Here is a 144,179-nt window from a genome sequence, read left to right on the forward strand (position 1 = left end):
AGAAGAAAGAGAAGTGGAAGCCCATTGGCAGAAGTGACACAGAAGGAGCTGGGACGTGACTCAGAATTAAGGAGGGCAAATTTGGGGCGCACATTTGTGCATCACCAAAGTTGCTGGAGACCCTTCATTTCTATAGGGTATGCTGAAGAATGAGTGAAAACCCTGTTTTAATCAAGATTTATGTTTGGGTTGGATGCATATCACTGCCATTAGTGCTGTAAGTGGGAGATGCACCTTTGATGTCCTGGTCTCTCACTTCCCAAGCTGGGTGGGCTGTAGAGGCAAAGTTCTCATCCACTGGCAAGGGATGGAGCAGTGCCTCTTGTTAGTCAACATTCACCCACTTAAGGAGTACTATTAATGGTCTCTAAAGCATGCCCCATAAAGTCCTCCTCAGCCAGGATGATAGTGACAATGATCAGCAGAGAGAGTCAAAAGCCGTTACAGGGTTAAAGCTGGGAGAACTGGTGGCCATTTTTAGATCTCCAACAATGACTTGAAAATGACCCCAAGGAAATGGAGAATTATGTCTGGACATGGCTGTCTCTGAAAGTGATGATTCTCTGACTAGGGATGCTAGTCCTTTGAGAAAAAACCTCAGTTGAATGTTTTACTCAGAAGATAATCATTTTTGTAACTATTCAAATTCATGATATCACAGAATTGTCAGAAATCACATGACTTTTTTCGCCCAATCAGAATTATAATTTCTATGAAAAAATTGGAACTGTCCAGTGGAAATGTGGAATTCTTTAATGGGTCCGTCTCCCTCTCCCCCCGCCCCCCCAAAAAATCTATATTTTTAAATATTGAGTGGAAAGGCAAGTTTGCTTCAGAATATGGACATTTATTTTTGAGTGTTATTTATTTTTAACTTATAATAAAATGTTTAATATATTTTACTCTGTTTATAAGAGTTGGACAACATCCCTCACAGCTAGCAATGTGGCCTGTGATTGTTGCTTTTATTGTATAAAGTTAGAAAATACGGCACCACAAGGTTGTGTTTGAATAATTCTCCCTGCTGATATTTCTAAAGCAATTGGATGTTGGACCAAATTTTCATTACAGCAGTGCCGCGCCCATTGATATGTAGGGTTGCACCAGTTCAGCTGAGATGAGCATTTGATCTGTTGTCAATAGTAGAGGTAGCTGAGAAGGTTGGATGGGGCAGTGTAGTGATATCCTGCCCTTTCACTCTGGACAGCAGCTCATCTCTCAAGTTTATTGTTTTCATCTTAGCCCCCATCATGAGACCATCATACAGTTTGATTGCCATGTCTTTGCTGAAGAGAAGCCCAGGTCATGGAATTAATAGCGGGTGGGTCAGGTTGGGACTGAAGTGCATTGATACAGCTCTGTCAGGGAAATCTTGCATGGCAATGGCCCATGGCTTTAACCAGTGTTAATAGGGTGTCACTATCGTGAACTCTAAATGCACACAGGAGTAAATTAAAGAAGTCTCCATAGTTAAGCATAATCATGTGATGATGTTGTGGGTCTGTCTGATTTATTTAAGGGGGTTGATTTCTAATTGCCACTTTTTGTAGGTAAAATCACAGACAAAAAATAAGAGTCTAGAAATCAACAGGGTACCACCCAAGCACGGTGGGTGGGTGGGTTCTATTCAGTACCCAGGTGATGCTGAAGAGTATTAATTTGGTTTCTGCACGTAGCCAGGTGATTCTTTTTTGAGTTCTTGCTCATGTACATTCCACGTTAGATTTTTCCCTCAGTGGTATCTGTCGGGCCAGCTCTAGTCCCCTCTAGTGTCACACCCTCTCAGTTCCTTCTTACCACCCATGATGGTTGCTGGAACAACTCCTCTTGTTCGGCAAGGCATTTTTCAATGGTTTCTTCTCTGTATCCTTGTTTATTAGTCTTAGTATAGTTGTAGTATAAATAATACTAATGTAGATAGTTAGAACCGCTCCTTTATCGTTGAGGGGCTCCCTTCGCCCCGAGCATGCTCCTGTCCTTGGGCTTCAAACCTTGTGCATCCTGTGACAAGCCTATGCCTGTGAGAAACCCACACTTCAGTTGTCTGAAGTGTCTGGGAGAGGCTCAAATAAGAGATTTGTCAGAACTTTAAGCCTTGTATGAAGAAAGGCTAGACTGAGGACTATCTTAATGGAAGCCACTCTAAGACCGGCTTCGGAGCCAAGCTGCTCAGATTTGGCACTAACCACTTTGGCCTTGGTGCTGCGTGTATCCCGGCAACATTCTCCATCTCCAGTGCCAAGAAAGAAACATAAAAAGCAGTGCTCCAAGAGAGGGTGTTTGCCAGTGCCAAAGAAAGGCAAGCAAGGGAAAGGCAGTGGAGTGCTACCCAGGTCGGGCCACTCCTCCACTCCTGGTTCCATGGCAGAACCATCAACTCCATGCAGAAGGTTGAGTCTAGTACGGGACTCCCCACCAACACCAAGAAGTCATTGTGGCACCAGCAGAATCACAGTACCTTCAACCCAGGAGGCCTTTGCAGTGGCCAGGGACTTATCATTCCCAGTACCGCTGACTCTGATGGGACAACCACTGGAGGCTGGGACAATGGCCTCTGCAGTGGCCATGAGGCGACGCTCTTGGCTGCAGTCCTCGAGGCTACCTCAGGAGGTCCAGCAGTCGATTCAGGACCTCCCTTTCGAAGGCTCCTTGTTTTTTTCGGAGCAAATGGACAGAAAGCTCCATGGCCTGAACAACTCAAGGGCTACCCTCAGGTCCCAGGGCCTCTATGCTCCGTCTACTTCAAGGAAGCACTTCAGGCCTCAACAGCCAGCCCACTTTTTGGTTCCACCACCAAGACACAGGACTTGTTCAAATGAAGGAACAGAGGTTACAAATGCCATCAACTGCTTTCATCCACTCAATACCAAGGTTGCATACGTACTCCAGTGGATCCAAGCAGGCCTTTTGAAGGTGTGCCCGAGGGTGCTATACCAGTTCCCGCTTCGGATCCTTCCTACCCTTTGTTTTTGGACTGACTTTCCATCTTCAGCCCAGCGTGGTCCCGCATCACATCAGACCAGTGGGTGTTAAATACATTGGTGTATGGTTATATTCTTCAGTTTTCATTCACCGTTCCTTCCCGCCCCCTATCCTGTCCCTCTTCAGGGACCCTTCTCACGAGCAACTCCTAGCCCAGGAGGTGCAGACCCTCCTACTGGTGAGGGCTGTGGAAGAGGTACCTCAAAAATTGAAAGGGAAAGAGTTTTATTCTCAATATTTCTTAATCCCAAAGGCCAAAGGGGCCTTCGTCCCATCCTGGACCTGCGTCGCCTCAACAATTATCTCAAGAAACTGAGGTTCCACATGGTCTGTCTGCCTCCATCATCCCCTTCTTGGATTCAGGGGACTGGTATGCTCCCCTCGACTTAAAAGATGCTTACTTTCACATTTCCTTCTTCCATGTCTTCAGAAGATTCCTGAAGTTTATAGTAAACCAAACTCATTACCAATTCACCATTCTCCATTTTGGCCTGTCCACAGCCCCCTGGGTTTTTATGATAAGTATGTTGGTGGGAGCAGCCTTCCTCAGAAGGCGAGACATTCAAGTCAGTATCTCGGGACTGGCTGATCAAAGGTCGCTCAGAGGCCCAAATAAAGAACTGCTGGTTTGAGATGCATAGTCTGAGCACTTGGCCTGTTGATAAACAAACAAAAGCCGACTCTCATTCCAGTATAGAGAATACAGTTGATATGGGGCAGTGCTCAACTCAACCCAGACCAGAGCCTTCCTTCCAGAGGCTCAATTCCAGAGAGTGTTGGAATTGATATCCAAGGTCAGGGCCCACCCAATCACAACAAACTGGATTTGTCTCAAGCTCCTGGGACACATGGCCATGTTCACTTATGTGGTCTGGCAGGGGTGCCGACTCCATGGGTGCTCCAGGGGTGGAATACCCATGGGAAAAAAATTAGTGGGTGCTTAGCACCCACCAGCAATAGTGGTGCTGCAGCCCCCGCCATGGATCAGCAGTTCCTGAGCAGCCCGGTCTCCACCGATCAGCTGGTAGGCTGCTGCACTAATCAGCTCTTTGGCAGGCTCCCCTGCCTATCAGCTGTTCTGCGACTCCTGAGCTGGCTGCAGCAGAGGCTGACCCAGTCCTACTTCAGCCCTCAGTAGAGGGTGGGGCCCCTCCTCCAGCAGGCTCAGGGAGCTTCTCCAGCCAGGGTTAGGGGTGAATGAGGGTGGGGAGCGCAGGGCTCCCTCTGGTCTGCAGAAGCCCAGCCTGATCAGCAGCGGTGAGACCCTGCTCATCTGGGTTGCCCCGCCTCCTACGTAGATCTCCTGGGCAAATTCTAGCTCCCAACTGGCTCCACTAGATGAGTTCAGGCAAAGGGAGCCTGGCTGGGGGTGGGAGGGGCCCACTGCAGTGTCGGGGGAGGGGAGGGAAGTCCACCATGGGCACAGTTTGGGGGGTAGGCTGGCATGTGGCATCACTGCCACTGCCTTCCCCCATTTCTGCCAGTGCTGAGCTGCTCTGCTCTGCCTGGGTGGGGAATTGTCTGTCCCCAGGGGTGCCATTTGGGGGTGGGAGGGAAGGGAGGCTGCCCTGGCCCCCCAGGATAGTAAAAATCCGGGGGCAAATTTGTCTCTCTCATCCCTCCCTTGCACCCATGCATCTTTCAGTGCCAAATGAGTATTTTGGATAAAGTTAAATAGGCGTTGACAAAATCAGACAAAACAGAGTTTTTCGCTGTTTGATTTAAAATCCCTTCCCCTCTCCATTGCTCAGTTTTCTGTCGCTTGACCCTTGTTGATGTCATCATTTCACTAGTTCTCCTGTTATCGCAGGCTTTGTCTGGACTAGCATTTGTCCTCCTGTTTAACTGATTGCCAATTGCTCGTTATGTGACTGTAAATGCTAATCTAGACACAAACATTTGCAGAGTATCAGAACATGGGGGCTCAGCCTCAGGCAAACCACAGAACTGTGCGCTCCAGAACAAACATTTCTGAAGAGCCTCAGTTAACATAATTACCATTTATGATCAGTTAGCTCAAATTATAAGAGGACAACCAAGTCTAGTCTAGACAAAGCCAAAGCATGAGCCCCAGGCTAGACAGGACCTGGATTTTTAATATAAAAGGAGGCAACATAAATGTATCTTCCCTCCCCAAAACAAACAAACATATAAACAAACAAAAACACTGAGGCCCCCAAATCGTCATGCCTTCTTTACACATCAGAAGAAAATCAAACAAAGGCACAGTCTCAATTATTGCCCCTTTACAAATGACCCTTAAAAATGAAATGATCCTTTACATTCCTAATTCCTCCAAATCAGGGTAACTGCCAACTAGGTGGGGCTGAATGACTGGATCTGGGTGTGAAAATTTGTCCCTTTCCACTGTTCCATGTACATATAGAACAGAGAGCTGGGAGCACAAGAGAATAGGTTAGGGTAAGAGAAAGCTGATTAGGGGAAAGAGGCCCTCAAAAAAACCTTGTCTTGAAAATAGCCACAGGGTTGGTTTAGTAATCAAGATTTTTGTGGTTGTTTAAGTGAGATACAGTCTGACTGAAAAAAGAATGTAACATCCACATTTTTTTTTTTTTTTTGTACACATACGTGGGGTTCAAACTATGGCTCTGATGCTGATACTATTCTCTCCGGATCAATCGTGGATAATTTCCACCACCCATTTCCCTTTTGGGGAAGCAATAATTAAAAATCTATTCAAGGACTGGGGTGCAAGTTTAGGCCATTTGATCAAGAGGCTCCCAATATATGTCCCTCCCCTGCATTATGAGCTTCTTTTAATTTTCATAGTACTCTAAAATCCACATGCATAATGAGATTATCTAAGATATTGATACGCCACAACAGGGGCAATGGTGCAAGTTTGGAGTAATTTTGTTCAAGCATTATTCAGATACTGTCTCCCTTTCCCCCCAATAAGAAGAAGATTTTAATATTCCAGGTGCTCTGAAACTGACGTGCATAGTGAGATTACCTTGAACAATGGTATTCCACAACCAAAACTGAGGTAGAGGGGAACTCCCATTGAGAGGAATGGGTCATTTCACACACCCAGAGCTATTGTGTTAGACTATTCATCTCTTTGGAGAATCCTAATTCATCTGAGTATACCCCACTGAGGTGAATGGTCCATTCCACACATGAACAGTACTCCTGTACTGCAGAGGGGTGTGCAGAGCCCCTTCGTTTACACTAGCTCCCTGAAGTAGAGACAAAATCTGGGGCTCCCTGCTATTCTTCTTGCTGCCTCCAGCTGGTAGATGTGCTCCTCACAGCCCATCAGTTACCATCCTCCTTTCTTCCCATGTCCCTTCCAGCCCTACCAGGGACATGGTGGGGCCAGGAGAGCTGGTAGCTAAAGTGGCAGATCATTCCCCTCCCACAGGTGCCCTCCTATTATGCCCCCTCACTAAAACCTCTTCCTCAAGAAACAAGGGAAATAAACTGCCCAAAAACGTGGTTAATGCAGGCCTTGTTTACCCTACAGTGCCTTTGGCAGTATAGCTATGCCAGCTAGACTCACCCTTGCTTAGTACCCTTTCAATTCAAGAAGAGCGTTTCAGATTCTTACTGGCACTGCCAGTCTGACATGCATTCTCTGGCTTGTCAGATTGGGTTTACATCTGCTGGTGAACCACAGCGACACTCATTAGACTGCTTCCCAGGCTGGGGACCCACCTGTGGTTCATTAATTTTATACCAGTGTAACTCCACTGATTTCATTGGTGTCACTCCTGATTTACACTGCTACAAGTGAGAAGACAATCAAGCGAGGCACTGATTCCAAGCACCCATGGAAAAAAATAGTGGGGATGGTCAGCATCCACCAACCACATCCATTCAGCTGGGCTGCCATTCAGCTGTTAGGCAGCTGGCATGAGACCTTGAGGGAAGGGGCAGAGCAGGGACAGAAAGAGGTGGAGCGAGGGTGGGGCTTCGGGGGAGGAGGTGGAGTGGGGCGGGGCCTTGGGGCGGAGTGGGGGTGGAGCACCCACCAGGAAAAATGTCAGCACCTATGTGGTATGGCATGCAAGGCTGTGCCTCCGGCCCCCGCAAGGCGTGGTTAACTTCAGTGTACTCACTGAACAGATGCCACTTAGACTCCGTACTTACAGTTCCACCCTGGTCCTCGCCTCCCTTGACTAGTGGAAGGACCCCCGGTTGGCAATGGCAGGTGTTCCCTTTATCACCCCCCAGCATCAGTGTCCCTAGTGTTGGATGCTTCAGACCTAGGTTGGGGAGCCTACCTCAATCCCCTCAGGACACAGGGCCTGTGGTCACAAGAAGAACTCTCCCTGCATATGAATGTCAGGGAGCTCAGAGTGGTCCACTTAGCTTACCAAGTGTTTCTTCCCCAGATCATAGGCAAGGTAGTTCAAATACTGACAGACAACACCATGGCCATGTTCTACATCAACAAGCAGGGAGGAGCAGGCTCCTCCCCCCATGTCAGGCCATGTCTACACTACTGGATAAATCATCACTGCTGCAATCAATGCAGTGGTGTCAAATTTAGCAGGTCTGGTGAAGACTTACTAAGTCGATGGCAGAGCGTTCTCCTGTTGATATCTGTACTCCACCTCCCCAAGAGGTGGAAGCTGTGTCGATGGGAGAGCATCTCCTCTTGATATAGCGCAGTGTAGACACCACTGTAAGTCAACCTAAGTTATGTCAACTTCAGTTCTGGAACTTACGTAACTGAACTAGTGTAATTTAATTTGACTTACAATGTTAGTGTAGACCAGCCCTCAGAAAGCCATCCATCTATGGGACTTCTGCATGAAGCACTACATCCACCTCAAGGCTTCCCATCTTCCAGGAGCGTGGAACACCATGGCAGATCACCTCAGCAGAATGGTCCTTTCACCCAGAGGTCACCAGTTTCATCTTCCAAAGGTGGGAATCTCCCCAGGTGGACCTGTTCGTGACCAAGCAGAATAGGAAATGCCATCAATTTTGCTCACTATGCCGGCATAGCCCACACATCTTCCTGCTCCATGGACAGAGCTCCTATTCTATGCATTTCCTCCAGTTCCTCTGGTACACAAGGCCCTTCTAAAAATCAAGCGAGACAAGGCGAGAGTTATTATAGCCCTGGCATGGCCATGCCAACTCTTGTTTGGCACACTGCCAGACTTATCAGTAGCCCCCCCGCTATCGCTCCCACTCCGCCCAGGCCTGATCTCACAAGACCATGGCTGTTGATTCCTCCCAAACTTCGAGTCCCTTCATCGACTGCATACAAGCTCCATGGCTGAACCTGGAGGAGCAAGCCTCTTTGGAACAAGTTTGACAGGTCTTGCTGGGTAGTGGGAAGTCATCCACTAGGGCTACCTACCTCACCAAATGGAAGCATTTATCAATATGGTCGTCCTAACAAGGCCTTTCTCCAACTCAGTCTATTCTGGACTACTTGCTCCACCTAAAACAAGGTCTGGCCCTTGCATCTATCAAGGTGCACCTAACAGCAATTTCAGCCTACCACCCGCCAGTGGGCAGTAAGCCCGTTTTCTCTCACAAGATGACAATCCACTTTCTTAAGGTTTAGAGAGACTTTACCCTCAAGTTCGTGAACCAGTTTCCCCATGGGATTTGAACTTGGTCCTATCGAAACTCACGGGCCCTCCCTTTGAGCCACTAGCATCATGTCCTGTGCTGTTTCTCTCCTGGAAAGTCGCCTTCCTGATAGCGATTACCTCAGCCAGAAGGGTCTCTGAAATCCGGGCCCTTACGTCAGAACCACCGTACACGGTGTTCTTCAAGGACGTGGTTCAACTACGTCCCCAACCACCCTTCCTGCCAAAGGTGGTCTTGCAGTTCCCTACCAAACAAGCCATTTTCCTCGCAGTCTTCTTCCCAAAGCCACACAAGAATTCAGAAGCGTGGAGGCTTCACTCATTGGATGTTAGGCATGCCCTCACCTTCTACATCGAGAGGACTAAACCATTTCACAGCTCCACGCAACTCTGTGGTACTAGCAGAGAGGATGAAAGGCCTACTGATTTCAGCCCAAAGAATCTTATCCTGGATAACCTCCTGTGTTCAGGCATGCTACGAGCAGGCGAATGTTCCACCGCTTGCCATTTTGACAGCTTGTTCCATGAGAGGTCAGGCCCCGTTTCTGGCCCAGGTTCCGATCCAAGACATCTGCAGGGTCGCAACCTGGTCGTCAATGCATACTTTTTCATCCCACTATACCAACAACGAGGAGTCTGGTGCCACCTTAAAGACTAACAGATTTATTTGAGCATAAGCTTTCATGGGTAAAAAAACCCACTTCTTCAGATGCATGGAAGAAGTGGGATGCATCTGAAGAAGTGGGTTTTTTTACCCACGAAAGCTTATGCCCAAATAAATCTGTTTAGTCTTTAAGGTGCCACCAGACTCCTCATTGTTTTTGTGGATACAGATTAACACGGCTACCCCTCTGATACTTGATCCCACTATACCATCACCCAACAGGCTTGAGATGACATCAAGTTTGGGAGAGCAATGTTACAGAATGCATGTCCATGAACTCCGAGCCCACCTCCTTGGGTACTGCTTGTGAGTCATCTAACGTGGAATGGACATGAGCAAGCACTCAAAGAAGAAAAAACAGCTACTGATCTTCCATAACTGTTGTTCTTCGAGATGTGTTGCTCATGTCTGTTCCACAACCCACCCTGCTACCCCAGCACCAAATGGTGCTAGAGCCCACTGAGGGAAAAATCTCTGGCAACAGTACATGTGGTACATACACACAGCTAACATGGAATGGACATGAGTAACACATTTCGAAGAACAACAGTTATGGAAGATCAGTAAGCGTTTTTATTTTTTCCAGGAGCTCAGTCGGACTGTGGAGATGTCCAGGGACTTGCCTGTAACAGCTGAATGGGGACTGATAGAGACTTCACATTCCTGTGCTTCTACCTCCTGATAATGTTCACTTTATAAAGTGAACAGTTCAAACCAGGGCCAAGTAAACTGCATGTGTGTGTCTGGGTTCGCATTTGGGGACCCATTCACACCTGGTAATAATATAATTTTGCCATTCTATCTCCTCTACCTGCGTTCTTGCTCATACTTGTCTTTTAGGGACAGATCAGCAGCAGTTCTCTTGTCACTCATCCTTGGATGATTCTGCTCCCAGCCTGGTCCTGGCTGTAGACTCATTTAGCATGTGACTTCTGGGTTTCCTCCAAGACATCTTCCACTTGGCTCCCCAAGAATTCAGTCTGACTCCAGTCTTGTCACTCAGGTTTCTTTATTTGGCAGCAAAGCTATGCTGAGTTGACCAGACTCACGCGTATGGCATGGGTATAGGACATAGCACACATCCAATAAGTTACACAGCAAGCCTCTTCCTTTATACACATTTACTATACATTTTGGGATTGACTTGGTCACTTTGTAGGAACTAATACGTGTACAACCAAGCGCTGTCCACGCACTGTCCATGCACGACTGACTCTTTACCTAATCTTCCAGGCTTATCTTGCCCATTGTAGATGGTTCCCTAGGTGTTGCTCCCTATCTTAGCTTATTCTGCTTCCATCCTGCTGATCCATTTACCTCCCTAATCCTGTCTCCCAAGAAATGAGGCCTCACCCATATCCAGTTACTCATGTCAAGGCAGGCCTACATGGTGGATTCCTAGTGAAATTGTTATTCTGAGGCTATTTGCATGAAGTAGCTACAGCGTGTCAGGCTTTCCCTAACATAGTGAAGGAATTGCCAGGCTCTCCGACTTAGAGTTGCCATGGGACAGCCAAAATTTTTGGTACAAAGTCAGAATTGGCCTGCCTGGGAATCAGGCTGGCAAAGCCCCATGGAAGGCTATGCAGGCAAAATGAGTGCTAAAGTGGTCTTTGAGGCCTACCAGTTCTCCCACAGTAGAATTATAGTTAGTTCATAACAAAGTTTCAGAGCTCAGACAACGTGCATATACCCATAGAAGCCCATAGTACTTTAAACCATTGGAAGACTACCATTTAGTGAGAACCACTGGTTTTCCATCGATATGTACCATGGAGGGAGTGACTCCATTATAGTGGGGGTATGTGAAAGAGTTGAACAGGAGGCATAATATAGGTGAAGCTTTCTCCCCTTTGCCCTGCAGAACCTAATTTCTTGACACCAGCACCAAGGTTTCCCGTTAGAAGTGCAACTTTTCAAAGCAGAGCACGGAGATTAACCCACTCAACTCCTCTTCAAGCTCAATCACGCCCTGATCCTGCAAAGGGCAGATCCTTAAAAGAAACGACTAAGGGGGGAAATGATAAAGGTCTATAAAATCATGACTGATGTGGAAAGTAAATAAGGAAGTGTTATTTACTCCTTCTCATACACACAAACTAGGGGTCACCCAATGAAATTAATAGGCAGCAGGTTTAAAACAAAGGGAAGTATTTTGTCACACAACGCACAGTCAACCTGTGGAACTCCTTGCCAAAGGATGTTGTGAAGGCCAAGACTATAACAGGGTTGCAAAAAGAACTAGATAAGTTCATGGAGGATAAGTCCATCAATGGCTGTTAACCAGGATGGACAGGGATGGTGTTCCTAACCTCTGTTTGCCAGAAGCTGGGAATGGGGCGACAGGGAATGGATCACTTGATGATTACCTGTTCTTTTTATTCCCTCTGGGGCACCTGGCATTGGCCACTGTCAGAAGACAGTATACTGTGCTAGATGGACCTTTGGTCTGACCTAGTATTTCCATTCTTATGCCCACACAGAGACTCACTGAAGTCACTGGGGCTCAGGATGAGGGGCAATGGGCTGCTGTGTGGATAACTTTGTAGAACTGGGGCCTTAGCGCCCAATCCTGTGAGGTGTTTGGCACCCTCAATTAACTTCCACTGAAATTAAGGAGTGTACTCAGCATCTCACAGGAAGGGCCCTTTGCACGTGGCATGCTAGGGTCCTGAGTGAGAAAGATACTGTTGAACAGTATCACGTACTGCACATTGGCAGAGCTATTGTTTATAAAGATGCTTGTATCAATGCTGCAAGCTATCCCATGAGCCAAAGCTTTCCGAGATGAGTTTCCTGTAGCCCAACAGCACTTTGAGACCTAGCCGAAGACAGCTAAGAATGCAGGCAGGAAGGTGTTAGGGGGAGGGTGGATGGGAGAATCTTTTGTTTTTAAAAATAGTATAAAATAGACACTGAGCCTCAGAAAAGTAAGCCAAACAGAAATAAAGACGATATATTCTCCATGCCCCGCACATGTGTGGCTTTAAAATGTGACCAATTATATTATTTTTCAAATGAAAAAAAAAAGTTTATTTTTTTAAACAATACTTTGAGAGGGGAAGGGAGTTTGTTTAGCTGGAAATTTTGAGTGTCCTTTCTGATTGACCTAATAGGAGGGCTGTATCATTATCACAATAGCATTCAATCAAGGCCATCCCATCCTGCTAAAACTTGTACTTGTGTAAATGTAGAATAGATTTCTCATGTCCCTCCCTGATCCAGGAAAAGATATTGGCCCTGACCAATAGGAGACATGCAGTACTGTTACAATGCTAGCTTCTCAGATGGGCAGCCCAGGGAAACCAGCCCAGCATGAGATGGTTGGTTTGGCTAGAGGGCATGTTGGTGCTCATTGTATTGTCATCTCTGCCTGTCTTTGGTCTTGTAAATTTCAGTTGCCTGCCAACGCACAAGAATAATGCTCTTGTAACTTTGGCTGGCAACATGTTGATATGCAAAGTGGTTTAACCCCAGCCTATCACAGCTATGAAAGGTTGTGTCATAAAACAGGTTTAAGGCAACCTTTGGGAGAGGAGGAGCTCATTTAAATAATCCCTCTTTCCCTAACCAGCACTTTATGGTCCAAACCCATGCCAAATAATAGTGTAGAAACTGTGTATTCTGCATCCTGGCAGAGTTCTTGGGGAATTGACTAAAGCCCTGATGCTGCAAAGCAGTTAAGTATGTGCATAGCTCTAAGCCCACGAGTAATCCTATTGGCTTCAATGGGACTACTTCCGTAAAGTGCTTTGCTGGATCAAGGCATTTATCTTGTGAAAGGCTTACTGTAGGTAAGGAACAATAATGGCCCAATAATATGCAATAGGTTACCTCAGCCAAAAGGAAATTTTACTGTGAAGACAAATAGATCAAGTTAACCTGTGATGAAACAGATCTTATTCGAATTAATCGTAGAAAACATCCTCTCCCTTTGGTTTTATGTAGTTCATAAAATAAACTATGAATACTTTGGTTTCTGCCTACCGCTGTACTCAGCATGCTTACTACAAATTATGAATGCATATTTTGCTGAAAACCTTAACAGGTGGTGGCTAGCTCTCTCCCTTATGAAGTGGCATTATCTAAACACACCTCTAAAGATGCACATCAGCTTAATCCAAAGTGGAGAATTAACCCAGAGCTGGAAAGATAGGACTTTTGTGCTAACTACATTTCAATCTCAAATGGCAAACTAAAAAGCTGTCATTATGTTTTGTTGGGTGTATTTTCTCACCCAAAATAATGTTCTGAACTAATGGGTCTTGTGGAAGTTTGGAGTTTTTTTTATTACATCTTACTTATTTAAAATCCAGCACTCTTTGCTCCTCCCCGACTGCCGTCTCTCAAAAGAAAGGATTTAGGAAGGACACTTTTATATTTCACGTGGACATTTTGGGCTAGATTTTTATAAAAATGTGTAGGGAAGTCATTTTGGCCAAGCAACACGTATGTGCATCAGATAAAATGGCTTTCATTTCAGACTGAAATAGACCACAAATAAAAGATGAGAGAGCGAGGGACCACACAGACGCCCACGCGAAGTCATGCCCGCTCTCGTGCATATAAACTCTAACATTCAGAGATTCTGAGCACCTACAACTTTACCTAAAATGAACAGGAACTGTAGCTGCTCAGCACCTTTGAAAATCAGGCCAATATTGTGTAAACAATTTTTCTCGTGATTTAAGACACACAGGTTTTAATTACTAGCTCATACTTTGAGCTGTTTTATATATGTGCCATAAGCCCATGGTTCAGCACTTAGTGCATGCTGAAATTCTATTGAAGTCAATGTGTGTGTTTGCACCTGCTTGAAATTTCTGTGCGTTTTATTGCACACCCTATTCCTGCTTTTCGCGTGTGAAGATGACAACCTTTTGAAAATCTAGCCCTAAGGGATTTTTGCTTTATGGGGACTCATGCAATAGTTTTATAATGTAGGAGTTTTCTTTCATGTACACTTCAACGGAGCAGCAAAAAGAAAAATTGCTTGGTCTACAATAGTGTTTTAATGTGGCAAAGCTGCGTAAGGTGACCTTTATAACCGTGTGCAAAACTTCCTTGCCATGTTTGTACTGACTTGTTGAAAACTTTTCTTCTGGGAAATTTGCCCCAGCAGCATCCTCTGCGAAAGTTACAGCTTCTACAAATTTATTACTATAGAAATCTCTTTGCCTCAAGTGGCTGTCATGCTGCTTTCTCCTTCTGTCATGTGGGAGTTATATGCATTGACTGTTGTTCATATGGTTCTTATTTCTGTCCCTCTGTTTGTATCAATTATGCATATCTTATTTTTTAAAACCCCACCAATTAGAAATGTTTGAAAATTAAATTCACACTTTTAAGCAGCTGGAGGTATGTCAGTAGTACAGTATTTTGAAAAACCTTTGCTTTTTCACTGTGGGATACATTTTTGCCTACTGGAGTTATGATCAGAGAAGTCTTTCCAAAAGAAAATGTATGTAAATGTCTATTTTATATAAAAGTGAGAAAACAAACTACTGTGTCTGGTTTTGTTCTATGTCCTACGATAACCCACCAATGGATTCTTTTACTTAGGATCTTGTTCTACCCCCTTACTCTGCTGAGTAGCACCTTACTGCACAAATAGTACCATTAACTTCAATGGGACTGCTTATAGAGGAGCGTGCTCTTCAGTAGAGGTATCAGGATCTGGTCCATAATAAATAGCAAATGGGACAACAATCAAAGGCTGCATGTGGGAAAATGGCAACAGCTGGTATATACTTAAGCAACATCATCAACAATTAATCTGTTAATAAACACATTACTACGAGTGATAGGTTTATGTATTAGGCGATACCTGGAGGAAATGTATCCGATTGGCTTAGGGCTACAGAATAGAAAGAAAAAGAGATGGAGGAGGGAAAAACAGGAAATAGAATCTCATCTCATCTAAACTTCTTGCCTGAGGTTGTCCGCTTTTCAGGGCAATGGCCAGGCCATTGCATATGTTTGTAGAGCACCTAGCACTATGGGACCCCTTGCTAACGAGCGCCTCTGGGCACTATCACAATACAGATGATAATAGGCATCTTTGCTGAAAGCCTATTTCCAATCAGCCCAAAAAACTAAAGCCATGTGCACAAGCTATGCTGTGTTCTGCCCTCATTGTGTGTGTGAATCCCCTTTAGGGAACTTGCATGTGCATTGTGAAAGTCGGAATGTACCCCTTTACATTCTTCAGTCCTTAGGTGGCAAAATATTGATTAATGGAACTTGTTGGCTAAACCACTCAAGAAGTCAACATTGTGCCTATAGACCTTCCTGGCTCACTGCACAGCACTACACTTCAGAGAGAACATGATCCAGATCCTCCCAAGTGTATCTATGTGGGGCTTTCCCCCTTCAGCACAGGAATGTCTTCCCTCTGTTTTCTGACAGGGGATTGAGGCTCCATAGACGTCACGTGGCAAAACCAGAATGGGAGGACATTGAAAAGGGCAAAGAGCTGTTTCATCTCCCTTTGTATCCCCTTCATGGCCACTGCAGAGCTGCCACTGATGAACCCATCCAGTGGTATTGCTGCTTCTGCTGATGTCATACCACCATAGATGGAAGGGGTTGGGGGGAGCACTAATGCAACAGCCATCTTGTCAGGATTGCTCCTGTCCCTTCACACACAACTGCTGGGCTGAAGGACATAGCCTCCAAAATCCACAGCCCCCTTAACTCCTCCCATCAAAGGGGACACTTCCAGGTAAAACTCCACAAGAGTAACTTCTGAGACCTTTTTTCCACAGAATGTTCAAGCTCCATGTGCAAGTCTAAATATATAATTCCTACTCTGCTGCGTGGTAGCAGATATTGGGCCTTGCAGATTGACTTCCTGTTGCAGACATCAGTGATGTGAAGTATGGGTATTCTTTTTTTAATGCAGTTTATTTTATGCTAACTACATCAGTCCTGGAACAGAGGTGGTCACCGACAACATGCACACAAACTCTCCTTTCAAGACTCTCAGCCCAAACGGGAATGCCCAGTTCCCAGAGAATGACTCTCTCCCCAGAATTGGCTCCAGTTAGAGATTGAGGCAGAGAGCAAAACTCCCTTGCCATAGGCCACCTAAGAAGAAACTACATCACAAAACTAACAATTCACACATTTCCTCAACAATTGTATACTGCTCACATGCTAAGGCACACATGTATAACAGCATTCCCTAGTGACTGCTGCCATAACTAATAGGCCACTTCCTACCTCCCCCCCACCTTTACTAATGTTAAAGTAGTACCTTACTCTGCAAGTACCCCAGTGAAATCAAGGATACTATTTAGCAGGAGGAGTGAGAATGGTAGCAGAATCCAGCCCATTTAGAGCAGAATATATTTTCTTTGTCCTTTAAATGCTTATTGTAAAACAGATGGGTATTTCAAAGCCCCCTACTTTTGCAGCTCCTCTTTGTAAAGGTGCCTCAGCACGTAAACTAGGGGAGCCAAAGGCTTCCGGGATGGGTAACCCAATGCTGGGGAAGCACATGTTATTTCTGGATAATGAGCTGCAGGTGTGTCTGTATGCTGACTAACCTACACTAATTTCTAGATTTACTATGCACAACTGTGGACAGATAATATCTGAATCCCAGGGCACTGTGCAGTTAGGTCTGTTATTTGTTGCTATCCCAGAGCTATTATCCAAAACAGAGAATTGACTCGCCACACCTGCACAATATATTATTTTCTTTCTACATATACTGTTGATTAAGGCATGAGATTATTAGTCTCGCAACGATAGTTGTTCTGATGTGGGCAGATAAAATACAGCATGTATTTCCATAGTCTGGAAAGTTTACTCAGAGCCTGAGATAATAGGTCCTGAGTAGACCTGGTAGAACTAACTACCAGACTCTCCCAAGAGTTGGGTACGATGGGATCCAGATCCAACCCATGCCTGCTCTTGATTTATTTAGCACAAATCAAAGCCAGCTCCAGCATTCTCTCTGTGTCTGCTGAAGCAATGCATTTTTAATCTGCAGTTACACAAAGCGGTGACAAGATGGGATTTTCAAATAAGGAAACATGGAAGTGAAACAATATTGTAACCCTCACAGACTGAAATGAATTAGAGACTATAAGTCTGAAAATGGCCCAGGAAGGGAACTGAATCAACTTTCTGACTCCATCAAGTCTGGGTGGGGGGAGGTGTCAGGGCCGGCTCTAGGATTTTTGCCACCCCAAGCAAAAACAATTTTGGCCGCCCCCGTTTTTTTCTTACCCCACCCCTGGTGCCGCTTCAACTCCGCCCCTTCCCCAAATCCCCAGCCCTGCCTCCTCCCCCCAGGCTCTCAAGCCTAGGGAGGGAGGGAGGGAGAGGGAGAAGCAGAGCGTGCGCCGCGGCCACTTGGGGTCTCCCCCTCCCTCCCGGGTTTGAGAGCCTGGGAGGGAGGGGGAGCAGCAGCGCGCGAGCGGCAGCAGCGGAGGTGAGTTAGGGTGGCCGGAGCACAGTTTTAGGGGCGGCATGGCCCATGCCAGAATGCCACCCCTAAAAATGTGCCACCCCAAGCACCAGCTTGTTTTGTTGGTGCCTAGAGCCGGCCCTGGGAGATGTCAGTGTCACACTGTGGTGTAGACATGTGGGTTGTCTCTGGTACAACCGGGACAAGATGTTAATAAACCCTCTGTTCACTGTTACAACTGTTCAATAGTTTAGTGTGGTCTGGGCTTTATGTTATCACTGGCTTACTTCGATTGTAACAGCCACCATTCCAAATCTATTAACCTTTTTATTAAATACACAAAAATAGATTTGAAGCATTTGAAATGCATTAAGTAAGGCATTCATTTTAACACTATCCCCTATTCCCTTTGGTTATGTACTGTCTTTGCAGGGGAACAGCCCCCTGCCCCCGGTTTGACAGGTTTTTAGATGGTATTAAAGATGTCCTTTAATGTACTCTTCATGTATTACCTGGCCTTTTATGGGGAGGAAATAGAAAAAGTTAGTTGCGCTGGCCCAGAGCTGATGTGGTGGTTGTATTCTATTTTCTTTGTCCATTCTTCAAAATGAGGCAAACGCACACAAGGGGAGGGAAAAGAATAGCAAAATTAGAAAGTGCAGCATCTGTGTCTTGTGCTTTCACTTGCAGCATCACTGCTGGAGACACACAGGCCCAGCACACAATCTTATCAGCACAGCAGACCTGGCAGACTTTTATCAGTATTGGGCTGTTTAAGGTATTACACCTCTACCCCGATATAACGCTGTCCTCGGATGCCAAAATCTTACCGCGTTATAGGTGAAACCGTGTTATATCGAACTTGCTTTGATCCGCCAGAGTGCACAGCCCCCCCCCCCCTCCCTGGAGCGCTGCTTTACCGTGTTATATCAGAATTTGTGTTATATCGGGGTAGAGGTGTACCTTGAATGCCTTTCTGGTCACAGGCTTACAGCAGATCTTCAAAGATTGTCTTGGCCAGGTAAGCCAGCCTCTTCTTATAAGACAAAAGGCCCAAGCGAGGCAAGAGACGAAATAAGTTATCGAAGGAAAACAACATGAGGGAAGGCTTATGACCTATGACTCACACATCCTGGATGTTGTTCAGAATTTAGCTCCACCACCAGTGGAGGTGGTGATATTAGCTGATTCCCTCTTGCTGGCCTGGTCTGGTAAAGATGCCTTTCAGGATCAGAATAACAAAGGCCCAAGGGTATCATGGTGAATCCTGGTGTTCCAGGAGACCATGCACGTGCAGCCCTTATGGTAAAGTTTGCGTCTTCCAGCCCAAACATCCCATTTAGTGACACCTGGACAAACAGTATCCAAGAAGGGAGGGGACAATCTCAGCCCATTAAAAAGAATCAAGCAAACTACATTTTGCTGACTTTAACTCTACACATTTCTTCCCATTTCTAGAACTGTTCAGCTTATTTGTTATGCCAGCCAATGATTTTATCAGGGGCCTTGAATAGCCCTTATCACAGGTTCTTCTAACTTAAACAATCTAGCTGGCCCCAGTCTGATTGTTTCCAGCATTCACTGACTTTCATAAACAATGCTATGGAAGCCGAGTTCTCTTTTTGTTACCCTCTGGCCTCTGCACAATAACAACAGACAGACACCCACATAAAATTATAGGGCCAGATCTTTAGCAGGTGTAAACTGAGATAGCTCCATCAATTTATCAGAGTGGAGGGAGGTTACTAGTGGAGTCTCTTAGTGATCAGTTTTGGAACCAATCTCACTCCACATTTTGATTAATGACCTTGGCACAACAAGTAGGAGGGTGCTAATGAAATTTGCTATTGAGTCTATTGTCTATTGAGATCAATAATAAGAATTTCCAAGCTGAGGATTCACCAGTTGGCAGTAACAGGAGGAGGAGAGAGAACTAGGGGTGTGGGATGATCACAGGATGATTCTGAGCTACCTATGTGATGTGGCTGTGAAAAAGGCCAATACAATCCTAGGATGTATCAGGGCGAGGCATTTCCAGTAATGAAGCATTAATGCCATTGTGCAAGGTACTGGGAAGACCTCATCTGGCATCCTGTGTACAGTTCTGGTCACCCGTGTTCAATGATGAATTTAAACTGGAGCAGATGCAGAGAAGAGCTATTATAATGATCAGGGGAATGGAGGGCCTGTCTTCTGAGAGGAGACTGGAAGAGCTTGGCTTGTTTAGTCTCGCAAAAAGCAGGCTGAGAGTGGCTATCAATAAATTAGGGTGATAAATACCAGGGAAGGTGAAGAGCTTTTTAAGCTAAGGGCCAAATGAGAACTAAGCTGGCCATGAACAAATCCAGGATGGACATTAGACAAAGGTTTCTAAAGCTGAGGGTCTGGAACAGCCTCCCAATAGGTGTTCTGGGAGTAAACAACTCACTTTTAAGAGCAAGCTGAACAAATTTATGAGTGCAGTTGCTGATAGTGGTGTATCTGATGGTAGGGGGCAGGGCTCAATAGCCCTGTGGCTCACTATTATCTTATGTAACGCACACGTCAGGGTTTCAGCTAGCCACCATCCAGGGAAAGAAAGGGATTTTCCCCCTGGGTATTCTGGGAGGGTTTTTTAAAAATCCCCTTCCTCTGACACCATAGGGATGGCCATGGTTGGAGATGGGACAATGGGGGGAGGGCCAGGGATCCGAGATGGTACCGAGCAGGCTCTCTCTCTCAGGTGCTTGGCTGGTTGGTTCTTGCTCACACGCTCAGGGTCTAACTGAAAGTCATAGAGGGGGTTGGGAAGGAATTTTCCCCCAGGTCAGATTGGCAGGGACCTTGGGGTGTTTTCATCTCCCTCTGCAGCGTGTGGGTGCAAGTCACTTGCCAGGATTATCTGGGTATAGCTCACTTAATCATTTCCCTGCCATTGCACGGGCCTTGGGCACTGGTGCACCTTGGTCTCTGGCACTGGTGCATCTCTGCCTGTGGCACATCATAGTAGGGCTGCAATACTTTGGTCTCATTTCGTGTGCTGGGTTTAGTGCGTGGGTGCTGGATGGTATTGTTGGCCTGTGCTATATAGGAGGTCAGAGTAGATGAGCTAGTGGTCCCGTCTGGCTTTAAGCTTTTTGACTCTGTGATTTAAATGGAACTGTTTAGACTGACGCTTGATGCAGATTAGGCCCATAGTGTTAGTGTGCTTCATGAGGTGGAGAGGAGGTGAGGGGTTGAAAGAGTTTGCTTCTATTTTCTTTGCTGGCTGCTTCTCTAGGCATTCACCTCCTCCCAGACTCACATGGGAGGAGGTGAATGCCTAGAGACAGGCAGCCTTGCGAGGCTACCTGGCAATCCTGATTAACACAATGTTGGACACCATCCTCCACCTTCAGTCCAATTTAAATCAATGGAAGATGGGTACAGCGAAGGCCAGCTGAGGTGAAGATGAGACTGATGACAGCCTCCCAGACTCTGCAATCGGAGTTAGGAGCCTAAATACCTTTGAGGATCTGGGGATGATGGTGTTTCTACAGCAGTAGCACCCAGAGGACCAAGGTGTGTGTCAGGCTGGATGCTGTACAAACACATAACAAGAACAGTCTCATCGCTGCATGCCTCTGTTTCCCCTGTAAAAGGTGGATAGTTATGCCCACCTTTATACAACCCTTAATGATTCTCAGCTGAAACATTCTCAACACCATCCTCAGAGCTGGAATTCAAAAACTGCCCATGGAGCTCTTAATTTGTGGCATGAACAGGTAAGTTGTGTAAAAAGGTTAGTTTTCAAAAAGATCATTTCCTGTTCTTCCAGAAGGGTGGGCTAAAGCCACCCCGATGCCGTCAGACCTCCCAGGTAGCTGTGAGTAAAGGAGGCAACTTCGTTAGAAAGTGCCACATCCCCACTCTGCATCGCTGCCCCACACCCCTTCCCACCGAGCAAATGGTGACTAGCATCATAAGGGGATTAGGGCACAGGGTTATTGGAGTCCTGGGAGCTAAATTATTTCTCAGTCAGCTACTTAGCATGAAAAGGTAAAGAAGGGGCATATTTCAAAATAGGAGGGCTAGTGCCTGAGGGTGATAATGACAGGGAGAAAGAGGGGGACAGATGCAGAAAGCAGTCACTACTGCTTACAGTGCAATCTCTGTAGAGGGGCATAGATCCTGCGGGAGTATTCTGCTACTGCTAATGGGGTCACCTACTTAATAGGGCTTCCCATGAGGCCTAATGGAGAGGGAGAAATGGAGGGAAAGGGGACAGGCCTGAGAGAGGAGGGTGGAGTCTAGACAGAAATTGATTGGGACCCTCTCTGCAGGTGGCTGGGTTGCAGCCCTGTGACTCCACCTGCTGAGGCTGCTTCATCCCCTCATCTAGTAAGGAATCCTGGCATTGGAGCTGCAGCTGTGGGAAGGTATGGACTTCTTATAGGGGGGCAGTGAAAAGCAAAACAGTGTAGAGGGGAAAGACTAGTTGTGTTAGAGTCTCTTTTTTCTACACACACCCCTTTTTCTCCTTTGGTTTTTGCTGGATGAGGGTGGCAACTTGGCTTTAGTGTACTTTCATGTGGCCATGGGAGCAACTGTGCAATTCCTCCTGTTTGTTTTTCTCTTCGCTCAATGTGGTAAGTGAGTCCCTCCTTGTTCCAGCTCGGGGGCATGAAAGCAGAGACTGTAAGAAGCCGTGGTGCTGGGCTAGGCAGAGCTCTGCCCAGGAGGCTGTACTGGAATTCTCATTGAGCCCCTGCATAAAGCCAGAATGGCGTTGCAGGACTTTAGAGGGTTATTTTCTCAGTCTAGAGAAGAGGCAAGAACCCTGTGCCCCTCTGCATGGACCAATTTATGCCTCAAAACATAGGGTTGTGCCATGTGACTTTATAACTTGTGAGCCAAGTTCCAAATGAAGTGAGAAACTTGGTCAAAGCTTAAAGTTTGTGCTGCCAAATGTCAGACCATGAAGAAGACACCACTTAAAAATCCTCTCTGAGTGGTTTGCTTCACAATTGTTCCCCTTTCCCTGCCCCTTATAACTTTGTCTCTTGGTGGCTGATATCAGTGATGAAATGCACTCCAGTGTAATAGGAGTGGGTTGTATACTGTGTGTCTTCTTGGCATCTCAACCATGTCAGTCCCTGATCTCCATGTGCAATGGTTAACTAGAGCAGGGGTTCTCAAACTTCATTGCACTGTGACCCCCTTCTGGCAACAAAAATTACTACATGACCCCAGGAGGGGGACCAAGGCCTGAGCTTGCCCAAGCCCTGCTGTCCTGGGTGGTGGGGCCAAAGCCCCAAGGGCTTCAGCCCCAGGCAGGGGGCCTGTAACCTGAGGCCATCACCCGGGGCTGAAGCCCTCAGGCTTCCACCTGAGTGGTGGGGCTTAGGCTTCAGCCCTGGGTGGTGGGGCTTGGGTTTCAACTTTGGCCCTGGAGACTCCATTAAAATGGAGCTATGACCCACTTTGGGGTCCTGACCCACAGTTTGAGAACTGCTGAGCTAGAGAAATTCTGCATGATCAATTATATAAACTGCTGTAATTTGAGCAGGAGCAGCTGTTACCCCTTCCCTGTACTACTTATCTGCTACAACACCTGTTCTTTTTCTTCTTTCTTCAGGAGAGATCCCCAGTCAAGTTAAACTCTAATGTGTTACAAATGATGATAAATAGGCTGAATCCACTAAACTTAAACTGGTGACTTAAGAATGCTCTGAACGAGCTGGGGCTCAGAGCAATGTTCCCCAGCTGTTATTGTTTGTGTTCATAAAGCCTTCCTACCTGTTCTCCTTTATTAGTTTAAAATACTAATGAATCTATGCCTTGACCCCCAAGACCTTCACTAGATTATAAGGGACTCTTCTTCCCAGAAACACTTCTGGGGGAGAGGGGTAAAATGGTGCATGTTGGAAGCACAGTAAATTCTCCAGAGCAGAGGATGTCAGGAAGGTAACATTGTACAGGGGAACCTCGTGGCCCTCAGAGCAACTTACAAATCTTTTTCACATAAAGATCACAATAAATAAGCTTGGCAGGATTAGATATTGTGTACGCACACAAATGATGAGAAATATTTCCATCAATAACTTAAATTTACAGATAGGCAAAATAAGAAAAATGCTCTTTGAAAGCTGAGTTTGATTTGATATTTACTTTGTATATTTTGACATGGGACGATGCCAATTTGTGTTTTTAATGGTTATAAAGCTTTAGTTTTTGAATCTTGTCTACTGTCCTCCAAATAATTATCTGACTTCCCTGATAATTTTGGGAAACTGAAAAAATTTAAATGGATAAAAATTAAAAATAGATTTTCTGTTGAAATCATCAAAAAAAATTCTGCCAAACCTAACGCTAAAAAGCCTGGCTGGAAATGATGTAATTAGCTGTGAGACTGTCTAGTATAGCTAATTCTCTATGGTGCTTGCTATTCCTCCCTCCCTTGTTAGCATTGTCTCTCTTTCCCACCTAGCTCAATGGTCATCTCCCATGAAAGCCTGTTTATTTTCCACTGCTTGCAACATGTCAGGACTGTTGTTAAGACAACAGTGCCCTTAGGCATATGCATTCCGGAGTCCCTTCTCTATACAGCCGACCCACCAAGCATGGGCCTAGTTATAAATAAGAGGGATTTACCCCAATCAGAAGGCTTTGAATGCTGCTGCTGCTTTCTGAGCTTTCTGGGATCATTCAGGGCCTTTAGCCTAGTGGTGGCAGGGAGCGGAAAACACTTTTCTGGAGACTCAGTGGTAACAAAATTCAGTTTAAAAGCAAGAAGAAAATATTTTTATGCTCTGGGTATGGACTCCAGCTTGATTCTCTGTAGAAAACATTGTGGGAATGGAAGCTTCTTCTGGAGAGATGCTGATTCCCAACTATTTACCATCCTAGTCTCAATTCCACAGGACAAGTTCTCTATATGGCTCCCCACAAAAGTCATAGATGAGGAAATGTGGGGCTTTAATTTGGTTTGAACTCATACAAAGCTTTCTAAAACCTCCATGGCGTGATCCTTCATTTCTGATGTCAATGGTGATTAGCCAAATTAAAGAATGAGCAAACAAAACCCCTTCGGGTTTGTGTGGAACCAAGATAAAAATGGGGTCTCCAATGAGAGACATTTGTCAACAGGGCAGTGTTAGGGGTAAAGGAGTATAGAACCCTGTTCCATAGCATCTGCTTGTGAAAGAGCCAATGACATTTAGTAACTAGATTCTGGTCTCTGTTGGACCAGTATTGATTGGGAATGACTTCCAAGGAGTTACTTCAGGCTGATGCCAGTGAAAATGAGATCAGAATCCAGCCTTTAATGTGTGTGTATATAAGCACAAAGCTGTGGCAACTTGGCATTCTGTCTAGGCTAGAACTGAATTACTATCCGGCACTTTTAGGTTTCACTTTGCGTGTGTTTCATTTGTGATGGTGGGGGGGAAATTCCACCTGTCAAGTGTTCCTGTGGAAAGTGTTGGCCTTGAACTAATGATGTAGTGCTTACAGACCACTCAGGTGCAGGAACAGACCAGCTGAGTGGTGCAGAAGAATTGCTGTTGTCTCATCAGGGGAGGAGCCAGAATGCTGAAGATCTATCTGTCTCTGAACCGTCCAGCCTGGGTATACGGGACCCTGGTATGAGGAGTTACCATTCAGTAGCTCTTTTCTTTGTGTCTCAGATCTTTACAATCACTTGTGTATACTGTTAACTGTGATTAATAACTTTCTGCAGTGGATAAGATGAAGAGGGGTTTCTTCAGGCCCCAGCATGTCTTCTGCCAGGTCTGTGAAACAAGTACGTTATTTTCTGCTGGGTGTTTTCCCCTCTTTCTCCCCCCCCCCCCCCCCCCCCCCCAAAAAAAACCCCATAAATGAGATTGCAACAGATTTATTTTGAACTTCCTGGTTTATTACAGTACCTAAAAGCAAACCAGACACAACTGGCCACAATCCTATTTTCCCTCTGTTTGTCCCTCAAGTTTCAAAGGTACAATTGCTTCTCAAATGGATTCAGGGAATATATGTCTCTTTGAACTGCTTGTCAACTTGAAGCAAAAGATTGCAAGCTGAGCCTGTTCAATTCAGCCAGAGAGAGAGGCTCTCTTATAACTGACTCTAGCTGGCCCCTTTGTGTACTGCGCAAGGGGCTTTTAAACTTGAAAGTAGTAAATACTCAATTAAATATTTAATATTGCAGAGCTCTCTTGGGTACTGAAAAAATAGACTAAACAGGCCAGCACTATATCCTATAGCACTTGTTGGGTAAATTTACAAGTGCCAATAACATTTGATCAGTAATAGTTTTGTCATCTTTATTCTTTCTTCAACTGCTGAGTGAATGAATAGCTTTGATACATTTGATGGCAGCTGAATTAACTATTAAGCTCCATCACACTTAAGACAAATTGACTTCAGTCTCTCGCACGTTCTGATTTATTCTCTAGACACACCATTCCTGTGCACTCTATATATTCTACACCTGAGTTCGCTTCATTTTGGAAGTCAAACTTAGTACAGTGGAACCTCAGAGTTACGAACACCTCGGGAATGGAGGTTGTTCGCAACTCTGAAATGTCTGTAGCTCAGAACAAAACTTTATGGTTGTTCTTTCAAAAGTTTACAAGTGAACATTGACTTAATATAGCTTTGAAACTTTACTATGCAGAAGAAGAATGGTGCTTTCTTCTTTTTTTAAAAAAGTAGTTTACATTTAACACAGTACTCTACTCTATTTGCTTTTTTGGTCGCTGCTGCTGCTGCCTGATTGCATACTTCCAGTTCCAAATGAGGTGTGTGGTTGAGTGCTGAGTTCATAACTCTGGTGCTCATAACACTGAGGTTCTACTGTTGAAGGCAGTTGTTCTCAACCTTTCCAGGCTACTGTATGCCCCTGATTCATCTTGCATACCTCCAAGTTTCACCTCGGTTAAAAACTACTTGCTTACAAGATCAGACATAAAAATATAAAAGTGTCACAGCCACACTATTACTGAAAATTTTCTTACTTTCTCATTCTTACTGTATAATTATACAATAAATCAATTGGAATATAAATAGTGTACTTAGAGCAGTATACACAAGTCATTGTCTGTATGAAATTATAGTTTGTACTGACTTCACTAGTGCTTTTTATGTAGCCTGTTGTAAATCTAGGCAAATATCTAGATAGGTTGATGTATCCTGAGGGGGTGGGGGGGGATTGTACCCCTGATTGAGAACCACTGGTTTAAGGCTTTTTAATCCAATACTTAAACATGCAATACCCAGTATTGGCCACTAGGGGTTCTGTTAGAGGTTGATTACAGAATCAGCTTTATGTCCTACTGAGACTCCCGAGGCTGTACACTCGTATGTATCAATGTCATTTCAGTGCATAACCTTTTCCTTTCTGTCTGGTGTAGGATTGAAATGTGGAGTTCGTCCTGTTGACTTGGAGAACCAGAAAAGTTTCCTGCTGTCTGGATTCTTTTCTAGAATTGTTGGAGGCAGAAATTCAGTGGCTGGGGGGCAACCCTGGCAGGTCTGTGACACAAATACAGTAACTTCTTGAGGGAGAGGTGATTTTTTTTTTTTTTCCCCCCCAAGGCATAGACAATAACTGAGAGGATGCCTTCATTCAGTAAGGAGCCAAATACCCTTTCTCAACCTGTATCTTAATTTAAAATCCCTCTTCTCCCTTAATCCCTGAAGTTACTAAAGTACAAGTTGCTCACAATTTTGGGGACCAGAGTTTTAGGTGGAGTAAATTCATTGAATTCAGTGGTGCTATGCTGAGTTACAGCAGCTGAAGATCTAGTCCTGAATGTTTAATGTACATGGTATTTTTGTGTCTGAACTGGTCCCCAAAAGCACATCCCTGTCAAAGGATTTGGATGTAATCTGTGGGGTGGATTAGTTTGAGGGATTTTTCCCCTATAACTGATAACTCTGAAGTTACGTCTGACCTTCAGGGAATAAGTTCCAAATTGTTATGCCTCCAACATACAAAAATTGTCTCGTTCATATAAGGAAACAGCCCACATTTTAATAACAGTATTGCGTACTGGCCTTCTGTTGGCTGTAAGAGTCCTAACGTTCATCTGTCGCTTCTTCATAGTAGCTCAAAATGCTGGATTAGCTGTATTTGTGGTGGACGAATTCTTGCCTAATTGGTTCTTCTGTTGGCAAAGTCAGAGAAGTCTCACTTCACAGAAATGTTCTCTCTGCAAACTTAAATTCATGTAATAAAAGGATTGGGTCACCGCTTCCAGACTTTCATTTTGAAGCAAATTAGCAATTTTTGACACTGTAACATTACTACTTCCTATTATTATGGTCCTATCTTCACCCCATGAAACAATTTCTGGTGATACATAACAGTAAGAAGGAAGAACAAAATTCTCCCTCTAGGCACTTCTGCATTTCAGGGAATTCCAAGTTTCGATCCACACTCTGCTTCTTCAGCTCTTCCCAAATATCTGTGAAATGAGGGATAGCTATCAAGGGTGAGTCCACAATTTAGACAACATTTCTCTGGACACCAGTCAGCTGGGAATCCTTGTCTAGGAATGAGAGGGTTCAAAACCTCCTTCCTTTTTTGAGCACTGCCATCTGTCGTGATCTGGGGAAGGGTGGAGAACTTCCTCAGATCTTCGTGAGATTTCAGATGTTCTTTTGGAGGGCAGTATAACTAGCTCCACCTTAAATGTGTGTGACTTTCTTTTTGTAAAGGTATCTCTCAAGTTGGGTCGTTTCCACTTCTGTGGTGGCAGTTTAATACAAGAAGATGTGGTTGTAACTGCAGCTCACTGCGTATTCACCCTTGAGCAGTAAGTTAGAGAATGCTGTTTTTGTCTTTAGCCTTTAAGTTACTTCGTTAAAGCCCCTGTCTATTAGTAAGGAAAGCTCCATAATGTTAGTGTGTGCGGCTTCCCAGCTGGAGAAGAAAATGGCATTAGAATATCTGAAGTAGGGCCGTGCTATGCTGCTCTCATGTTCTTTGTGGAGCAATAGCATCTAATCCAGGGGTCCTCAAACTGGGGGTCAGGACCCCTCAGAGGGTCACGGGGTTATTACATGGGGAGGTCATGAGCTGTCAACCCCGCTTTGCCTCCAGCATTTACAATGGTGTTAAATACATTAAAAAATGTTTTTAATTTATGGGGGGGGGGGGTGCCTCACTCAGAGGCTTGCTATGAGAAAGGGATCACCCGTACAGAAGTTTGAGAACCACTGGTCTAATCCATTGGATTCTTCCAACTGTTTCATTCTGCAAGCTACTTCAGGAGCTATAGATCTTAATGGCTCTTCTCCATGGCTTAATTTGTGCTGGGGCTTGCAAGGGCAGTTCATAGTCCCAGCACCTCTGGGCTTGCTGAACCTTTTATGAAAGTTTAAAAAAAAAATTGCTTGAGCCCTGGCGCCTCTTTTATTACAAATTAAGCCCTGCTCTTCACCCCTCCCTAAACCCTAGCTGCCTGCTCCATGGTTCTCAGAATATTTCACCTGATTACTGGTGGTTTACAGATGGCAATTTAAAACCTTCACCATTCTCTACATGGATTAAATAGTAGTAGAGCTCATAATGGCTGGAACTCTGACTTTGCTAGCTGAGTATTGTACTTTGAGTGAACATACTCTGTCCAAAGAAGGAGCTTTTACTGAGGGCTTGTCTACACTCCCCACCGGATCAGCGGGCAGCAATCGATCCAGCAGCGGTCGATTTATTGCTGTGCCTGATCTGTGACTAAATGGGGAATTTCACTCTCCGGGATTGGAAACCGGTACCTTTCATAGTATACTGGCACTAGAAAAGGTTCAGAAAGGGGCAACTAAAATGATTAAGGGTTTGGAACAGATCCCATATGAGGAGAGATTAAAGAGGCTAGGACTCTTCAGCTTGGAAAAGAGGAGACTAAGGGGGGATATGATAGAGGTATATAAAATCATGAGTGATGTGGAGAAAGTGGATAAGGAAAAGTTATTTTACTTATTCCCATAATACAAGAACTAGGGGTCATCAAATGAAATTAATAGGCAGCAGGTTTAAAACAAATAAAAGGAAGGTCTTCTTCATGCAGTGCACAGTCAACTTGTGGAACTCCTTACCTGAGGAGGTTGTGAAGGCTAGAACTATAACAGAGTTTAAAAGAGAACTGGATAAATTCATGGTGGTTAAGTCCATTAATGGCTATTAGCCAGGACGGGTAAGGAATGGTGTCCCTAGCCTCTGTCTGTCAGAGGGTGGAGATGGATGGCAGGAGAGAGATCACTTGATCATTGCCTGTTAGGTTCACTCCCTCTGGGGCACCTGGCATTGGCCACTGTCGGTAGCCAGGATACTGGGCTAGATGGACCTTTGGTCTGACCTGGTACGGCCTTTCTTATGTTTTATGTTCAGCAGCACTAAATCCACGCAAAATAGGAGGGAGGTAAATGCTGCACTGCAAGGGAAAGCACCTATATAATTAACTGTTGTAGTCTGCTGTACCTCTCTGCTGCACTTTAAAACATTCTTCCATGCTGAAGGTAACTGTAAAAGGTCATTTGTTAAAACCCAGCAGAGGGAGAGGGGTTTGAACCCCTTAGTTAATGGTTCTGAAATCCTTCAGCACTGAGTCGGGGGTGGGGATGGGGAGTAGTTAGGAACGATGATAGCTGTAGATATGAGAACTGATGACCGTAGGAAACAAACAGTGGAACCTACTGTGGTTTCTCCTTTTTTTTCCCCTCACCTATTCAGTAGTTGAGCTAGAAAAATTTTTGGGAAGCTCAAAAAATTCTAACTTATTTCTGGAGATTGCCTAAAAGATTGGATGGGGGGAATTTGTGAAAACCTCCTTGACATTTTTTCTTTATTGAAATTGTGACAAATCTTTATCAAACTTGAAATTTAGAAAACTTTAGTCAGCTCTACTCATCTCCTAAGAGAGACGCACAGTCTCCGTAGTTCTGAATCATTTCTGTGTTATTGAGAGACAGTTAACATTAGGAAGAGGAAAGGACATTGTTTGCGCAACCTGTTTATGGGAGACCTGCTGGATACATCAAATCTTGTTCACTTGTGTAGATATAAAACAGACATACGTTGGAGTGGGAGAAAACCTATCCATAGGAACCCTAATACTGCCTAAGCAATTCCCTTGAAGTCATACAGGGGATGTCTACACAGCAAAGAAAACTCCACGGCTGGCCCGAGCCAGTCAACTCATGCTCGTGGGGTTTGGTCTGCAAGGCTATTTCATTGCTGTGTAGACTTCTGGCCTCAGGCTTGAGCCCAAGTTCTGGGACCCTCCCATCCCGTAGGGTCCTCCAGCCCGAGCCCAGATGTCTACTCAGCAATGGAATAGCCCCACAGCCAAGCCCAGTGAGTCTGAGTCAGCCGGCGCAAGCCATCTGCAGGTTTTTTTTTGCTGTGTAGAGATGGAGCTGGGGATGGAATCCAGACTTCCAGAGTCTTAGTCCAGTCTAAAACCATCCTACCCCTCTGTCATCCTCCTGTACAGACTAGATCATGTTTGTACACAACTTGGATACTACTTGTCCTTCTCAAGAGAATATAGTAAATACATTGCAAGTAAAAATAAGGGGATCACCTGTAAGTTTAGTGTACAATAAAGATTAAATGTAGCTTACTAATTAACATGGTAAATGCTAAAAGAAGTAACCCAGTGTGATTGATTGCCCCAGGCAGCCCCGAAATACCAGAGTTCATTAAGCACAATGCCACATTGCTGTGTTCATAAACCCCCAAGCGCTGTACCAGAGACATGACTGTTTCCAAATAAATATTAAACATTTGTCTCAAGTATATGTAACCTCCTAAAGCCCTCTCAAAGGTTTTATTCTCTTGGGCTCTCCTCCTCCTCCAAATCTTCTCCTCTCGGTGCCTCCTTCTCCCAAACATGATGAATTAAAAACAAGCAGGGGATTTTTTTAAAGGATCCTAAAGAACTTAAGCACTCATCTCCCACTGATTTAAGGTGCCTTGGAACTCTCTAAAGATCCTAGTCTAAAGGCTGCAGGTGATCCATTGTTGCAAGCAGAATCCAGGCCAAAGCTTATGAGTCCTTGTATTACTGAGTGGGCGGTAGAACAAAAAGCCAGTCAATTAAGAAATAAAATCTCACAACAGTATTCTAGCACTCTGACTCTGAGGCAATGTGGCCCCTTCAGGCATAAGGCCAAGTGAAAGTAGCATAGCTGGAAAAAGCCTGCTGTTGAAGGCTAGATTCAGGTCCTCAGCAGGGAAGGATGTGGTAAGGTCACATTTTCCATGTGTTGAGCTTCTCAGTAATGAGAGAATTGCTTGTACATAGCTGTTTCTTATAGGAAATTATCAGCCTTGGCTCCATGCGTAACAGGCTGAAGTGTGTTGGCAAACCTCTCCGTCATTAACCTTGCCCTTTGTTTGTCAGGAAACTAGTGAAGAATCTCATTGTGACTGTTGGAGAACATAACCTCAGAAAGGCAGACGAGCAAGAACAGAACATTCCTGTCTCACAAGTCATTGTTCACCCTGACTTCAACAGACTTGGCTACATGCATTCTGATATCGCTCTGCTATATCTGAAATACAGAGTAAAATACGGTAAGGGAGGAGACTGAGTGAAAGTGCTTCAGAGCGGATCCTTCACTATATATAACTTGCTAGTTTAGAGCAACCTTTTATTCTCCTATCTCTCTGTAATGCTCTTTCCAGCATATAAAACACCCTCCTGGTAGTGTCTTTACTCCTGCCCAAGTAGGTTACCCATGCTAAATCCAGTCTAGTCTTAGTGACCTTGTCCAAATAATTGTCCCTCAAGTCAAGTCTTTGTTCTGGAGCTTCTCATGTTTTGTTCATACTACTGATCTTTCCAACACTAGAGAGCACAAAAAGTCAAATTGTCTTCCGTTTGTAGTAATTCTATATTTTCTTTACCTCTCGGAAAGTTCTCTCCTCGCTAATTAGCTTGCTCCTCTTGTCCGCTTCATTCAGCACCACCAGTCTCCACTGTTTGTGATAGTGGAACTTTCCTCTGTAGGAAGAGATGTGATGCCACAAACAGCAGATTGTTCCGTCATTGAATGGATCTGGCAAAATGAGAAGATGGCTTAAGTTTAAATGCACATCACCCTGTTTTAAACACACATAATCCAGTATCTGTCATAGTGGCAAAGGTGAACACAAGGCTTTCTGGAAAGTGGCTTTTTGCATACAGATTCATAGAGGATCAGGAGACCACATGGGATACATAGATCCTTTCACTGCTTTATCAAATCCCACCCAAGTCAGCTGTGATTAGCTACCTGATGGTAACAATTCCAATCAGTGGCTCTTCTAAAATGACTTTGGCCTTAGTCTAGCTCCCAGTGGACAGGTGGCTGCATCACCAAAATCATTGTGATAAATGGCACTAAAGTTGTACCTGTTTGCTGCTCTGAGTGGAGAGGATTGAATGGGTATGGAAAACCAAACTATGCTTGTTAGCCAGGAAGTGACCGGTTAAGGGTTGAGGCCTGTTGACGGGGCAGTGAGAGGAAGCTTGCTTTACTACTACCTATGTACCTATTTTGTGGATAAAGAAACTTAAGTCTCCAGTCATAATGCTTGAAAACAGCTTTTGAGTCATCTGGATGATCCCTCCAGGGGAAGGTGGGCCTGTCTTCTACACTGGTAAGTGTTCTTTAAGGTTTGTCAATAAATTAATTAGGCCATGATAAGTCAAGTAGCTTTGATTCCTTTCTCCTCTGATCCCCAAAAAGAAACCTACAAAGGTATTTGCCTAGTTCGAGAACAGAGCTGAGCATTTGAGTTTTGAATGTCCTGTGTAAATCAGAACTCCACTTCTTTTGACACATGGTCAGCGTTCTTGTCTTCAGATAATAGAATGCTCAACAGGATCTACAACTGGACACGATTGCAGGCTGTATGAGAATTGTACATAGGACAGTTCTCTTTTCTGTCCTTCATGCTCTTGCTCCTTTTCCCTCCCTCCCCTGCCCCCCGGTCTCTTTCCTCTAGTCTTGTTCTTGCTGCTTACGTTTCACTTGAATATGGCCGGCCAAAACATTGTTCACATTTTTTTTCCTCTAAAACAATGTGATGTCTCAAGATTACCTCAATTTAAAAGTGATTGACTTGACTTATTTTTAGCTGTTTGATTGAATTGTTTTAGAAAAATGTATAGTTCAAAGGACCTTGATCCATTCTGTTCACACAAAGGACATTGTTGCTTTTATCTGGTTGGTGCAGAGAGAATCACTTCCGAACAGCCTGGAGTTGATGTACTCACATTTGTGTGCACTTTCCTTCTTAGGACCTAGGGTTCAGCCAATTTGCCTTCCCCACAAAGATGATAAATTTGAGGCCGGGACTCTTTGTGTTGCTAGTGGCTGGGGCAGAGTGTCTGAGGGTAAGTAAAATGTCAGGTTCTTACGATCACAACATTGATGTGGGGTAATGAGATAAAGAAAAGGGAGCCGCCTTGTTTCTGCAACAGAAATGCAACATCTGCCAAAGGGAAAAGCCAATCAGTGGTTCTCTCTTTTGCTGATACCATGACAAACCATCCTATGCTCTGGAGGTCTCTTCCAGACATGATGTGCAAAGGACCAGTGTGCCAGAAGCACTGTCCTAGGCAGAGCCTTGGAATCTCCATACCTGTTACTTTGCAGCGTCATAGCGCTATTCCGCCACCCATCTCGCCACTTTTTGTAAACAATTAATTAAGCTCCATAACACCCTTGTGAAGTAGAGAAGTATCCTCCTCTCCCCTCGCCCCATCCCAATCATGTGGATGGCGAAACTGAAGCACAAAGATGATTTGGTGAAGGGCTAGATATAAAACCCAACCTTCTGATGCCCAAGTTCCATGATCTAGTTGTAATCTTTGTGCGTTACATAACCTCTAGATGATGCATCTCTGCCTTCTTCCCATTATATATCTTAAAAAAAAAAAAAAAAAAAAAAACCTAGGATCACTTGGGCCTTAATGTTCTTTTAACAGTTTGTGTGTAAATTAAGGTTGCAAAGTCAAGCACTCAAAAATTAATCAATGCTAGAAGTAAGGTTGCTTGTGCATAGCATTATGTAGCCCTTTATATGTTCAAAGCAAAAATCCCATAGACTTTGCTGCAGCACAGAGAAACAGGCCTTCTGATCTCAATTCCAGTGCCCAGAATCAACTGTACTCAGGCCAGTTCTAATGGTGAGTGAGCAGGGCTGTCATCCTGGGGGCCAACTACCTGGGGGTTCTGTACCAGTGTGCTGCTTGGCTCTTTTTTGCTCCATTCTCCTTGGCTGGCCACTTTTGTTCTGCTGATTGCCTGGCCTTTTTTTTGACTCCGCTGCTTGGGAGCACCAGAAACATTTTCCATCCTGGACGGCAAAATGGGTAGGGCTGCTACTGCCCCTACCTGAATCAGCCATTACAGGAAATGTCCTTCTGAGCCCGCATAGCCCTGGGCTGGAGGGAACATGCTCAGTCACTGTGCATGCATAATCCAGTTGCATGGAGAAATTGTGAGGGGATGGAGGATGCAATCATCAGAAAGTTTATGTGGAGAAATTAAAAAAAAGTCTCTACTGAGCATTTGGAAGCTGCAGTTCTCCCCCCACCCCCTTCCCTCAAGACTGCCTAAATTTGTTATAAGACTTTCATGAGGACAGTAAAAGGCACATCCCTGACACCAATGCCACCCCCCTGCTAAATTCCTCCCTGCTCCAAAGCTGGGAGCACCAGAGCAGTTAAGAGAAAATGTTACTAGAATGATTTTTACCTAGGAAAATCAGTGTATTTTTCCCCCCCTAGCCTTGTTTGTGGATATGGTTGAACCATTTCGGCTGAAACTTTGCCTCAGGCTGAATTGTTTCCACCAACGTGGAAAATGTTAGCTCAAAGGGTTCTAGTTTGGCGAAATTATACAAACCTGAAAACAAGGCCTGTTAACGAGCGGTCTCAGCTAATCGAAATAAGGGGCGGCATTGCCAGCCCTGCCTGTGTAATACTGAATGAAATCATGGTAGCTAGGGTGTGGCCATAGATCTGCAGCGTAACTTCCTGCTCTGTGCAGCAAGGAGGGGGGTTCTAGAATGTCTGATGTTGCCGGTTTCCTTCCTTCTGCAGCTGGTGAACTATCTAATGTTCTACAGGAGGTGGAGCTCCCCATCATTGATAGGGGAACCTGCAGTGCCCTGTTAAAGCAAATGAATCTGCCTCCAGTAGCAAGCTCCATGCTGTGTGCTGGCTTTCCTGATGGTGGGAAGGATGCTTGCAAGGTAAAAGGTCATCATTCCGCAGGGTCTTCCTGTATAGTGAGTTCTGCAAATGGAGGCAGACTCCAATCCTTCCCACCAGCCACTCCTGTATTCTTGCTTACCAGAATGGCCACCTGCCCTAAAGAGGGAAGGGAGGAGGAGGAAGGAAAGGAAACTTGTCCATTACTACTAACACATTGCTACTGAACTGAGGCCTTAAAAGGAGCTTTAGGCTAATGAAGGCCTTGTCTATCCTAGCCTTTGGGGGGAATTTTCCCACTGGTAGGAGTGCTGCTATAGACAAGGAACTGGTGTGTTTAACCACCTTTTTGTCTAGACCTGGCCTGAATGGGATTAAATGACATGGTGAATGATATGCCTGATCCATGTCTAAGCTACTGTTGCTACCACTGGTGAAATTGCACAGATGGGAGCACAGTGGCGGCAGGCGGCCCAAGAGGCTACAGGAGACACAGCCTAAGGGGTACGTGATACCACTGTACTGGGAGAGAGGAGGCTGAAATGAGGGGTTTTTTTTTTTTTCCTTCTCTTTAGGCTTTAAAAAACATACCTTGACCATTTCTACTTGGTGTATTCGTTTCTCTTGTAGTCACCTCTCCTCCCCATATCTATCAAGCTGCTGGCAGCCTTTCCCATGCTTTCTCTGGTAGAAGGGTGCTTCTACTACCAGGAGACCAAGTCATTCCCCCCCCCCCCAACTGCAGTGCACACACAGTCCACTGTGCTACCGTTGCGGGAGGGCCAGGTGTAGTCCGCTGGTTGAGGTACTGCTGCAATGCGGACATTAACATCTTAGTGCGAAGGGGCCGGAAATGGTTAACAGATGTATAGTGACGCTGAACCTTTCTGTCAATCTTCCAAAGAGCAGCAGCTTCTTCTTTGAGAGGTGAAACCATGAGGTGATTCACTGAATCTGTATCGTTGCGTTTGAACAAATATCTGCTCTTTTTTTCCTGTCTCCTCCCCCAACCCGTGCTGGGCAAGGGCGATTCTGGAGGTCCTCTCGTGTGTAGAAGAGCCAGTGGCATCTGGACTCTGGCCGGTGTCACATCATGGGGAGTTGGCTGTGCAAGAGGCTGGGATGTCCTTGGGAAAAGCATCAGTGAAAGGGGTTCCCCGGGCATCTTTTCCAATGTAGCTGAACTGATGGACTTCATCACCCAGAACGTTATCCCTGGTGGGTACATTTACCAACAATTTTTCTCTTTTCCTGCTTGTTTATCATGAGGTTCTAGAAGATACCTGCCATGTGCCCCACGGTTAGGCTTTAGAGTGTTTCCATCAAGGTGCACACAGTGTGAAGCATTTCTCATTTTAGAGCAGGAAGTGGGGAAATGAAGGTTAAACCAGAACTACCACCTCTCTTGGAACAGCATCTGTATCTAGGTCCCTCTGCCATAATGTTTTGAGGGCAGCTTTGATCCACATGCCCCACTAAATGGAACGTTGATGGCCAATCCAGCTAGCATTTCTGGGTGCATGTGGTTTTGTTGATTTAGAGAAGCACTTCTCTGGCCTAGAAAACTTGTCCAGTTCCAATAAATTACATTTTCTAATCCTTGTCAACTGGGAATCTGTAAATTGCTATTGTAGAATCCCTGAAATGGTCCACACTATTGATTTGGAGCAAATATGACTTTAAACACACACATGGAGCAGATCTGTGGAATAAGCTTGCCCCCCCTTTTTTTTTCTTTTTTTTTGATTATCAGAACTACACTTTTAAAGCTATAAACAGATCTATGAATTCCCTATAGTCCAACCATACACTTAAAACTGCAGTTCAAATAGAACCTATGGAATAGAGGGCATTATTTATGACCTATGCTTCACCTGTGCTATTACTTATTTGCCACAATATCTTGTTGGGGCTGATCTCCTCATAAAGGGAAGAACTAATCTGCAACCATACAGTGCCTCTTACTCTGGAATAATATTAAGTGGAAGCAGAATAAAAAATGTTCACATGAACCCTGCAGAGCAGAACTTGGAAGATTCCTGCAACTCAAACTACGAGCACAGTTGGAGAATGAGCAGAATTAAACCGTAAACCATAGAAATAGCATTAATAAAATCGTGCATTTAGCGCCTCAACTGGAGTAAATCTGTGTAGCTCTATTGACTTTGATTCACACTTGCAAAGGATTTTGGCTCATTTAGAAGTAGGACTCTAAGGGCAGGCCTACACTTAAAAGGCTGCACTAATGCAGTTGCGCCGCTGTAGTACTTAAGATGCTCCTATGCGTCTCCCGTCAGTGTAATTAATCCACCTCCCCAAGAGGCAGTAGCTATGTTGATGAGAGAAGCTCTCTGCAAACATAGCATTGTGAACATCAAGGATTAGATCGGTATGATTACATCACTCGGGGTTGTGGATTTTTCCCACCCCTGAGCAACAGTTATACCGATATTAGTCTCTAGTGTTGACCTGGCCTCAGAAGAAGTGTGGTTACCACCTGAGACCCATCTCTAGGTCTTTCTCAAGCACTCAGGGTGTGAAGTGGCATTAATCGAATGGCTTCACGAACTGTAGACCTGCCTCTCCCAAACAATGCCCGTGTCAGAATTGTATTTTACCTATTGCTCTTCTCTTTCTAGCTGCAGAGCCAGATCACCTTCCCCCGCACTTTCCTGAAGGATGCAGCTCCCATGGAATGCTGGTCTTTGGAGAAAGTGGCCGTATTCAGTATCCCCAACCCAGTGAGAGTAACTACCTAGATAACAGGTATTCACTGTACATCATCAAAAACACCTGCCCTTTTGTGAAGGGCCACTTTTCAGAGGGCATTTTGTTTGTGTCTGTAAGGTCAGAAGGGGTGACTATCTCCTCTGACCACATGCATCGCTCTAGCCATAGGACTTCAGCCTGCAAATACATGAATTCTTGCTCCTGACTTAGTCAGTGAACACAATCAAGTCAATAGTTTGTGGCTGAACTTGCGGGTATGTATCAACCTTAAAAATTAGTATCTAGAGTTAAACATCTCTGTAGTGATGTTTGCTTGTGTGGGATTGGTACTGGGCAACAATAGTTACCCAGAAATAGCACGTTAGAATGAGAAACACAACTCTTGTTGGTCTAGTTCTTATATGATCTGTGCTCATAAAATTGATGCCCTTGGATTAAGCCTGTGAATTAGCTTAATATTAAAATTCTTAAACTGTTCTAATGTCAGGCTCTGCAACCAGTGAAGTCTTTAGGACTTTCAGTGGGAACAGAGCCATCCCTTAATGTCTTCTGAAGATGCTTGAGAGCTGGAGATGTGCCAAAAGAAACCTCCAGAGGAGATGTGCCTATTGCAGATCCTACTGGCCTGGCCTAACAAGGAGATGCCATTTTGTCTCTATTACTGGTGCCTATCCGCAGTAGGGTAAAAGGTGGTTTTGTTTTCAAAATGTGTGAACTCCAGTATATACCTGGCAAGTTGTTCTTTAACATGTTGATGGGTTGAATAACGAACTTGTTCTGTATACTCTAAAGCAGGGGTCGGCTACCTTTCAGAAGTAGTGTGCCGAGTCTTCATTTATTCACTCTAATGTAAGGTTTCATGTGCCAGTCATACATTTTAACATTTTTAGAAGATCTTTCTATAAGTCTATAATATATAACTAAACTATTGTTGCATGTAAAGTAAATAAAGTTTTTAAAATGTTTGAAACTTCATTTAAAATTAAATTAAAATGCAGAGCCCCATGGACTGGTGGCCAGGATCCGGGCACTGTGAGTGCCACTGAAAATCCGCTTGTGTGCTGCCTTTGGCATGTGTGCCATAGGTTGCCTACCACTGCTCTAAAGTTTTGAGTTGTTTGCTAACAGATATTAAAAGATCATGTTTTGTCCTAATGCGGATATGCCCTGTAGGTCCCTGTATAAGTTTTAGCTGTGCAATGTGGAGGTTGTGCATAGAATGGGCCAAATTCAGTGCCGGAATAACTATTGACTTGACTGGATTTATCCTGGGCATGAATTTAGCCCAGTGAGCCCAGTCACTGGTTGGGGAATGCTAATGGTTAAGGTCTCAGTAACGCTGGCCATAGGCGCCGACTTCCCTTCTTTCTAGTGGGTGCTCGGCCCCACCCCCACACCACCCCTTCCATGAGGCCCTGCCCCGATTCCGACTCCTTCCCCAAATCCCCACCCCGGTCCCATCTCCTCCCCTGAGTGTGCCACATTCCCACTCCTCCCCCTCCCTCCTGGAGCATGCTAATGCTGCCAAACAGCGGTTTGGCGGCGGCGGCCGAGCGGGAAGCGTTGGAAGGTAGGCAGAGGAGCAGGCACGCGGCGCACTTAGGGGAAGAGGAGAAGGTGGGGCGGGGGTGAGGGGAGCTTGGCTGCCAGTGGGTGCAGAGCACTCACTAATTTTTCCCTGTGGATGCTCCTGCCCCGGAGCACCCACAGTGTCAGCGCCTATGACACTGGCCATAAGCTGGTAGAGGCTTTTGCATGTGTGAGTATTTTCCTGGCTTCCTCTCTTGCCATGAATTGCCTGGGGACACAATCCATTTGGCAGCACATCACTGATCCAAAGTCTGAGCACAAAGGAGAGAACTGACGGTTATCTCTTGCAATAAAGCACTTTGTGTTGTGCTAACCACTATTAAAAACCCAGCATATGTTTCTTATTACTTCTTAGCTGGAGCTGGTGACATCCTAGCTTGAGCTGATCTGGCTATGACTGAGCTGATGGATATAGGGTTGTAAATGCGCACACACACCTGGTTTAATCCACGCATTCTACATTCTCCATCCGTAGATGGAGAAAGAGTATTGTCAACCATCTGAATTTCCCTACATTAGAGTTGTGGAAACACATCTGGAGTGAGCTGAGGGCTTTAAGAACACTTACTGCTGAGGCCAGACCAAGTTAAAGTGGGTGGCTAGGTGGTGGTGCAGGGCAGAGTGAAGGAGGAAGGTGATAGTTCTGGGAAGAAGCTAAGCCCCTCTCTGATGAAGCATAAACTACTTTGCTTTATGATAATGTGCTCTGTCCTTGGTGTCTTTTAAACTCCCTCTGGCACTCCAGCATGCACTCCCGCCCCTTGGAGCTGCTTGGGAGGGAAGGGTGCAGTCACACAAATTTCACTCTAGCCCTGATTCTGTTGTCTGACTTAATTGTTTCTTTGTTTTGAGCCTGTGCGTGTGGAATATAATTGTGCCAGAAGACAAGATTATATTGATACAATTCACCAGATTAGACCTAGAGAGCCAGATCACGTGTGACCATGACTACGTGTCCTTCTATTCGGACAAAAGAGAGCTAATTGGTACGTAGAATGCCTTAATCTCTTATATAAATACTTGGCATGGCAGGCAATTAGCAATCTGAAACGTGAACATTGATGACGTTCGAGCCCTTTCGTGTCCTATTACAAATCAAGGAACCTTTCACTGTCATCTGCCCTGCAGGGCCGGCTCCAGCTTGGCAAGCAGGTGCTTGGGGCGGGCACTCCGGAGAGGGGCGGCAGGTCCAGCTATTCGGCGGCAATTTGGTGGACGGTCTCTCACTCCCGCTTGGAGCGAAGGACCTTCCGCCGAATTGCCGCCGCAGATCGCGATTGCGGCTTTTTTTGCTGCTTGGGCCGGCCAAAACCCTGGAGCCGGCCTTGCTGCCCTGGCACTGAAGCTGTCAAAGCAAAGCTAAGTAAGGGAGGAGTGTGTGTGTGTGGGGGGGAGTAGATAGTCATGTCCATTCTGACTGCTAGTGCGCGACTATAGTCTGAAAACTGTGTGGTTTAAAAAAAAAAAAAAAAGTCTTTCTCCGCTGTGTTTTTCAAACTCCTATTTCTGCCTTGTATAAAAAACAAGTTTTCACTCCTACTAGCCCCATATAGCTGAACTGTCATCTAATTGTACATCAACAAAACTGCCAGCCAGTTTCTGATGCTGGAGTCCTTACTGAAGGATGGTCAATGACAATGGTACAACGCAGAACATGCAAGATAAAGCCATAATTCTGCCTATCTGAAAAATCTTGTTGACTCAGACTTTTTACTTATACAGCACAATAAATGTCTGTTTTATGAATAAATAATGACAGGGGACTTTTCCCTTGCAGTCTAAATTTATTATCCATCCTTGAGACTGAATTGCTAAAGAATAAATATTTCATGCAAATCTTTGCTCCTTCTATACTCTGAACAGTACTAGTGGCTATGTGCCAGTACTAGCCCACCATGAAACCTTGAGCTGAATCACCTCTGTGGCTGTTTTGGATGCAGTTCTGTCTCCAAACATTTTACCTTATAGGCAACTGAAACTGATGCTGGAGTAGTCTTCGCAGAATCTGCCCTGGAATACGTGACTTTCCAATATTGTATACAGTTTAGTGAATCTGGAAAAGTAAGCTGTCTGACAAAGTGTGTGTGTATGCTACCATCCTAAACAATAAGTCTAATCTTTTCCCTGTAGGTAAAATCTGTGGGGATGTGTTACCAATCCCCCTGCTGATAGACTCTAACCGAGCAATGGTTACTCTCGTTTCTGATGGAAGCAACACCGGCAGTGGCTTTGAATTCACCTTCACAGCTATACATAAGGAATCGGAAGCAGGTGACTTCAGACATACCATTTGTACATACTTCTCTGCCACCTGACCCCCTTTAAAACCAAAGAAACCATCCCTGGTGCACGTGGTGGTAGTAGTTTGTTTTTTTTATTTTAACTTAGCTATTAAATCTGACTGTTTCTTCTTAACCCAATATGATAGGTTCTGGTTGTGGAAGTGTTGCAGTGCTGGTGGAAGAGGGAAAGATTGATACTGCTAATTACCCTGGCTTGTATCCCAGTAACGTGAAGTGCCATTGGTTCATTGAAGCCCCAGTAGAGAATGTCATAAAGGTAATCATAGAAGATTAGGGTTGGAAGAGATCTCAGGAGGTCATCTAGTCCAACCCCCTGCTCAAAGCAGGGCAACCCCAACCATCTCCCCAGTGAAGGGAGATGCTGCTTTTTAAACCTCTGCCATTGACTGCTCAGGGAAGCAATTCAATAAAATCCTGCTGGAAACATCTACAATGCACAAGCCTGTAAGATGTAAGGTTTTTAGCTTAGGCTTCTCACAGGGTGTGTTTTAACCAGTTTAGATAGTGTGTATAGCCCTGTATGAACTGGCATACTGAACTGCTGCTGCTGTAGATGCTTGAAGCTGGTTGATATCAGCCCTTCCAATTAATGTAACTGCATCTTGGGCAGGGGTGGATCTAGCTTTTTTTGCCGCCCCAAGCACGGCAGGCAGGCTGCCTTCGGCGGCATGCCTGTGGGAGGTCTGCGGATTCGGCGTACCCTCCGCCGAATTACCGCCTAATCTGCGGGACCGGCGGACCTCCCACAGGCATGCTGCCAAAGGGTGCCTGATTGCCACCCTCGCAGGGACCAGCAGGCTGCCCCCTTTGGCTTGCTGCCCCAGGCATGCACTTGGAGCGCTGGTTCCTGGAGCTGCCACTGATCTTGGGAAAGATAGTGCAAGGTTTCAGTAGGGCAGGGTGGGGATGTGGAGGACAGAACCTGACCACCTACCCTCCTTGCTCTCTATCTAGTCCCCTTCTTCCACCAGAATGTTAAACATGCAGAAATGGTACTGAGCTAAGCAAGCAGTAGCTAGGACCAAAACATGTGATGACTGTTCGTACTGGGGGTGCTGGAAGTGACATTTTGCTGTTGCGGTTTGATGCCTGCCCTTCCTCCTGTTGTCATTGCAATTGTGCCAGCTAAAGTGAGGTTACCTGTTGGATTAACCTTACCCAAAGATAAAAATAAAGCTACTGTATTGTACCGTCCAAGGCAATGTCTGTCCACTGCTGCCTTTGTGTAAAAGCAAAGAATCATTAAACCCAAGGCTAAGTGCATGCAGGTTTGTTGCTCATGGGCTGGCCTCTCACTAATGCTCATACAGTTCTGTAATCCGCTGTCTGTATTAAGACACTGAACACACACGCTTGGGGTTTTTATACAGGCAACGCTATTGTTGCTGCTGAGCGTTTCAGAATCAAACGACAGCCAACCGTGGTTTGGATTTTTAAAGGGTCATTGTGATGATAATGTGATCGTTTTAAAGAGAAAATGTAGGCTTTGATTTAAAAACTTAAAAAAAAAAAATGACAATTTCTATTTAAACTCACCTCTGTGGTTCAGCCGCCGCAAACTCGTCAGCTTTTAGCTGATCACGGAAAGCAACACTGGCCAGAAAGGGACAAGCTTAGTTCCACTGCATGGTGGGTCAGCTCCACTACAAGAGGTGCTCAAAGTAAACTTTGATAGATTTAAAGAGCCCATACATCTTTTCACCTTCTTTTGAGGTGCACTAGGAACCGGCTCTGTAGCTGTTACTCAAATCTTGGCAATGACTAAGATCAGAGTTAAATTTAGAGTTCATGTTTTGCTTACAAAGGGGGTAAAAAGAGAGACCCCCGTTATTAATTTTGTCTCTCTTCTCTTTCCAGCTGGAATTTGAAGACTTTGCTGTTGAATTCAGCGAGGGCTGTATCTATGATGCAGTTGTCATTTACAGTGACACACAAGATGAGCACCAGCTGGGTATTCGTTCAATCTCACATGTAGAATCCATTACAGAAATGAAGACTTAAATAGCTTGCTGCTAAAAGAGTACAAGCTACATTAGTGACCCTTCGGTGGTAGAATTAAACCACTTTAGTCAGAAAATGCAAAATTAAGGTTCCTACAACCGCCTTAACTCTGCCTCCTTGCACATCTCAGTACAGCAGGGTGTTCCAGTGCCTTCGTGGTTCCCAAACCATTGGAGTTCTTGCTGGTGGACTGCAGAGATCTGACTGGTCATGCTGGGCTTAATCCTGCCAGGGGCTGAGCACTGTGTTGCTGATCCAACAAAGCACTGAAGTATGTGCTCCTGTGCTCTGTGGGATGGGGACAAAGTGCTTGGCATCTTGCAGTCATAGTGCTGGTTCTCCACCTTGTTTCTAGCTGCTTTTGTTGCATTCAAAGAAGGTAAAAATTAAAGCTGGTCAGGGAGACTTTGACAGGACCATAGTCTGCTGGATTATGCAGGTCTGTCAAAATTGAAACACTTCATGAAATCTAACCAATTTTGCTGGACTTTGTTTCATAACAAAATCGGGGGCATATGGGAGGGGGGCAAATCTACCAATGTTGAAATGAAACATTTTGTTTACAAACATCTTTTTGTTTAGAATCTTGATTTTATATGATATAGAATTCTAAAAGTCTCTAAATCAAAATAATACTTACCTTATCTTTCAGGGTGAAATGTGAGGGGATATAATTTATTGAACCATCTTCTGTTGGTGAAAGAGAGAAGCTTTCAAGTTACACAGAGCTCTTCAGTTGGAAAGCGTCTCTTTTTCTCCAATAAAAGATACTACCTCACCCATCTTGGTCCCAGGATAGCGGAGAGACAGCACAGCTGTAACAATACCGCGAACAACACTTCACTCTCAAATTTTCAGTTCAGAATATTCCCTTGAGAATTTTGAAATTTGGGGCTTTTGTTCCAAGTAGAAATGAAGCCAGACTTCAAAATTGCAATCCTTTGACATGGAACTTCTTTCCTCCACACAGTGTGAGTTAAAACACAATTCACTGAATCACATTTCCATTTTGAAGAAAAATAACTCTGTACTCAAAGTGGGAGACGCTTATTACAAAATTTCAGGACAACTGTTGGACAGCAGACTTGTACCTGTCTCAAGGGGGAGGAGGGGAAACCAGTACAATGCGGAGGAATGAGAGGCAAGAAATTCTGAATTCTGATCCTGGCTTTGACACTTGGCCTTGGCCAAGCCACTTCCCTTCTGTTTGTCCATCTGCAACCTGATGGTCATCATACTTCATGTCTTTAATGTGATGTATGAGGGTTTTTTAAAAATAAATATTAGCAGTAGAGTGGACCAGAAAACAGATGTTAGTTACCACAAAAAAACTGAACTCTTGAAAACATTTTAATTCTGAATCAGGACAAAGTCAGATTCAAATACATTTTTATGGGAGCTAAATTCTAAATATATATAACTTTTTTTTTTTTTTAAAAGTCCATTTGGGAAGAACCAAAACAGAACTTTTCAGCTTTTTCCCCAGACTGCCAGTCTCCTCCTACAGTGATCCTCGCAGCTCAAAGAGCTCTCATTTAGATTTTCCTGAAGAAAATCCAAATTTTCCAGCAACATTTTTTGGTTGTGTTTTTATTTATTTATTTATTTATTTTTCAGAATCCACATGTTCTGTTGGAATATCATTCTGGTGGAAAACTTTCTAGCAGCCGGGCAGTAGGGAGACTGAGTGCTTTATATAGGCAGAGAGAGCGAGAAGGGGAGCTGCCAGTTCTGCTCCAGATCCTCAAACCTGCACACACACGTCAGCCACCATTTTAAGAGGCATTGAATGCCCATCGTATATAGATGGCAAATGCAACTCTTCTAAGAGGCTCTCTTGGTGGGAGGCACTTATGCAGCTAACTTGTTTTTTGTTAATTTTTCCACTATAGGAACTAAACTAGAACGTTGTCTCATTCCTGAGAGTACATAGTAGCTTAATTTAGGCCACTACTTTCTTCTCCTTGGATACCCTTCAACTGGGCCTGGCCAAAGTGTTTGTTTCAAATTTAAAAAAAAAATGTCCCCCACAAAATGGCTTTTTGAGCCAAGTGAAAATGACAAGTCCCTGTTTGGTTTTTCCCTCCTGTGGACAAAGTTTAGCAAAGCTGGAGATGAGTTTAAAGTGATATTGTGAATTTTAAAAGCATGGGGGTTTCCTTGCTTTTTCTTACAGCCAATCTGTGTGGGTTCTCAACCCCCAGCCCAATTCTGAGCCCTGGCAATGAAATGTTGATACATTTTGAAAGCGATGGTGAGAACAACTTCAGAGGGTTTAAGGCCAGATTCACCTTTGTTTCTTCAGGTTGGTGGAAAGACCTTTGGTATGTGTTCTGAACTCTTGATCTTAGTTTTGAAATAATCCCCTATCACTATGCTGGGGCAGTTCAAGATGGAACGGTTTCTACTGGGAGAATTCAGTTCTTTCAACAATGGTAAGGAATCAGAATTCCCACACTGGGAACACCGATAGGACACTGACACTTTTTTGATACCTGAAACTTGCAGACTCTGTGGCATTCTGAACTACTTCTAGAAGTATCCCATCCAGGGACTGCTGCCCTATTACAGCAGTGGGCATGGGAAATTGAGGTAACAGTCCCCTGAATGACTGCTGTTGCTTCGCGCTCTTATATGCCAGCTGCTAACATTGAAGGGTCTGGACTTCACTTGTAGGAGGTCTTCCTACAGGATTGGGGCTTTGGAGGGAGGAGGAGGAAGTGGGGCCATGACTGATGCCTTGAGAGTAAAATAAGTTCCATTTATTCTGTCTTCAGCAGAAGAAGCTGAATCAGTAGTTGCAGAACCAATTGTTCTACAGACGACCACTCCAAAGAATATCCCCTTAGGTAAGTTGGTAACAAACTCATTGTAATGGGCTGTGTCAATAGTTTTTCCTGTCTTATAACCAGAGGATCCTTAGGAAATAGACTTCAGTGGTGCAGGTGCACATGGGCTGTAAGGTATACACAGTAAGGAGGTATAAAACATATTCAGAGTGAAGAAATGGGGAGAAATGCCCACTTATCTTTCAGGGGTTGTGCCCATCCAGTGCCACATTATCCATCTAGTTTAATCCTTTCCAACCTGGATTGGGGGAGGAAAACTTGAAGTTGATCCATGTATTTATAGGGTGGGAGAAAGATACAAGCATCTGTCTGGGCTTTATTTGTTCTTTGAGGTATAATATGGAACCTCTGTCCAGGATTCAAGTTCTCAGCCACCTACATCAAGCTTACATTTCTACTACTCAAAATAAATAACCACACCAGCTGCTACCCCTATGAAGGGAGCCTGCTGTACTGCATCTCTTTGGGGTGCATCTGCTTTATAGTCTTAATTGCAAACAAAACTAATGTGATGCAAAGGAAGAGAGTCTCGGAAGTCCGTGTGTCACTCACTAGCTTTCTGGCTGTTGTGTTGCAGATGTCTGTGGCTTTCCCCCATTTAGTCCACAGTGGCTGTCTGGACGTGTTGTCGGGGGAGAAGAAGCATGTCCCCATTGCTGGCCTTGGCAGGCAGGCTTGCAATTTTTAGGTGACCATCAGTGTGGCGGTGTCATCATCAGTCCAACATGGGTACTCACAGCAGCCCACTGTATACAGTCGTGAGTAAATCTCTCTGGCAAATGCTTCCCTGTGCTTCTATGTGCACAGATATTCCTTTTGGGACAGTGTATGTTCCCTCCTCTAGGATAGAGAAACAATGCTGAAAAGTACCCACACTCCCACTTATAAAACTCTCATTTGCTTGTTTCCAAGGCTGTATTTTAGCCTTTTCCAGTGGAAAACATTGGCTCAGTGGGGGAGAAGGGGTTCACATAAAATTAGATCTGGTGTATTTCAGCAACTTCCACTTGTAGAAGACTTTGTCATGGTGAAACTCTGACTCGTCAGTCTGGGGGATAGGTGACTAATTAAACTGGCATTGAAGACCAAGCAAAAGATGGTCAGTATGCTGAATAAGGAATACATAAGGCTGGTTATACACAGATCCAGTGCAGTTATTTCTATTTTACAGAACAAACAGACCACTGCATTGGACTGTCATCGTGGGAGACCATGATAGAATCCTGAAGGAGTCAACAGAACAGGTAGAGACTAAACAAAACAAGCTAAAATGTGGATTGTGTTGATTCCTCTTCCCTGCTTCTTTGTAATAGATCCATGTGCGCTAAATAAAACCCGGTGCTAACAAATAAGATGAAATAACCAAAGAAAGGTGGGTGTCTTGGGTGACCAAAGGGAAGAAGAGCATTTGAAACAATATAGTCTGTGGACTTGCATGGCAAACCTAATCCTTGATGATACCTTTTAAGGCTTTCTCTTGTTAGTATCTTTTTTTTTTTTTTTTTTTTAAGTTTAGTAGTTGTCAAAACACAAGCTGTAGCGCTTTCAGCATCTTGCTGTCTTAATGTTGGGCAATACATCTTCCTACAGAATCACTTGTTGACCAGTGCCTTTCTATGCATTAAGTTGAGTCAAGGGGGCAAAATCATAGGGGTAGTTTATGTTGGTTTTCTGCAAAAATGTATCCGCTTAGATTAGCAAAATGAAATAGAATCCTCGCTCCTAAATTCAGGGGATTTTAAGACAGTCTCTTCCATTTGTGGCCCATCTGTAACCAAGAGTTGGGGGCTATACTGAGGTGACCTCCAGAGTCCTGAATCTTCCCTCTTTTAATCTGTTTTGACTCTTCTCGAGCCTGACACCGATTTTGTCTCTTCCAAAATGTACTTTAAACCCATCTCCCTTTAATGTCCATTTTCAGTTGTATCTTCCCTGGGCCAGCCTCTTTGATTTCATCATTTTGCTTCATTAACGTTTGATCCTGTTTGGTACAGGTGAGAAGGGTGAAAACTATTGTGGTGCACCCTGACTTTGATACTGTGAGCTATGACTCTGATATTGCACTGATCCAACTGGATGTCCCTCTGGAGTATAACACTGTTGTGAGGCCAATATGTTTGCCCAACAGCACACAACTGTTACCTTCCTCTGTTCTGTGCACCACGACTGGCTGGGGGAGCACCCAAGAAGGTATGTAGTATGATGTTCTTCTCTAAATGGGCAAACAAGATAGAAATGTCTGTGAAGATTCTACCTCTGTCCTGCATCTCTTAGTATCCTTGTCAGGTGTGCTGTGCACTATGCTGGGTGAGGAGTGGATGGCAGGATCCACTGCTCTTCCTACGCACAGGTGATTTTTTTTTTTTTTTTAGCATTTAGGAGCTTTCTGCTATCACTGTACAAATAGATGTGTTGCTTATGGGCTGGCTGATTTGCAGCTGTCTAGCTATAATTAGAATCATGTCCAGGATTCCACGCCTAGCAGTTAAGTAAAGCTCCCGTGCTTTTGCTTTTATGTTCTGGATCTTACTTTCTAGTTTGTAGGGAGTAGGAAGCCTCACAAACCATCAAAGGGTTAAAATGATCAGGGCACTGAGAAGAGGCTCCTCAACAAGAGGTATGGTCATTCAGAGACAAACTTGGGGTAGGCTGGGGAGACACTAGCTAAAACCTTGGCTTTTTCCAGCAGGAGCTGTGTTTGAGTCCATTTGCTGAGCAAAGCCAAATTGAGCATCTACTTCTGCTCTGAAATAGCTATAATGTACTGTTGGCAAAGGGGATCCTTCAGCCTGACATAATGTGTACAGGCACCAGCCTGTATTACATAACCATAAGGTTCAGATAACCTGGAGGAAAATCCAGTTCCCGTACTCAGCTGCCTGGTTGGATTAGAATTGTGGCTGTTAGCAAGGGGACCTGAGGAAACGTGTGTTTTTAGCCAACGTCTCTTTCTGTTGGTTTCCGTCTCCAGTTTTGTATTCTCAGCAGGTTCTTTAACCCTGCAAATAGCTTGCAATGTGATAAATGTTCCTCTGCCAATTTCTCCCCCCAGCAGATGGGAGCCTTGCTAGTCGACTGCAGCAGACACAAGTACCCATACTTGAGAGTGAAGTCTGTGAGAAAAATTACTATTTTAATCACCCCGGAGGGATCACAGCTAGAATGCTTTGTGCTGGTTTTGCTTCCTCTGGAGGGCAGGATTCCTGCCAGGTGAGTTGCTACTATATGCAAGTACCATTGAAGATGAGTCTTGGTGATTGGTTTTTCTGCTGTATTTTAATGTGGTAGAAAGCATTGGGAAAACTCTGGTAGACCAAATCCTACCAACAAGGCATCCGCCCCCGATAACTGTCTACAGCAGGAATGGGCAATGCATAGAGCATCAAAAAACAATAAACACAATTAGCCCAAACTAGAACTGAATTCAAAACATGGAGCTGGAGAGGCTTAGTGGCAAAAACAATCAGTGGTGTATTTGGGCTTTCAGCTGTAACTGTGATCGGGCCTGAGTAACTCTGGGCGAGGGGAACGTTCTTCCTTTTATGTTTCTTGAATCCTACCCAGTGAATAGATGACAAAGCCAGGTTAGAATATTAATTATATGAGAGAGTAATTTTTAATAATTGCTCTAGAATCCAACTGGTCAATAGGTTGCTTATAACAGTCTGTAACACCTACTGGTGTGCTTATCTCTAGAATACAAAATATTCATGCCTGTAACACATTTCATTTCTATTTACCTTTATTAACCCTTGATAAACTAGGAGCTGAAGGCCTGTTCTGTTCCATGGTTATGGCAATTGAGCCAAGTAATATACTATCTGTGCAGTCTCACTCCACAGCTAATTTGCATGCATTGATTTCATTGGTTGTACGAGGAAGAGTGGTGGTTGGTTATCTATATCACAGTGGTCTAGGAGTCCTGGCAGGGCTTAAATACATGTCTTATGGTAGTTGACACTGCACAGGTGTCATTTGTAAAGTCAGAATGGCTGAGAACTTTAAAAAATGGACAATGACAGATTGCAAAACCCAGTGATGATTGAACCTGGTGGTACTTTAAACACAAAGAGCTACAACCATTGTTGTTGCTGTTTACATCACTTCACACTGATTCTACAGGTGTGCAACATTTCAGAGTGACAAGCTTGGAATCTAATACAGATTATAAATGGAATATTTATATAAAATGTGACTGAATTTAGTACCTCCTGATTCCCAACCCTGTGTTCAGTCTTCCAGACCACTTTGCCTTACTAACAATCTGATTTATTGAATTAGCCATCCCAGTCCATGACTAAGAAACCAGGAGCATGAGCTGGGCACACTCAGTTCTCCTATTCAAACTTTTCCCCTTATCTATGGTCTGTGACTGCTCTTCACTTCTGTGACTAAGATTGTAGAAGACGAATGAATGTAGGAAGTTTCTACTAATATTCTAAGAAGTCCCTCTGTTTGTGTGCTTTCAGGGTGATTCTGGTGGCCCATTGGTTTGCTATAATGAAAAAGAGCCATTTATTCTTTATGGCATCATCAGCTGGGGTGTTGGTTGTGCCAGGCCAAAGAAACCAGGAGTTTATACAAGGGTGAGGGTCTTCCTGGATTGGATCAAATCCACAATAAGAGGTAAATATCTTCTTTCTTCTAAGCAGTGTGTCCCCTAAAGGAAGAGCTTGCTGGAAGTATTCAAAGTATTTTGTGGACAGCAGATAGATTTTTTTTTTTTTTTTTTTTTTTTTTTTGTGTTTGGATGAAAACTTTTCTATCTTTTTTTTTTACAATCACTTTATTTGATTTTTGAACCAACAAAAAAAAATCAGAAAAAAAACAAACACCCCAAACTTTTTTAAACCAAAAATTTTCCAGTTTTCAGGGAGGAGTGTGTGTGAGACAGAAACCTTACAGGAAATTTCAGACAAAACACTTGTGCATTTTTTTCCCCACATTTTTTGTGGAAAAATAATGGTATTTTTCTATTAGCCCAATTTTTAGAAATGCAGAACTTCCAGGATAATCTGAAATGAAGTACAGTGCACCAGTACACACCAAACTCTAGACAAGTGCATTTTGAACACTTCTGAGTATGTGCTATCGAAAGAGTAATCAATAACACAGCTCACTAGAGAATGACTGACTAAAATACAGTATGTGCCTCTTAAAAGGAAGTGGACCGTGTTCTTTACAATGCAAGGAACACTTAGAGATGACAGGAAGAATGTTTTAAGGCAGTGTGTGTGGTCTCCGAGTCCTACTTAGTAGCCTCACAAACCGCCATGCCTGTGGAATTGGGATGTCTTCCTAACTGAAGTAGAGCAAACCACTTATTTCTTCCCCACAGCAATTTCACTGCTGATGTGGCTGCCATCCATCCCAAGGGATATTCCTAATTATCCATCCTGTATTTTGTCAAGCTAGTTCAGGAGGATGCAAAACTAAAACCTACTCTGGTTAGCAAAAAACCCCTTTTGATATTCTAGCTATGTGTGACTCAGCATAATGCTTTTATATATAGATATATTTTTTTAAAATTGTCTACCAGCAGAACTGCAGTGGTGGCAAATGCAGCTCTGTTCCCCATCCTGATTTCTGGCATAAGGGGTTAAAACTATTCACTTGTTGGCCTGCTTAGAGCAGTTGTCATCCAGTGCCTTTTCATAGATTAAACATGACTTTTAGACCTGCTCTTAACTCAAATGAGGAAGAAGAAATGAATTTCAACATAGTCAGGGACTCAGCGTGCTTTTTTAAAAAGCCTTTTTACAATGGTCACTACTAATTCAGGATTGCGAAGTGCAGTTCATGAGGGTAGCAGTCTCAGTCATCTCCCCCAGATGAATTAGAAGATGGCTATAGGTCTCTTCCATATTGGAAGATCTAGTATCGATGGTTGTTGGGCATTAGCTTTCTATAGTTCTGCTTTTTCATGAGTTTACCCAAGATAACCAGTCTCAGGAAGAGAAGTGCACAGATCTTTACCTGTAAATCAGTTTCTATGGTGGAGGTTTTACTATCGTTTGCTCGTGTTCACTTCTGCCTCTATATAGATGGCTTCATTTGAAAGGTTTAGCATTCCATTATCACTTCACGAGCAAGGCTATGGTCAATCTGACTCTTGGTGGGATGTCTTAATCCTGTGGATGGGTACTGTCTGGTTTCCCACAAAGCTGTGTCTCTACAGATTATACATAGCCCAGGACATCTTTATTAAACTGTCCTAGTAATAGACATGTATCTCTCTCTACAGAGATTGAACCAAATGCACTTCAGGTAAGTAATGATGGACATGAAACCTTAACACAGACACCAATGAAACGGCCTACAAAACTAACAGGAGCTGCATACAGACAAGGTAAAAACTCTTCTGTAGCTACATTCAGTTAATAGTGCTGCTGGTCTGTCTCTTGCAGACCCTTGTATCCTGTGGAAGGTAGTGGGCCAAGATTCAGCTTGGTAGTACTGTACAGGGTGCCAAGCTAGGCAACTGTTGCCAAAGTGTGTAAAGGCCAAAAACTTTGAAATTACAGTGGATTTCTTGGAATTGCCTATTGATAAGAGATCTTACGGTTAGATACAAATAGTTCTCTTTTAACCTCGAGACTAGTGCAGACAAGCTAAGAGAATCTATAGCTGTAGGAGTCTAAACTGGGGGGCAACAAACAATTACTTGTTTTCTTTTGAATTCCATCATCCATAAGCTATTTTCCTCCGTGACTGTTTTTTTGTTTCTTTTTTAAAACAAACCTTCTTGCTGTTAGTTTTTTCCTTACATTGCCCCACACTACAATCTTAAGCTATTTGATACCAGCCACCATATTCTCGTGCCCTTCCCAGCCCCATACAACTAGCATAACTGCCAATCAGAAAACAATTTCCATCCTCCTTTTAATATTGCTTGAACTGTTGGCCAAGGAATTCAATATATTGTGATTGTTGGCTAGAGAATAATTCTCCATTGTCTACTTTCATAAGAATTTGGCCCTTAACTAGCAGGTTTTCTCACAGGATTATGACTCGCTTGACTTAAAATATTTATTAACCCTCATCCTTGTAAGTTAGGTAAATGTCAGAATGCCCTTTTCACAAACTGGTAAACTAGGGAGTAACCAGCCCTGCTTGGGCCAAGAGCAGGGACTGAACCTGCTCCTCTTTGAGCTAAAGGCATGGAATGCAGCCACTTGAGTTGACGGACCAAGTCCCCTACCTGAAAGTGGTAGCAGACTTTCATAACTCTTATATGGACCAGCCTCTACTAGAATGATCAGTTTCTAATGTAGGTTACCTACTTTCCTTAATGGAACTTACTTTTTAGACCACCTATAGTACTGAGTAAGTGACAGCACTGGGACTAACACTTGGCACTCCTGAGTCAGCAAGGATTTCAGAAAGGCCCATCATAGTTAAGATTTTGGCTCCAAACATTTCCATTTATCCATGGTGCTAAGGGGTATTTTGCACCATCTGCTTTCAGAACATTCTATTGAATAAACCGTGGACAGCTTTCTTTGAGAGATAAAAAGGACACAATTGGAGTGCATGATTTTAAAGTGCCACCTCTCAGGGCTCTGTACTCCAGAGGAGGAGACCACAGGGAATGCTTGGCTCTGTTTTTTGTGTGTGGAGGGGATGGGGTGGATGAGAGCAGACCCAAGCACATCCATAAAAGAAGGATCCTTTTGTGGTTAAGGCACTGGGCTAAATCAGAAGAACTGGATTCGGTTCCAGCCTCTGCCCCAGACATCCTGTGTGATCTTAGGCAATTCACTTAATTCTTTCTACCTCAATTCACCATCTGTAAAAGGTGTAATATTTCCTGTCTGCCACCCTTTGTCAGTCTTGTCTATTTAGACTGCAAGCTGTGCAGGTTAGAAACAGTCTTTCTGTGCTTATGTACAGCACCTAACATAACTGGGTCCCAATTTTGGCTGGGGCTCAGAGGCTATTGTAATACAAAGATGATGATGATGATAAACAATTTTGGCTCTTGACTCAACCTCTACCACCTGCCACACACTTAACACACCCAAAAAGCTTTTCTACCACAGCTGAGCAGACAGCATTGAAGGAAAAGAATGGTGAAAACATTGAGAGAAAGCAAAAGAACCCTTAAACAAGACACTAGCTTTGGCAAGGTCTCAAGTGCTGTTGCTCACTGTTCTAAAAATCCAGTCTGTTCAGGAGTTAATACTACCAGCTCAGCTTGCTCGCACTGTTACCAGAGAAGACAGGCAAGCAATATGTGCTCTAAGCTGTGCTAACTGGCTAGCGTCGCCAGAAAGAAAGTGTGTGAAATCGGGACGGGGGCAGGTGGGTAATAGGTACCCATATACGAAAAAGCCCCAAATATAGGGACATCTGGTCACCCTATAACTAGCACCCATGCTGATAATTTCAGCAGAAGTCAGGGATTTGAATGGCCATAGAGACTTGAAATATCCCTACAGAATGGTGCCTCCAGGACAGTGTAGGGGACTAAGTGGGGATATGATCATGACTGGTGTGGAGAAAGTGAATAAGGAAGTGTTAGTTACTCCTTCACATAACACAAGAACTAGGGGGTCACCAAATGAAATTAATAGGCAGCAGGTTTAAAAACAAACAAAAGGAAGTATTTTTTTCACACAATGTACAGTCAATCTGTGGAACTCCTTGCCAGAGGATGTTGTGAAGGTGAAGACTACAACAGGGTTCCAAAAAGAACTCGATAAGTTCATGGAGGATAGGTCCATCAATGGCTATTAGCCAGGATGGGCAGGGATAATATCCCTAGCCTCTGTTTGCCAGAAGCTGTGAGTGGGCGACGGGTTGGATCACTTGATTACCTGTTCTGTTCATTCCCTCTGGGGCACCTGGCATTGGCCACCGTCAGAAGACAGGATACTGGGCTAGATGGACCTTTGGTCTGATCCATTTTGGTCGTTCTTATGTAGTGGGTGGGGATGCTCACACAGTTGCTAGCAATGCTGTACCTCTTCCATACAGAGAGCATCAGTTACCAGCATAGCAACCTCCGCATAGGATTCATTTAACTTGCTTACATATAGAATAGAGATGGGGTACACACTCCTTCCTTTGGGTTCCTAGCCTAACCACCCAGCCTACTAAACTGAACTGCAAGCTTTTTCCTGTTGTCAGCATCCCATGCTCATGCATAATGTCTGGGGCAAGAGGTGGTGAGGTCAATGCTAGCTTTAGCAGGGATTTCACAAATTTCAGTGGTGGAGGAAATGACTTACAAAGTACTAATGCTATTACGTAGAGATTATGGCTTATAAAAGATACTGCTGTGGGCTGCAAAAAGCCCTATTGTATACAGGATTAAAGGGGGACACCTCTCACTAGCAGTTTTGTTTTCTCTCCTCCTGCTTGCAACACTCACACAGATGCTTCAAAATATTTCCCTATTGATTGGGTCTCTTTCCACTTGGGAAATGCTGCATTTGATTCCCCTCTGTGTGCATGGAGCACAAGCCAACACAGCTCTGTTCTTCTTGTGCCCTTATCTGTGTGATTTCTAAGCAGGGAAAGCATTCTTTGCTTTCCCAGGAAACATCCACTAACTTGCTGAGCCTGTTGCCTAAGCCTGGCCAGGTTGGTCAGAGACCAGTGTCAGATAAAGAATAAATCATCCCACTGGAAAATTGTCCAGATCAATGAATATGTGAAAACTTGAGCTGGATAGCTTTGCTAGGTTTCTCCCCATTGAATACCCAGTTCACTCTGGAACTGTCCAGGGTCATTGGCTGTTTGGATGGGCTGTCAAGCCAGTTTTACTAACTCTTTTTTTTGGTCTCCCCTCTTAAAGGCCTGGCAGACTGGGCACTCGGTCACTTTGGGGATGTTGCCCATCTTGCTTCCAGTAGCTGGATTGCTGGGGCTTTCTCAAAGCACTGTGCTTGCCTTTTAGCACTGGAAACTCATCCTCTGTCTGTACTGGAGTATTTCACTTCTATCATTCCAGGCACTGGAGACCTGGGGATTGCTTAAATACTAAATTATGGGAACTATACCATATCTTTATTAGGGAGAAGCAAAAGTTTGCCCTCGGTTACACCTGTGCATTTCAACTGGCTTCAGAGGACTGCACGTTTGTAACTGAGGGCAAACTTTTGCTCTTTGTCTTACTAGAGAGACATTCAGTGCCCTGGGTCTCAGTGATGACTGAAGCAGTTACATGCAGTACTAAAAAGCTATTTCCCATTGGCCATATTGTCCTCTTAGGATTTCTGATCTAAGACGTAATTAATAGGCATTGTAGAGCAGTAAAAGCTCTTTCCCAATGCTTCTGTGACCAGCATGTGCTCTTCTGTGCAGAATGTCCATCGGAAGTGGAGTTAACAGAGCCCAGAGGTTTCTTCTCATCCCCTTGCTCATCAGGCTACATGGGAAGCTTGAATTGCTCTTGGGTGCTCAGAATGTCCCCCAGAGGCATGGCAAAGCTCACAGTAAAGCATCTGTCAATACCAGCCTCACGGAACTGCCAAGTGGAGCTCCTAGGGATATATGAAGAGAGCCAAAGAGGAAGAAAAGTAGTAGGTAATCAATAATCTAACTCAGGGGTAGGCAACCTATGGCACGCATGCCAAAGGCGGCACGCGAGCTGATTTTCAGTGGCACTCACATTGCCCAGGTCCTGGCCACCGGTCTGGGGGACTCTGCATTTTAATTTAGTTTTTAAATGAAACTTCTTAAGCATTTTAAAAACCTTATTTACTTTACATACAACAATAGTTTAGTTATATATTATAGACTTCTAGAAAGAGACCTAAAAATGTTCAGATGTATTACCGGCACGCAAAACCTTAAATTAGAGTGAATAAATGAAGACTCGGCACACCACTTCTGAAAGGTTGCCTACCCTGATCTAACTGAAGCTTTTCAGCACTTACTTTCTCCTCTGTGTGTTGAATCTTTTTTAAAACTGGCCAGTGTCCATAGAGTGACTGTGCCATACTGCAGGCTGAATTTACTTTAAGCTACATTTTTAAGGCCAGATTCTCTGATTGTGTTTTGACTTAGTTCTGTTGACATCAGTGCATCTGTTTAAAGCAGCAGAGTTGGGTCCTCAATCGAATTGTATGAATGGCAAGCGAGGGTGTGTGGAAATCATGGTGTAGTATTTGGATAGATATGCAGGTACTATACATTAGACATTCTGGCCTAAATCAGTGTTCCTTGATCTTTTTTCAGGCAATGTACCCCTTACCTGAAGTAAAAACATTTTACAGTCCCCCTTAAGGTCACTTTTTCAATGATAACGATAGGGTTCTATATGTATGGCTTCTGATTAGTTTTTTTAACTGATAAAACACCCCTGATTTAAAAACACAAAACGCCCAGTGATTTCATTATTCAACACACATGGGAAATGGCTACCTGTATCTAACGGTTTGTCTATACTGAGCAGTAAATTACTCCTGGGAGAATTCTGTGCCACTGCATATGCACAGAATTTGTCCCTTGACATTTTTTTTTGCTTCCCTGCAGAAAAATGACTTTCTGATGGGGAAGCAAAAGGAAGCCACAAGATTAGTCATGTCACCCTCCCCAGCAGTATGTTTCGGGTGCCCAGGGCAGCCAGCAAAGAGGTAAATCACTGTGGGGCAGGAGGTGGGACTGGGGAAGACCCGGCTGGTGGCTCCTACCCTGCACTGAGCTCAGCTGCTAGTCCCAGCTGGGCTGGGAAGGACGGAACTTCCTCTTCCCCTGCACAGAATCGGGGGCCGGGTCAGACCCACCCCCCAGATTTCTCCCCCAGTTGTAGGAAGGGCTGCAAACTACCCCCACCCCCCATGCTTCCTGCACCCATCACTCCTCAGATGCAAGGGGAGAGATCACTGTGCAGGGAGGTGCTCCCCCATCTGCCCAACCCCTGTGCATCCAAGTACCCCATCATACCCAGACCCTTCTGCTGAGCCTCACCCCCTCCCCTGCATTCACTACCCCCCAATGAGCCCCACTCCCTGTCCGTGGACTCCCCACTGAGCCCCCAACTACCTTCACCTGGACCCCCCCCTGCAGAGTCCCATTGCACCCAACCCCCCACCCTAACAAGCCCCTGTACATTCAGATCCCCTCCCCCACTCAGATCCCCGACTGAGCTGCCTGCACCCAGATTGCCCCACACAGAACCCTTTCAACCCACACCTGGATCCTGCCACACTAAGCCCCTTCACACTGGGATCCTGCCTTGCTGAGCCTGTCTGCCCGCACGTGGTGCAGAGGAGCAGGGCCCTGGAGTGCTTCTGGGGCAGGCCCAGTCCTTGGATTGTGTCAGAGTTGGGTGCAGCCTTGTCGCTGAGTCCGTGTCCTGGGGGGAAGCTGCGCAGTGATTTCCCACCTCTGTGTAGCCAGTGGCCTGTGCTCCCCAATGCCATGCTGGAGCCTCCGTGTTTATTTGACAAACTAAAATTTGAAGAATTTTAAAATATTGGGTGCAGAATGTTTAATTTTTTGGCACAGAATGCCCTCAGGAGTAAGGGCAGACTACAGGATTTGATGTGTGGTGTTTATCCATGTAGACCCGCTGGTGCATGCTAAAAGTTTCCTACTGCACTTTAATGTAGTGCTGTTTGAGGCAGTACTACGTTAACACCCAGAAGGGAACATTGCAAAGAGATCGCTTGTTTCAGTGTATACTAGTGTAATGAGTAAGACTGTCTACACTACAAATTACTTCGGTATAACTTATGTCACTCTGGGGTATGAATAATCCACACCCTGAGCAACATAAATTACTGACCTGAGCACCAGTATGGACAGCGCCAAGTCAGCGAGAGAGCTTCTCCCTGTGACCTAGCTACTGCCTCTCGTGGAGGCAGGAGTTAAGTTGATCGGAGAGCTCTCTCTCATTGGCTTAGAGCGTCTTCACCAGAAGTACTACAGTGGCATAGTTGTGGTGTGAACAGTATAGACTGTCCTATAATATACTGTTACCCTTTTGGCCCAAGCAGCTATTAAAAAATCTGAGGTCTAGTAGGCTGTTCCAGTTGGAAGTAGAAATTGATGGAATCTTGTAATTTTTCTTTTGAAGCAGTTTTGGTGGTGGTGGGGGGGGGGGTTTGTTTGGCTTAGTACATTCTTTGTAAAAAAAAAAAAAAAAAAAAAACTCCTGTGCCTCTGAACACAGAGGGAATCCAAATAGCAGAAAACCAGTTTCTTTTGTGCAAAGCACCAAGAACACACATTTTTTATTATTATTTATTTATTTTTAGCCTGCATCTTGACCCAAAAACCTCCCCAGGTTTCTTCCAGGGTCAACCACTGTGCTTTCAGCTGCTCCTTCGGGCAGTCTTCCCCCTCTGTGTTCCTGTCTGGCCTCTGTTTCTGTGTGATTGCTTTCCCCATTACCCCTCCCCCCACTTACCCAAAAGAACACACTCTGCCAAAAGTTCCTGGGTGGGTTCTCAAGTACCTTCTTGTCTTAGTCATCTTAATAGAAGGGAGAGCTCACGCCTGCCCATTTCAATGGGGTTTTAACTCCACCCATAAAAAGGTTTCACCCAGCTCCTTAAACACTACATTATACAAAAAGAAGGCCCCGAAAAACCTATTTTTTGGCATCTACATAACTCAAAAATTCCTAAAAATACTCCCCCGCCCCAAATTTAATAAAGCCTCCCAAAAACCCAGAAGACCTAAATATATTTAAGTGGTTGTTTTGAGAGGTTGACAGAGACCCTGGAAGTGTAAGGGAGCATGGGGATGGAAGAGGGAAACTTTTTTTTTTTTTGCTTTAGATTTTAACAAAATTTTCAATTCCTCATGACCCCACAATTGTCTTTTGCACCCCTCTGAACCCACCAGTTGAGAGAAAGGGGTCTACATAAACAAATGAGATAATATTGTGCCTATATTTAAAATAGGCAGAAACTATGGAATAGGGTTGGAGAGAGGGGTCAGAAAGAAAGTAAGGTGCCAGCTCCAACATAGTCTTCTTTCATGCAGATTTACAGATTTGTAGACTTAAACACCATAAAGGACCATCATGATCATCTAGTCTGACCTCCTGCACATTGCAGGCCACAGAACTCACCCACCCACTTCTATAGTTCAGGTGCACAACATTCTGTACTATACAACCATAAATAAAATAGAACTGGAGCTGCTATGTGCAGAGGAAAAGGGAAAATCAAGATAAGAACCTTGGAATCCCTGTGAGGAAATGGGTGGGGGAAATGGCTTTTTCTTTTTCTATTTAAAAGCGCTGTGCTGATGGTGGGGTGCGGGGTCAAGAAGAGGTAAATGACTAGCTAGCAGCATGCTCCCATTGCTGCTTGAATGCCAGCTCCATCCCCAAAGAGCTTTATTAGCATTCTCCTTCCTATTCTGTATGTGCTATGAGTAGAACAGGAAGTGGAGTGAATTGTAAGTGTTTCAGGAGAGGGCTTGGTGTGCGCTTGGGGTGAAACGAGGCCTTTCTAATTGTTTAAAACAAAACAATGCCCCTACGCAGACTGTTTCTGGGGAAAAGGAGGGGCTAAAAGCCACAAGGAGGAAATAGTGGTAGCAGCTGATGTAGTTAATCATAATAGAACAAAGAGTGCAGGGAAACAGACCTGAGATGGGGGGACTTTCTACTGTCCTTGAGACCTGCAGTTCCCTTGGCAGTCTGCATTTACCATTGGAGGATAGGATTAAAATTCAAAATGATTTGGAGAAATGGTCTGAAGTAAATAGGATGAAATTCAATAAGGACAAATGCAAAGTACTCCACTTAGGAAGGAACAATCAGTTGCACACATACATAATGGGAAATGAGTGCTTAGGAAGGAGTACTAAGGAAAGGGATCTGAGGGTTATAGTGGCTCACAAGCTAAATGAGTCAACAGTGTAACACTGTTGCAAAAAAGCAAACATCCTTCTGGGATGTATTAGCAGTAGTTTTGTAAGCAAGACATGAGAAGTAATTCTTCCTCTCTACTCCGTGCTGATTAGGCCTCAACTGGAGTATTGTGTCCAGTTCTGGGTGCCACCTTTCAGGAAAGATGTGGACAAATTGGAGAAAGTCCAGTGAAGAGGAACAAAAATGATTAAAGGTCTAGAAAACATGACCTATGCAGGAAAATTGGAAAAAATTGGGTTTGTTTAGTCTGGAAAAGAGATGACTGAGAGGGGACATCAGTTTTCAAGTACATAAAATGTTCTTACAAGAAGGAGGGAGATGAATTGTTGTTCTTAACCTCTGAGGCTAGGACAAGAAGCAATGGGCTTAAATTTCAGCAAGGGAGGTTTAGGTTGGATGTTAGGAAAAACTTCCTAACTGTCAGGGTGGTTAAGCACTGGAATAAATTTGCCTGGGGAAGTTGTGGAATCTCCATCATTAGGATTTTTAAGAGCAGGTTAGACAAACAACTGTCAGGGATGGTCTAGATAATACTTAGTTCTGCCATGAGCGCAGGGGACTGGACTAGATGACCTCTCAAGGTCCCTTCCAGCCCTATGATTCAGTGATTCACACTCATTGTAAACAATGCTCTGCTTTTGATATGCCTAAAGGAAAAGCTATTTTCAGACTTTTATCCAGCTTCTTGCATTGAGCAGGCAGAGCTGAGACATTCCTTTAGCCTCGCCTGCATTTATTCAGAAAAGCTGGAGACAAGGGAAATCAAAAAATTGGAAATCGGAGGATCCAAACAGGACAGAGTGCAACAGGGGTCTTGGAAACAATATCAGATTCAGAGGCCCACACATAGGGTGTCCCACAGCAGAGGCCCACATTTTAATCCAAACAGGCCCTCTGGATGGCAAGCAAACAGTCCATCTGATCTCAACTATCTGTGGGTCATAGGATGACCAACAGTTCTGTTTCCTACCTTGTCCTTAAGTTATTGCATAATAATGGAGTTCTGCTCTATAAATTATATGTAAGCTTGGAAGGATTAGGTTATCAGTAAATATTGATTTGACTGTGTACACACAAACCAACAAAGTATTTCCATCGATGATGATCAAAATTTACAGATAAGCAAAATAAGAGAAATGTTGCTTGAGAACTTCTTAGTTCAATTTAAGGATATTTACTTTGTATGTTTTGATGTGATGTTGACAATTTTGTTTTTAATGGCTAATAAAGCTTTAACTCTTTGATTTTTCCATGTCCGTTGTCATTAGTCTGACCTCTCCATAATTTTCGCCCTGTGAACATTTTAATTGATAAAAATTAAAATGCTTAAAAATCATATCCAAAATTAATTAAAAAAAAACAATCATTAGGCTTGGCAGAAGTTGGGCTTTTTTTATTTTCATCAAGAAAGACACTGAAAAATACAAACAGATAAATGACTTACAGCCAGTATGTTTCCGAATACTGCATGTATTAGGCTTTATTGCCTCTTCCCCTTAGTTTTTCAACTTCCCCCAGAGAGATCTGTGTATTAATTTTGTAACTATGATGCAACTAAATGTTGCACTTCCAGGATTGGTCTCCAGAGCAGTTTCTAATATTTCTCCTTTTGCTTGGGTTTGTTTCTCTCCTAGCTGAACTATGTGGTGTCTTGCAGTCACCTAGGACCTTTCTGAGTCCTGGCCCTGTGGTGAAAGTGGTGTTCCATTCTCTTACCCTTGCAGCCTTTGGCATTGAGTACATGGTCTTCAGAGTCCAAGGTATGGTAAGGTGACACCCCCACTGCTAGAAAGAGAGAGAGAGAGAGAGAGAGAGATGGCTGGTAGAGAGTGAGCTGAACCATTTGACCTCCAATTCAAACTAACCTATAAAATTTCAGGACTCTGCTTGCTTCCAGAAGGCAGTGGGGTGGATATAGAATAAGGGACCCTCTTCTGGAGGAACCAATTGAGCTCTTATTGAGCACCAAAATAGAGTTCTTATTTTACTGAGCCCTACGTGGGAACTTAGAAAAACACAGAATGAAGAAAGCTGGAATGACCCTAAAATGAACCTTGATATTTCTTTTTACAGAGAACTTAAATAACAAGCAGAAATGTCTTGAATAATGGAAAATAATCACTATTGGTATCAAATTAGTTGGCGGCCCAACTGTTTTGTTTTCCAGATAACTTTAATTTTAAAATGAGGCATTTTAATTTTCAGCTTTCTTTAGATGGACGTTAGCCTAGGGACCATCTTCTAGAGGCACTCATGTGGTATTGTCTTGGCCATTGGTAGAAGTGTGTTTAAAAGACAGTAGAAAATTGAATCCCAAATTTTACATCCAGTTTCTTTCTAGGGCCAAAGATTGGAAAGACAGTGAAACGTCCCAAGGATGTGAACCAAGAATTGTCACGCTGCAGGGATGTCATTCTCACAGACCTGGAAGGATTGATCCAGTCACCAGGCTATCCCCATGGCTATCCTAATGCCACCAGGTGAGAGTGAACTTGTTTAATCCCGTTTCTTGGAACTCTTAAACTAGGTTCTACAAAACTGTGGATGATCTGGGATGAACGAATGATTTTTTCCCCATCTAACTTCTGTATTTCATTTACACATTTTTTGAAAAACTCAACAGGTGCCACAGAAGGCAATTGTGGAACCTGTCTGCCTCTCACATAGAAACATGGTGATCAGAAGGGCTAATGCTGCTACACCCTTTCTAACAATTAGTGGCCAATTCTGGCATCCTTCTGGTAAAATCATTCATCATGTTGTCAGATGGAATGCTGAAAGGGACTCTCCCTCCCCCTCCTCTGGAATAGAATAACTCAGCAAGGTGGTAAAAAGGGCACTCTTGATCAGTTTTATCCCAACCCTTTTTGCAAGGTTTGTCTAGTTCCTAGCCCTTTCTTCCCCCAGCTTTTCCTGTTAAGAGGGAGCGGTGAGTAGTAGTGGTTGCTCAGTGAAGTGTTAGGCAGCTAGGAAGCTTCATTGGCATTGGTCCATCTTGTTTCTGAATAAGTGTCATTATTTTATGTACACTTTCATCAGCTGGCTGATAGTTCATTTTATTCATAATTTCTGTACCAAAATGGATTCAAACCAATATCTCCCCCTGGATTAGAATCTCCATTTTGTTGTTTGGGGTTTGTTTTTTAAAACAGACTCAAATTCTTTTCTTTCCTTGTTCCTTCCACCCCATTTTAGTAACAATCCCGTGAAAATTTGAGCCAGTTGTAGGGTGCATGTGATTGGGTGTTAATTTGTTCTTGCCCTGCAGCTGCCACTGGCGAATTGTAGCCCCGTTAAAATCCATTATTCGGCTTGATTTCCTGGCCTTCTGGACTGAAGAGACTCTGTCTGGTTGCCATGGACAACTGATGGTGTATGAAGGATTTGAGCCAAGCAAGGAGTTAATAGGTGAGAGATTTGCTTGTGGTGCTGCTGGAAGAGGAAGAGGGAAACTCTTCCAATTTTCTTAGCAGACTATTGGGCAATTTACCACACGAAAAGAGGAATTCCAACTTTGTTTCTATTTATACTGACTTTAGGGGAGTGTCTTCTAGCTAGTTCATCATCATTTCTATTTCTAGGAACCATTTCTGTAGTTCCTATTGTAGAGATGGGATTGGTTGGTTGTTTCACTGTTCATGATAAATTTGCCTTAAAGGCAGATGTCAGTCACCAAATTGTTGGCCATTTAATATCTTAGGAACAAATGCACGTTAGCATGTGGAATGTGTCCTATGATGCTTCTCTCAACATTGCTGTGCATGACAGTAAGCAAATGACAGTTGAACTGGAAATAAATTGCAGCAGATACTATTATGGGGCCCTCAAGGTATTTCTACTAATTATTTATACATTGCTTCAAACAGTTCTGGCCTACAGGGCACCGAAGTGGCTCATTCTCCAATGAACGTGATGCCCTGTGATCAATCCATTGATCTCCACATAAAAATGTGTCTTTTATGAAAACTGTGAAACACAATAACTTCCAAAGAGACAGTTCCCTCCCTTGTGTGTAACCCTAACAGTCCAAACAGTTAAATAGAAAAGTATCTAAAATCTCATTAGTGCCATAGCATACGACCTCTGTGTAAGATTATAGGATCAGTCAATTTTCAACCATCAGAGATGTCTGTCTGAAAGCATTATCTTCCCCAACCCAACCACCACACCCTAATGCTTTTAATGGTTACAGCAAGAGTGTTTTTACCTCTTTTGGTTTTGGTTTGTTTTAGTCAAAGTGCACTTTCTCTGTTGTGAGAAGGACACTGTTTTGTTTATAAGAAGTGTGTACAATAACCTTTGAAATTCTGCTCTATCTTGGCACTGGTCTACACTACAAACATAGGTCGGTGTAACTATGTCACTCAGGAGTGTGGACTTTCCGTACCCCCTGAATGACATAGTTATACCTACCTAAGCACTATGTGGCTGGGAGGGCTTTTCCCGCTGACATAGCTACCGCTTCTCAGGGCGGTAGAGTACCTATGTCAACCGGAGAAGATCTCCTGTCGGCATAGGTAGTGTCTCCACTAAAGCTGCACCAGTGCAGTTGCAGCTCTGTAAGTGTAGACAAGCCCCTCAGTCTGTTCATCAGAGTAGAATGAACTCAAGGTGGCTCAACAGACGGAGGTTTCATTTCTCACTGATACATGAAGGATTTATAGAGGTATAGTTTAAGGTTTCATTTTTCTGAGGTGCGGTATAACAGGTCTGGGTAAAATACAATAGCCTAGCATTGTGCCTTTCATGGTTATCAGCTGGAATCCTACTACCTGGCAGGTAACTTCTGTGGTGAAATTTCACCCTCTCCTTTAAAGTCTGATGGTCCAGTGGTGACGCTGACCTTCACGTCCAGTGCTGAAGTGGCTACAAAAGGGTTTGTTCTGACCTACTCTTTCCATGATCTACAACCTGGTAAGTTGATTACTGATTTGGTTTTGAGTGGAGTATAGAGGAAGGTTATACAAAATGTAAGAGAAAAATACGTAGCAGGAGAGTCTCATGACCATTTATAAAAAGAAAAACCTAAAGAAGAAGTTTTAATAAATGTTCAGACAATATCTGGCAGGTGTAAAGCACAGAGAGAGAGAGGCTCCCAACCTATCCATTCCAGAGAGGAGGCTTATTGAGAGTCAAAAATCTGGTTCTAACCTAGTCTCTATTTACTAGGTATTGAAGCAATTCACTAAACTTCTGCATCTTCTTTTCCCATCTGTGAAATGAAGGGAACTAATTAACAGCCTGACCAAACTACTGTATCTTCCGGTGACCCCACCCATTCTGCTCTGCGTGAACTACTAACCCCTGTCACCATCCCTACTTGTTGACTTCTTTCACGACCATTCTTTTCCTTTCTCTCTCTTCCTATGCACTGAACTCCCTCCCTGAGGTAGTATGCAAGTTCATAGCTTTCCTCCTTTAAACGCCTCCCTGCACCCCCAAGACTCACTTCTGCTGCACCTACAAGAAACCAGCTAACTCCATACAGCAGTTAAGGTTGGTTAGTTTTTAAAAAGTGATGGATTTAAAAAATTGATTTTTTTTTCATCACTCATCACCTTTCTCTTGTAGCCCTGGATTGGAAGCCCTTTGGGGCAGGGACTGTCATCTTTGTGAGGATAACACCTAGCACATAGTGGGTGCTACTGTCCTACTACGAAGTAACTTTTGATACCCTGGGATCAAAGACATCATAGTTGTGAAAAATTACTGCTTTGTCCCTTAGGATACTACTTCTGTTTTTCATGAAAGCAAATCACTTTGTGACCACAGCAACCTAATCCATCAGTTCTCTCCCCTCCCCCCCATTTGTTATGCCACATAACAAAACAAGCAGAACGTTTTGTCCATGTAAAAGGTCTATCGAATATAAATATACTGTCAGTTCTGGTAAATGAGTTTATCCTTGTAAATTAACAAAACACAATCATATCTTTAAAACTTCTCCTTTTTTTTAATATTACATATTTGGAAACCATACAGACCTTTTACTGTAAATATAGGGGAACTACCTGTCCCTGTGTCAGAGTATGGTTCTTAATGCCTAATCACTCAAGAGTTTGTGTCTACCCATTGAGGCATTCAGAATCCCTAGTTTATTTGTTTCAGAGTAACAGCCGTGTTAGTCTGTATCCGCAAAAAGAAGAACAGGAGTACTTGTGGCACCTTAGAGACTAACAAATTTATTAGAGCATAAGCTTTCGTGGACTACAGCCCACTTCTTCGGATGCATATAGAATGGAACATATATTGAGGAGCTATATATACACACATACAGAGAGCATAAACAGGTGGGAATTGTCTTACCAACTCTGAGAGGCCAATTAATTAAGAGGAAAAAAAACTTTTGAAGTGATAATCAAGCTAGCCCAGTACAGACAGTTTGATAATAAGTGTGAGAATACTTACAAGGGGAGATAGTCAATGTTTGTAATGGCTCAGCCATTCCCAGTCCTTATTCAAACCGGAGTTGATTGTGTCTAGTTTGCATATCAATTCTAGCTCAGCAGTCTTTCTTTGGAGTCTGTTTTTGAAGTTTTTCTGTTGTAATATAGCCACCCGCAGGTCTGTCACTGAATGACCAGACAGGTTAAAGTGTTCTCCCACTGGTTTTTGAGTATTTTGATTCCTGATGTCAGATTTGTGTCCATTAATTCTTTTGCGTAGAGACTGTCCGGTTTGGCCAATGTACATGGCAGAGGGGCATTGCTGGCACATGATGGCATATATCACATAGGTAGATGTGCAGGTGAACGAGCCCCTGATGGTATGGCTGATGTGATTAGGTCCTATGATGATGTCACTTGAATAGATATGTGGACAGAGTTGGCATCGGGGTTTGTTACAAGGATAGGTTCCTGGGTTAGTGGTTTTGTTCAGTGATGTGTGGTTGCTGGTGAGTATTTGCTTTAGGTTGGGGGGTTGTCTGTAAGCAAGGACAGGTCTGTCTCCCAAGATCTGTGAGAGTAAAGGATCATCTTTCAGGATAGGTTGTAGATCTCTGATGATGCGCTGGAGAGGTTTTAGTTGGGGGCTGAAGGTGATAGCTAGTGGTGTTCTGTTATTTTCTTTGTTGGGCCTGTCTTAATTAATTGGCCTCTCAGAGTTGGCAAGACAACTCCCACCTGCCCATGCTCTCTGAATGTGTGCACACACAGCTCCTCAATACATGTTCCACTCTACATGCATCTGAAGAAGTGGGCTGCAGTCCACGAAAGCCCACGCTCCAACAAATTTGCCAGTCTCCAAGGCGCCACAAGCACTCCCGCTTCTCTTCCCGCGGACACAGACCAACACGGCTGTTACTCTGAAACCTTAGATTTTTTTGTGAATGTCTCATAGGAACTTCCAGTATTAAAGGCAGCAATTTATTACAGAGTTTGTTTGTTTGTTTGTTTGTTTGTTTGTTTGTTTGTTTGTTTGTTTGTTTGTTTGAACCATTAACGATGAATATGGGAACTCTCTCATTTTAGGTTCTGCATTAGGAAAGTTGAAAGCTGCTGAAAAAGGTAAGATCAATTCTAGCTCTCTCTGCCAGCTGTGCAGGGAGGGGAGATGCAAACAATCAAACCATAAATAGCTTTTCTAAATGTCTCCTGGATTTTATTTGGAGGAGGGGCTCTGTGGTGGTTAACTTCAATACCAGAACGTAGCTAGTAATATAGCCAGCTTAATGCCTTAATAGTTGCCCTTCACTCAGTCTGGGTGATGCTTCCACAGTTCTGTTTCTTTAATATCAGTTGGCTGCTGCTTTGTTTCTGTTCCTGCATCATGAGTTTCCCCACAGGACCAGAGAAGTGTGTTGGTAGCCGGAACATAAAGGAATTCTTAGCTAATCTCAAAGTCCGCCTCAACTCCCTCAGATTTTGAGTGATGGGAAAGGAAAAGCAGATAGTTCCCCCGTTGCCCTTGCATCCTGGAGTTGTCGCTAAAATGGCTAAGCTGTCATGCCATATGTCACACATCTGGGGGAAGGAACACACTTTTTTTTTTTTTTTTTTTTTTAAAGCTTGAAAATGTGAACCCTAGTGTGACATCCCGTTTTTCCAGTCCCTTCCCCATGTCATTCCCAAAAGCCTGCAGTTCTCCCTCCCTCACTGCCCCACCAAATGTACCCAGCGTTCACTATCCGCTTCATGCCCACCTTAGTCTTAATCTAAATGTGTGTGATGCCAAATTGCTAGTGGTGAAATAACTGAAAGTGACTGTCCTTTCACAACCTACGTACATGAAATGTACAAGCAAAAGGACTTTGGAGAAGCCTGGAGTAAATAAAGAGTAACATTTATTTTAAAAATAAGTAAATTCCAGCCCTGCAGCCTGCTCTACTCTACTAAATAAAACTGAGGAAATACATCCATTGGCTTCAATGGGCTTAGCCCAGAGATGTTTTTCCAGGTATGAATCTGTCTAATTAGAAATGTTACTCCTATGGCTGAATTGTACTGGTTGTAGGATCTCCGATAGCTTGGCCTTTGGCTCTTCCAGAGTTCAACACACTTCCCAAATGATGGATCCCTTTTCCTTCTTCTAGAACAGCTCTCCTATTTTAAATATACCTGTTAAGGGCACTGTATCAAGCTGTGTGGAGAACTACGTTTGCTGTGCAGGTAGATCTTAGTATCAACAGGAGCTTTGTTCAAGCAGAAACCAATAGAATTTAAGTTCCACTCATAAGTATGCTTGCTTTTGTTGTTAGAAAATCATAGGGGATCAGGATTTTTCCAAAGCTGGGTGGAAAGTTTTGAATGAAACTGTTTTTTTCACACCCCTCCCTCTCCAGCAAAAAAACCCCAAACAAACAAAAAAACAAATTCAGGTTGACTGAGCCCTTTTGTAAACTTGTATAGAATTAACTGAATTGTTTCAGTGGAGATGGGGGAGAAACAAAGCGTTTTGTTTCGACATTGAAAATGACTTCATTTTGAATTTTGGTTCAATTTTTGCTTTTGATATGCCAAACTCAAAGAAAATGTTTTTCCTTTTGGGTATAACAAAATGCTTCCATTGACTTAAAAAAAAAAAAAATTTCTCTTCACATCTCCCAGTGATCCAAAAAAACCCCAATCAGTTGTTTGTACAGCTCTAGCATTTTCAGACCATTTTTAATGGATGTTAGAGAAGACAGATTTCTGTCAGGGCAAAATCTCAACCACTGAAACTCTCATTTTTATCTTTAAGGGTGTCCAGTCTTGGATCTAATTCCAGTTGGATCTGCTGAGATAACATCTCCTAATTACCCCAACACTTATCCCAACATGCTGAACTGCACGTGGACAGTTTATTCCATTTCAGGAAATAGGTTGAAAGCTGTGATCAGAGACTTGGTAACAGAGAATGCAAGAGACTGCATTTGGGACTCTTTGAACATCTATGATGGCCCAAATCACTCTTCAGGGCTCCTTGGTAGGTTGATCTCTCTCTCCTACCTTGTCTCAGGGAAGTTGGCCAACATATGATGTGGGGACAATCTCTGTATGTGGGGAACTAAACAAAGTGAAGGAGAGGAAAATGTGAGTTACAAAGGTAATGAGTGCTTCCCAAATTGTTCTACAATTCTTATTGGGTGCGGACTGGGATGGACTCAGAAGAAATTTTGAACTCAGGGACTCCTCTCTTGAACTATTTGTGGGGGTAACAGTAAGAGGGAGCTGCTGTCTCCTACTATCTTTCTCTTTCCACTGTTCCTTTCCTCAGTCTTGTGTATCTTACGACCTGCTGCACTATATTCTATTTGTGCATCTGATCTAATATGCAGTTCATGGACAGATACTACTCCTTTGTTTTGAATAGTGAAGGTAGTCTTACTGTTTGGGCATAAACAGAGTAGGATTGCTTTAGAATGTAAGTCTCCTTTTCTTGAGTATGGCTCTTTTTTTAATTCTGTGACTTTGACAGAGGACCTTTTAAAGGCTGAAGCTGATAGTTTGATAATTAAGGAAGCACGGTGTCTTGTGAAACACAACTATATGGAGGACTTTGTCAAAGCTTTTCCTCAGACCATTTACTAACAAATGGCCCAGAGCATCTCACAACTGAATATTCTTGGGAGGAGAAAAATATTTTCACCCTCTTCAGGAAGGATATGAAAATACTCCTGTACTTAAAGTATTATCCCCACATACTGTAGCAGTAGACTTAGCCCGGAGCACTCAGACATTGAGTGACTTTGGGCAAATCATTTAAGATCCTAGCGAAGCTAGCAAAAGAGCTGTAAGTGGACCCCTGCCCCAGGAATCTTCTTTGTCGTTATAACGTTTTGACATATACCTAATTGGCCTGGGTTTTTTTTTTTTAAATGTGGCTGCCCTAGCAATAAGTTTAGCACAATTTGACAAACAAATTTGCTTTGTCACTCTGTAAGTGTTCACCTCTTTGTAATTTGCAGCTAGTTTATGTGGCCAAAAAAAGTCTCTCAGCCTGTTATCAAGCAGCAGCTACCTGACTCTACATTTCAAGACGGACAGGTCTGTGGGGAACAGAGGCTTTAAAATTCTGTTTGAAGAGGTGAATCAGTGGCCAGCACAGAAGAGTAGGAGTGGCATAGAACTTGAAAGCAAATGTAAGTAATGTTTTGTAGGTCCTTCTCTCTCCCAGTCCAAATAGCCTTCTTGTGCCTAAATAGTAGTAGAGGTCTCAAGGAAGGGAAACTTGAATGTACACAACTCTGTTGAGGTGACCTGTCTCCTGAAGGAATCATCCTACACTCAGCTGAGGATGCCATGATGGCCAGTTTTCATTCTCAGCTATGGACTTGGTTGTTAATTGTACTACTAGAGGTATGTTGCTGGGGTGTTGATTTTCAGGCCTCTGCATAATTCCAGTCATGAGTGGATCAAATAGCAATATTCTTACTGAATTAATGTACGAGGCAGAACACTGGATCATAACCACATTCTCCCTCCACTAAGGTAACATACATAATTGGACTTTTGTATGGTTCTGACCACCGCACCAAAGGCTTAACTGAAAGAATGGTTCTCTAGATGCTGATTGCACCCACAAGAACCAATAAACTCTTCCATGACTGCTCATGTCTCTTTGACAAGAACTCATCCAACAATTCTTACTAAAAGGATGTGTCCTCTCCTGTGGCTCTGGATGCAGGCCAGAGGTGTCTGTCACAAAGCTGTGTGACCCATAGGTGCTGGAACTAGGAGTGCGGGGGGTGCAGTAGCACCCCCTTGCTTGAAGTGGTTTCCATCATATACAGGGTTTACAGTTTTGTTCAATAGCTTTCAGCACCACCTCTATAAAAATGGTTCCAGCACTACTGACCTGTGGAATGTTCCAGAATATCTTCCATAGAGATCCAAAAAGAGGCTCTAATGCACCTTGTCCATTACTGTTCTTGATAATTTCCTCCACTACACTTGCACTGCCAATGAAAACAGCTTGACAAGGAATTTTTTAATTAACTGTCTTTTCCTTCAATTTCTCACAGGTCCACCTACTAAGTTAACAGCTTCTGAGGAAAGTAAATATTGTTCATTTAAGGTTTCAACTATCTCGTCTCTCTCACACCAGCCCCTCCCACAGTAAACACCTTTTGGAAAATTAATGGTGTGGGAAGCAGATGATTCACCTAGTTTTTCAGGCTCTCCCCTCTTAATCCTACCAGATGTACTTTGGGGATCTTGGAACTCTTGATAGGGTTGTTTCTTCTGTTTGAGCACATGTCTGATATTTCACTGTCTGGATTTTTATGCATGTTTAGCTTTGTCAAGCTATGACCAGTAAAATATGACTAACCAAATTAAACCAATTCCAGACAAATGTGGCATTCCAGTGGTGGATCCATTCCCAGTGGACAAGTCTGAGATGAATGTGAAAGCAGTCAGTGAAGAGCCAGGCAAGCCAAGGATGGTTGGGGGCAGCCCAGCACTTCAAATGTCCTGGCCCTGGCTGGTCAGTCTACAATACGAGAATGAGCACTTCTGCGGAGGCTCTCTGATTGCTGAGAAGTGGGTCCTAACAGCTGGACACTGTAACTTCAGGTGGGCAAAGTCTTTAACCCTTACACCATCACAGTGGAGCGTGCTAGCCTGCAGATTTTGGCAGCCTCCAAATCATTGTTGCTCCCTGACAAGCAAAACCACTTCATACTTCTTGCTTCACAACTGTCCCAGAAGTGTGTATTTACCACCTCCTCCTCCCTGCTGCTACAGCCCTTTTGAAAAACCCCAGACAGACACACATTCCTCCTTCTCCTCAAAACGTACAATTTCCAGGGGTCTTCCATCAGGACACTTGGTGGATACTAAGGTTTAATTCATCTTGGTTATTAGGTGACCAGTGTAATCACCCCCACGATCAGTGAAAATATCCTCCTAAAATAACTTCTACTGGCACTAATAGGTCTCTACACAGGTTTGCTTCTACATATATTATAGTATGACTAGCCTAGTGTGGTGCCTCTACCAGCCCAAGCCAAAGAGTTAAGTTAACCCTCAAATGTAGTGTAATAATTAGCTTGATGTATGCCCTGGTATCTCTTCACTATTCAGTGGTAGTGAGATTGTGGCAGTTGCACCAGTATTTCATACAAAAGCATTGAGCTGAAGTGTCTGACACGACTCCGTAATAGAGAGAGACGCAGAATGATTCTGGAACACTTGTGTTGTGGAAAGGTTTGGCACACTTGTTGTGTGGCCTGAATATTTGTGTCAATGTAGACTTCAGCAGAACTAGAATCCAGTTCCTGCTATAGTGATTAGTGTCACAAAACTGAGTTTCGAGAATACTGGACTGCCTTGTTTAAAAGTACATGTGAACAGTAATGCAAACATTTTGGAAACTGAAGGTTGATCTCTGTTTTTATTTATTTACAATATGGTAACTTCTGATTGTTTTGGGTAGAATTTTCAAAAGCATCTGTGTAACTTAGTAGCAGAAGTCCCATTGAAAACCAATCAGATTTATGCTTCAAAGTCACACAGGTGCTTTTGAAAATCTCACCCATTATCTTAAGTAGAATTTTATGCCAGTTTTGTTTTCTTAACTGAACTGAAAATGTGTGTTCTGTTTTTTCCTTGCCCAGTGCTCAGACAGACAGGATAGTTCTGGGGAAAACGTATTTGTTGCCAAACATAAAAGGCAACAACCCTGTCCTTGTGAAAGCTGTGCACACGCACTATAACTTCAGTGGATTTCCTTCCAGCAATGACCTCTCTCTCTTGGAACTGGAGAAACCCATCAAACTCGGTACTATCTGGAGTCCAGTTTTTGTACTACAACTCTAGCTGTGTCTAAGTATGTGGTGTGGGATTGGCATGCTCCATTGAAAAAGTTCTGATCCAAGACATGCTGTCTGATACATATGTAATAATATAACTCTGTTCTCTTCAGTAGCCATTAGGATACCACTACTATCTGGATAAGCTCATGCAGAGCCTAATCCAAAGCCCAGGGAAGTCAGTGGAAAGTCTTGCGTATTTAAAATACTAAATTTAGAAGAACCAAGAGTAGGTACATAATTTCCATTATGAGGCCCTTCCTTTTTCTCACTGCATAAAGATTTGTGTGTATAACTCTCTGGCACTGACAGGCACATATACCTCTTTCTTTTGAAGCAAAGTATATCGCTTTGAACAAAGTATCTTGTTTGACAAAGCAAGTTAGCCGTGTTCAGAATTTAAAGGAATAGTGTGTTTCTTTACCACTCTACAAAATATCATCTTAGCTGTGTATATAGAGACAGTCAGAGAATATCCATCCATGGTTAAACTTAGATTTAATTCATGAGTAGGGGTGTTTGTTCCAAAAAATACTAATGTTACAGCTTGGTCAACAACATATTGGTGGAATAGAAACGTGGTGTAAACGAAGTTAGTGCCCGCTAATACTGAACTTTGAGTGAGTGAACCATAGACACTGCTGTACACCCTCTTTGTGTGCTGTTGCTAATGCAGATCAAGCACCTCTTTCCCTCAATCCATTGAATCACTGTGTAGCTAGGGGGAGATTGGTCCACTGGTGAAGGTTTTTTTGTGACTTGCTTGCATGACAGGATTAATTGTGACTGACTTAGGAGTGTGCACTTGCTTGAGTTCTGCAGGAAGCCTAATTAAGTCTCCAACTTGGCTTCTCTGTCAGTGTTTCAGAAGTCTGTCTCCCTCCCACCTTCTTTATCAGACCAAAGTAAAGTGATATCAGCCATATTGTGGTATGGTCACTAGGCAGAGACTTAAATATTGTGAAAGACCCATATTTCATGTAATTGTGACTCTTTAAAATGGTTCTCTCAGGCATTCAAACAGTCTGTGGGGAAAACCTAAACAATATTAGAGTCCATATGGTGCTCTGATTTGTTTCATGGGATACTGGGTTGTTTGGTTTTGGGGGAAGTGGTGACTAGGAGAAAGGGGGTTAGAAAAACTGGAGATGGGTTAAATAAAAAAAGGGAAGCTATACCAAATACCGACCTGATTCTCTTCTACTCAGGAGACTCTATAGCAATAATTTGCTTACCAGATAGGGATGAGGAAATAAGCATTGATGCAAGATGCTTAACAGCAGGATGGGGAGCAACAGAACCGGGCAGTAAGTACATGTTACTTTTCTAATATTAAAGAAAACCTATGAAGTCCAGAGACGTGAGAGCTTAGCTGCTTGTTGCCTTCTAAACTCAGTTCACTTTTTGTTTCCAATATTGCCCCGATGTGTGACACATTTTCCAAACCGAAAAGAAGATGTAGTGACTTTCCCAAAAAAGCTCACTCTATTAAAACATAGGATAGGGAAAGGGTAACAACAAACTTTAATGTGATGAGACAACTTTCATGGTATCTTAGATACCTCTTTGATCTCCTTGACCCTTGTCAATTGGTACATTGGTTGTGTTAGATCTCCACTTGGGGGTGGAGGAGCTGGTGTTAAACCCCTCGTTACTCTTGAATGATAGTACAAGAGGACCAGGAAAGTTGTTTTTTTTTGTGGGGGGGGTTTCTACTGACTTTTTTTCCTGGCAAGTGTTTATTAACATACTCAGTGTTCTGTTGGCTCACTGCATGCATGTGTAACTGAGCTACAGGAGAGTGGGGTTTTGTCCCCATTCAACGATTGGTCCATATAGTGCCTCCAGTGAATGGACTTAATTCATGCTTTAGTTCAGCTGACCCTCACCTAGAATTTTAGCTCTCAAGGTCCAGGGTTCAAACCCTGCTGATGACACAGGTGCAGTGAGTTATACCTGGCTGTGTGAATGGAGGGGAATTCTTTTTCTCTGAAGACGCACATGAAATCTCATTCTATGCAATGTGTTAAATGTGCATATGAAATGATGATGCAAGGTTCTAAAATTGTGTGTAAATGGAAATAATTTCTGCAATAGTAATCCCCAAATTGTAGTGTCAAGAGATGCCTGGCATGGCTGAAGAGGTTAGAGGATAACTGACATAGTACACGTCTTAAATATGTAACCTCTTGTCATCCTGCCTCAATGGCACATCTCCATGCATTCCTTTGTTTTCACTAGAGGATGAATACTCCATCAGGCTGCAGCAGACAAATATACCTCTCCTCTCCAACGAGGCCTGTGTGAGCTACTGGGGACAGGATATTAAAAATACCAACATTTGTGGTGGAGCTGCTGGAGCAACTGCTTGCTCGGTACGGACCTGGAGGCGGGATATGAATACTTGCTTTCCAAGCTACTACTGGTGGCAAAAATGTAGCTACATAATGGGCTCAGAGTTTGAAACAGGACCCTTGTAACTCAGCTGATCTAAATATTTGTGAGCTGATTATAAAACCCTTTTTACTCTCTAGTAGCAGCAAGTAACTTTTTTTTTCTTTCCTCTTTACAGGGAGATTCTGGAGGGCCACTGATATGCATAATAAATGGTTATTATAAGCTGATCGGCGTTGTGAGCTGGGGCAGTGATAATTGCCATCCAAAGTCACCAACGGTTTATACCAGAATTTCTGCCTACAGGGATTGGATTTCCTCAGTCACTAATGGAAAAGTGTGATTGCTGAACTGAACTCTTATGTATTCCTTTTTAAATGGGGAGGAATGTGTGAAATATGCCTGGTAAAAATACCCAATAAATATGGCAGCATCTGTCACATACCCTGATTTTCTTTAAACATCTAAAGTGACTCTGCTATCTCAGCTGTCTTCTTCTAATGGTAAATCTAACACTCTGGCAACTCTAGCATGAAAAATCCATCTCCCAAAAGGTGTATGTACATGAATACACATCTCTCCTTATATGGTTAGCGTTGCCATTATTAGGGCCAAATTCTCTGCTGGTTTAAATTAGTGCAGTTCTTCTGAAGTCAAGAGCTGCATTAATGTACAAACAATGTGTTTGTTTATAAATAAATAATAAAACCCACATTTTTATATATAATATGTGTGTGTGACAAAGTTCCTCCTCTATCTTGGTGGGTCCTGCACTTATTGGCGGATTTTCTTGCCTCAGAGATTCACCATGTGGGTTGGGGAACAGCCCAGAGGCCTTCCCCTCTGGAAGAACCCACAGTCCAGGTCAATTGGGAGGTTTGGGGGGAACCCGGGCACGCCCTCTACTCCAGGTTCCAGCCCAGGGCCCTGTGGACTGCAGCTGTCTATAATGCCTCCTGGAACAGCTGCATGACTGCTACAACTCCCTGGGCTACTTCCCCATGGCCTCCTCCAAACACCTTCCTTATTCTCACCACAGGACCTTCCTCCTGGTGTCTGATAACGCTTGTGCTCCTCAGTCCTCCAGCAGCACACCCTCACCCTCTCCCTCTCAGCTCCTTGCGCCTCTTGCTCCCAGCTCCTCACATTCACACCACAAACTGAAGTGAGCTCCTTTTAAAACCCAGGTGCCCTGATTAGCCTGCCTTAATTGATTCTAACAGCTTCTTCTTAATTGGCTCTAGGTGTCCTAATTAGCCTGCCTGCCTTAACTGGTTCTAGCAGGTTCCTGATTACTGTAGTGCAGCCCCTGCTCTCGTCACTCAGGGAACAGAAAACTACTCATCCAGTGACCAGTATATTTGCCCTCTACCAGACTCCTGTACCCCACTGGTCTGGGTCTGTCACAATATATATATATTTATTTAGCATGGCAATGTTCAGCTGTTGCGTTGACCACTCCCATAACTTTTAGATCCACTATTCCCAAAAGAATAGTACAGACCAGCTGTTCAGATTCAGTTCAGGATCACCACTGTACTTAACACACTGCACTTAATCTTATTGAAACGAAGGGCCTTGTCTGGTAGAAGTAAAAGTGGAGATAATGAAGAAGCATCTTGACCAGCTGTTCCAGGGTAAAGGTGCCAAGAAAAGGTGGGAAAAGCACAGACATGAAAGCTGGTGACCATGTCCCTTCCCAGTCATTACTATTCATGGGAAGATGATGTAAATGAAAACCCTGTAGAAGGTAAACCACAACAACCCAATGAGGAACTGAAATTGGAACAAGAGTGTGGTGTACCTCCTGCTGCTACTGGTCTTGTCCCCCATGACCGCCCACTTCAGTGGCCATGCTGGGTGGTGCAAGGTTGGTTTGGCAATTGGAGGGAATCAGTTGTCAGCAACTGTAACAGGATATGAGGTGCAGCTCTATGGCTGTTTGTTTTGGGGTTTTTTAATTCTTCAAGTTGTGAGAGGATGGGGTGGATCTGCTCCATTTACCAGGGAGTTTTTCTCCTCTCATAAACCCTTTATATAGGGGAGGGAAGGGGACTAAGAAAGAATTACCTTGGCAGGGAAGGATCTGTGAAGGAAGAGGATCCGGAGATCTCTAAAATACAAGCTTCCACCCCCTTCTCTGTGTTAAAGGTAAGGATGACTAGTTGGAAGAAATTACTGCAGGTAGATAGCATCAAGACACTTCATTTCGCTAACAGGCTTTTGTTTCTGTATTGAGAAGTCTGTTTCTTGCTTTGTTAGTTTTAAGATTAAGTTAAATAGATTCATGAACTCGTGTTCTTGCATCAAACTTACATCTTCAGTGTGTTTTCTGTGCATGCCTCTTGTCTCTGATAGTGCATCTTCATTATCCCACACAGTGCTAAATGCTCATCCTGTCAGATGCTTCCAGCCATGCCATACATGCAGCCCTCCCACACCACTAAAAATAAGTATTAAAAACTACTACTACTGAAAAGAGTAGTGTGTGAGTAAGACACAACTAGGCCTTTGTCTGACTGCTGTCTGTACCACCAATGCCAAACATTTAAAAAATCATGAGTCAGGCCCTCTCAAAATTGTGAGATTGGCTTAAAAAACCCAATACATTTAAGGCTCTTTATTTGCCTTGTGGTTTTTAGGATTCATGTTTTTAGCCCTTATAGTTAGGGAGAAAAGCTCAGGGAAAAAAAACTTCCCCTTCAAAAGCTGAGATTCTTACAGTAACATGACTCTGGGGCATTAAAGTTTCCTATTGGGGGGGTTATCTCTAAAATCATGAGTAGACCATATTGTGTGCTCCGACACTACTAGATGTCTCCTGTCTGTAGAGGCAGCTGCCATCTTGGGGACAAAAGGTGAGACGATGTGTTATAGAAGAAAAATGCCCTGTTCACACGCTCTCATGGAGATCTCCTGGAGACTTGACTTTTCTGTTTTGATTTCTTGTTTTCCCTTCACCTACAAGAAAGTAACTTAGACAAGTTACATGGTTGCTTTGTGTATATCAAAATAACACTGAACTTCAGAAGTTTCAGAGAGATTTCTGAATGACCGGTTTAGATTGATGCTTATTGATTCTGAAGTCAGATCACCTGCTTCCAAATACCAAAACATACATAGAGAGCATGTGATTCTGACAAGGGGTCCATAAAGGACAGCAGCTTACACTCCTTTTTGCATCTGAAAATTTTGTGCAAAGAGACGTGGTGTTAATCACTTCTACTGGAAGGGAGGGGATTTAATTTTTCTTTCACTTCAGCATATGTCCTGCTCCTTGGATCATAAAGTCATGTGACTTTACAAAAGTCCCTCTGAATACTTTCACTAGCTAGGAGGTAAGCCAGCTCTCCTTGGCCAGTGCTCAGCTCAGATGCCTTCTTGGCTGTTATCAGTAGCTGCAGTTTGAGGAAACAAGACACCTAGTATGGTGAGAGACTTCTTAGAAATACCTAACCAAATAGCTGTTTTCTCCTGAAGAAAGTAAATAGGAACAACTGGAAGCTGTGGAAGTGACCTACTAGATATTCAAGGTTCCTGCTCGATATTCAGGATCCTGGAACTGTTCCTTTTAATGTTCCAGGTGGCTTGCGCGCGCTCTCTCTCTCTCTGTGTGTGTGTGTGTGTGTGTGTGTGTGTGTGTGTGTGTGTGTGTGTGTGTGTGTAAGACAAAGGCCTTATAGGACTGGTTTTTTTTTTTTTTTTTTTTTTTTTTTTTTTTGGTAAAGACTTGGAATAATTAAAAGAACACTGCATAGACCTAAAAATTAACAGATCAATATGTTTTTGAAACAAATTACTTGGAAAATAATTTATTCTCTTCCTTACTAGCCAGGACCTGAGTTCAGGACTCTAGATTTCCCCTACTTTAGCTGGTGATGTTACACCTAAAGGAAAGGTAAGGAAGACACACAAATGATCTGATCTTCAGAGATGTTGAGCACCTACCACTCTCATTGAATTCAGTGGGATTATTCACATGAGTAAATTTTGGCCAGAAAAGAAGCTAGTGTGCTGAATTGGAAGCTGACATACAAGCGGGCGGTCGGGAGAGAACCCTCTTCTGTTTGTGAAAATAGTAAGTTCTTGGTTGAAAGGTTTGGTTTGGTGTCTGTATGTAAGACTGTGTGTGTGTATTTATATATACACATACACACCCATTTCCTCCCTTAGATACACTGCCAAGTTTAGAGCAGAATTGAAAGCTATTGTCTCCGTACAACGTCTTTTGAATGCAGCTGATGGACAAGGAATTTTATCGGAAGGAATACTGCAGCCTTACTTATGCTTTCTCTCCTCCAAACCTGCTTGCTGCAGTTTTAATGCCTAGTCATTTCTCACCCTTTTAAACCATGCCATTTTTCACCAAGGCTATTTTCCTGTTACGCTTAGGATAAAAAAATTCCAAAACACCTATGTAACTTTGGAGCTTGCACCCCATTTTCAAATGTGACTTTAAATGATGTAGGAGCCTAAGTCACTTCTGAAAACAGGGTGTAAGCTCCAAAGTCGCTTAGATGCTTTTAGCTACTTTTACCCTTCCTCTACTGGACAATCACTTTTAAAATTAGCCTGTGCTGATAGGACTTTGCTGTGGAAGATTTTATAGGGGATTGGTAACTATTCCTGAATCTACAGGATGTAAGCCATATTACTTGAAAGCAGAGCAAAAACTTACTGCTGATTAGCAGGTCTTCAATTTCATGCGCTACCAGATGTAGTATAAATATAAAGATATTTTGGTTGGGATTAACTGAAGCACTGGCTGTATCACTAGGTAAATACTAGTTCCTATTCAGGAGGGACTAAAAAAACCATGGGCATTGACTGCTCAAGGTACAGTTCAGTGGACAGTAACTTACATGTGTATGGTACAGGTGTAAAATGTTACCACGGTGTAAGAGCAGAGAATTCTGACTTGCACCCAAAATGTACTTTTAAAAACTGGAACTCTTTATTAATTGACAGGTTGTTATATTCTCGGTTAGTGGGATGAAGGTTTTGTGGTATGTTTTTACCAGTTTCTGAACTCAGAATAGAATTTGGGTACAATCTCCTTACTTTTCATAGCATTCTCTTGGTTTTTTAATTTGATCTTGGGACTGTTTAAAATCCTTCCAAATGGGTGAGCAATTTTGCTGGAGAGAAAGCGTAAATACGGCCACATCGTTTGAGATAAAACTCTTGGTTTGTCAGCTGCATTCAAAAGAGAAGTTGCACAGAAAGAATAGCTTTTAGTTCAGCCCTGAACATGGCAAGTGTCTCTTTAAAAATATGTAATATGACTAGGAAGGAGGGAAATAGATATATGTATGTGTACATGCAAGGTCTATTCTATATTTAAATATGAACTAATAGCTCATTTAGAGTTTTACATAAGTTACACAACACTGTTTTCCAATTCCTATGCCCCAGTGCAGCATACGTCTGCCTTTAGTGCTGGCTCTGGTCCTGGTACACAGAGTCCAGGATTCAAGGGGATGATAGTGGAGTAGGCATTGCAGATAGTGAAGAGGCATGTTGGCTATGATCTAGCATTGTATCCTGGTCTGTGGCACAGCCAGGCCACACCTGGAAAAGGAGGACCAGATCTTGTGTATGAATGTGTTTTATTATGGACTCTACTCTAGACAGAAAGAAGCCTCGTATGGATCCTTCTGCTGCCTATGATTTGCTGGTGGCTGGTGTCCAGGACTGGGACCTGACTGGTGACTGTGTTCCTTGTGAGCTGCTGCTCATCGGAGAGACTGCCTTCACGGTGCTGGTGAACCCTCAGGAGCAGGTCCTGATCACTGCCTCGCAGTATGGCAAGGGCTGGATAGGGATGGTAGCTCACGAGGGATATCTGGGGAAGCCCAAGATGGCACAGTTCCTTCAAAATGCGGTCAGCTGGCTCAGTATCTCTCTCTCTCCCTCCCCCCCCCCAGCAGTGTCGGGGGTGGGGGTGGGTCCACACAACTTGAGATCTCTCATGGAGATTTTCCGTAGGTCTGGCACTAGAATGCAGCCCTGCTCTGCAATCACGTCCTTACTTGGCATTTATTGTACAGACACCTATGATGATACACAGATGAGGGACCTGATCCACTTTGTAAAGAAAGGTGGGAGGTTGCTCACTGGGGGTCAGGCTTGGCATTGGACCTGTGAGCACAGCCGAGAGAGAGTGCTGTTTGATTTCCCTGGGAACTGTCACCCATGTGGCTGATGTGTACTTCACAGCCAGATATGGTGAGAAGAGGATCTTCAACGTCTCAGGAATGGTGCCAGCGATTCTTTTGATCACTCCATGAGTATCCAAACCATTCTACACATGTTTAAAGGTGTCGTTAAAAGTACTGTAAAATATTATGTAGCCTCTCCATAATTAAGGTGGCAATCTGCTTCCATTATAAAACTCTTTAACATCCTTATAACTTCAATATGGTAAATCTATTTGGCCTGAAAAATACTGTGCAGTCTCTGAAGGCAATAAATAAAATTTTAAAAATTCCACAGTTTAAGAAATAGGTTCACCAATTTCCTTCAATAACAAGTATTCAAAAATTATTTCGATTTGAGTTTACTTTTCCCCTCTAGCTCAAAAATAGCTGGTTAGTGCCCCCTTCAAATTTTCCATAGAGTTAGTTCTCCTTAAAGATTCACCTGCTAGCTATATTTGGGGGGGGAAAAATACATTACAATTACACAAGTAGTTGTACATTTTTGATGGGCTAATAAAAGGGGTACAGTCCTGCTCCCACTGATTTTTTTTTACTGTTGATTGCAATGAGTGTAAGATTGCGCATACGCCTTGTTTTCAGAAGACTTCTGAAAAAACGGTTCAAGATAGGTAGGGGTGTGTGTGAGAGAGAGAGTGCAGTTGCGGCTTATCGCGCATAAGGAACCTTCCACAGGTGACGGTTAACAGAGATATTCCTATAGCACAAGTGCTAAAACATTTTTGTTTCTTGTCGCTGTAGGACCAGGGTTTGAGTTCAGACTCTGTGTGTGGTTTATTAATGGAGACATGATGGCCTCGCAATAGTCAAGCTTCTGCCTGAGGTCCCATTCTATGGGCTGGTCTTCATTACAGGGAGATCGACACTGCTACAATCAATGCAGCAGGTGTCCATTTAGTGGGTCTAGAGAAGACCCGCTAAATTGACGGCAGAGCACTCTCTGGTTGACCCGGTATTCCAGCTCTCCTAGAAGAGTAAGGGAAGTCAACCAGAGAGCGTCTCCTATTGATGCAGCGGAGTGAAGACGCTGGGGTAAGTCAACCTAAGCTACATCGACTCCAGCTACGTTATTCACGTAAGTTGACACCCCCGTAGTGAAGACAAGTCCTATGGCTGATATCAATCCCTAGTGTAACTTGTAATTGCAAGAAATCATGGTGCTTTCACATGTGGAGTTTCGAATGTCAAAACTTTGAAGAAAACTTTTGAAAATTAAAAATTTTCTTTTTGCTGAAAATGTTAATGGTTTAAGAAAAAAAGAATCCTGACCAGTTGCGTCGGCACAAGCACTGTGACATGCGTCAGCACAAGAGACCATCGCAGAATTTTGAACATAAGTAGATTTTTATCCTGGCTCATGCACGAGGTAGTTTTCTAGGGAAGCAGTGGTGAAGGATTTAAAAAGTTCTCATGCTTCGAAAACCATATGTGACTAACTGCCATTGAAGCAAGCGAAGAATAGAAACTCTAAGTGACTTGCCAAAAGTTGCATAGGAAACTTGTGGCTGAAACAAAACTGATCTTTTCAGTTTTTGCAGTAGCACTGCAATTCACGCTTCTGTGTTTGTGCTCCAAAAATATTTTTATAAAGATCAGATTTTAAAAAGTGTAATTCTGGAAATATAACTAAGCCAATTTTACTGCTATGCTTCAAAGCAAAGCAATGTGTTTTCAGATATCCGAAGAGCTGAGTTGCTCAGTGAAAAGTGTATCTCCTCACCTCTCTCATTCCTTTTATCTCTGCTACCATGTCAGTCATTTGCATCTCACCAATTGCTCCCCACATGTGGTCATTTCATATAACAGAAGGTATAGGGCAAGAATGAATGACATGTAACAGCCACATCATGATGATGCACAGTAAAGGGTCAAAAAAGGCAGGCTTTGGTTTTTCATAAATGGGGGGAAAAAATAGACCAGATTTGCTGTGGAGAAAAGGAATGGATATTTTGGGTGGAATGAGAGAAGGGCCAGCTTGGTGCTGGGTATGGATAAGAAAGATGAAGGATTTAGGCACACACTCTTATCAAACATCTCCAACAGACCTGAGGACTGCTCAGAAGGGCATTACCTTGTCAGGGCTGAACTGGCAGGCTTAGGCAGCCAGGTGACTGATTGAAGGATATTTTGATCCTACTATGGGCAGGGTGGATAAACCAGACTCATGTCTCAGCTCAGATGATTCTATGCTAGTGTTGGCATTTCACCTGATGGCAACCTCTCTTGGCTTTGCAGACATGGGCTAGATCTCTGCAGACACTTAAAGCTTCTCTTCAGAGGGGTGTCTGAGCTGGACATAGTGATGGGTGGTGTGCCCTCTCATTTGCTCATCCATGGGGCTTTGGCCTTCCCCCTTGCCATGGATGGCTCCTACCAGTGTTTTCTTGTGTCAGCTCACTACGGCCAGGGCCGTGTGGTAGCAGCTATGCATGAGAGCCAAACTTATGTGCTGATGCCATTCCTTCTCGATGCCATTAAGTGGCTAGGTGCTGGGAAGAAAGGGAGGGTTGGCATCAACCCCAACCTAAAGAGCCTCCATGACTTGCTAACTCAGCAGAGGGTTGTGTGCGAGATCTCAGCTCTGACTGACAACCTGAGCATTTACTGCTGCCAGTCCTACAGTGACACAGAGGTCAAGAAGATCCATGAGTTTGTGGCAGAGGGAGGGGGCCTGCTGATTAGAGGTCAGGCTTGTTAGTGGGCTTCCTAAAATAGTGACCAGACCACTATTGCTGAATATCCTGGCAACAGAATCTTCAACCGGTTTGGGATCAGCATCTTGGGGCAATACATGGAGACAGATAAATACCTGGTATTATGACCAGCAGAGGAGATGCAACGTTACCACTTCTGCAGGGCACGCCCTCAATTCCAGCAGCACCTAGCCAAGAAAGAGGAAATCCAGCCCCAGCTGAAAGACTGGCTCCAGAAACTGGGGCAGGACTGCATGGAATTGCTCCAAATCCCTATCAGCGATAGCCCCACATATTCTTCACTCCACTGTATCCTGTACACAATACTGCACAGCAGTGGGATCCCACCTGTGTGCAAGGAATGCCCAGTCTGGAACAGGACCAAGGAGACAGTGCTCCTGTGTCTGGCCACAGAGCTGTCCCAAACTATGCCAGACTGTGCTACTGTGAACTCCCCACCATCCCCCATATCACTCTGGAAGTCAATGGCATAAACCCAGGTGAAAGAAGCTGTCCATTCACTACTACCCACAAGTGGTATCATCTGTAGAACATGCAAAAAAATAGCACTGCTTTCCATGAGCCTGATGAGACCACACTAGAATATTACTTGGCGTTCATAGAATCGTAAGTAAGGTTAAGATTTTGTCATGGTTATTTTTAGTAAAAGTCACGGCCAGGTTGCAGGCAGTAAACAAAAATTCACAAAAGCCTGTGACCTGTCTGTGACTCTTTTTTTACTTAAAAAAAAAAAAAAAAAAAAGTGTGTGTGGGGGGGAGAGCTAACTGCCTCGGGGGGATTATGGACTCTACTCTATAATAGCTGTTATAGTTGTTCAGCCCCCCCACCCCCCACCCGTGACAGTTGTGAGATCTGCAGCTCGGAGCTTCAGGGCTGAAGCAGCAAATGTCACGGAGGTCTGTGAAAATCACGGAATCCGTGACTTCCATGACAAAAATCTTATCCTTAATCATAAGTTACCAGTATACAATGGGTACTGGGTTAGGTGTAGTCCATTTCCATTTTCTTCCCTCCAACCTTTCCAGAAGCCAGGGTAGACTTTCCCCTACAATCTTGATGGGGAAATACATTTCTAAGAAGTGCCAGTTGCTTGAGTCATTTAGTATTGGACTGGATAAAGCAATGGAGAACAGGACCTAAGACGTGGCCCTGTGGTGATATGCAAGCACAGCATTGAAGATCGGGAGATGGCTGTCTCCTCTCTCTGGGGTGGCCTGATTAATGTAAGGGGACTGTTGCCCCCTTACTAACATTTAGTGGGGTGTTTTGGTTGGCTAGCTCCCAGCACTGAAAGGGGAAGGGTCGATGGCAAATTAGGAGCCTGAGACTGACAGTCCCCAGGGGCAATGGGGAGAGGCCAATGCTCCAGATCAGCCTGATTGATAGGGCGGGCAGGCTAATCAGAGAGTCAGGAGGCCAGGGTGGGTCCCGTCCTCCGTGGAAACTGGAATGGCCTGAGTCAGACAGAGTGGGGCCGAGCTAAGGAGAGTGCAGGGGCCCGAGCTAAGCTGCTGGAAGCAGAGTTGCAGCCCCAAAAGCCAGAGCACAGCCCGGAGAGAGCAGACCTGCCCTGGGACCAGAGCTGTAGCAACCAGAGCCAGAGGGGCCAGACAAGCAGCCAGGAAGCAGGTCAGAGCTGGGAGCAGAGTCACAGAAGCAGCCTGCAGAGCAGAGCTGTCCTGGGAGCAGAGCTGCAGCAACCAGAGCCAGAGAGGCCAGAGAAGCAGCCCAGGGAGCTGAAGGCAGAGCAGCAGCAGCAGCCGTGCTGAGGCAGAGTGGAGCTGGAGCTGGGGCTGGAGCAGTCCGGAGCTGGAGCTGAGGCTGGAGCAGTCCAGAGCTGGGGCTGGGGCAGTCCGGAGCTGGAGCTGAGGCTGGAGCAGTCCGGAGCTGGGGCTGGGGCAGTCCGGAGCCGTGTGCAGTCCGAGTGCGGTGAGCAGCTGGGGAGAGTGAGGGGGACCCTGGGCAGTGGGCCCAGCACAGGGAGACGCCTCAGCCAAGAGGCCTTGCAGGCCAGACTTGCAGGGGGATCATAACCCCGACTGGGCAGGGGCGACGCTGGGAAAAAGGGTCCTGCCACCTAGAGCCTGAGAGCGTGTGGCCACCGCCAGAGCAAGTGTCCAATCCACAGCGTCTCTGCAGCACAGACAGGGCCTGAGAAGCAGGCCTGGGACCTACAAGGAACAGATTGAACTGCCCTGACGTTCCAGAGACACTGGTTGTAATGTTCCCTGCCACAGAGCAGGGTGATGTGTTTTCCTCTAACCTTTCCCATTTTTCCTTATTCTTTTTTTAAAATTAATTGTTAATTAAACAACTTGTATTTGCTTTAAATTGTATGAAATGATCAGTGGGTCAGGGAGGTGCCCAGTGCAGAGAGAGTACCCCGGAGTGGGGACACCCTAGCCCCTGTCCTGGGTGACCACCGCAGGGTTGGGGGTCGAGCCCCCCAGGAATCCTGGGCCCAGCCTTGTCGGGGTTTATGAGGACTCTGCCAGACAGGAGAGTGGAAGGGAAGTCCTCAAGGGCAGGGAGGCCTCTGGGTAAAGGAAGTGGGAGCGAGGACTCGGATCCTTTCGCTAGCCCTCTTCACCGGGGTAGTGCAGAAGCCAGGAAAGTTCCCCACAATAGCGGGACCATTCCCCCGCTTACATTTACATCATAGTGCCAAAGGGCAGCCAGTTAGGTAACATGCCTATCACTGTAAAAGGGGTTATGCAGGCTCCTTTCTTCAGGCTTGGTAAGTACACTGATAAATGCACTGCACAGCTTTCACTGGACAATGTTGCTACATCTCCTGATTTTGAAGACCTAAACAAAAGCATACTTCTAAGTATCAGTGACTCCACTTGGAACAGTTTTCAGTCAGCTGTTCAATGCTTGCAAGTGCTTTTCCCCCCCTCATCTTTCACCTCTGCTGCCACCAAGTGGCAGCATCATGTTTCTCATTTAATATTAATATTAAGCGGTTTGCCTCCTGTGCCTTTTGGTAAGCGTTCCACAGCTCCTTCACTTTAACTCTGTACTGCAGTGTGTCCCGGTCATGGCCCCTTTCTGTCATGCATCGTGAAATCTGTATGTAATATCATAGGTCCTACGGCTGGAGCGCAACTGGGACTGGACAATCTCCTCTCCCCAAATGTTGAGGTCCAGCAGCTTAGCATTGCTCCAAGTGGGGGATCGCCTGCTGTGTGGAGAAGGCATGGTGACCTGGAAAGATGTGCTGAGACCACTCCATGCGTCACCGAGCAAACAGGAAGGGGACTTTCAAAATTCCCAAGGAATTTAAGGGGTGAGGCTCACGGTTGGTCACCTGGAGGCAAGGCAGTAGAGTTCAAACTGATGACCAGAGAGGCAAGAACAGACATTGTGGGACACCTCCTGGAGGTCAATCGCAGTGCTGTAATTGACCAGGGTGTCTATACTGGCACCACAGAGCTGTACCTCCAGTGCAGAAAGCTGTATGCCTCTCATCGGGGTGGTCTTTTTTTATAGCACTGCAACTGCGCACTAAGTGGCTTGGCAGTGTGTACACGTCGGGAGTTAAACCGCAGAAAGTGGCTTTACTGTACAGAAACTTGCCAGTGCAGACAAGGCCAGAGAGAGAGAATCATTATGGCACATTCTTGTGTATTTTACAAGTCTCCTGCTTCAAGGGCTTAGGGGATGTGAACACCCATTGATGTGGACAGGAGTTGTGTGTGCATGGAAAGTGTATTTAAGGCCTTATCTACACTACACAATGAAGTCGACCAACATTAGGTCCATGTACCACCACCATAGTAATTACTGCGGTTTTTCATGTTCACACTGCCCTTCTGCCACTGGTGTGTGTTCTCTCCAGGAGCACTTGCACCAACCTAAGTGGGGCAGTGTAGGGGGCTGAGAACCTGGGATCTCTGCGCGGTGCTGACACTGTTGCGATTGTCTTTACATGGAAGGTGTTCAGATACAGAGATGAGCAGCAGGATAAAAACAGATCTTAATGTTTTGTTTGCTTTTTTTTTTTTTGACTTGCACTAAAGACTAAGCAGTGTTTTTACTGAGCTGTTGGCAGTGACAGCCACCTCTTTTTTTCCCTGAGTGGCCACAGTCAATTTAGAACCCATCAAAACAAATGGTACAATTTTCATAACATTTTGCATGGAATTTATGAATTTAAAAACCTAAATGAATCCACACGGCATGGGGGGTGCAATATAACTGTGTTAATGTTGCTCTGGGAGATCTTCCTTTTGAATTTCCTAATTTAAAATTCAAATAAACCAAAAAAGATACAGCTGAAGCGATATAATCTGCTGTAGATGTTTGCGTTTAATCTTGTTGCCACATTGCTACAGGAGAGACCTCTAAGCACCCATGGCAGACCAGTATCCTGCTCTATGGTGGGGAACTAGCTACCAAGAACCTCATCTTGACGGTGCCTTCTGACAGCATTTGCCATATAGAGAACCCAGAGCCTTTGTTGACCATCTGGGACCAGATAATGGCAGCTGTAGCTAAGCTGGCGGCAGCACCGCAAACGTTTCCTTGGCCAGAAAGGATTGTAGCAGATATAATATGGAGATATACCCATCTCCTAGAACTGGAAGGGACCCGAAAGGTCATCAAGTCCAGCCCCCTGCCTTCACTAGCAGGACCAAGTACTGATTTTTGCCCCAGATCCCTAAGTAGTCCCCTCAAGGATTGAGCTCACAACCCTGGGTTTAGCAGGCCAATGCGCAAACCACTGAGCTATCCCTCCCCCCAGGCAGATCTTAGCTGGTGAGTATAACCTACTGTCATAAAAGACAGCTGAGTAGCCTTGTAGTGCAGACAACTGAGCTGGAGGCTGGGAGCTAGGAGCGCTTACATTCCAGCCTCCTACTATGTAGCTTTGGGGCAAGTCATTCAACCTCTGTATGCATCCTAAGGTTCCTATGGGCTTGCCTCTGGCTGTCCTTCTGACTAAAAGGCAGGGCCAGTAGAATTTGTCATTGTTACTAATGCTCATAGGCTTTATTTCTAGAGTGCACCTCCCACCCACCCAAGTACTTCAGGAGGCGGGTATAATATGGTAAGAAAACAGTGTAAGATTTGTGGTATTCACCTAACCCCAAATATTTTTCCACACACATTCATTGTAATGTCTTAATGAATTTTGTTCTAATACCACCCTCCTCACCCTAGTAATCGGGCACCTTCCAGTAGTGCATTGCTAATAGTTGTCACATGTGGCTTGTTCTTTCATCTTCTCCCCACGGGGAGAATTGGGTGTGCAATGGAGTGTTTTGTTTGGGAGAAGGAGGGGATTTTTCATATGCATGCTTCTATTATTACTACTTGCATTACTGAGGAGCCCCAGTCATGGACCAAGACCCCAGTGTGCTAGGCGCTGTACAAAAACAGAACAAAAGGACGGTCCCTGCTCCAAAGAACTTTTTTTTTTTCTATGTATTGAATTCTTTTACTGTGCTCCTCTCTTGTTTGCTTGTCTCACGAGTATTGGAGCAAGCGTTACTGGTAAATGCTCACGGAAAACAAATCTGAGTTATATGAGCCAGTATTTGTGAAAACTGAGTTTTTAAATCCCATGTGGAAGTATTCTCACCAGCAGTGCACTACTCTGGGGGGCGTGGAGGTGAGAAAATAGAAAAAAACCTATGGGATTTACCTGAGCAACCTGGATCAGTGTGTGAATGTGGAGCATCAAATACACCAAACCGTGTTTTAAAAATAATTTAACTTGTCAAATAAAATGTGAGGAAACCACAATCTGCTTTAGGATAGCTCACAAGCAGAACAAGGGGTTGAATTTGCCAGATGAATTACTTCTTGTGAATTGTTGTATAGCTCTAAAGCCTGCAATAAAGTAACAGTTTTAAAATGAGTTCCCCTCTGGGCTGTAGGCTCCATCGCTTCCTACTAGGCTGGATGTATGCTGGGTTCCCCATCATGTACCATTTGGATTCAGTGAAGGAGTTAGTGAACATGGAATACATACAAGCCAATGTTCTGTGGGGTCCCATTCATGAGCTGGGACACAACCAGCAGTGGGGAAGCTGGGAATTCCCCCCTCACACCACTGAGGCCACATGCAACCTCTGGTCTGTCTATGTGCATGAGAAAGTGCTAGGATTCCCAGACAGAGAGCTCACGAAGAGCTTCACCTGGGGCGCCAGAGGGAGAGGGTCAGATGTTAGCTTGAGAAAGGGGCCTGGCTAAAGGACTGGAGTGTCTGGGATTGCGCTGGAGACCTACCTGTAGGTGAGATGGGGAGAATGGAGTCAGACATTCTTATGAAACTGCTTTTACAAAAATGGCTCCCTGATTGGGTCTCACGGCTTCCACAAAGTGGTGTTTTATCAGTTTTCTCATGTTTGTTTGGGTGTGAGGCCTGTCATGGAAAGCTCCATAATGTACTCCTCGGGGAATTCTGTGCCAAAATATTAAAAATTCTACAGCAAAAAACTAAAAATTATTCAAAATTCTGCTTATTTTTTGTCAAAATAATGCAGTATAGTCCAGCTAGTTTCAATTATTTTGGTAATTCATTTAAATTACAATACAATGGATGGAGAATGGGAGTGGGGAGCTGTGATAAATAAGGGGGGTAGCCCCCTTTTATGGACATCCAGCCAGTCAGTAGCTATAGAAACCTCCTTAGCAGCTGTGCCCTAATTGCCTTACCTGTAAAGGGTTAAGAGAAGCTTAACCTGAGTTGGTACCTGACCTGGGGAACCAATAGAGAGGCTTTACCCTTTCAAACTGGAAAAACTGCTGGGTGTGGGGTGGCTTTTTTTTGTCTCTTGGGCTGGAGAGAGGGGAAGGCAGCCACAAGCTGTCTGTAAGCTTTAAGCCAGATATGGGAAATCATCAGCATCATACCTAGAAACTCCTCATTTGGAACCCCAGATATGTAAGTAGCACAGGAAAAGTTAAGACAGATGCGACTAGGAACCTTTTTGGTGGTTTTGGTTTGTGAATTCCTCTGTGCTAACCCCAGGTGCTTTTGTTTTGCTTGTAACCTTTAAGCTAAACCCCAAGAAAGTTATTTTTGGTGTTTAATCCCTGAAGCCTGAGTTTTCAGATGTTTCTTTCTTTTTTAATAAAATTTACCTTTAAAAAAAAAAAAAAAAGAATCCTTTGATTCCAAAGTCCTTAGACAAGGGGTTGGTCTGTGCTCACATTGCTAAGGCAATTGGTTGGTATTTTATTCTCAAGCCTTCCCAGGAAAGGGGGTGAAGAAGCTTGGGGGGGATATTTTTGGGGGATAGGGATTCCAAGTGACCCTTTCCTGAGTATTTGTGAAAATCACTTGGTGGTGGCAGCAATATCTGTACAAGGCAGAAGACTGTGTCTTGGAAAAGTTTTAACCTAAGCTGCTAGAAGATAAGCTTAGGGGGTCTCTCATGCGGGTCCCCACATCTGTACCCCAGAGTTCAGATCGGGGGAGGGAGGTATACCCTGGCAGGAGCATTGGAGGAAATCACAAAACCCCCTCTATCTAATAATAATGTAGCTAGTATTGACCCTTTACTTTTAATTATTAGTCAACAAATATATGCAGGCATATTCTCAGTGTTACATCATAGGCAACTGAAGAGCAAGTGAGGGCTGGGGACTCAAACTCATAATTATACTGGCTACTGACCATCTCCAGAAAGGTCGGTAGCAAACAGCTCTTGGAGCACATTTTGATAGGAAATTTTTTCAGTCCAAAAATTTAGACCATTTCTAGTCACTAAAGCTCCATAAGTATCTATAAGGCCATACTTTCCTTTACCAGTAGGAAAGGGGGAAGGGATTGCTTCATGTGGTGCTTCCCAGATGGCTACATTGATTTCCACTCCACCTCTCTTCCAACACTTTGAGTCACGGAATGCCCAGCTGCATGCTCCGTTCAGTAAATTCATTGGTCTGGTAACAGGTGAAAAAGAAGAGACCTCTCCCAGCTGAGTACTGAACTTCAGCTAAAATGAGAATCTGTTCACTGTATGGCTTATTTATTATGAGCCAAAGGCCATTAGAGGATGCTATTGTCACATATATTTGAGTAACTCTGACACATTGTTTAATAGAAGGCAATGGTGGCACATACACACCAATCAGCACATTAAAATATGCAAGCTGAAGTATTTCTCCACTCTGGAAGGTGACTCATTTGAAAATGGAACCTTCTTACTTCACAGATGTACTGCTAGAGTGTATCTATTCACTTTGGTGAGAAAACTGTTTACTCCTGTTAGTTCTGCTGAACCAATCTAGCTCAGAGAACACTAGCTGTTTCCTATACTTCCTTGTGCATCATAAATAGAATTGTTTGACTTGCTTACACTGAAATCCACTGAAAACAATGGTGTTGCACAGAGGTTAGTGGGGGCCTAATTTCAGTCTGCAGAGCCTTTATTACTGCTGATACACAAACAGTTAAGAACCCACGTGTGTCCCAGATCTCAGGCTGACTTTTTTAGGGCTGTTTCCAATAAACCTCATCTTATTTATAAACTGAGCATGCCTGATTTGGAAACTTGTGAGTCACATATAGAGACTGAACTATAGAGACCCAAGATACCATTTTGTGAGTCACTTTTCAGAGTAGAACAGTTTTCAAGGGCCCTCCTGACTATTTAAGTCTGAACACTGAAGCTTATTTTCAATAGCTTTACTCCCAAGATGACAGTTACCAAAGAACTAGATACTCAGAGATGTGGTAACCATTAATGTTCATGAGGTGTAATTGTAAGCTTGATCATGAATGTTCAGGAGGTGGGATGAGGTGCAATGTGTCTGGTTAACCTTAATTTAGGGGTATAGGCTACAGCTTTAATACAGCTCCTTGTTGCCTCCTAGCTGCTGGAAGCCTTTGGCTGGGAACCCTTAGTTCAGCTCTTCGCAGCTGACCAGAAAATGTCTAACATCCCAACAGACAACCCTTCCAAGATGAATCTGTGGGCAGAGAATTTCTCTCAGCAAGTGAAGAAGAATTTGGCCCCTTTCTTTAGGACATGGGGGTGGTCTATTAAGGTGGAAGTCTCCAAGAAACTGGAATCTCTGCCCAACTGGGATAAGAACCCAGTGAAAAAGATTATGACTTAGTCATGAGAAATATTAGCTGTAATGTTGTAAAGAACTTAGAGTTTTATGTTTCTTAAATATAATAAAACTGTATTAGACCCTCCAGGGTGTAAATGTACTATCCGTTTCAGACTTAGATACTATGGTGATGGGTATGGTTTATAAGTACCTAGAGAGAGAGGTACAGGAACTCCTCAGTTGACATTGTAGTTATGTTCCTGGAAAATGCGACTTTAAGCAAAACGATGTTAAGAGAATCCAATTTCCCCATAAGAATTAATGTAAATGACGGGGTTAGATTCCAGGGAAATTTTTTTCACCAGCCAAAAGTCTATATATATATATCTATATATATATCTATATCTATATCTATATCTATATATACATACAAACATACACAAACGCAGTATAAGTTTTAAACAAACAATTTGATACTGGTACATAGTGATGATTGTGAAGCTTGGTTGAGATGGAGGAGTTGGAGGGTGGGATATTTCCCAGGGAATGCCTTACTGCTAAATGAACTAGCAATTGACTGAGCCCTCAAGGGTTAACTCTCACAACACTCTACAAGGCAGCAGGAAAGGAGGGAGGGCAGACAGACACACACACCCTGTGTGTGAGAGGAAAAAATGTGCATTTCCCCTTTTAAGTAGTTGACCCCAGGCTTCAGTACACTGCCTTGCTAATTAAATTGGCTTGCTGAGACTTGAGAGGGCAGCTACTGCATAGAAGCTCACTCCCTCCATTGTGTCGTTCCCCCCCCCCCGCTCTATGAAAGATGGGGTAAGTGGGATGCAGGAGCAGGGGGGAGGGGGAGACACCCTGACATTAGCTCCCCTTTTCCCCCCTCCCCCTGTACAGCAAGCAGGAGTCTCTGGGAGCAGCTCCAAGGCAGAGGGCAGGAGCAGCACATGCAGAGTGGGGAGGGATAGCTGCTGCACAGGGAACTTAGGGGAGTGGGGAGCTGATAAGGGGGCTGCTGGTCCACCCTGGTTCCAACCACCCACCAGCTAGCTGCAACAGGCTGCTCTTCCTGCAAGCAGTGGACAAAACAGGTGGCTGCCAAACGATGTTAGAAGGGAGCATTACACAACTTTAAATGAGCATGTTCCCTAATTGATCAGCAACGTAACATCGAAACAACGTTAACTGGGACAACTTTAAGTGAGGAGTTCCTGTATTTCCTGGATCTGCTTTCTTGGTCATGTGAGACAAATATCTATCATGCACCTGAATTTTCTTCTGAATATGCTGATTCCTTTCTCTTTAAGGAAGCAAACCTAGGTCCTGACTGTGGCATTTAGTGACTGGCCTGAAGTGGGGATTGTACAGAACTACACACCTTCAGTAGGCACAATCCTCGCTCCCAGCTTCCTGATGTATGGTGAGCATATATATGGGGAAATTGAGGGGACACCTCCATCAGGGCTCCAGTGTATGGTTACATGTTTGTCCTGGAAACAGGACATGTGCAACCAGGGTAACCCCTTTGCATTTTTATGGAAGGAAACCCATTGTATGTACATGACTCCTGCACCAGAGATAAGAGACTGGAAAGAAGCAGTGAGAGAGGGCTAGGGTTGTGGCTGAGAGCAGGTCAGCTCGAGAGAGGGGCAGCAGTAGTGTTGGCTCTGGGACTGCGTTTGGGTGGGATGGGGACTGGAAGAAAGTTATGAGTTTTGTGCATCTGCCAGCATTCTGGGGTGGACGCTCAGTTTTGTAAACTTTTATAGGTTTTAGGAAGAATGACTGAAATTATGGAGATCACTTTGTAATTGGGTGGACTAGAAAGACATTACAAGGGTTGAGCTCCCAGATGATGATGGCTTTCTTGCAGTAGCATTGGCTTGGAAGGAGAATACTGGTCAGATCAATGTGTAGCTTCTAAGCTGGATGTTTCATATTAACTTTTGTGTTTTGTTAGCATTACAATATAATAAGATCAGAATGATAACTTCCAAGGGAATTCACTGGATCAGGGCCTACCATTATGCTTCAGTCTCTGCATTTTATGGGCAGACCAAATCATTCCTTATTGCCCATAAAACAGGGAACTTAATTAGTTCCTGAAGTCTCAGTCAAATTAAATGGAGGAACAAACTACCGGGTGTTTGAATGAAGGAAGAGGTACTGTATACTGAGTCTTCCAACTAGCACAAGATTTTACTTCATTTTAATGATCTTTTACAACAGCAGAGAATGCATCAAAGGTTTAATTATCACTCATTTTTCAAACAAACAAGGAAATGTAACACCTATTAAAATGTATCATAAAATACACTGAACAAAAAGGGGAAAAAAATCAAGCCCCCGAATGGTAATACAGTATAACAAGATGAGTTGGGTAGCTTAACTCAGAGGAAACTGATAATCCCAAGCACCCAGGAAGTCGCTGTAATAATTTTTTGGCTCAATTAAGAGTGCTAATGCAAGAAGATCGGAGGCTTTCAAGAAGGGAAGGAGGATGTAAGAAGTTCTGCCCTGCATTTCCACTGCTGCTGCAACTTCTCACTGACTTTGTGTTCTACACTCCATGGGTGCTCAAAATTAGTAATAAGATAAGTTTTAATGCTACAAAACTTTAACAATTTTAAGTCTTAGGGAGAAAATGGCCATGATGGTCTAAAATAGAAGCCTGGAGTTAACCCCCTAAATCCACATTTAGGCATCTGCCCAACTTTCAAAATCTTGGCCCAGGTTTTTTTTTAAAACTTAGTGAAAATATAACCATCGATAATGTTTGTACTAATGTACTGTGTTGAACAGCTATTAGCAAACTGCCCATCTGGTGAGAGGAGACCCTCTGGAAACCAAATGGACTCCTTTTTCAGGTATGCTGGAAAGCTTTTAGACACGGTCTTACCTAGCACTCACTATGCATCCCCATGGGATGGGTTGTAGAACATTTTATAGGGATCATAGCAGGAAGGAGATGGGGTGTGGGGGATGGAAAGGATGGTGTGTGCTCCTGGGAAGAGTTGGGTGTCCTCATCAGTGAACCTGCATAATCATAGTGAGCATTAACTGCCCCTCTTCCTTGAGCTGTCCATCAATCATCTAGTACCACAGGGTCAGATAAGAGTTTGTAGCTGATCAGGAAGTATGGATAGCATTGGTAGCTATTGAAGATCACATAAATATTTGGACTGGCCACATTATCCACACATGAGTCAAAGCATTCCCTACCAGACTCTATTTGTGGAGGCTGCCAATAATGCTTTTTCCCGCGTGTACATTTGCCGACCAATACTTTGGCCAAGAACATGTGGCGCAGCCCACCCTTTCCTGCCTGGGCATAGCGGTCAGCCTGGTCTGCGTGCACAGTGAAATAGCAACCTCTGCCATACATATGTGATCCTGAGAGATGAGTGTCAAACTTTATCTGGCAGGCAAACCCCAGGCGTTTGGCTGAGGTGCTGTGGAAGAGGTGCTTCTCTAGCCTCAATTTCTCCTCTGCTGAGAGGCTCTGTGACATTAAATCCTTCTGGCTGAGGAGGGAGCAAAGGAGAAACAAGTGTGGTTAGTTACTGACCTATGGGGAAACTTGTTACTTCCCCAGCACCTCAACCAGGAACCTAATCCCATCTCCACTCTGTGTGTCCGTCTTTTTACTTCTTTAACATGTAGAAAACAAGTTGCAGGCTAAATGCCTCTCTCCATTAACCTGGAGTTCAAGTTCAAATAATCTAATCACTCACTCTGAAAAATGGAAGTGGGGCTACAGAAGCTCACCAAACTTCTAGATGCTCTAGCCCTCTAAACCCCCTGGGTAATAAGCACAGTTGTATACAGCATGTGTAAGAGTAGGAGTGTTGCTCATGCATTTGCAGTTGTAATTCCTGTACTTCTGTCTGCATCAATAAATCACCCTTCATTTAAAAAATTAAATTTGACCATCTCACTTATTCCCGCCTTCACACAGTGAGGCTTCAGCTTCATCCCAAACCTGAATATCATTTGTGACTCGCTGTGTCTTTCTGGCTACCATGGAGGTGGTGACAGAGAGGCAGAGTTAAGGTTGTTTAGGTAACCTTAACCATGTATTTCTGCACGCTAGCCCTCTTTTTAAAGAATAATCACACCACATGTGGAGGCTGGCCATTTAAATCCCACACTGGAATGTAGATATTGACATTGTGCTGATGCATGGTTCAGATGTTGGAAATGTAAATCCTGGCACTAGTACCATGTGCTGCAGATCTGCACCCTGGGACTTAAGCCCTGAGATTCACATTCCTTGTTTATGTATCATAAAATACACTGAAGATCCCATAGTGCTCAAACAGGTCTTTCTTCCCATCTCTGAATATAGTAGGATCTGCACAGTGGGGCATTTAGCACCTGGATTTACTCATCCACCTCCTACCTACTGCAGGATCCACACACTAGCACATTAGCAATGATACAGATTTCCAGTCCTCAGAGGACTCATGTTTTTGCATCCCAGGCAATGAGCAACACAATCAATACTTCCACTCTGATCTAACCCTCTCTCTGAAACCCTCTGGAACAGCATCAATTTTACCTGCAGTATTTTTGCCAGAGAAAGTCATTCCGGATCCTGTGAACTGAGAGCAGAAGAACTTTGTCCTCTGAGAGAGACTTGTGGAAGAGGGTGTAAATGGTGTGGTACACTGCTTCTGATGGCAACACCTCTTCCTGCACAAATGGGACACTGCCTTCTGGACGCTTGATCCAGTAGGCAGGATATGGGCCATTGTAACCATCTGTAGGATCTTCTCCAGGGATGTTAGAAGTGGGAGAATAATGCATTTCTGAGGGGCTGCTTGGAATTGTCCTAAAGTGAGAATAAGACACAATTTAATTCATCCTAGCACCACTTAGATGCCATTAGTGATGGTATCACTTGTGGCGTTCCTTACCACAGCTGTGGAAGCATCTGGAGGGGTGAGCGATAAGTGGGCCGGAGCTGGATAGTGTGGCTGTTTCCTGTATTATGGTTGTATATTAGACTCTGCTTGAAGTCCATGGTGTAGCGGTGGCCTCGCAGCTGAAAGACATGCTCTTGCGTGCAGTCTTCAAAGGCAGCAAGGAAATCATGCGAGAGGGGCTGAGAGGGGAGAGTAAGGGAGAGCTGCAGTTACAGTAGCTGGAAGAAGGCTAGTCACTTCCACCACGCATGTTGCTCCTCGTGGTTAGAGCTCACCCTCGCCCCGGAGCAACCAATCTCCTGGCACTAAAAGGAATTCCAAATCCATGTTCATTCAGTCCTTGCCTTCACCACCATACACAGACAGATCCTCAAAATGGATTTATACCCTGAAGAGACAGCCCTCCTCCCAAAAAGGGTGATCTGAGTCCTACTGTTTTTACCTCCTCGTATTTCTTCCAGATGCTGCCATCCTCCCAATATACTGTCCACTCAGTGGGGAAGTAGGGGTTCTGCTCAGGATGACTGGTGTTGGACAGCCGCCGTATATTACTGAAAGGCCCATGATGATCTATTTTCAATGTACTCAAGTTGACTTTCCCAGACAACGCCTTCCTAGGAAAGAAGAAAAGTTGCTCTGTAACTGGAGTTCTGAGAGCAGATTCAGTACAGAGCCCCATTTTTGGGATGCTCTTGTGTCGCCTATATCGAGCCTGGAAGCCTCTAAGATGTTCTGACTATTGAGGACTCCACCATGAGCAAAATTGTATCTCCCCTCCCCCCGTTTCCCTATTCTCAATTCCTTCCACCCTCTCAAGAAGTGAGGATGAAGGGTGGGTGGTGCGAATTTGTATTCCAGTTACAGGTGAGTAGCGTTATGTCTCCAGGTACTGTCAGGACAGAGCCACACAGTTGGGAGATTCACAAGCAATTAGTCCAAGGAGGTAGGGATGAGATTATTCTAATTAATAATTGCAAGACTACTCTCCTGACCTGGAGCCCAGGGCCAGGCTGAGCTCCAGGTAGCAGGTCTACAGATTTCCACTACTGGAACTTTCTGAAGGCATAACCTAGAAGCTTCTGTGAACCTAAAGGAATGCACCCTGGAACCTTCAGGCACTGGGATATCTGCAAATCCATGACATGTTTTGATAGAAGCTTTAGTCTACTTCAAACATTAGGAGATATCTTGTTCCCTAACTCTGTCACCACAAACCACAAATAACCTAGGGATTTATGAAAAGGAAACTTTCTAACATGAGCCTTTCTTTTCTGGGAGGAACTTCTTCCCTATTCCATCATGAATGGAATCTTCAGCCTCTAAGAACTCAGGTCTGTTGCAGGAAGGACTCTACTCCTGCCCACAGCTCCCCTTTATTTCTGCTTACTGAAAGAGTACTACCTACGCTGTAAGAAACACTCAACAATTGATAAACAATCCAACTTTTAGAATAATGGGATCATTTAATTTTCTGACTGAATTGTAACTTTTTGTACAGGCTACACTCAGACATAGTCACATCAGGAGGCCAAAAACCAAGTCTTCTGTTACTCTAGTAGACGATGAGGATGGGTCACTTTGGGAGAGATGTTACTTCCCAAAAAGAAATGATCAGGTAAGCAGTGTTCCTTTCTGAGTCATAACATTGCTGCACTCTATGATGAAAGATGAGTAGCCAGCAGGAAAGCCACAAATATGGGGATGGAAGAACAGAAATGCAGAAAATGACTGAGACTGAAAGTTCTCTCCCCATAACCTAAAATTGTGAAATAATTTATCTGGGAACCACCCCATGCAGCACCTTCCTGCTAAAGGAGGCCTCCATGGAGGATAAGAAATCAACTCTATAGGACCTGAGGAAAGTACTCAGGAAACTGCCTGGCTGCTCTGCATATTTCTTCTGCTCATGAAACTGAGCAATCTCATTTTCAAATGTGCTTTGACATCCTCAAGCTTCCGTGATGCAGCTTCTGATCCATTTGGCTAGAAAAAGGTTTGGAAGCTCTTAGGCCTAGGCACTTAGTAAGGAAATCATGAGCCCTATTAGTCTCCTGCCTTCCCAAGTCTGACCTTTATATTTAGACATTAAGTGCTCAGTGCCCATACACGTTATGCCACAGTTTTACCATAAGATGCTTTCCTTCACACCAGAAGTAGAACGTGGACCAAATTGCAGAGTAAAACTTGATAGTAGATTCATGCCTTGAAGTGAGAAGTCTCTCTCTTATTCTACAAGAAGCTGATATGGCCTATGTTTTTTCCTTTTGGTGCCCAGGCTGCTATCTGCAAGTAGTTCAAGTTGTGATGCAGAAGGGGCCTCTGATGATAGGCGGTGTGGTCTTTTGGGCAGGTGTCATGTCAACAGGTGGACCAGATCTCAGCACTAGGACCTCCTTGGCCAGTAAAACAGCAGGAGCATTGCTTGTGCCCCTTTTTCCCCCCCCATGATCTTCTGCACTCCTTTCCCTATGATAGTGGAGGAAGGCATAGAATATATATGGTTTGGATATTTCTGAGCAAGGGCATCTTTTCCCAGGAACTGGGTATCTGCTTCCCTGGTGAAGTAGAGGCAAGTTTTTGCATTCCTCTTGCAGGCAAACTGATCCACTTCAGGTTGGGTGAGATGTTGAATCCTGGTTCAGGAACCATTCCATGTTGCCTGAACAGAGTTCTCAAGAGATAATCTGCCTTTTGAAAGAGTGCTTTTTATATGGGATGCTCACATAGGATAAAATCTCCATTGCCTGTGAGTGGAGCTTCTAACACCTGGCTCCTCCCTGAGTGGTCAGACCCAGTGGCAGATTAATAATTTTGCCGCACCTAGGCCGGGAAATAATTGCCGCCCTGGCCCTGCCCCGACTCCGCCCCCTCCCTTCCCCTATTGGATCCCTTCCCCAAATCCCCGCCCCCGGCCCCGCCTCTTCCCCAGCGCGTGGCGTTCCCCCTCCTCCCCCCTCCCTCCCTGCCCCACGAAACAACTGTTTCGCGGCGCAAGCGCTGGGAGGGGAAAGAAACAGGACGCAGAGGCGCGCTTGCAGAGGAGGTGGAGGTGAGCTGGAGCAGGTGGGGCGGGGCGCGGAGGGGAGCTTCCACCCCTGTAAATTTGCCACCCTAGGCCTAGGCCTTGTTGGCCTAGGCAATAATACGGCACTGGTCAGACCACTACAGTTGTAGTATTGTTGACTTGCACTAGAAAATGATCTCCATTGATCTACAGCTGTACCACCAGAAGAGTCAGCCTACCTGCTCAAAATTTTAGCAAACTGATGTTTTCCTCCTCTATGGGAGCCCATTGGCCTTGTGCTGTCACATTGTACGTAAGAACGGCCATACTGGGTCAGACCAAAGGTCCATCCAGCCCAGTATCCTGTTTTCCGACAGTGGCCAGAATCCCAGAGGGAATGAATAGAACAGGTAATCATCAAGTGATCCATCCCTTGTCGCCCATTCCCAGCTTCTGACAAACAGAGGTTAGGGACACCATCCCTGTCTAAAAGTGTTTCCAAATCCTTTGTGGTTGTCTTAGTGGTGAGCACCCTTGGGTCTAGTGGTCATACGGGATAGACTGGATGCTAAAGTTCAAGCAGATGGAGCATCAATCTGGTACATTTCTGTCACACGTTCATCTTAGGCATTGGGTATGAGGGTCAGAAATTGGGAATTTCAAACTAGAAAATTGGCATTCTTTAATACGAGTCTATTTTTTGTGGACTACCATCTATAAGGGATACATGTTTCCAGGAATCAGGCTCTCCAGGGGACATAAAATTGCCCTAGTAGGACTACAATTATCTAGCTATATAATATCTAAAATGTATGTACAACTATTCCCACCGGGGGCAAATTAAAAATGGTGAGTGGACTCTCAAGGGGAAAGCCCAGAAACATTCAGCTCTGCTTCGTTTGGCAACTGGAAGTCACTGAAGTGGGAGTTTGGGAGGGGGAAAGGTAGCACATTTCCTTGTATAACCTTACATAGAGCATTCTATGGCTTGGTGCAAAGTCCTCACAACTCTAACCTGTCAGAATTTTCTAGAGGGGTGCAGGCTCAGCCCAAGATTGGGCTGTATTGGCAATACTTGAAGGAAAAATGTAGTTCTTAGTGATTCCTGATGGGAAATACCAGCACTGGAGGAGCTGTGAGCTCCCTATTCTGCCAGCACCAGTGTATTCCCCCTAGTGCTCCCCACTAGAAGAAGCAGGAAGAGTGAATTGTGAAGCTCAGAGAGGAAACGAGTGCTATTATTTTCAAATGTAAATCCCTACATTCTTACACTACCTTCTGCTGGGAGAGTGCAGCATTACTGCTGCTAGCCCCTGTTTTCCCTGACAATTGTATTTACCAATCTCACCTCAGAGGGGATCAGGTTGCTTGGAGGCACAACTGAAGCAGCCCAGCAATCTACTCTGGTAGTCAGAGACAGCAGGTTGTCCTACTATGGTGGTAGAAAATGAGGACCAGAAATGGAGCTCAGTTTCTTTCTAAAGGATAATAATAGGAGGATCCAGAGTGACGGACACTTGTTGTCCTCACAGGAAATAACATGAGGAGCCACTGCAGAGCTTCTGCCAGGCTACATGTGTGCACCACATGTATGCTGCCAGAGCTCTCACTAGCAACCATATTTGATTGGGTATTCTATTTGTTGTCAGTGCATATACACCTATGCAGATCTTCTTTAAATAGTATTCAACACTTAAATCACAAACACTTGTAAAAGCAACCACTGGACTGCTTTGTATCAGTGCTGGTACACAGCTGCAGTATCCTACAGGAAAGCCAGAATGAAGTAATGGTGCTCTCCCTATGGAGTCAGTGTTTCCACAGCCAGATTACGACTGAAGTTTCTCATCAACTTACTTGTTAATCAGTTTAACATGCACTCTCTCAGTGTCACTGTATAGCTTCTCCAGATGTCGCTGAGCTGAGTCGTTCACACTCTGCCAGACCTGGCTATCCTTCCACTTTATTTGCCAGTGGTAGGGATAGCGAGTGTGGTGGAGCTCACAGATAGACCCATGCGGGCAATTCCCCAAAAGAAAGTGGTCACAGATCTGGATTCCCTCTCTCTGATGAGTGTGGAATTGGATTTCCGTCTCACTCGCTGGCCGCTTTGGAAACTCTCCTTGGTTACATGAACCAGCTACTTTTGAGCTGCACCTGCGCTTTATGGGCACAGGGGATGGGCTGTGGGGACGTGAATGTTCAGAAGCTGATATTGAGGCCAGAGAAAAAGCAGATCTTGGTCTTTTGAAGGAACATGATTCCTGGAAGAAAAGGAGAGGGTGCAATTTAGAAACAAGATGCAGATTGACTTTGGTTAGAAGGCCCGGTGGCCTGACTCCTGCCCTACATGTATTATCTCCCAATGGGCGGTGCCTCTTCTCCTGGGCATCACACACACAGCACCACCATCAGGACACTATTCCCCTCAGCTTCACCTCTCAAAGCACACAAATTAGAATCCTTCCTTTTCTGGGATTCATTCCCTTATAGCATATACAAACACTACTCCCCTAGTTTACTCTCCTGAGATTTACCCTATCCCTGAACACTTTTCCCCTACAGGTCCTGGGTCCTGCAGATCTCCCTGCTTGCCTCAGGCTGAGAGGGGAATGGAGTTTCTATGCCATGCCTGGAAAGAATGGGTTTGTCAGTCCACATTCCCTACAAAGAGTCCTGATAACATCCCTCATCCCTTGGGCCTGGCTGCAGCAAAGGGAATATTGACTGATTCTATATGGAGCTTATGCTGACGGCATTTGCATAGGATTTTAAGGTTTCTAATCACAGGATTAATTTTTGTTTCACCCAGAAACTCATCTGAGACAGACTGACCATTTGCCCCCTTTCCCAGCAGTTAATGTTAGGAGGGATTCTCCCAAACACTTTCTGTGTCTTTGCCCATGGCAATTCCAACAAATAAGCCAGAGGAGCTGATAATTTTGGAGTGACTGCTGCTCCCTCATTCACTACTGAGGTTTCTGCCTTCACTTCTCTCCTCTTTTTCCTCCTCACCCTCTCTATCAAGTGGCACCTAGCAAAACTGAACTCTTATTGCTCCAACAATCCTGTCTATGCTGATGATTTGCCATTTTACCTCTTCATTTCTGACCTTTCTCCCATCCATCCAATTCTGCAACTTGGCCTGGCTGTCTGACTTCTCTTCTGTTATCTGAAGATTAAAATTACCATAACTGAACTCTTTGTCTTCCTTCCCAAACACTCCCTACTAGCTCCTCTCATGATGACAATATCACATCCTCATCATCATTCATTCTGGATTATCTTTAGAATAGATGCTTCTTTCTCTCTCTCCTCACATACCCAATACAGGTCCAGATCTTGCCTCACCTTCTGCCTTGATGTCTCAAAGATCTGTTCTCGTCTACCTCTGTCTCCACTGCAAAAGGGCTCAGCTAACCCTTCCTCAGTTCTCATCTTACTTCTTTATCTGTCTTGACTATACCAATATCCCTCTCACTGGCTTCCCTAACACACACATTGCCCCCATTCAGTCCATGGGAAATGCTGCAGCTGCTAAAATAATCTTCCTGGCCTATTGCTCTGAGCAAGACTCACCCCTTGTTTTTTGAATATCACCAGTGGTTCCCTCTCAGCCACTGCACAAAATCTAAATTTCTTGTTACTATCTTTACAGGCCTCCTTCCTACTTATCTGCCCTAGAAAAAGTCAAGGCCCAGGTCTAAATATTTTAACAATAATTTCTGTAGAATTATTTTGGTTTCATTCTTAAATTCTATAGGATTTTTTCCATTAGGGCTGACATTCCGTAAAGAGGACATGAAGCACTGGCTGAAACCCAGAACTTTGGAACTTGGGGGCCCAGTGTACAACTGGAAAATGCAAAATCAAATAGGGAATTACTGTGCGTAAAAGCAAGATCAAAAAGGATATTTCAGATCCAGTGCAGCAGGGTGAATTTTGTCTGACAGCATCAGTCTGCGACCAGAGAACCAGATACACAACTCCAGAGAGCTACATTGCTGAGTGATGTCAGGAAAAAACTGACTAAGAAGATTTTGGAGGGGGTGAGTTACTGGCAGCTGGAGAACATATTAGGGTGTGCACTCAATTTCTCCAGTCCCTAGCCAGTCCTCCTCCCCTGTCAGAATAAATACACTATAATGAAGGGTGGGAGTGTGGGGAAAAGTTTATTTACCCTTCACCTTCCTTGAGTGCTTTGCCAGCCTCTCTTGTTTTAATCTTGCTGCCCTGTTCTGAACCTTACCTTATTCCCTGTCTCTTCTATAGCTACATATTCTCCTCCTCCTCCATCTTCTGCAGTTTCCCAATTGTCATGCTTTTTTTCTCGCTTCCGTTCCTTTTTCTCTCTTTGTCCTTCACTCATAAGGGAGGTGGATTTCAGCCTTTCAACCTCCTGTGTCAAGGGCAGATGACAAGACTTCATGATGGAGCTGTTCTTAATGCTGGGCCTGCCCTGAAAGCAGCTGCCCTCATCCCTCCATACTTTGATCCCCCAGGAGGAACTAGCTTACACATACACAAACACACACGCTTTCACTCTGCTCCTACAATTGGACACTCTTGACCTGGACTTCATGCCCCAGTACCATACTTCTCCCTTAGTGGAATCCCCTCTGTTTATTAATTATAAATAATTATCGGTCCTAAACAAGCCTATGGGGGTTAGCCAATGAGATGCCCTCTCTTAAGCTTTACGCACTCACTTCTATCTTTGCACAACATTCCTCAAAGGGAGCCTGTTTTCTTAGGCTTCACTCTTTCAAGAATAACACCTATACTCATGCATGTTTAGTCCATGTCTAGACTAGGAACCTTCATAGGTGCTGGAACTAGGGGTGCTGCCATACCCCCTGGCTTGAAGTAGTAACAACAACCCAAATACATGGTTTCTGCCTTCAACACCCCCACTATAAAAATTGTTCCAGCACCAGTGAGAACCTTGTAGAAAAATCCCCACTGGAACCAGTGGTAGCACCTATAGAAGCTCTAGTATAGATGAGGCTCCTGCTCCCAGTGTAGTTCTTTTTTAGACTTAGTGTTAAATTCCACTTCTCTTTTTCGATGTCTACAAGTTCTGCTCTCCTTCAAGCTAGGTCTTGGGATGCAGGTGACAGCCTCAGGCCCATCTGCACTGTTCCAGTCCAGGGAACATGGAGACAGAGTGTGACCAGATTGTGAAAATGAGATGCTGAGTCTCCTGCTTTGGTGTGCAAGGGCATGCATATGTGCATGTGAGATCTGTTTTTGGAGAGGTTCCTGCTCCTTCCTCCACTTCTGGACAATCATCTCGCCACTCCCCTTTCACAAAACTAGAATACATTACAGTACAGGATGGAACAGGGTAAAAATCAGTCTTCACCCCTTAAATCCCCTTTAGCCTAGTCCTGGTTCTTATCCCACCAGACTTTGCTCCCTTTTTCTTTCTCTACACTGCCACCATTCTTCCGTGAATCCTGCCTTGTTTTTTTCTGCTCCTCCTCCAGCCTCCAGACTGTCCGCTCCTCCTCCTCCTCGGCCTTCTCTTCTGAGTTTTTTCTGCTTTTGTTTTAACATGTTTTTCTTTTTCTCATGTGGTCCTTTGCTCAGAAGGGAAGTAAAATTGAGCCTTTTGGAGGGAGGTGTCTCCTGGGAGAAGTGGAGATGAGGATATTTAATAATGAGGTATGGAACTGCTCTCTGAGTGCTGGTCCCTGGGCTTCAACAACGGTCCACCACACCCACACCCTCTGCAGTTGGACCTAGCTAACTTGGACGTCACTTCTTAATGCAACAAGGCTCTAAGGGAATTCTCCTGCAAGTAGGCTTTGCAGCTAATATATGCAGTGCTCTCTGAATGGAACCCCCAGCCTCTCCTGGGCTTTTTCCCTCACTGCACAGCTCCTGTGGGAGGCTGGTTTCTTATGCTTCACTCTCCCAACTCTCAGAGGCATGTGCCTACAACCTACACATCCCCAATGCATAGATTCCATCATCAGTGGGACTCCCCGATCCTTAGTTTCATACACACACACACACACAGAGGTCACCACGTTGACATCACCCCCTCAATATGCACTGCTCTCTAAAATGAAATGTCATCTTTGCATAAAAAACCTACCCAGACCCCCTCACTTTTCTTCTCTAGTGGAACAAGCGACACTGCTCTTGGGGAGACTCACTTCCTCTGGGGGCGAGAAGGAAAGCCATACCCATAGTGCCTTGCTCTCTGCTGACCACCACAATGTCCCTCATGAGTCCATAGGTCGAGAGTCTTTCCAGTATGGGCCTGATAAGGGAGTGATAATACTTGTCAGTGCTATGTGCAGAGCAATGCCCCCCTCCCAAGGGTAACCACGGCAAAGTGTCATGGCAACGAAACAGCCAGTCCTGACATTCCGCATTATCCCTATACCCCACACTGTGCGCTAGGAGGGATAATTTGTATAGAGGGATACTGGCTCCACCAGTCGGGGGCCAGATTGGTGTCTTGACTGGCCCAATCTGCATAAAGTAGGGACATTTTATCTGAAGGGGTGGCTACTCTAGGAGTCCAGCAGGCTTCTAGGCCTCCCACACACTGCTCCTGTAATGTGAACCCCCAATCCTTGCCTTCGCACCTTCCCCCAAAAACTCACTTCTAGCTCAAAATGACATCCCAGTCTTCTGGGTTACCTGACCTCACTACACACACTGCTTCCTCAGTGGGAAGCTCAGTCCACTCTGACTCTTATGCACTTGCTCAAACAGAAGCCTGCCTCACCCTGGAGAGATCCCCAGAGGTAAAGAGAGGTTGCCTCAATGACTTTTTTTTAAAAGTATGAGGAGAATCTCAGCTGGAAGGAACTCTAAGAATGATATTTTATGATGTCAGACTCAGGAAGTGGCACTTAGGTTGATAGTCTGGCTATCAAATCTCTGCTCACCTGTGAGCCAGGGCCTCTATTTACCTGTCCCAGGATGCAGATAACAACCTACTTTTTACATAGCCAGAGACAGGGAACAGATTTTGAAGTGAGAAACCCAGGACACTCATATGGGAGTACAGGAAATCTGCAAGAGTGTTTGAACGCAGGTATGTTATTGGGCGGATAGCTGTATCTTTGCCCTCAACAGCCTTTGTCCTCACAGAACATGTGACACTAAAGCAGTGGAGGAGGAGGAGAATAGGACACACACACACACCACCCTCACCCCCTTCTATTAGGACCTGCTTCCTTTTTCTTTATCTCTTTCTCCCTTGCCCCTTCTCTTCAACCTGCCTCATTTCTTGGTGTGCTTGCCCCCATGTCTAGCCTCCCTCCTTCACCTTTCCTTGCATTTTTTGCATTTCTCCATCTACAGTGTTTTTTACTCATAAACTTTAAGGTCAGAAGAGACCATCGTGATTATCTAGTCTGACCTCCTGCACATTGCAGGCCGTAGAACCTCACCCATCCACTCCTGTAATAGCCCCATAACCTCTGGCTGAGTTACTGAAATCCTCAAATCATAGTAAAGACTTCAAGTTACAGAGATTCCACCATTTACACTAGTTTAAACCTGCGAGTGAGTCATGGGCCATACTGCTAAGGAAGGCGGACAAAAACCCAGGCTCTCTGCCAATCTGACCTGGGAAAAATTCCTTCCCGACCCCAAATATGGCAATCAGATAGACCCTGAGCATGGGGGCAAGACCTGGGAGAGAATTCTCTGTAGTAACTCAGCGGTGATTTAAAGGGCCCGGGGCTTCAGCCGCTGCGGGGAGCCCTGGGCCCTTTAAATCACCGCCCGAGCCCTGCTGCCACTACCCCGCGGCTGAGGCAGCTGGGCTTGGGCAGCACTTTAAAGGGTCAGGGCTCCCCACAGAGGCAGGAGCCCCTGGCCCTTTAAATCACTGTCGGAGCCCTGCTGCCTCTACCCCGGGGCTCAGGCGGCGCTTTAAAGGGCCTGGGGCTCCCAGCCACAGCTGATTTAAAGCTGATCTTGATTTAAAGGCCCTGCCTCTTCCGGTTGAGGCCACGCCCCTGCCCAGGACTCCAGCGTACCGGTAAATCCTCCCCTTGTAGTGAAGACCTGCCCTGAGATGTGCACTCAGGACTTAAATTCAGCTGGAGCTGTCCGGAGCAGAGTGATGGTAAATATTTTCAAACCCCCATGGTGTTTTTATAGCATGTTGGGGCTGGGGCAGAGGGCCTCCAGGAAATTTAAGCCCTTTGTGCACTGGTTTCAAATGTAGGACCTGGGACTTCAATTTTCCATTATTTTTGCATGCACTGGTTCCCTCAGTAGACTTGCTCCCTTTGTAAAGACACTGCTCCCCAGTGGGAGCTCAACCCACTCTTCTCCACACGAACACGCACAGCCCTGATCATGCCACAACTCAGCAATGGTATGGTTTCACAGGTATGTTAGAGAGGGTATATTAATGAAAGCCTGTGAAGTGTGTGATGCTGGCAGACTAGGTGCCAGCTCTTGCCAAGGCTTTAGGCTTAAGCTGAGCACTGACAAATTCATTGCTGGAAATCAGTCTGTTTCACCTGTGTGCTATTATGGTTAAGATGATATTAGACTTATAACAATGTGTTTAGTGTTTAGACTTTATGAAATGCTTGTAAGTTACTGCCTGCATTAATCTCACAATATCTTTATCACATGCTACAAGGTAACATTTAAAGTTTTTGCTTTTTTAACTGTAAAAAATGTTTGCTCTGAAATTGAGAACCCAGTCAGGAGGGATCATCCCCTGCCTTTCAAGAAGACCTATCAAAACTAAATGGACCACTGTGAGACATCACAATACAAAGACGTTGTTAAGTGGCCCCACACAGCCATGAAGAGGCTACATGCAAAAGGGCTTGTCCCATCAGCTTGAATTCTGGAAGAAGGAAATAAAAATAGCTGACAAGAAAACTTTTCATCTTTTGTTGTTTGGATGCTCACAGGGCCAGAGTGATGGAACAGAAGCAGAGATCCCCAGGGTCAACCTGGCTTAGCCCTAAAAGACATTCAGAGCCGACAGATTACTACAACTCTGCTATGTTTGGAGAGTGTTAGGCTGGGTGAGAATTTGCCTTTAATTGTATTTATTTTGGTTTTATAGGGGTAAATTCTGTGTTTCTCTTTGAAGTCAAAAGCTTTCCAGTCTCCAGAATCTTCTGTGTCTCTCAAGGTGCAGCTAACAGCCTCCTTCTCACCACAATGTTCCCTCTTTAGGCCTCTGCAGAGAGGTGTAACAGATTTTGAAAGTAAGTAATCAGGACCCTGCCATGAGAGTGCAGATAGTCTGTGATGTGTGTGCATGCAAAAGTATTGCTGGAGGGGAGGGGGTTCTGCTCCTTCCCCTCCTGTGGTAACTTCCTCCCCCACTTCTAGACTAAAAATACTGACATATTAAAGGAAATTAATAAGGGAATAATTCAATCTTCACCCCTTCACACCTCCTGTGCTGCTTTTCCCAGTTCTAATCTTCCCATGCCCGGGGTGTCTTTGTTTTGCCAACACATGCCCTCTGCCCCTTATGTGACTCCTACCTCATTTCTTATGCCTGACTCTAGTCTCTGTGCATCTCCTCCCCCTTCATTTTCTTGTCTTCTACATTTTCTCTGGGTTAGCTCTATACAGTGTTTCGTTTTCTCATTTTGTGCCATGTCCAGAGCAGAACTGGATTTCAGCCTCTTGGAGGAGCCCAGCTTCTGGAAGAAGTAGATATGATGCTATTTAATAACGAAGCACAGAGCTGCCATAAGTGGAGGTTGCTGGACTCCAAATCCTGCCCCAGCACTTCACGTGCCATTCTACCACATTCCTGTCACTGGTTTCTCCTAGGCTGATTTCTCCCACACCCTGCTTCTTATAATCTCTATATCCCACTGTCCTTTCTGTGAATCCTTAATAATAAGGCAAGAAACTGCTTTGAACACCAGGCTTCAGTCTCATCTCTCCTGGCACACTTACAGCCCATGTCCAATACTTCTCTCATAGTAGCGCCCTGCTGACTTGTCATTACTCCCTGATACCCATCTCCCTTGATGGAACTAATCCTGTTAGGAGTCACACTTAAACATATGCAGAGGACCACTTGTCTTGGGTTTCATCTCTCCACACACACCCAACATTTGTACTGCTCTCTGTTTTCTTAGGCCTAACTTTTCCAACACACACTTCTTCTCTAACCAGACGCTACATGTACAGTCTTCATTAGCAGTAGGACTCTAATTATGTGTACCTACTCTACTGGCCATCACCTTCTCATGCTCAATCCCAGCATGCACAAACTCGTACCTTGCCATACCTAGAGACTTCATCCCTGGGCTTCAACGGCTCCCCAAGTACATACACTTAATCTCCAGTGAGATCCAACCCTGCAGGTTGCCTTCCACCGGCGGGGCCTGCTCATCTTTCGGTTTAATCTCCCACCCTACTCCAAATACAACCTTCATTCTTGCCACTGCTGCTTCCTCTGCTTTTGTCTCTAGCCCTTCCCCGGTATTTTCTGTTCTCCATTTCATGTGTTTGTTCTTTCTCTCCCTTCGCTCATTGCACAGGGGGAAAACAGACTCAGGCCTTTTGGAAAAAGGTGTCTCCTGTTACAAGAGAAGAAGGATCAAACATTATGTAGCACCTCAGGCTTAATTTCTTCCCATGTTTTGTCCACACTACTCCCCCAATGGGAGCTCGACCCACTCTGACCCACACACATGCAGGTGTCCATCGAATACCCAGTAGAACTACAACCCTGTACTGGAGAGATCCCAGGGGATATATCAATCTGCATTAATAAGCATTTGTAACGTGGGTCCAGAATCTCCACTGGAGGGTGCTACTTACTCAGTCATATGTCAGACTGGATTTGGGAAGGACAAATTGGGGGTACATCTACACTACAGGGGGGAGTCGATTTAAGATACGCAAATTCAGCTACATGAATAGCGTAGCTGAATTCGGCGTATCGCAGCCGACTTACCCCATTGTGAGGACGGCGGCAAAATCGACTTCTGCGGCTTCCCGTCGGCGGCTCTTACTACCACCTCCGCTGGTGGAGTAAGAGCGCCGATTTGGGGATCGATTGTCGCGTCCCGATGGGACGCGATAAATCGATCCCCGAGAGGTCGATTTCTACCCGCCGATTCAGGCGGGTAGTATAGACCTAGCCTAAGTTTATGGAGACTTCTGTCTAGGGAGCGCTGTGGTGGGACAGCAGGAGATGTAGCCTTTAATCGCTTTAATTTTTCTTTGTTTTTTAGATTTTCGTTTCATTTTTTTTAAAGTGAAAACTTTCACTTGGGAGAGTCTCCTGCCTGCTTTTCTCCAGTAGCCAACAACCGCCTCATTCCCACTTTTAAGTCAAACTCTCTGTTCTCCTTTGGGAGAGTGACCTGCCTGTGTGTCTCAGGAGGCAGGTATCAGCCTCATCCCCACCACAATGTGTATCTACCAGGAGAGTGGGGACACATTTTGAAAGAGAGAAAGTAGCACAGCTGCCAGGGGAGTGCAAGACATTGCCAGTGTGCATGCAGGAATGTGGCAGGGGGGTGAGCTGCTCATCCTTTCCCCTTTTCACTAATTTCCTGGCCACGCCTCTTGAACTAAAACAGGAATACATTACAGTGAAAGAAGGGGAGGGAGAAATCTGTATATATCCCCCTGCTTCTCTTTTATCCTTTTTCCCAGTTCTAATCCTCTTATACCCTGGCCTCTTTTGCTTTCACTTACCCCTCCCCTCCACTTTCTGTGACTCCTACCTCATTTCTCCCATCTGCTCCTTCTGTCTCTTGACTCTGAAGGTGTCCCCCTCCTTTGTTTTGTGTTCCTAATTGTTTGTGCTTCTGCTTTCCCTCCCGTTTCTTTCTGTCGCTCTGTCCTTTGCTCAGAGGGGAAGTGGGTTTCAGCCATGGAGGGGAAAGCAGCTCTTGGCAGAAGGAGAGAGTATGAGAAACGAAGAGTGTGGATGTGTGCGGGTAAGTGTGCTGGGAGATCCATGCCTAGCCACATCCAGCCCTGATTCTGCTTCGTCTGCTTCTGTCTCCAGACTGTCTTTGTCACCTCCCCTTGTATGTTCTGCTCTTCTCCAGTTCCTGTGTTTTTTCTTTTTCTCTTGTTTCTTTTCCTGGCTTTGTCCATTGCTGGGAGGGAGGGTGGATTCAGGCCTTTTGTAGGAAGAGGACTTCTGGCAAAAAGAGATGCATTGAAATGTAATGATGAGATACGGAGCAGCTCTGAATGCAGAGCCTCGGGCTTCACTTCTCCTCTAGCCCTATATACGCTGGTCCCTCAGTAGGACCTGTAAGCCTGATTGCCTATATCTCTCACATAACCAGCCTACTTGGTCTGAATTCCCCATTATCTCTTTATATGTTACACCAGGCCCAGGGCTTCCTCTCCTCACAACATCACTACTTTTTCCCAATGGGGCCTCCACCCTACGATGGAGCACATCTCTCTGCTGTGAAGGAGAGGAAAAATCATTTCCATTATTAGTTGTGCTGCTTATTTATTTGTGGTAGTGTCTGCTGCGTGCTAGGTGCTTTCCAGCTCTAGAAAGACTGTTACTGTTCAAAGGCGCTTATAGATGAGGCTAGACAAGCAGAGGTCAGGGAAAGGGGAAGAACAAGAGGAGATTTATATAACAGTGAACTAGGCAGAGTGGCTTAGGGAGCTCGGGCCATAGGAGTGCAGGAAGCTTGTAATGTTTACACACGGAGCAATTTGGGGTATAGGGATGTGGTGATTCCTGCTCTTTTCCTTTCCTCACTAAATTCTTCCCACCCCCTCACTCCCCTACTTTTGGATTAAAAAGCAGGGCTGTATTACACTGCTGGGTTTGTAAACTAACAAAAGGAGCCTTGAGACATTAATATTTATTTATCCCTCTGTGTCTGTTTTTCCTGTTCCTCCTTTTTTTTTTTTGATCCACTCAGACCCCTAACTTTTTTATCTTCCTCTCCCCTATATACAGTCCCTTCTGAATTCTACCTCATTTGTTCTACTGTCTCTAGACTTTGATCTTCTTCATTTTCTGTGCTCAGTGGTTTGTGCTGCTGATTTCTGGCTTTTGTCCCCTCAGTTTTGCAGGGAAAATCCTGCTGAGCCCTGAGCTGAAGCATGCTCAGAGTGGCTGCAACCTTAGGGAATTAAGTTATAAAGCTCTAGAAAGTGTCTGAGGCCTGGTCTACACTACGAGTTTAGGTCGAATTTAACAGCATTAAATCGAATTAAGCCTGGACACATCCACACGACGAAGCCCTTTTTTTCGACTTAAAGGACCCTTTAAACTGGTTTCTTTACTCCACTGCCGACAAGGGGATTAGCGCTGAAATCGGCCTTTCCGGATCGGATTTGGGGTAGTGTGGATGAAATTCAACGTTATTGGCCTCCGGGAGCTATCCCAGAGTGCTTCATTGTGACTGCTCTGGACAGCACTCTCAACTCAGATACACTGACCAGGTAGACAGGAAAAGCCCTGCGAACTTTTGAATTTAATTTCCTGTTTGCCCAGTGTGGATAGCACAGGTGACCACGCAGAGCTCATCAGCACAGATAACCATGATGGAGTCCCAGGATCGCAAAAGAGCTCCAGCATGGACCGAACGGGAGGTACAGGATCTGCTCGCCATATGGGGAGACGAATCAGTGCTAGCTGAACTCAGTTGCAGTAAATGAAATGGCAAAATATTAGAAAAAGTCTCAAAGGCCATGAAGGACAGAGGCCATAACAGGGATGCACAGCAGTGCCGCGTGAAAATTAAGGAGCTAAGGCAAGCCTACCACAAAGCCAGAGAGGCAAACAGAAGGTCTGGGGCAGAGCCGCAAACATGCCGCTTCTACGCGGAGCTGCATGCCATGCTAGAGGGTGCAGCCACCACTACCCCAACCCTGTGTTTTGACTCCATCAATGGAGAATCATGCAACAGGGAAGCGAGTTCGGGGTACGAGGAAGATGATGATGAAGACAATGAAGATAGCACACAGCAAGGAAGCAGAGAAAACGGTTTCCCCAACAGCCAGGATATGTTTATCACCCTGGATCTGGAACCAGTAACCCCCGAACTCACCCAAGGTGTGCTCCCAGATCCTGAGGGTGCACAAGGGACCTCTGGTGAGTGTACCTTTGTAAATATTACACATGGTTTAAAAGCAAGTGTGTTTAATGATTAATTTGTCCTGGCAATCGCGGCCAGTACAGCTACTGGAAAAGTCTGTTAACGTGTATGTGGATGGAGCAGAAATCCTCCAGGGACATCTCCAGAAAGCTCTCCTTCATGTACTCCCAAAGCCTTTGTAAAAGGTTTCTGGGGAGGGCTGCCTTATCCCGTCCGCCATGGTAGGACACTTTACCACGCCAGGCCAGTAGCACGTAGTCTGGAATCATTGCATAACAAAGCATGGCAGCGTATGGTCCCAGTGTTTGCTGGCATGCAGACAACATCCATTCCTTATCTCTCTTTGTTATCCTCAGGAGAGATATCATTCACGGTCACCTGGTTGAAATGGGGTGATTTTATTAAGGGGACATTCAGAGGTGCCCATTCCTGCTTGGCTGAACAGAAATGTTCCCTGCTGTTAGCCATGCGGTGGGGGGAGGGGTGAAGTGATCATCCCAGAGAATTGGTGGGGGGGGGATAGTTGGGTTTGTGCTGCATGTTAACCCGGAAACCGCAGCCCCTCCTTTTACGTTGCAAACCCATTTTAAATGGCCAACCCAACGGGTGCTTGGTATGGGAAATGAGGGCGCTGCTGTTTGAAACCATTCCCACATGTTATGAAGGTTAAAAAAGCCAAAAGACTGTGGCTTACCATGGCTGCCTGCAAGCCAAATTCTGTTGCCTGGCACTGCGTGAGTGATCTCTCACACCAAACCGGGAGGCCCTCAATATAAGAGGAAAAATGCGACCTTGTAACGAAAGCACATGTGCTGTGTAATGTGAAGAGCAAAATTTAACGTGAAACAGTGTACCTATTGTTCTCTAAAATGTGTCTTTTTTTAACCACCTCTCCCTTCTCCTCCATCAGCTGCAAATGTTTCTCCTTAGCAGAGTCTAGTGAAGATTAGAAGGAGAAAACGGCGGACTCGGGATGATATGTTCTCGGAGCTCCAGATGTCCTCCCATGCTGAAAGAGCACAGCAGAATGTGTGGAGGCAGTCAATGTCAGAGTGCAGAAAAGCACAATATGAACAAGAGGAGAGGTGGCAGGGTGAAGAGGATAGGTGGCGTCAGCTTGCTGACAGAAGGCAGGAAAGGCAGCAGGAGCAGAGACCACCGCTACAGCCTCTGTGTAACCAACAGCCCTCCTCCCCAAGTTCCATAGCCTCCTCACCCAGATGCCCAAGAACGCGGTGCGGGGGCCTCCGGCCACCCAGCCACTCCACCCCAGATGATTGCCCAAGCATCAGAAGGCTGGCCTTCAATAAGAGTTAAAGTTTTAAAGTTTTAAACTGCTGTGTGTCCTTGTCCTTCCCTCCTCCCCCACCCCTCCCGGGCTACCTTGGCAGTTATCCCCCTAGTTGTGTGATGAATTAATAAAGAATGCATGAATGTGAAGTAACAATGACTTTATTGCCTCTGCAAGCAGTGCTCGAAGGGGGGGGGGGAGGGTGGTTAGCTTACAGGGAAGTAGAGTGAACCGGGGGTGGGGGGGGAGGTTCATCAAGGAGAAACAAACAGAAGTTTCACACCGTAGCCTGGCCAGTCACAACACTCATTTTCAAAGCTTCTCTGATGCACACTGCGCCCTGCTGTACTTTTCTAACCACCCTGGTGTCTGGCTGCGCGTAATCAGCAGCCAGGCGATTTGCCTCAACCTCCCACCCTGCCATAAATGTCTCCCCCTTACTCTCACAGATATTGTGGAGCACACAGCAAGCAGCAATAACAATTGGAATATTGGTTTCGCTGAGGTCTATCCGAGTCAGTAAATTGCGCCAGCGTGCTTTTAAACGTCCAAATGCACATTCTACCACCATTCTGCATTTGCTCAGCCTATAGTTGAACAGCTCCTGACTACTGTCCAGGCTGCCTGTGTACGACTTCATGAGCCATGGCATTAAGGGGTAGTGGGTCCCCAAGGATAACTATAGGCATTTCAACATCCCCAATGGTTATTTTCTGGTCCTGGAAGAAAGTCCCTTCCTCCAGCTTTTGAAACAGACCAGAGTTCCTGAAGACGCGAGCATCATGTACCTTTCCCGACCATCCCACGTTGATGTTAGTGAAACATCCCTTGTGATCCACCAGGGCTTGCAGCAGCATTGAAAAGTACCCCTTGCGGTTTATGTATTCGGTGGCTTGGTGCTCCGGTGCCAAGATAGGGATATGGGTTCCGTCTATCGCCCCACCACAATTTGGGAATCCCATTGCAGCAAAGCCATCTACTATGACCTGCACGTTTCCCAGAGTCACTACCCTTGATATCAGCAGGTCTTTGATTGTGTTGGCTACTTGGATCACAGCAGCCCTCACAGTAGATTTCCCCACTCCAAATTGATTCTCGACAGAGCGGTAGCTGTCTGGCGTTGCAAGCTTCCACAGGGCTATCGCTACTCGCTTCTCAACTGTGAGGGCTGCTCTCATCCTGGTATTCTGGTGCTTCAGGGCAGGGGAAAGCAAGTCACAAAGTTCCATGAAAGTGCCCTTATGCATGCGAAAGTTTCGCAGCCACTGGGAATCGTCCCACACCTGCAACACAATGCGGTCCCACCAGTCTGTGCTTGTTTCCCAAGCCCAGAATCGGCGTTCCACGACATGAACCTCCCCCAGTAACACCATGATTTGCACATTGCTGGGGCCCGTACTTAATGAGAGGTCTATGTCCATGTCAATTTCTTCATCACTCTCATTGCCGCGCTGCAATCACCTCCTCACGTGGTTTTGCTTTGGCATGTTCTGGCTCTGCATATACTCCAGGACAATGCACGTGGTGTTCATAGTGCTCATAATTGCCACGGTGATCTGAGCAGGCTCCATGATCCCAGTGCTATGGTGTCTGGGCTGAAAAAAGGCACGAAACTATTGTCTGACGGAGGGAGGGAGGGGCGAGTGATGACATGGCTTACAGGGAATTAAAATCAACAAAGGTGGCTGTGCATCAGGGAGAAACACAAACAACTGTCACACAGAATGCCCCCCCCCCCAAAGATTGAACTCAAAACCTGGGTTTAGCAGGCCATTGATTTCACGGAGGGAGGGGGAAGAAAATGAATACAGAACAAATCTGGTCCAGCTATCTTTTACATCTTAGGCTGGTAGCAGACGGTGCAGCATGACTGATAGCTATCGGCATCTTCTGGGTGGTTGGCAGAAGATGCTGCATTACGATTGCTAGCCATCATCGTCAAGACGGTTCAATAGGACTGCCGGCAGGACTGAGTCTCCAGGAGACAAAACATGTCTGCCCAGGTGCCTCTGACCGAACTCACTGAGGAATACAACGATGATGGATACCAGTCGTAATACACCATCTACTGTCAAAAGGCAAGGAGCTGCTGCTGTGTAGCAATGCAGTACCACGTCTGCCGGCACCCAGATGACATATGGTGACGGTGAGCTGCGGTGAGTGGTCTCCATGCTTGCTGTGGTACGTCGTCTGCACAGGTAACCCAGGTAAAAAGGCGCAAATCGATTGTCTGCCGTTGCTCTGACGGAGGGGGAGGGGCCTGACGACATGTACCCAGAACCCCCCCGTGACACTGTTTTTGCATCATCAGGTATTGCGATCTCAACCCAGAATTCCAATGGGCGGCAGAGACTGCGGGAACTGTTGGATAGCTACCCACAGTGCAACGCTCCGGAAGTCGACGCTAGCCTCGGTACTGTGGATGCGGTCCACCGACTTAATGCACGTAGAGCATTTTATGTGGGGACACACACAATCGACTGTATAAAAATGATTTCTATAAAACCGGCTTCTATAAATTTGACCTAATTTCGTAGTGTAGACATACCCTCAGTATATGCAAACTGTGATTTTTTTTCAAAAGGCTTGTAACCCTGGCCAAAGTTGAGTGGATTTTCACAGGGACAGCAAAAGATATGTCCCTGACATAAAGAACATGCCCCTAGCCAAATTTCAAGTCCCTGCTCCAAAGAACAGGAACACTAGAGTGCCTCAAATAAGTTATATTTTAACATGGGCAAACCAACATATTTTTCCCTAACCTCATTCTCAGAAATGACTGACCTGTTTTGGTTGAAATTTGCCAAAAAAAATATAATCAGCGTGAAACAGATGGCTGGTATGTAAAATTTTCAGTCCAAAGAGTTAAAGTTTGGCAAAGTTATAAGCAACTAAAAACAAGATCTAATCATGGGAAATATTGGGCAACCTTAATAATTGGTAGTGCTACCAACCCCAGCTATGCCATGTAAAAGTTGACTCCAGAACTGGGGTTTTGGCAGATAGAAGCTGTTTTGGTTGATTATTTTTGCACTTTTGGCTTTAATGCATGAAAAATTCCACTCTTTACTCTGAAATTTAAAATCTCAGGACTCTTTTGGGCTAATTTTCCTTCCTGTCTCTCTCTGGATGCAGGAAACACCCTCATTCCTACCTTCACTCATTTCCCTGTGGGGACACAGAGAGAATGTGACCATAATCTGAAAGCGGTAAACTGAGATATCTACTACGAGGATGTAGGGAGATTGCAATTATTAATCTCCTCAACCTGCCCTGAATAATATTACAATAATTCTTGTTCTTCCTGCTGCTGATGTCTTTGTTTCTTCTGCTTCTGGCTTTAGACCACCATCTTCCCTTTCCCCTGAATTTAATGCTCTTCTCCATTTCCTATGGTTTTTCTTTTTCTCTTGTTTCTTTTCCTCACTTTGTTCTCTGTTGTGAAAACTAAACTCAGGCCTTTTGGAGGAAGGTGACTCCTGGCAGAGGGATAGTTTCTGAAATGTAATAATGAGGCATAGAGCAGCACAGAATGTAGGACACAGGATTTCAATACTTCCCCTCTTCCTTTTCAGAATAAATACTGTAAATGCAGAGATGGCAGAAGAAAGTGTATGCCCCTCGGCTTCTCTTTGTGTTTTTTCCCAATCTAGTTTCCCTTTTCCCAAACGTAGGCCCAGTTCTTTTTCGTCTTAACCTCCTCATGCTCTTGTGAATCCTACCTCATTTCTTGCTCCCTTTCCTTCAGGCTCTAGACTCTCTTTTCCTCCCCTCTGTTCACTGTTTAGTGTCTGAAAAATCAGGATAAACTTTCTCTCTTGTTTTTTTATCACCCCTTGTCCTTTGCACAGAGGAGATGTGGATTTCAGCCTTTCGAAGGAAGGTTTCTCCTAGGAGGAGAAGAGATGGTGACACTTAATAATGATGGGTCCGTTGCTCTGAAGGCTGGGTCCTTAGCTTCAATACCCTGCTTCCTACCATCTCCTCCCATGATCCCATAATAGGACTCCATTTTCCTGGGCTTTGTCGCCCAGTGTCGCACTACTCTTTAATGGAATTTTCCCTTTATTTAGGTTTCACCCCAAATGCTTAGTAAGAGTATTCCCTAAATAGGAACCCCACCCTCCTCTGCTTCATTCCTCCTCATCCCTCCACATACACTCAGGATCTTCAGTGGAAGTCTGTTCTTGGGCTTCATTCTCCCAACACATGCATAAATTTAGGCTGCACCTCACATGTTGGGATCCACCCCACCCCCTACTAGCCCACATTTCTCCATTAATTGGACCTCCATGTCCTGGGCTTGATCCTTCAGCACATACTACTCCCCCAAGGGACTCACCCTCTGTCTTGGACTTCACTGTCCAAACGCATACGATGATATCACACGTCTGAGCTTCAGCCCCATCACAGACACAATCTCACACTGCTCCCTCCCAATGAGAAACCCTCCATGTGAGCTTCACGCCAAAACACACTGACTGCTCCGTCAATGGAGGGAGCCCCCTTTCCATGGTCTTGCCCCCCAAGGACACACAGTACCTGCACCTCCCCTACCAATGGATCTCCCACTCCTTGGTTTCATTCCCCCAACAGGCACCGTGCTCCCCCGTAGCCTTACTCTGTTTTTCTGGGCTTCACCCTCATGACACACACACCTTTCCTGTCAAGCCCCACTGCATCCCCCTCATTCACTGCTGCCGCATTAGCACCCAGCCCTGCCCTGGAGACAGCTGCTCTGCTGGGGACGAGGGGGACAAAGTCCCAGGATGGCTTGCTTTCTGTTGGCCACCACTCTGCCTCCCCTAAGAGGCACAGTCCCAAATGCATACCATTGAGTCCAGCTGGGGAGTCACACAGGGACCAGCCCAGGGTTGTGTCTCCCCTCTCTGCCATTGGGGTAAACAACACAAGCCCTCATGACAGTTAAACTGCCCTCCGCAACATTCCAGGCCCCCACATGTATGCCATGCTTCTTGCCCCCTCTCAGCTCAGGAAGGGCTGTTGCATAGTGGCTTGGCCAGTCTGGTGCCCTGCCTTTCTTCATATACAGGCACTGAATTTTAAATGTTCCCAATTAGTATTAAATTGGTAAAACTAGGGATGCAATAAATCACACTTAGTTTTGGGGTTCGAGTCTCTAAGTCAGTGACAGACTATTTAATTTAGTAGAGGGCCATGGATGACCCTTTGAATGATTGAACCAAACTTTATTCAGAAGTAAAATGGTTAGTTAAGCAACCAGCCCTACAATTACCATTTACAGAAGTACTACAATAATACTCAATTTCAAAGATGATATGGTATATCAATGGGTGATCAATCCGCTGATAACAGAATGCAGTATAGCCTTACAATCCTTTAACAAAAATGACTAGGGGTATGGAACAGCTTCAATATGAGGCGAGATTAATAAATCTGGGATTTTTCAACTTGGGAAAGAGATGACTAAGGGGGGATGATAGAAATGATAGATGGTGTGGAGAAAGTAAATAAGGGGGTGTTATTCGCTCCTTCGCATAACACAAGAACTAGGGGATCACCAAATGAAATTAATAGGCAGCAAGTTTAAAACAAACAAAAGAAAGTATTTTTTCACACAATGCACAGTCAACCTGTGGAACTCTTTGCCAGAGGATATTGTGAAGGCCAAGACTATAACAGAATTCAAAAAAGAACTAAATAAGATCATGGAGGATAGGTCCATCAATGTCTATTAGCCAGAATGGGCAGGGATGGTGTCCCTAGCCTCTGTTTGCCAGAAGCTGGCAATGGGCATCAGGGGATGGACTACTTGATGATTATCTGTTCTCTTCATTCCCTCTGGGGCTCCTGGCATTGGCCACTGTCAGAAGACAGGATACTGAACTAGATCGACCTTTGGTCTGACCCAGTATGGCCATTCTTATGTAACCTAATGGTAACCTTCTAGAGTTAATTGGAAATCTCTCACAATTTAGCAAGGCTACTCCTCTTACAACATATTATAATACTAATGAACATTAAACCTATCCATTACTGTATTCATATTTCTGCCACCTCTTTATTAGCTCTTTACATTACACATTATTTAAAATTAACGTCTGCACCAATGTCCTTCCCATGCTGTCAGTATAACTAGCATTTTCATATAGCATTCCAAAGTCTCAAAAACATTCAGGCAGGGCTAATCTAAGTTGTGCCAGGAGCTGTACCAACCCCCAGCAGCCCAAGGACAGGGTCAACCCAAGATGCCTCCCCATAGTCCCTGTACCACGCTCTGCACCAGCACCGGGATGAGTCAGATTTAGAGGCTGGCAGCTGGTGCTAGATACACTGAGGGAGATGCAAGGAGTGTGAAGTGAGCAGAAGTCCATAGGGGCATTGAATGAGTGAGAAAGGACGGGGGAGCCAACTGAGGGGCCTGGGATGGGGCAGAGAGTGTGTGTGTGGGGGGAGGGGACATGAACAGCAAAAATTTGTGCCAACCCCTAGAGCTCAGGGCTGTTTCTAGAGGCCCTGCCTATGTATGGAAACATGGTGGACTGCTTGTATCATCAGCCAGGGTGAGAAATTGCTAATTCATATCCAATCTGTCTAGTATGTTAGGCTTAGTTTGTGTGTTGTTTATTTGCTAGTTAATCTGCTTTGATCTGTTTGCTATCACTTATAATCACTTAAAATCTATCTTTTGTGGTTAATAAACTTGTTTTTTGCTTTATCTAAACCAGTGTGCCTTTGAGTGAAGTGTCTGGGGAAAAAATTCAGCTTGGTTAACACAGGTTTGTTGCATATCTTTCCCACATCGAGAAGAGAGCAAAATAATTATGAGTTTACATTGTGCAGATCCCTGTGCAGTGCAACTCGGTATCATTTTGGATATATACTCCAGCGGGGGGTGCGAGCCTGGGGAGTTGGGAAATTGGCTGGTGTCTGCTGTTTGTACTTGGGTTGCTTAGGTACAGCACTCAGGTAGCTCACTTTGGGTGAGTGGCACCATCTGCTGTCGTGTTGGGTGATAACAGGGTCTGGGGAGGCTGGCTGTGTCTCCAACTAAGGAAGCAGTGTGGAAATCCTGAGTTTTGGCCAGCTCTATTTATGCAGTCAATTACAAGTGGCATTTTCAAAAGCAGCTTGCTCAGCTGGCTCAGAGATACTGCCTGAAACTATGCTATTGAATTCAATTTCAATTCTTATACCATGTCTGTCACTGTGGTCTCTGAGCACCTGGCTATCACTGAGTTCAGTACAAAGCTGGAATTTCAACATAGCCGATATGAGCTCTTGTACTTCAGGCCCATCTCACTGTCTCTCCAGTAGTCTGGCAGAGACAGAAAGGAGCAGTCATGTATCTGACTTGCCAGTGAGCCTTCACTTTAATATGAACTGCTTTGGGATTTTGGAGGTAGGAAAATGGTATCCCCCCATAGCAGGAGATGCCACCACAAAACTCCTCTCCTGATTTACCACTATCTTACAACACAAAAACCTTCAAAAGTTGGCGGGGGGGAGGGGAGAGAGGGGGAAGAGAGAAGATTCCCCTTAAGTTCATGCTCCTCACCATTCTTTCACTGGTATCTCCTCCCTCCCCTCTTTTCCCCCTTTATCCACATACTCCCTCCCCTCCACTCCCACTTAGTCACTCTTTCTTCCATGCCTCACCTCCAAGGGTACAACAAGGGAGGGGTTCAAGGAGCCCAGCCCTCTGATCCCTCTCTTGGCTAGCTCTGAGCAGAGATCCAGCAGCCCCTGTCTCCCATCCTGGCCATGCCCAAGACAGCAAAGCAGGGAGGCCCCATGGCCAGGGGCCCACTACCTGCACAGGAGTTAACGGCTGGGGCACCTGCTTCCCCATCCAACAGGGGAGCTCCTACTGGAGTCTCAGCACTATAGGCTGGGAGGGGAGGTCCTGGCACTTTGCTGAGCCCCCTGCTCCTTGCGGGGCAGCAGCAAGGAGGGAGTCTGCAGCCTGGGTGCCAGGGCTTTCCATGGGGAGTGGGGATGCTGGGCTGGACAATACTTCTCCCTGCAGTCTCCGGGCTGAGCCCTGCCCTGCCCTAGCATCAGGGGCCTTGGCTTGGCATGTCCCAGTACTTCCTTCTCTGGCTGCAGCCCCATAGCCCTATCTGCAGCTGGCTCTGCCCTCTCTGAGCCATGTGCCAAGCTGAGCCATGCCCATGGGGGACAATGTGCCCCGCCATTTTCTCTGAGCCAGGACAGGTGCCCTACTGGAGAGGGGTCCTCTCCCTGGGCCCGTTCCTTAGAGCATTCCGATTGCTCATCTCACTCCCTGGATTTTGCTAGAGCTGGACCCAAGGTCTAACATCTTATGAAGAGTGGGTTATTTGTGGCACAGACTTTTCTTCTCTCTGAGATCACCTTTGTCCCAAGCACAGGAATGAATCATTGTCCGGATTCTCTGTGTCTTCTGGTAGATGGCAGGATTGTGAGAGAAAGTGAAGAGGAGGCTCCTCATCTGAGGAGACCCTAAACACAGAGCAAACCTATGTATGTACTGAATGTGGGAGAAGCATCAATGATAGATGAGGACTTTACTCAGCATCAGAGACTCCACACGAGAGCCACACCTGAACATGAGAAAAGGTTCAGCGATAGCTCTCCCTGACTCAACGTGCTGTAGGAGTATCTGCATGCAAGGAGGGCTTTTTGACCTACGCAGCACACTAGACCAATGTTTTTTGTCAATGGTCTTAATTTGTCACAGGACTGTATTTAATTTGTTAGCGAATGGGAGTGATGCAATAGCCTTAACTGATGATGAAGATGGTCAATAACCAAGTGTTATTAAAAGCTAAGAATGCATCAAACATGGAAAGATCCAGCAAATGGGGAAAAGAGAGAAAATAGATTTGCCTTAGAAGCTGGAGAAATTATTTTTTAAAATCATTAAATTCTAAATCAAATGGTTAGGAACTTCTCAGGAGCTCTGGTGCAATTAGACATTCTGGATGTCAGCCACATACCTCTTCCTATAGGAACACGAACACTCTCTCTCTCTCTCTCTGTGGAGCAGTGAGATGACTGCAGGAGAAACAAATGCCATCTGGAACTGCTAAGCCATGCAGGAGCAAAACTGAAACATTTTTGTCATGGCAAGTGCCTTCCTATGCCATGCAGCTCCCAACTGGGCAGCACATGCTACAAGGATCTTCTCTCCTAAGCCATCTCTGCATGGTCTAGGAGCTGAAAGCAGTAGAAGATGAGTCTTAAGCACTAAGGGATGGCAACTGCGTCCCTCTGCTCTTCCACCCCTTCAGCTCCATCTCCTGCTCACCCCTTAAGAGCAGCTCTGATGGTTCATGTCATTCTTTTCTTGCTGTCCTGAGTCACAAAGGATCTGTCTCATTGCCTCCCACTCTGTTCTTTTAAGGCAGCAGCATGGAATCAGGCCCAGGTTACCCATCAAACCTCCCCTTGTGAGCAAAACCACAGAAAAAGGCACAGATGTGGAGAAGGGAAGCAACTTGGCGGCCAGATAAAGTGAGGAGCTGGAAAATAGCAGGAGAACTGGAGTTGGTTTATGGGACAGAAATGCAAATTCATACAACATATTTGTAAAAAGATAAATGATACAGCCACTCAAAGAGCTCAAGTGTACGAAGGATGGATGACGGAGATCCTCTTGGGGTGCACTTGAGACTAGAGTTTGTGGGCAGAGGGCAAGGGGACAGCCAAGAAAACAGTGGATAGACCGTGTACAGGAGAGTAGAGTGGACATGGAGCAAGTGTTGGACTGGCAAGTCCAGGAAAGGCTGGGAAAGGGGGAAAAAGAACACTTAAAGAGCTTATATACCATAGTAATGAACATGGTATGAACCTAGTGAAGGAACAATAATCCACACCGTGTAGAGTCAAGCACAGGAGTTTATTACGCACAGCACTGGCGGAGTGTCACTTTGCTTATTAGGCTCAGAGACACTGCAAAACAATTAGTTACAATAGATTATATATGGTGCTCATTGGGCGGAGAGAAGCGACAGGAATGGGTTTTCCCAAACCCCTGGATAGGTTCTAACAGCAAGACAAGATAAGAACAGTAAGCCAATGGTCTAAAAGATTACATAATGGTTCCACCCATGACCCAGATTAACATATTGCTGACACACAGGTAATTACCCCCAAACAATGTCTATTAAAGTGTATAGGTTAAATCCTAATTTTGGGATCCAGGGGAATGAGGTAGCAGCTCTCTCGGTTGACCAACAGGTACATTCCTAGAGATTTAAAGCAAAAAAGCAGTAATTAGTACTTAACAATTTCACAAATTACCCTGGCATTTCTGTGGGCTAGGACTGGCATACATCTGTGAGGGAAGGGTGTCATAACTCATGTCAATCATATTAGGCCTCTCCCCGAACTTTGTCTAGGATGTGAGAAGTATTGTACCACTATCTCCTCCCTGCATTAGGGAGTAACCGTGAGGCCTTTCTCAGCATTTAATGTGTCTATAACTCACGATAAGGATGCCCAGGGCCGGCTCCAGGGTTTTTGCCGCCCCAAGAGGCGGGAAAAAAAAAAAAGCCACGATCGCGATCGGCGGCACTTCAACGGTAGCTCCACCACGGTGCTTTCTTCTTCGGCGGCACTTCGGTGGCAGGTCCTTCCCTCCGAGAGGGACCGAGGGACCCACCACTGAATTGCCGCCGAAGAGCCCGACATGCCACCCCTTCCCCTTGGCCGCCCCAAACACCTGCTTGCTGAGCTGGTGCCTGGAGCCTGCCCTGAGGACGCCCAATTACATTCGGAGTTATGCTGACTCCGCTCACTGACTTGAAACGCACAAGGTTATCTATTTACCCCAGCTTCCTCTGAGCTATGTATTGTTCTCTATTAGCCAGCCCCCATAGCCCAAGCCAAGCTCTGGAATCCAGGCCTATATTGAAACGTTCTTAGCAGAAACTGTACTTAAGATCTTACATCCATAGCTAATGGATTCTGACCCTTCACCTACATAGAGAGGATCCTCCCTGTAGCATTGAGAATGCTTTTCATTCTATCCAGATTCAGCTTGTGACTGAACAGACACTTTGGCCCTGGAGTACCTCGATATCTGATTTTTTTCCCATGTATATTTCCCATCTGTTCAGATTACACCTTCCCTCAGCAGAGAAAGGTGTTGATTTGGTGAGTTTAACCATTTTATAGTATGGACAATTAAATAGCTCCAGATCCTCTCCACAGCAACTTCTTTCCCAGAGCCTGATACAATGACATCAATAATATTATCTTAAGTATCTGATTTCAGTGTATTCCATTTAGCCCATTGATTTCCAATGAGCGAGTGATTAATTTCTAAGTGTGTAATTAAAAATCTAAATTCACATTTGTTGGTTTGTATTAAAAAAAAGCCCATAATCTAACTATCCCTCCTTTATTTCTGACCTCTCTTCTACCCTACTTGCTCCTGCTTTGGTCTTCCACCCCAATCTCCTGAGCTATGGTAGGCCTCATAGTGACCTGCTTTTCACCATACGCAATAACATACTGCAGAGGGACAGACCGAGAGAAGGGACAATAGCACGTAAAGCAGCTTGCTCTGTGGGATAGAGGTGCAGTGGTCCTATCTCTTGTGGTTTTAGCTAGAGCAGTGGTCCCCAAACTTTTCCGTGGGGCGGGCGCCCGGACGACTAGCCGCCGAGGACCGTGGCCACCGGACAAGCAGCCACCGAAATGCCGCTGTGAAGCGGCAACATCAAGAGGCATCGCCGCCGAAATGCTGCCAAAATTCGGCGGCATTTCGGCGGTAGCGCTTCTTGACGTTGCCGCTTCTCGGCAGCATTTCGGCAGCTGCTTTTCCCAGTCTCCCGTATGTGCTCCCCTTGCAGCTGTTCTGCCTGGTCCTCCCTTCAGGCTCTTCCACCCTTTCAGCTCCCCTCTGCCACCCCTTGTCTCCTGCCTTGTTCCTCCCAGTCACTCCCTGCTTCTATGTGCTACCCCCCTCCCATAACCCCCCAGGCCTTGCCTGCCCTCTCTGCCAGTGTCTCTACCTCCTGTCCAGCACCTACTCCCTATTTCCCATGCTCCACTTTCCTTCTTCCCCCTGGCACCAGTTATCTCTCTGCCCCTCCTCCCCGACCTAGTTCCCTTTCCCCTTCTGCCTATCTAGCACTGATATCTGGTCCTTTGTCCCCACTTTCTTGGGGCTGTCTTTTACTGGCAGCTCAGGAATGTGGGGGTCAAATGCTCTGTGACTACCAGTAGGAACAGCCTTGGGCTACATGCCAGCTTGTCTGCCTAGGCTCTCAGCTCCACTCACAGCTCCCAGTTGGGAGCCCAGGTGCTGCCCCAAGGCTCTCGGCCCCCCACTCCCTGCCAGGAGCCCTGGTGCTGCCCAAGGCTCCCCACACCCTGCTGAGAGCATGGCAGCCACTGGGTGGGGAGCAGAGAGCTGGGGGGCAGCCCCCAGGCTTCAGGCAAGAAGCGGGGATCTGGGAGCCTTGGGGCAGCACCCGGGCTCCTGGCAGGAGCCTCGGTGCACCAGGGCTACCAGTGGGGTATGGGGAGCCAGGAGTCCAGGGGCAGCCCAGCTGGGAGCAGGGAGCCAGGAACCCAGGCAATAGCCTGGTTGGGAGTGGGGAGTCAGGTGGGTGCAGCCTGGCACTGAGTGGGGAGCCTGGCAGGTGCAGCCCGGCTTGGAGTGGGGAAGCTGGGCAGTAGCCCAGCGGGGAGCCCGGCAGCCAGGCTCTAGCTGGAGCCCCCAACCCATGCCGCTTTCTTGTCAATTTCACAGCTCTATCAGGGAGCCTGGACATTGACAAGAAGGACAGCCAACTGCCCATGTAAGTAATGTGCAGTGTCTGCATAGCAGTAACTACATGGACATAAGCCCTAGGCCTCTTATGGGGGTGGCGTTATGATGTCAGTGTAGCAGGTCACTTACATTGGTGGGACAAGTCTGTGGTGTGTACGCTATTGCTGCCTTTCAGAAGCCACCCCACACTGCCCCACATTGACAGTTAAATTGGTGTAAGCGCTCCTGGGGAGGACACACACTGCTGACACAAGGAGCATAGTGTGGAGATGCAAAAGCGATTTAATTACTGCAGTGGGAGTGGCTGTACATCTATGTAATCTAGGTCAACTAATTTTGTAGTGTAGAGTTGCCCCAAGGCATTTATTTCACTCTCATGGTTTTCCGGCTAATCTCCTGTTGTTTGGTGTTATTTTGGGTGGGGTGAGGTGTTACGATTTTTGCTCTCTTGGGAGTGGCAATACAGGATTCCAGGGAGCAGTGGCGAAGCCCCCAGCACCCTCCAGTAAGTGGAGAGAACTGGATGGGAGAATATAGCGGGGTAGCTGCTATTAGGGCTTGGCTACACACGGAGTTATTCAGGACCAGCTGAAGCTTCTTTGCTCAAGGTCCAGCAAGGGGTCTGTGGTAGACCAGGGACTTGCACTCAGATCTCCCATGTCCCCCGTGCCCTAAGCACTGGACCCTCCTTCAGGTCCAACTATTACTGTGGCTTTGAGCAGTGCTGCAGCACAAGTGCTCCAACAGCACCCCACCTGTCAGCATGCCCCTCAGCACACCCCAATTCTGGGGGCTTACCAAGGGCCAGCTGAGTGATTTACAGCAGCTCAAACCACCCTAAAGGGGACACAGCAGAGGCCCAAATTGGGCCCCTGTGCTTGAACCATTTTCCTGGCTACAGTTGCCCAAAACCAAGAGGGGGAGAAAATCGCCCAGGAGCCCCGTGGGAGCTTTGTTCTGAGTGGCAGGGGATGGTGCAGGCCAGGGGGCTGTGAGTGGCCTTTAGTAGGAAAGGGGGCAAAGGAGCAGAACGGAGGGAAAAGGGAACGTTTCTCCCCTGTCTGGGGAAGTGAGGGTTAAAACCAAAGAGCCGGTTCTGGAGAGGAGGACTAGAAAGTCCTGCCCAGGGGGACTTCAGCGACCTGGAACGTCCTGTTCCCTGCAGCCCGCCGTGCACATGGCACCTGGCGCCGCACAGCTACAACCCCGCACCCCCGGGCGTTCACACTGAGTGACCCGCTCCTGCGGCTTCCCCCAGCCACACGGGTGAGCCGGGCAGGGGGGCTCGGTAATGCGGGGGGAGGGGACACAGCAGGGCGGGGGCCCAGGAGGGGAAATCACTGCCTGTAGGAAGTGACCGCAACAAAGGTGGAGCTGGAGTCTGGATTTGGGACTGACTCGGAGAAGGAGAACGAATCAGGGGCCAGGGCCCCTCATCCTGAAGGCGTCCAGATCAGGGAGTGCCCCTGCAGGATTTCTCCCCCACCTCCCAGCTGGACAGCTGAGGGACAGCATGGGGCGGTGGGGTGTCTCTGCGGATTTCCCCCCAGCTCAGGGGCAGCATGTGGGGAGCTGTACGGGGATCCTCAGGCTCAGGCACTGCCGGATGATCTTTAGCAAAACCGAGTACTCCGCCTACCAGGATTTCAGAAAAACGTGGAAGGGAGATTGGGGAAGACTGGTGAATGCTAAGGGAAGGGATTTAAAATGAAATTTGGAGGCGGGAGATGATGGGAGAGGGCTGGGGTCAAAGGAAGAGAGTTATGGTGATGCAAGTACATTTTTTTGCAATGGGCACACTTGATTTTTTTTTTTAACAAAAGAAATATACTGCAAAACAACCCCCCCTCCCAATTAAAAACTATTCTGAAATGTTGCATAAATGGTGGAACTAATCAGAAATTGTAAGCCTTTACCAGATCAAAATAAAAAAGCAGAAAGTGAGACCTTACATACCTAACTTAGGGTTTGTCTAAACACAAAAGTTGTGTCGCTTTTACCTACATCCCTATACTGTAGTTTTAAAGTGGCACAACCCCCCAATGTGGACACAGATATACTTATATAAAAGTGCTTATGTGGGTATAGCTCATTCCAGTATTGAAAGGCAGAGTGGATAGAAGTTGATTTGTTTTACATTAAAAACATTGGATTTTTTTCATTTAAATATATATTTGTTTTTAAAAATAAACCTGTTTTAAAATTAAATTTGAAAATTATGACAAGTTATGTTAAGGCCTAAACTTGCTAGAAACTATTTAAATAAATGTGCTGCATCAGGGAACTCTCCTCAAATTTGAATGAGTTAAAGGGTGCTGCTTTTTTAATGATGCACATCGTCGGGGGAAACATCTTTAACTTTTGAGGTCAGGACAAGCTTTATAAATATGTAACAAAGTCCTGTACTGCATTAAGTAAGAACCCGTATCATTTTCCATTTTTACAATGCAATGAAAGTTGGTAATCACATTTTTCCAAATATAAGTACTTCAGAGGTTTTTGTTTGTTCAGAAAAAGCTTTTCCTTCAATTCCTTTTGGTTTCAGTTTAGCTAGCAGGTGTAGAGAGACTATTTCCTTCATTTGGACTAGTTCATTCAAAGTTGAGAAATTGCTTGGGATTTGAAAAAGAAGGAAAGTTGGGTTCCTCTTCCAAGCTATGAATAAAAACCACATGCATAAGATGAGATTTACTCATTCTAAAAACATGAATGCTACTGGACCACTTTTTTCAAAGGTATTTTGGCACCTAAAGATGCATAGAAGTGCCTAGAGGGACTTTCAAAAGTGCCTAAGCAGGTGGCTATTATTATTATTATTTTATTTGTTTGTTTTATCCTGACACTGAATAAACTCAAAACAAAAAGATGGCCCTTGCCCTGAGTAGCTTGACAGGCAGTGATCTGACCACATGAGCATGGTCAATTTTTTTTTTTTTTTTTTTGTAGGATCACAGCAAAGGAAAGTTTTGAGGAGAGCTTTGAAGGATGCTTCGAACCTCCAGGACACTCAGTTAAGAGCATCAAAGGTGTGCGGAGAGGCAGGGGTGGGACAGGTGGTAGCTTGCCTGGCAGCTGACTGCCAGCTCAATGTCAATGAGAGTTAGGAACCTAACCTGGTTAGGCAGTTTTGAAAATTCCTGTAGGCATCTAAATACCTTGTTGGATTTTCATCTGGCTTTGGTCACTGGCCTCTCCCAATTCCTCCTCAAATACTTTCCTATTGTTTTATAGTAATAAATGCCCAGATGTGTGCTGAGCACTTCACAGGAATGTGTAAAAGCCAGGTCCCTGCCTTGAATAGCTCACAGTACTGCACCACCAGTCAGTGGGAGCTCTGTCACTGATCTCAGTGTGTGTAGGATCACACTTCTGGGTCCTAGTCCTGCCAAAGAATCGGCAAGGATGAACCCTGATGCCTGTGCAGGGTCGTGACTAAGGGTATGTCTATACTACCCGCTGGATCGGCGGACAGTGATCGATCCAGCAGGGGGTCAATTTATCGCATCTAGACTAGACGCAATAAATCGACCCCTGAGCACTCTCCTGTTGACTTCTGTACTCTACCGCCACGAGAGGCACAGGCAGAGTCGACGGGGGAACGGCAGCAGTCGACTCACCGCAGTGAAGACACCGCGGTGAGTAGGTTTAAGTACATCGACTTCAGCTACGTTATTCACGTAGCTGAAGTTGCGTAACTTAGATCGATCCCCCTGCCTCCCAGTGTAGACCAGGGCTAAGTCAATAGGACTCCATCCAGACGCAACGCTCTGCCTGTACTGATTTCTAGGCAGAATTGGGGCCAAAATGTTCTCACTTGTCAGTCTTGTGAATCATATCATTCCCCAGAAAGGGGACAGGTCAGGAAAGACAGACTCACAGTGATAAGACTTAAGGTTAGGCACCAGGTTTCCTCTGTGTGGGGCTTTTGGGCATACTTTCCCTCATTAATCACATCTGATTGTTATTGAGGTTCATTGCCCCTGTTTTCTTTCCCAGGACCGGGATTTTTGACTGCTAGGGGTGAAGTGACCTCTTAGAGGGAACAAGGATAAAAACCTTGCGTCTTTGATCTCCGGAGCTCTGAGAAAATGGAGAGCCTTAGAGGCCCCTATATAGGTAAGACCTGTTTTAAAATAAATTTACATGATTAATTAGCCAGTTTTAAAGCTGGAATTCCAAAACAGCTCATGAGTAAGGCTAAGATTTTGTCATGGTTATTTTTAGTAAAAGGCATGGACAGGTCACAGGCAACAAACAAATTCACAGAGCCCGTGACTTTTATTAAAAATAACCATACAAGCCGCGGGGCAGAGGTTCACAGCCCCAGCGGCAGCCCCCACCGTGGGACAGGGGCGCACAGTCCCGGTGGTGGCCCCCAGTGCAAGCGGCGGGGCATAGCCCCGATGGCGGCCCCCGCAGTGGGGCTATGTGGGGAGCATAGCTCCGGCTGAAGCTGCTGACAGCTGAAGCTGAAGAAGTCACAAAGGTCCGGTAAAGTCACAGAATCCGTGACCTCCGTGACTAAATCGTAGCCTGTCTCATGAGTTCTCATATCAGTCTCATTTTGTGATCTCATAGGTTTTGCTATAGTAGAAGTGCATTGTTAGGCTCTCTGCAGGAATCACCTATACATTGGTATGCCAAGCACTCTACTTTCTTGGGATTCGTCTGCCTGTTCTAAAAACTTGAGTCTGCCCTATATAAAATCCAGAATATTTGTCCAACTGTCTTAATACCCTGAATGTTGAGGAGGAGAAGAAATAAACAAGTTTAAAAAATCAGAGCCTAAAGCTTAGGCTTCTAAGTGACTTACAAAGAAAAGGTGCCCAATGAGACATGTTCCCAAATCACTTAGGCTCCAAAGTCCATATTGAGACATACGAGTGGGGATTTTTATAAAGCACATATCTTTTTGACTCCTCTTTGGAAAGATTTGGCCAATATTTTCTGGTTATTCACACCACATATTTTCTCTTTATTATGGAGGCTTTGTAGCAGATACCTGGCTAATATATGGTTTTCCACTTAAAGTGGAGTTCAGATCCCTTATAAAACAAAATCTCACCCTTGTCATGACCCAAATTATACCGTTTGAATCAGAATAAGCTTGAATTTTCAATATACTTTCCATTCTCTAAAAATGTCTAATTTGAAAAGTTTAACCCACTTTAAAATCACTAACTTCGTAATTTTTAAAATAAAGCAGTCTTAGGTTTTGTTTTTTCCCCCCACCAGGTCCTCTTACTGCACACTGCCAACATTTACACACTTGGTATTTCATGCACCGTGAAGCAGACAATATTCCACCCTTTGGAAATTACAAACAGTGGAAAATTATTAGGTGAGGTATGGGTGGCAAGATGTGACATGATGTTGGTGTGGATAGTAATGTTGCTCTAATTGGTGATTTTTCCTGATTTCCCCGCCCCAAGTGATTGCATTGACAGGAAACGCACTAGAGCACCCCTAGCACCGAGTTAAAAGTTTTTTGTATTGTTCAAAAGGTAGCTCAATCCCCTGATGTGGGGGAGAGGCAAAGTCCACTGTTGTCTTGGGTTAAAAACAAATAGGGTGGGCTTTTGCCCCAATAAGCTGGGGAGACTAGATCCCCATGTAGCAGGAGATGCTGATGGCAAACTGCTCCTCTGAGTTTCCCTGCTTATGATGGACTTTTCTTCTCTTCCACATCAGCAGCCTGAGATGCTTTTTGCAAAACAAGTCATGCTAAAAATGGTCCTCAATAGTCTGGAGGGAGAGAGCGGAAGGTCCCACAGTCCATTTCCCCTCCCCAGTCTCTCCTCACACCCATTTACTTTCCCTTTCATCCTCATACCTTTCCCCACCTCACTCTCTTTCACTCTGTTCCTCCTCCCAACTCTTTCTTCCATGTCCCTTTCCTCACTCCCTGTTCCTGTCTGGGGAAGGATTGTGCTGGGGCTGGATGCAAAGCTTATAGTCTTAGGCCTGATCTACACCTCACACTTAGGTCAACCTAGCTACATCACTCAGAGCTGTGAAAATTGTTATGCCCTGTGCAATGTAGTTAGCTCGACCTAACTCCCACTTTAGACACAGCTAGGTGGATGGAAGGATTCTTCCCTTGACCTAGCTACCTCCTCTAGAGGGGGTGGATTTATTACAGCGACGGCGAAACCCCTTCCGTCACTGTAGTGAATGTCTGCACTACAGTGGCATAACTGCAGCGCCGCAGCTGTGCCAGTGTAGCACTTGTAGCATGCAGACCTTAAGCTCATACCCTTAAGCTTAGTGGCTTACTTGTAACACACCCTTTACCCTTCCCTGAGATTGCCTTTCTCCTGAGCACAGGCAATGAGTGAGTGTCTGGATTCTCTCTTTACTTCCCTAGATGACGTGATTGCGAGAGAAAGTGAAGAGGAGAATCCTCAGCTGAAGCTAGACACAGAAAAGAAACTAGACACACATGCCGGCCCCATTAACTGTCGGAGGCCACGCGGCAGAGAAAATCACTATCAATGTACAGAATGTAGGAAAAGCTTCAGTGTTCATTCGGCGCTGATCAAACACCAGAGAATCCACACCGGAGAGAAACCCTATCAGTGCAGTGAATGTGGGAAAACCTTCAGTGTAAGCTCGACGCTGGTTACTCATCAGAGGATCCATACGGGGGAGAGGCCCTACAAATGCGTGCAGTGTGGGAAGAGCTTCAATCAAAGCTCACACCTCACTCAGCATCAGAAGATCCACAAGGGAGAGAAGCCATGTACCTGTACTGAATCTGGAGAAGGCTTTACTGACAGCTCAACGTGCGTGAAACATCCAGGACTGCATGCTGGAGTGGGGCCCTATAAATGCGCTGAATGTGGGAAAAGCTTCAATCGGAGCTCCACTCTCTACAACCACAACAGGATCCACACGGGAGAGAAACGCTACAAATGTGATGAGTGTGGGAAAAGCTTCAGTGTGAGCTCCAACCTCATCAGGCATCAGAAAATCCACACAGAGCAGAGACCCTATAAGTGTCTTGAATGTCGTAAGAGCTTCAGCCTGAGCTCAGATCTGGAAGTGCATCAGAGGCTTCACCTGGGAGAGAAACCCCACAAATGTTCTGAGTGCGAGAAAAGCTTTGATCAGGAGTCGCAGCTCCTGAAACATCAGCGAGTTCACGCTGGGGAAAACTCGTATGAATGTGTGGAGTGTGGGAAGAGCTTTAGTAGGAAGGGGAACCTCCTGAGACACCAGGAGATCCACACTGGGGACAAACCCTACCAGTGTAATGAATGTGGGAAAAGCTTCAGCCGGAGTTCGTCGCTCATGCAGCATCAGCGGATCCACACTGGAGAGAAACCCTACAGCTGCATCGAATGTGGCAAGAACTTCAGCTTTAGCTCCCAGCTCACCACCCACCAGCGGATCCACACAGGGGAGCGGCCTTACAAATGTATCGAGTGTGGGAAAAGCTTTGTGGATAGCTCGGGTCTCATTCAGCATCGGAGAATTCACACAGGAGAGAAGCCCTACCAATGCACTGAGTGTGGGAAGAGCTTCCGGCAGAACTCGGTGCTGATTCAACACCGGAGAACCCACACCGGTGACAAGCCCTTCGAGTGCGGGGAGTGTGGGGAACGCTTTAGCCAGAGCTCCACGCTGATCACACATCAAAGGATTCACACTGGGGAGAGGCCCTACCACTGCAGCGAGTGCGGGAAGAGCTTCAGCGAGAGTTCGCACCTCACGCAGCATAGGAGAATCCACACGGGGGACAAGCCCTACAAGTGCGGTGAGTGTGGGAAGAGCTTCATTCAGAGCTCGCAGCTCACCACCCACCAGAGGATCCACACAGGAGACAAACCCTACCAGTGCCACACCTGTGGGAAGAGCTTCAGTGACAGCTCGGCACTTACCCAGCATCAGAGAGTCCACACCGGGGAGCGACCGTACCAGTGCACGGAATGTGGGAGGAGCTTCAGCCAGAGCTCGGCCCTGGTGCAGCACTGGAGGATCCACACTGGAGATAAGCCCTATGAGTGCACCGAGTGCGGGAAAACTTTCAGCCAGAGCGCAGGGCTCACTCAGCACCGGAGCACCCATGCGGGAGAGAGACACTGAGACAGGGACCCATGGGCCATGTGGCACTCTGTGCCCGTGCTGTCAACAGTGGCTCTTTGCTGTGCCGAATGATGCAACAAAGCGGAAGCAGTGCTGCAATGTTAATTGATCATGAAACTATTGACTCGCAATCAACCTCTTAATTAAAATCCTCCTAAAAATGCATCGGGCATATTGTGATGCCGAGAAAGCTAACCCTTCCCCCACACCTGGCCTCCAAACATAAGAGGATGTTGTTATAAATTTTTAAGCCGAATCTTAGGGGAACTTAGCAAGAGCTTCTGGTACAAAGGCTTAGCTCGATAATGTCCCCAGCACAACACTAGGAACACTGTTCGTAATAGCTTGATTCAGCTTTGCCCTTCCCTTCTTGGCCTGTGACTGAGCAGTGGGCTTGTCTTGGGAGCAGCAGGTGGTGCATGAAGAACACCTATTTCATGTGCCAGTGACCTTCAAGGAGGTGACCATCTATTTCACCTAGGAGGCGTGGGCTCTTCTGAACAAAAGGCAGAGGACGCTCTGAGGGGATCTGCATTATTAGCCATTAGAGGACCTACATGGTGTTTCAGAGTAGCAGCCGTGTTAGTCTGTATCCGCAAAAAGAAGAACAGGAGTACTTGTGGCACCTTAGAGACTATATGCATCCGAAGAAGTGGGCTGTAGTCCACGAAAGCTTATGCTCTAATAAATTTGTTAGTCTCTAAGGTGCCACAAGTACTCCTGTTCTTCTACATGGTGTTGAAATGCTATCAATATACTAAATAGGGGCATTTCAGTGGCAGCTCAAATTCATACGTCAAGAGAATCTACATGGATGAGAAATCCTATTGTAAATGGGCAGGGCATATGTGGGGAAAATTTTCTGCCATAGCAAAGTCCTTTTATCTTACCTACAGAATGATGAGTTCCATGCCCATTGTGTCGTACAGGAGTCAATAGCCAATATGGGTACAGTGGCAGGTGGGTGGGTTTCCTATAGTGTTATATCTAAAACTCAAAGTGATAACTCTAATTTTGAAACACCCATTTATTTGTCATTTCTAAAGCAGGGGACAGCCTGCAGCTCTGAACTTCTTAAATTTGGACAGATCACTGTAAAAATGCTGGAACCCTTCCATCCCCTAGCTTCCATTCATTTTCTTTCACAAGGGCTTTAAGAAGTCTGCATTACATGATGGTGCACTGCTTAAACTTGGAAAGGACTCTGGGCTTATATGCTTTGCAGGTGATAGTTGTGTGTGACTGTGAATGACAGACCTTTGGGTTCATTGCTTTCATACATAAAGCACATGCTACACCTTACATTCAACTTTGTTCTGTCTTACAACCTTAATACCGTGATTTCAGCTTTTGAGTTTTGTACAGGTAACTCTGCTATCTAGTTGGCTAATGACACTTGTATAGCCAGTGATGCATGGAATCTGTGTACCGGGAAATGATTGCTTTGAATAAGTTGTTTGATCAGGAATTAGAAAAGAAAACCTCTGACCTGTGTGCACCTGTATGAAGGGTGCACTATACAAATAAAAGTGAAAAAAAATCTAGTTTTGTGATCATGGATCACCTGACTTTGCTTGTTCTCAGAGCATTATTGTGGGAGCAGAATTAAGGTGTTTGGGTTACAAATTGTCTGTCTTTCCAAAATTTCAAATGTTTGGATTTCTTATAAAGTTAAACTTGCAGAAGAAAAAACATTGGCTTTTTTCCACTCTTTTGATTTCTTTGAGATGTTTAGAGTTTTTAAAGTAATATATGCTATGAAATTAGAAACACAGACCTTGTCTACCCTGGATGCGTGGTGAACACTGGACTGAAGGATTTAGCCACAGAACACTTATTCGCTTCCGTGGGAGTTGTGTAGCTAACTCTCCTAGTCTGCTTTGAAAATCTAACTCTCCTAGTCTGCTTTGAAAATCTTAATCAGAGAAACCGTGCTACTGAAACTTGATTCACTGAGAAGGGAATTGATGTGTGGGCGTGTGTGTGGAGAGGTTGATTAAAACTCTGCCTTCTGAATTGGGTTTTTGTGTGTGTGGTTTGTTTGCTTGTTTGTTTGAACACCTATTTAGAACTCTGGTGAGTTCACCCATTTAGAACCCCTCACATAGGGGCTGAGAAAGTCACTAATCCACGTGTGAGGCATCCAAGGAGTCTAATAGGAAAGACTAGATTTGATGATCCCAATACTGTACTTCTAAAGTAAAAAGTAGGTGGGAGACTAAAATCTTCTGGTGCAGAGTATGGGGAATCTATAAAGCTGTCCTTACACATCATAAAGAAGCAGAAAAGGTACAAATCCATTTTTCTTCCATTATAGGTCACCCTTAAAACTAAACTCTGAACTTCTAACACTTGTTTTTTCATAACTACAGTGTTGTAAGTCTTTTTAGTACGTATCAACTTTAATTCCAGTGTAGCAGGGATTTTATGTGTGTAAGTGTGTGGAATGAACACTATATAGTTTTCAGTAACTTAACCCTTTTCTCGCCAGTAGTGTGTGTGTGTGTGTGAGTTACGGGACTTGGTTCAAGGTAGCATTAAGGGTCACAATAGGATTGAGGGGTAAAGTGGGTGAGGAAAAGGCACTTTTTGTTGTCTGATACATTCTGTCTTTCGTGGCCCCAGGTGGGTGGTAATACAAAGGGGAAAGTTAATGAAGGTAAGGGACACATAACCCTCTGCAGAAACTGAACGTTTGACACCTGTCAGGAATGGTGTAGTAATTATGTAGTCCTGCCTTGAGTGTTGGGGACAGAGCTAGATGACCTCTCAAGGTCCCTTCCAGTCCTACACTTCTATGATCTCAGAGATGGTGTCAGCACGAAGAAGCAGAAGGGGTTTTTTTGTACCAGTGTTGGATCCCCAATGGAAAAGATCCTTGACTGTCATGACCAGCTGTAACTGCTGCAATCAGTGGGAGTGGAGGTCTTTCCTAGAGACATCACAAAGCAGACTAATTAAACTATTCTAAGAGGGGTTGTGGATATTTGCTCCCACTAAGGACTTGCTTGCTAGGAATTTTGGATTGCCCCTTGCCAGCTGGACAGTGAAATCTTTATTAGGCAATAGGGTTAGCAAGTCTTAGCTTTTATTTTTTATAGCGTGGTGGAATGATGTAGAGCTCGAGGGTAAGGAATGGGACAGTTTTTGTTGCACTTATACTATTTCTGTCTTCTCTTAAGCTTGTCTCTTTATCACACTAAGAATATACATCAAAGAGACGTGCTACACAGGGTTTCTAATGGTGCAACCTCCAATAAAATGGCCTGATCGATGCAATCAGAAGGCATGAATTTAAGGACATTATTGAACATCCAGTATCCAGATAAACAATAAGATGCATTGACCGCATGTATTTATTTTGGGTGTAAAGGTTGACATTTTCAAAGTAGCGTTAAAATAATGGAAAACATCTTGATAAATCTGACCCTGTTGTGGAAAACTTAAGTCCCTTTTCTATTTTAAGATGACAGCCTGCAAGAAACCCTTTAGATTCTCCCTGGTGGGGAAACAGAGCAACACAGAGAGAAGAAAGGTGGAATGGCAGCTGGAGTAGAGAGGCCATTTCAGTGGGTTTATGGGACAGCTTGGTAAATTAGGGCTACCATACGTCCGGGTTTCCCCGGACATGTCTGGCTTTTTGCTCTTTAAATAGCCGTCCGGGGTGGGGTGGGGGGGATTTCTAAAAATCTAAAAATGTCTGGGATTTCCCCCTGGTCGGCTATTGAAAGAGTGAAAAGCGGCTGGCAGGGCGGCCGAGCGCCGCTCGCACTGGGGCCTCGGCAGCCAAAGCCCCTTCCCGGCTCCCCCCATCCCCTGCAGCCTTAGCATGCCGCCCAGCAATGCTGGGGGGCGGTGCTGTGCGCCTGTGAGGGAACGCAGTGGCGGGGCTGGCAGTGGCAGCCAGAGCCCCTCCCCCACTTTCCCCCTCCTCCACAACCTCAGCAGGCCGCTCAGCAGCGCTCGGGCCAGGCGGAAAAAAAAAAAAAAAAAAAAAAAAAAAAAAACACCTGCTCTAAGTCGAGTGGCATAGTAGGGGGGCCGGAGAGGTGGAGAAGGGGGGCAGGGGGGGCAAGGGGGGGGGGGGGGGTTGGATGGATCGGAGGGGTTGTCAGGGGGTGAGAAGTGGGAGGGAGTGGCTAGGGGGAGGGGCTACCCCCCCCAATGGAGTGTCCTCTTTTTTGAAAGTTCAGATATGGTAACCCTAGGTAAATAGATAAATTGTGTGGCAATTTGCAGCCCTCAGCCACTCCAGAAATGAACGCTGGCTCGATAGTATCCTTCCTGCAGCCTTGGGGCCACTTCCCATGCTGCCCGGATTTAGCTTCTTTGCCCCTTCTCTAGTCACC

General features: G+C 45.0%; 4 protein-coding genes and 1 pseudogene across 8 annotated transcripts in view; 4 read left to right on the top strand and 1 right to left on the bottom strand.

Annotated features, from left to right (window-relative positions):
* TMTC1 (transmembrane O-mannosyltransferase targeting cadherins 1) overlaps positions 1–783 on the top strand; it is a 211,812-nt gene extending 211,029 nt beyond the window's left edge. For both annotated transcript variants that reach the window (XM_034780420.1, XM_034780430.1), the window contains one exon: positions 1–783. This exon is cut by the window's left edge and continues 169 nt beyond it. The gene's annotated coding sequence lies outside the window, so the exon portion shown is untranslated.
* Positions 784–18,752: 17,969 nt separating this feature from the next.
* OVCH1 (ovochymase 1) lies at positions 18,753–78,372 on the top strand. The gene is given in 34 exon segments (XM_034758542.1): positions 18,753–18,852; positions 27,010–27,128; positions 28,319–28,416; positions 32,005–32,177; positions 33,889–33,984; positions 35,698–35,849; positions 36,834–37,026; positions 38,448–38,574; positions 40,981–41,114; positions 42,259–42,399; positions 42,557–42,687; positions 44,289–44,382; positions 46,609–46,737; positions 46,941–46,945; positions 47,504–47,544; positions 47,818–48,039; positions 48,453–48,525; positions 49,276–49,471; positions 50,337–50,491; positions 51,751–51,907; positions 53,526–53,630; positions 57,593–57,814; positions 63,758–63,883; positions 64,465–64,603; positions 65,392–65,531; positions 66,903–67,037; positions 69,596–69,631; positions 71,304–71,528; positions 72,511–72,684; positions 73,894–74,119; positions 75,163–75,326; positions 76,566–76,664; positions 77,599–77,732; positions 77,930–78,372. Coding segments are annotated over 34 exon segments (4,626 nt in total). The 3' UTR covers positions 78,095–78,372.
* Positions 78,373–83,398: 5,026 nt separating this feature from the next.
* On the top strand, positions 83,399–95,759 carry LOC117871040 (annotated as a pseudogene).
* Positions 95,760–98,790: 3,031 nt separating this feature from the next.
* Positions 98,791–101,312, bottom strand: LOC117871105 (protein mono-ADP-ribosyltransferase TIPARP-like). The gene is made up of 4 exons (XM_034758786.1): positions 101,076–101,312; positions 100,625–100,812; positions 100,267–100,539; positions 98,791–99,229 (listed from the first exon to the last, which is right to left on the bottom strand). Exons 1-4 carry the CDS (start codon positions 101,310–101,312, stop codon positions 98,791–98,793), a joined length of 1,137 nt encoding a protein of 378 aa, XP_034614677.1.
* Positions 101,313–132,874: 31,562 nt separating this feature from the next.
* Positions 132,875–144,179, top strand: part of LOC117882280 (zinc finger protein 883-like) — a 29,176-nt gene continuing 17,871 nt past the window's right edge. Inside the window, exons 1-4 of one of the 4 annotated variants that reach the window (XM_034780468.1) lie at positions 132,875–133,008; positions 134,689–134,768; positions 135,739–135,858; positions 138,110–139,812. In XM_034780468.1, the coding sequence (XP_034636359.1) occupies positions 135,831–135,858; positions 138,110–139,812 (1,731 nt within the window). In that variant the 5' untranslated portion in view covers positions 132,875–133,008; positions 134,689–134,768; positions 135,739–135,830. Of the gene's footprint in view, positions 133,009–133,096; positions 133,424–134,688; positions 134,769–135,738; positions 135,859–138,109; positions 140,388–144,179 lie in introns of those variants that run through there. The other 3 variants (XM_034780442.1, XM_034780451.1, XM_034780459.1) reach the window with 3 other exon arrangements.

Source organism: Trachemys scripta, chromosome 1 (assembly GCF_013100865.1).
Source record: "Trachemys scripta elegans isolate TJP31775 chromosome 1, CAS_Tse_1.0, whole genome shotgun sequence".
In the NCBI taxonomy this organism is placed as follows: domain Eukaryota; kingdom Metazoa; phylum Chordata; order Testudines; family Emydidae; genus Trachemys; species Trachemys scripta.

Bases quoted from the DNA above. Each gene is read 5' to 3' on its own strand.
- LOC117871105 (XM_034758786.1), bottom strand. From the start codon at position 101,312: ATGGGGCTCTGTACTGAATCTGCTCTCAGAACTCCAGTTACAGAGCAA. The intron at 100,813-101,075 runs GTAAAAACAGTA...CTCCCCTCTCAG, and splicing joins TCTGGAAGAAATACGAGGAG to CCCCTCTCGCATGATTTCCT. The intron at 100,540-100,624 runs GTAAGGAACGCC...TTCTCACTTTAG, and splicing joins CAGATGCTTCCACAGCTGTG to GACAATTCCAAGCAGCCCCT.